The 144179-nt window shown below is 41.6% G+C and overlaps 1 protein-coding gene across 3 annotated transcripts; it reads left to right on the forward strand.

The window, feature by feature from the left end:
- Positions 1-1522: 1522 nt before the first annotated feature.
- On the forward strand, positions 1523-109070 carry LOC116982075 (speckle type BTB/POZ protein). 3 transcript variants are annotated; one of them, XM_033035368.1, is made up of 10 exons: positions 1523-1662; positions 51497-51643; positions 62390-62511; positions 67957-68108; positions 71502-71629; positions 81290-81467; positions 83814-83869; positions 84709-84831; positions 94720-94862; positions 106990-109070. In XM_033035368.1, exons 2-10 carry the CDS (start codon positions 51566-51568, stop codon positions 107132-107134), a joined length of 1125 nt encoding a protein of 374 aa, XP_032891259.1. In that variant the 5' UTR covers positions 1523-1662; positions 51497-51565; the 3' UTR covers positions 107135-109070. The 3 variants fall into 3 exon arrangements, with proteins under 3 accessions (XP_032891259.1, XP_032891261.1, XP_032891260.1); XM_033035370.1 differs by lacking the exon at positions 1523-1662 and adding an exon at positions 1733-1952; XM_033035369.1 differs by lacking the exon at positions 1523-1662 and adding an exon at positions 2151-2332.
- Positions 109071-144179: the final 35109 nt, after the last annotated feature.

A 144179-nucleotide genomic window follows, 5' to 3' on the forward strand; every position in this document is an offset into this window, starting at 1 on the left:
GCTATTGAGGGAATGCAGCGTAGGTTTACCAGGTTAATTCCTGGGCTGGCTGGACTGACAAATGATGAAATAATAGGTCGACTGGGCTTGTGTTCACTGGAATTTAGGATGAGAGGGAATCTTATAGAAACATATAAAATTCTTAAAGGATTGGACAGGCTAGATGCAGGAAAAATGTTTCCGATGTTGGGAGAGTCCAGAACCAGGGGCAATAGTTTAAGAATAAGGGGTAGGCAATTTTGGACTGAGATGAGACCATTTTTTTTCACCCAGAGTTGTGAATCTGTGGAATTCTCTGCCACAGAAGGCAGTGGAGGCCAATTCACTGGATGTTTTCAAGAGTTAGTTTTAGCTCTTAGGACCAAATGAATCAAGGGATATGGGGAAAAAGCAGGAACTGGGTACTGATTTTAGATGGTCAGCCATGATCATATTGAATGGTGGTGCTGGCTCGAAGGGCGAATGGCCTACTTTAAGCGCCTTGAGTATTAGAAAGGCGCTATATAAATCCCATCCATTATTATTATTATTACTCCTGCACCTATTTTTCTGTTTCTAAGCTTTGTCCTGCTCCCATCTCTCTCCCCTGCACTGTAATCAGTCAGAAGAAGCGTTCCAGCCCTGTCCACGTTCTTCAGAGGTGCTGCCTGACCCACTGAATTTCACCAGCACTTTGCATGTTTTTTTTGTAAACTTGCACCTGCATTTCTTGTGTCTACCCCACCATCAAAGGGATCTATAGGAGTCGTTAACTTAAAACGGGAGCCAACATCGAGGACCCTCCTTACAGCCCTGGCCAAGCTCTCATGTCATTCCTGCTATTGGGAAGAAACTCTCCAGATTCTGAAACAGCTTCTTCCCAACAACCATCAGGCTCTTTTGAACACTACAAACACCATCTAAACAATGAACAATATTGGTTACAGTCGGGACTTAGTGCTTTGTTTGTTTTGCAGTATATTGTGTCTTTTTATTGAACTTTTTTGTTTGTTATGTTATCTATGAATATTGTGTTTACTGACCTGTGTTAGTGCTGCAAATAAAAATGTCAATGTGACAATTAAACACTCTTGATTGAAGGAATGGGTGATGGTTCCTTCTGTTTAAACCAGCATCTGCAGTTCCTTCCTACACAAACACCCTTGAACCCCAGCATTTCCTCTCTCTCTCTATCCCTCCTCCACCCAAGTCGCACCAGCTTCTCGTTTTCACCCAACAGCTAACAAACAGGAAACAGCCTGTTACTTGTATTGCATATATCTTTCATTCATTGTTCTTTATCTCTCCACATCATCGTCCATATCTCTAGTTTCGATTGTCCGGCATCAGTCTGAAGAAGGGTCTGTCTCCAGAGATGCTGCCTGTCCCGCTGAGTTACTCCAGCTTGTTGTGTCTGTCTTGATTCCCGTCTCAACGTGTTGTTGCCCTTATCAAAGATGGCGACCACCGCCTTCAATGTGACACAATGGCGGCACCACGCAGGAGCCCGCGAGGGCCGTCACTTCCGGCGGGGCAGCGCGTGGCCCCGGATGGGACGGGAGCCGGGGCTGGTATTAACCCATCAGGTACCGGCTCGGAGGCGGCGGTGGCAGCGGCCCTCGGCGCGGGCAGGGCAGGGGAAGGGCGGCTAGTGCCGGTCAGCAGCGCGCCCGACCCTCATGAGTGAGTATGTAGGGTTAAGGGGGGGGGGGAGGAAATGAACCGGGCCTGGACCCCCCCGGGGCTGAGGCCGCGAGCTGGAGCCCGCTCTCCGCCTCAGGCCGCTGCAGTCCCGCAGGCCCCTCACACAGGCTTCACCGCCGACTAAACTTTCCCTCTGCCCACCCACCCCTCCCCTCCCCTCATCCTCACCCCCTCCCCGTGCCCCGGGAGGCCGAGGCCGGTCCTGCTCGTGTGCCGTCCACCGGCGCTCCCTACCGCGCTGGAATCCTCCAGCCACCCACCCTTCAGAGGTGACTTGTGGCTTTATTTACCTCCTTAACATAAAATGGAAGTCAGCGTTTAGGGCTGCGTTATATGTTTGTTGCATGCTTGGAGGGAGGAGGGGGGCTTAAAGTGCTGGTGCAAAGTTTTGTGCGGTAAATGAAAAGTTACCATATTTTTCTCGCCCTTGCTGGCTCTGGGTGTTTTTGTGCCACCGAATTGACCAGAACTGGGAGGTGGTGAGTGAATTCTGCCTTGTGACTCCCGAGGTCAGTAACTCTGTGATGTCACAACAGTTCTCCGTGGATCAGGCCAAAGTAGTGCAACTGCCACCAGGGCATCACAATTCTAGTTGCTTTCAACTGTTGGAATACATTGATGACTCTTTACCTTTCATTAGGAAATGCTGGTGAGTGGCTTTTTTGTTGGTGTCCCTCTTTTATCAGTGATGATCCTGAATGCAGTGCTTGCTTTCTGTATCTTCCCTTAGCTCACGTTCACTTTTATACATCACTCTCAGGCAATCTTGTTGGTCAGCAGCAACCATCTTAATTATATTTTGTCCCCCCCCCCTTTGATTACAAGACACTTGACCAATGGTAGTGGACCAAGTAAGAATGAGGATTTTGATGGAATGGTAATAAAGTCATTTTCCCTTCCAGTATGTGCCATGTGTATGGTGTTTGACCCCCAGCTTCATCTGGTTTGCTGTGTTTTTTTTAACTATTCAATCTTTAGATGTATCTTGAATACTGAAAATTCCAGTGTTGGTGTGATTTACTAGAATGTAAGCAGCAGGATTAGGCCAATTAGTACTTTGAGTCTTCTCTGCCATTAAATAAGATCTTGGCTGATCTAACCTTGGCCTCAACGCTATAGACAATAGGTGCAGCAGTAGGCCATTTGGCCCTTTGAGCCAGCACCACCATTCACTGTGATCATGGCTGATCATCCACACTACTTTTCCACACTCTCCTAATATGCATGTGTAAGCAGTAGCACTCATTTCCCCAATACATGTGTCGTTACTAATCCTAACCCTACTTAGGACTCTTTATGAAAGTGATTATTCAAACATTTTTGCTAAGGAGAGAAGGCAAAATAAATTAAAGCATTAACAGAAAGCAGACATGAGGATAGATTAACAATAGCTATGGAAAAAAAGATGGAGCAGGCTGCAGGATATGGTACAAACCAGATTCTGGCTTGTAGTTTTAAAACACATACACTGGTGATTATTGTTTTATAGATTTATTTTGTAGAAGAGAAAACATATATTTTGGTTTGATTTTATAACTCCCAAGCATTGATTCAAGAAAATTCCGTGTCCTTTAAGGTTGAGAATTTGAGGCCTTTGCAACTTGTAGGCATCATCTGCTAAGAAGACTTGAGACAGGAATTCAAGCTAATATATAATAGTTATAAATCCTAGATAGAGGCAGGTACTGTGAGGGTGAAGACAACTGTGGGTGAAATATGTCTTGTAGATGGGTGGAACCATATGGAGAGAGGAGGACAAGAATGGAAGGATGCTGGAGGAGGATGAGGATGGTGTATGATGTGTCCATTCCTGAGGTTTGAGTTTTTCTACTGAAAAAATGATCAATGTGCTTAAATTTTCCACCCTGTATATTAATTATGACAACATACTTTCAAACTACGTTATTGTTCCTGCAAGGGTCCTTCCGACCAATGAATACTCAAGCACCAAATTGTGTTAAAGGATGGCACTGTAGCGCAGCTGGTAGAGCTGTTGCCTCATTGCCAGAACCTGATTTTGATTCTGACTTTGGTTGCTGTCTGTGTGGAGTTTACACATTCTCTGTGACCGTGTTTGTTTCCTCCGGGTGCTCTGGTTTCCTCTCGCATCCTAAAGATGTGTGGGGTTATAGGTCAATTGGCCTCAGTAAATAGCCCTTAATCTGTTGGGAGTAGATGAGAAAGTAGGATGGTGTAGAACTAGTGTGAACTGGTGATCGACGGTCAGCATGGACTCAGACGGTCGAAGGACCTGTTTCCTTGCTGTACCTCTAAACTAAACTAAGCATGTGAGTTTTGAAAAAAGGAACGCTTTCAAAACATGGTAGACAAAAGTGCTGGAGAAACTTAGCGGGTGCGGCAGCATCTATGGAGCGAAGGAAATAGGCAACATTTCGGGCCGAAACCCTTCTTTAGACTGACGGGGGGGAGGGAGGGGGGGCGGGGCGGGAAGAAGAAAGGAAGAAGAGGTGCCAGAGGGCTGAGGGAGAGCTGAGAAGGGGAGGAGACAGTGAGGGCTACCTGAAATTGGAGGTCAATGTTCATGCCGCTGGGGTATAAACTGCCCAAGCGAAATATGAGGTGCTGCTTCTCCAATTTCCGGTGGTCCTCACTCTGGCCATGGAGGAGGCCCAGAACAGAAAGATCGGATTCGGAATGGGAGGGGGAGTTGAAGTGCTAAGCCACCGGGAGGTCACGTTGGTTATTGCGGACCGAGCGGAGGTGTTGGGCGAAGCGATCGCCAAGCCTACGCCTGGTCTCACCGATGTAGATCAGCTGACATCGAGAGCAGCGGATGCAATAGATGAGGTTGGAGGAGGTGCAGGTGAACCTCTGTCGCACCTGGAACGACTGCTTGGGTCCTTGAATGGAGTCAAGGGGGGAGGTAAAGCGACAAGTGTAGCATTTCTTGCGGTTGCAAGGGAAAGTGCCCGGGAGGGGGTGGTATGGGTGGGAAGGGACGAATTGACCAAATTGACCAAGAAATCAAAGCATGCACCTTTTATCCATTTTACCCACAAAATGGATTTTGTGTATTAATTTCTCAGTCAATTAATTATTTATTGCTTTAAAGCTTGTTCCTTGTAATTTGTTACTCAATATCCAGGTGCCTTGAATATTTTGAATATGTATCCACAAGCCTACACTCATTTAGAATGAATGATTTTAAGCAGATATTGAGCATTGCCAATGCCAGCATTGTTAATAAAATTTACTCTAAAGAACGGTACAAAACCAAACAACTTTCCATTTCAGAGACCTATAATTTAATCACATCCATTAAATAAGCACTGAAGTTCTGATACCAAAATAAAAGCATGAGCAAACTTGATTTCTGCATGAAACCATTATCAAAGAGGGGAGATTTTCTCCTTCATGGCCCTACCCAGATTTTGACATCACTCCTATGAATAATACTTTTAATATAATTTAAGTTAACCAATGCAAACCATATCACTCAGAAAGGTACACAAAAAAGCTGGAGAAACTAAGCGGGTGCAGCAGCATCTATGGAGCGAAGGAAATAGGCAACGTTTCGGGCCGAAACCCTTCTTCAGACTGATGGGGGGTGGCGGGGAGAAGAGAGGAAAAAGGAGGAGAGGAAATTATCACTCAGAAATCCTGATTATTCTTATGCTGGTGTAAGTTTTCATAAGCAAGGTTCTGATTTTATGAATGGTAAATGCAATTATTGAATCTGGCAAGCTGCAATCGGCCCAGATGATCAATGTATGGGAAATGAGGTGTTGTTCCTCCAGTTATCATGGGTCTCATTGCAGCATTGTTTGAGCCCACATACAGTAAGGTCAGTATGGGTTGGGGATGGTAAACAAAATTATAGGCAACTGGACTCTCAGCAATTGGAAGTTATTGAATATGTTGATTTCAGAGATCTGAAACTGTAACTGAGCACTATGTAATCTTCAGTGAAGTTGATGCTTCTGTGCTAATCTGATTTGATATTTTAATGGTACAAAGTATACTATAATTCCATATGGCTATAAATATTCCATTTGCAGTGGCGTCAAATGGAAATGTGCTTGAACGGTCTTTGAGTGGAAATATGTTTTCCTTGTCTGGTGTTACACGTATGGGCACTTCTTGCTTTTAACTAGTAAAACTCCAAAGACAAGAAGTGAAATAAGACGTGCACAAGAGATGCTGCAATGTTGAGTAAAAAACAAAGCGTGTAAGGAACTCAGCAGGTAAGGTAGTAGCTTTAGAGAAGATTGGACAGGAGATATTTCAGGTCGGGACCCATTGACTAATGAAGGGTTCCGACCCAAAAGATCTGTTTATTTCCCTCCACTTAAGTAAAATGGACAAAAAGTCTAAAATTGAAATAAAACAGAAAATGCTGGAAACACCCAGAAGGTCAGACCAGATCCGTGGAAAGAGGAGCAGATTTAATTATTCAGAAAAAGAGCTTTCATGAGGTCATAAGTGTTTGGACCAGAATTAGGCCATTTGGCCCATCAAGTCTACTCTGTCATTCAATCATGGCTAATCTATCTCACCCTCTTAATCTCATTCTCCTGCCTTCTCCCCATAACCCTTGACACCTATACTAATCAAGAATCTGTCTATCTCTGCCATAAAAATATCCATTGACGGTCTCCACAGCCATCTATGGCAACAAATTCCACCGATTTACCACCCTCTGACTATAGAAATACCTCTTCATCTCCTGTCTAAAGGAACATCTTTTAATTCTGAGGCTATGACCGCTGGTCCTAGACTCTCCCACTCATGGAAACATCCTCGCCACATCCATTCTATTCAAGCCTTTTACTTTTCAGTAAGTTTCAATTGGGGCTCCCCTCCCCTCCCCCTCATCCTTCTAAACTCCAGCGAGTACAGGCCCAGTGCCGTCAAACACTCATCTTGACCTACTCATTCCTGTGAGCATTCTTGTAAATCTCCCCTGGATCCGCTCCAGAGCCAGCACATCCTTCCTCAGTTATGGTGCCCAAAATTGCTCACAATACTCCAAATGTGGCCTGACCAATGCCTTATAGAGTCTCAACATTACATCCCTGTTTTTTTATTCTATCCCCCTTTAAATAAATGCTAGCATTGCATTTGCCTTCCTTAATACCGATTCAACTTACAAATTAAAGTTTTGTGAATCCTGCACCAGCACTCCCAAGTCCCTTTGCACCTCTGACTCCTGGATTCTCGCCCCATTTTGAAAATAGCCTATGCCTTTATTCCACTACCAAAATTCAGGACTCCAAACTGCTACACGATATTCCATCTGTGATTAGGCTGATTGTTAATATTAAATAGAGATTTTTGGTTTTTGGTTGACCAGTTGGGTAATCTGCAGTTTGCGGATGATGAAAGTGTTCCTAAACTCAAATTCTCTATTGCTTAGGTTGCTTTTGGAAAATAATCTTAACCATCTTTTACAATTCAAAAAATACTGTGTACATTAAGACACGTGACACTGGTAGTGCTCTTGAACAGTGTCTTAGTGCTTAATAAACGGAGGTGCAAAGGGAACTTAACCAGATAATTTGCAAGGGCCTTGGGTTCTCTGAAGAGGACATAGAATTTTGGCTTCAAAACTGAATGCAGAAATTTAATTGGTCCCATGGACATGGTGATGGAAAATGTTTTTAATGTGCCAATGTTGTGGTTTGTCTGTAGTGATTTTTGGCTGTTGCATGCTGCAAAAATTTTTTTTTGCAGTTGTCATGTGAGCTGCTGTCTGTTACTGTGTTCTGCATGGATCCCAGTACCTGCAGAAATCTGTACTGTTTCAAGATCAGTTCCCTAATGATGGATTCTGAGTAAATTGTATTATCAACTTGGAATTATAACATTTCATCCAACATTTCAGATTTGTTTGTTGGTATAATACATTTTTGATACAACATTTTTATCTACGATGAATGAAAGATAATTTTGTTCTCTTCTCTTTCATATGATATATCTAATTTAATTTTTATGACCTCCAGAACCACAGGAGTATAGTTTGAATCTTCAGAATTTGATCAGTGTCCTCAATTTATTTAATGTTCCTGTACCATTTATAAATGTTGTTTCTGACCATCATATGCAGTCTAATAGTGCCTTTTCAGTGATGTGGTTGAAAGTATGTTATGTAGTGCACAGAAGGTTAAATGTGGTTAGTCAATTTACTGACTTAGAAACCTGAAGCATTCAATGCTTAGAATGCAGGTCTCCTCGTATAATTGTCAGATTAATGTTAACAGTGGATTACAGGAAAGTTTATCGAGCACATGATTCTCTGCTGCACCAAAACCAAAAGAAATGTTGATTCAAAAGTGAAAGAAATGTTGGATAAATATTAAAGGATTATGGGTAAAAAGACTGATAAGCTTGAGATTCCTGTCACTTAAAAGTCCAATTTGTACTTCATTAAAGAGTGATTTTTCTGTGCATGTTTTCATGTCAAATGTGATAGATATGAAAATTCTCAAATAAATGATATGTGAATCCACTGAGAGGGATTTTGTCTGTAGAACTGAGGTAGAAGTGGACAGTATGCTGATGTAAACTGAATGGGCTTGGGATCAGGGGTCTCTTTGAGCCTTTACGTTTCCAGTTCAAAAATCAGGACTGACTTTATTCAGCAGCTACATCACGTATACTGAACTGAGTGGCACAGATTTGTCTCAACATAAAGGGTATAATATCATTGGAGACGGGTCTGTCACTATGTATATATGTGTGCAGTCCAAAGGACACTGTGCAACTGGTTAACAAGTTCACATTTGCCCATGGCAGCTGGATAATTGAAATTCAAATTTTAAAATAAATTTGCAATTTAAAATAAACTCACTAATGATTGTGAACCAACTGCTTCACTGATGTCATTCTGGGAAGGAAATTTGCTATTCTTTGCCAGGCTGACCTACTTATGACTCCAGACCTAAAATATGGATGACTCTCTGCAGTCGTCTTTGTTCAGTGGCAATTTGGGGTGGATAACTTTTTCAGAGCCCCTCCCCCCACAAATCATTTAAAACTAAGAGCATAGAGTTGGATCTTTTTGCTGACACTAACTACAATATCAAAAAAACTACTTTCATGAGTTGTTGTTGCCTCAGTGGTTTATAAGATTCTTCAGTTACCATCTCCGCCATGGCTTCCCATCTACGTTATAGTCCATAATATGGGCAGAGGGTTGCAAAATGCTTTTGTTTCTGGCAACAAATTTTTTTTCATTAAGAGTAGAAAGTAACTGCAGAGCTGGATTATACAAAGTTCTGAGTAACTCAGCGGGTCAGGCAGAATCTCTGGATAAAAGGTGGGTATGTTTTTTTGGGTCGGGACCTGAATCATCGCCCATCTTTTTTCTCCAGAGATGTTTTCTGACCTGCTGAGTTACTTCAGCACTTTGCGCCTATCTTTTGTTTTCAATAAGTGCTCCTTTTGTAACACATTACTGAACCTTTGTGTATGAAACCTTAAACAGCAACTTGATCTTTACTGTAAATATTTTCTCTTTGTTACCTTGTTCAGATCTGAGAAGTTCATTATGAAAATGGGGTTTATTGCTATTTAACTTAAACCAAATACTTTATATTGGGATAGGAACAACTCTTAATGCCATGTGGCATACTTTCAACAATAGTGCTTATTTATATTTGGATAACTGAAAAGATACAAAGTGCTAGTATAACCCAGCGTGTCAGGCAGCATCTCTGGAAAACATGGGTGGGTGATGTTTTGGTTTGTTACACTTCTTCAGACTGAATAAATCAGTCTGAAGAAGGCTCCTGACCTGAAACATCGCCTATCCATGTTCCCCAGAGATGCTGCCTTACTCGCTGAGATACTCCCAACCCATTTTTTGTAAACCAGCATCTACAGTTGTTTTTCCTTGGATACTCGAGTTATGTTGAGGAAAGTTAATAGGGTGAAGTGCCTTCAGTTGTAATTTTGGAGAAACTTTAGTGCATTATACATTCATGGAATATTTAAATGTAAAGATTTCTGTTGATGTTATTTTCAATTCCGTGCTTTAACTGTGGGAAAAGACGCCATAACTGATGTTCTCAGCAGTTTAAAAAAAAAAAAAATTTGCCCCAGAAAATATAATATCGGTTTCTTTTACGAAGATGTCGGGTTTGTTGTTAGCGATAGATGGTGTTCATATGTGATCGATGCTAACTGAGAAAAGTTTCTTATTGAAGCTCTGCATACACATTCTGTAGCTTCTGGATGAGGTGTTAAAGAATGAACTGCAGATGCTGGAAAATCGAAGGTACACAAAATAAAATGCTGGAGAAACTCAGCGGGTGCAGGGTTTAGGCCCGAAAACGTTGCCCATCTCCTTCGCTCCATAGATGCTGCTGCACCCGCTGAGTTTCTCCAGCATTTAAAAAAATTAATTTATTTATTTTTTGTGTACCTTCTGGATGAGGTACTGGGTTCAGTGATTTTTAATTTTGCAATGTGATTTGTGCAAACCATTGCACATGCTGGGGAAACCACAGTGTAAATTGAGCCACTTCTGGAATGAGAGTTACAGGTTCACAATCTTTTATCCGAAATTCCGAAAACCGAAAAGCTCCGAAAACCGAACATTTTTAACTGCCGGGATCGAGGCGCAAACTCGCGACCTTGCGGCCACGGGCCGAGCACTCTACCACTGAGCCACCCGTTAAACGTTAAAATCTACGCTAAAAATATTCCATTTCGAAATCCGAAAAATTCCGAAATCCGAAAAGTGTCTGGTCCCAAGGTTTTCGGATAAGAGATTGTGAACCTATACAACTAATTCTCCAATAATGCACCATCAGTAAAACATTTTGTGAACTTTCTATCTGGGGGAGTTGTCTTAAGCATTATGTGTATTGAGCTGGCCATTCACTGACTTACTTCAATTAAATGTTGTTGCTTGCCCATTTTTCTCCAATTGGCAGGTATGGCAGCATGTTGCAGGGTCAGGAGGGAATGCTTCAGAATCGGGAGGCTGTGGCTTTAAATCTTAAACATACAACTAAATCATTTATTGTAGTACTGAAGGAATAGTTGATGATCAGAGGTGCTGTTTGTTCATTCAGATAAGTGCAAGTGGAAGAAGGGTCTCGACCTGAAACATCACCTATTTGTTTTCTCCAGCGATGCTGCCTGTCCCGCTGAGTTACTCCAGCATTTTGTGTCTACCTAAGTGCAAGTCATGTTGGGGCACTATTAGATCTGGAACATTAAACTTCTCATTTTGGAAAATGGTTTTCTCTCCCTCAATATTGTCAATGTCATTTGGCCTGGAACTCTTTGAATTACCTTTCCTGGGGAAAATATCACTCCTGGCTTTGCCTACAAAGGAAGGGGTTCCATCTCAAAATTAATTTGATGGTTCTAAATTCTGAAGTTTGCCTTATTTACATAAACAAGTTTTTTTTTAGATCCCAACAGGGTGACAGAAGAATCGAAGAAGGTTTGGAAAGTGGATGTAATGTCATAATAATAATAATAATGGATGGGATTTATATAGCGCCTTTCTAATACTCAAGGCGCTTTACATCGCATTATTCATTCACTCCTCAGTCACACTCGGTGATGGTAAGCTACTTCTGTAGGCCACAGCTGCCCTGGGGGCAGACTGACAGAAGCGTGGCTGCCATTCTGCGCCTACGGCCCCTCCGACCACCACCAATCACTCACACACATTCACACACAGGCAAAGGTGGGTGAAGTGTCTTGCCCAAGGACACAACGACAGTATGCACTCCAAGCGGGATTCGAACCGGCTACCTTCCGGTCGCCAGCCGAACACTTAGCCCATTGTGCCATCTGTCGTCCCAGAAATATATATAGATTGGTTTTGGACATGACAGCACTGGGCCTCTACTCACTGCATTTTGAAAGGTTGGGGAGGAACCTCATTTAAACTTACAGAATAAAAGGCATAGATAGTGGATGTGGAAAGGATGTTTCCACTGGTGGGAGAGTCTAGGACAGGAGGTCATAGCCTCAGTATTATAGAAAGGAGGTGAGGAGGAACTTCTTTAGTCAAATGGTAGTTAAACTGTGGTACTCATTGCCATCGAGGGCTGTGGAGGCCAAGTCTGGATATTTTAAAGGCAGAGATAGACAAATTATTGATTAGAATGGGTGTCGAGGGTTATGGGGAGAAGGCAGAAAATGGGATTAAGAGGCAGAGATCAGCCATGATTGAATGGCGGAGTAGACGCGATTGGCCGAATGGCCTAATTCTACTCCTATTACGTGAACTTATGTGGAGGAACTGGCACTTGCTAATAGGGAAAGTAATGAGTTTGGGGTTTGGTGTCAATGTGATTGAAGACTTGCATTCTGAATGCACTTCAACGTGGTGTCTGGTTTATCATACCATTCCATCATAGTAAAACGTAAGGAAACGTTAGGAAACGTAAGAAAACTTAGGGTTTCATAGTAAATGTGGGGATTAAGGTTGCTAGAAATGGGAACTGAAGAGAGTTAGGGTGATTGTATCATGAAACAGTGAATTACTTAAATATCAGCATGTATGTGTAGGGGTGCAAACTGATTTTTGGATTGAAGTGCCATTGCAAGTAATGAGGTCCGAGATGACAGTTGAGACCAAAATAGAGTAATTAGATTAGATTATAGTGACGTTAAGTGGTCACATTTTGGTTCATCCAGATCCTAATATTGGTTAGAAAGTCTTGAGAGCCTACGGCTATGATATTGTATTGTTGACGTACAAATGGAATAAAACTTGGATATTTTTAGATATTTCTGAGGCAAAGTCAGAATTAAGAATATGACTTGGTATTCATTGGAGCTCGGCATCAGAAATTAGAAAGGTGCGTTAGTTGAAGGGTGTCTCCATCGGAAGTCATTTCAATTGAACCAAGGGAAGGCACTGGAATGTAGAAGAAAAGTCTGGGAGGGGGTAGTGCATGAGATTAAATGAACTTTTGGGGTGGGAGATTGCAACCTTCACGTGGTCCGCCCTGTTTCAACGAATGCAATCAACCTGGCGTGCACAATCAAATAAGATCAAATAGAACAAGTTGTCCTACAAATTTAGGTTGTGCACGCCATACGCAAGAAGAAGAATTAACTTTTGCTGTAGTTATGGTGGTCACTGTGACCAATACAGTCTCATTCCCCCGTTATGATTAATCATGTACAGGTCCACAACTGATTTTCCACCATCCTTGGTTCTAGAGCATTTCTGGATTATCCATTTTGCCGGATCAACAAGTGGTCACGGCCTCCAAAAGAAGTCCAGTGGTATCAGAACGGTTGGCTTAGGCTGCCCATGGGCCAAGATTCTGGCCTGCAAAGTCGGCTAATGGAACAGTTCTGCTGCCTCCAACTGAGCTGGAGTTCTGGAGCCCCGGCCACAGGGGACAATTTCGTCCGGCTGATCGGCCGCAGAATTTGGCCATGGGAACAGATTTGCCGGCTCTGGCCAGGCCAGAGTTCCAGAGCTCTGGCCACTAGAGGGGGGAAATTCAACCCGTCGATCGCGTGGAATTCCTGGTGCAATTGACTGACTTAGTTGCCACATTTACGGGTGGTCTAACGAGGGAGATTTTAAATGCACTCTTGTAATTTTGACTGGATTAAAGTAGTTCCAGTTGCTGAAAAATCGGTGGTGGACCTATATTAATGAGTTGCAAATGGGCATAGGTAGGAGTATAATCAAAAACTAACATTGTATTCACTGATGGTCAAGTCCCAGACGTTTATGATTTGGAATGTATAAAAAATTATCCACTTTTGTTACAATAGACAGTAGATGCAGGCGTAGGCCATTCGGCCCTTCGAGCCAGCAATGTGATCATGGGGATGATCAGCCATTCAATGTGATCATGGCTAATCATCCCCAATCAGTACCCCGTTCCTGCCTACTCCCCATATCCCCTGCCTCCGCTATCTTTGAGCCCTATCTAGCTCTCTCTTGAAAGGCCTCCACTGCCCTCTGAGGGAATTCCACAGACTCACAACTCTCTGTGAAAAAGTGTTTCCTCATATCAGTTCTAATGGCTATACACGCCCTGCCGCTCCATTCTCTCAGCATATGACAGTCCCGCCATCCCGGGAATTAACTTTGTAATTACATAAAACACCAGTTTTCAAGGGGAAGAAAGACAATCTTGAATGGAGAAAATAATGTTCAAATAATGAAATGAAACCTATTGTTGAATTGCATTTCTAAGATATTACATTTTAAATATTTATTCTTGCCTGTTATTTGCTGAGACCAACAATAATTTCTGGACTTGTTCTGGAAGGTACATTTTTTAAATAGCTGCAGTGTTTGTGGTGAAGGTATTATACCAGTTTTGTGGAAGTTCCCGGACTTTAACACCAATAATGAAAGAATAGTGACAGATGTCCTGTACGAGTTGATGCTTGACTTGGAAAGAGAATAATTCCAGCGTTCCTTAGACTGTCTTCCAGTAATCGTGTTACATTGAATATTTACATTGTTTGCGATAAGCCTTATTAACTGCAACTGTGTACATGATGAAAGAAAATCATTAACTTAAAAAAAAATGTATATGTTTAATCAATGATGTGGAGTACAATAGAAATATTGATGGCATTATTTTGGAAAAAATATTAAACCAGTTTCTGGTTTATTATACCATTCCATCATAGTAAAAAAAAAAACCCATATTCTAATCACCCGTTTCAAGTTAATTTCCAATGCTTCAATACAGCGGTTGCAGCTGCTGTTGCAATTTAAATTAACCAGATTTGCTGAAAGCCATGATGTGGTGGAATTTTTCTCAATGCTTTATCAATATTACTGTAAAATGCAAGTAAATTTGGTCATTGTGCTGTGGCAATTGGACTAAATTTGAAAATATATTGTCTCTATAGTGTATGCGTGTGTGTGTGTGTCCTGAAAATGACTTACTTATGTCTTAGTATTACTGCTAAATATTTACTTGTGCAGTTATCTGGTTTAATAAAAAAAAGCCCAGTTAACTTGATTTTAGTGAACGAACAAGGTACTGAGGAGAAATTTAAATTAGAAAAATATCTATTGCAGTTTTATTTTCGAAAATCTAGCTAATTTGTAGTTATATTGAGGTTTTAAGTAAAATTATTTTGAGATTTTTCCTATGGTATGCTGTCTTTTTTGAAGTTAACTCATTTCAAAATGTGATTTTTGAATAATTTATAATAAAACTCTTTCCTAAGGAATTCCAAAGGAGAAATATATATCCCCTTGGGCTTAATTCTGATGAGAAAACAGTCTGCTGGTCAGGGAAACGAATCTCTGAACTCGAATATTCTGATGTTGTCACATCTCCATCTTTCAGGATAATTTTTAGGATTTAAAAATCAAAAGTATTGCTGCTCAGAAATGTAGGGCACATATATTTGTTAAGGTTTACTTCTTAAAGACAGACAACTCGCAATGGGTTAGGTAAACTAACTCAAGCTTTACTGATCATTAGCTGGCGAGAGTGTCAGGGATACAGAGTCAAGTATACACCAGACACTTAACTCTCCTGAGCCACCACTCTAATGAATGAAGACATACAGCATATTTTATAGTGTTTTGGAAACGCGGTCACATGCTTATACAAAGTTGCAGCAATGACGTTTAACACAAATCAATCACAGGCTGTACCCATTCAAAGTATACTTGTCACGAATACAATACTTGTCATACTGTGGTTAAATCGATCACAAACTGTTGATTACAAAACGCCTTCATAACAGGAAACGGGTCCTGCATCTGCAGTACCTTCTTAAACAATGTAAGGATCGTTATCAGTTACCCACAGAAATCTCTGTTTACACCATTTCCAAGTCCACAGAAAACAACAGCCTATCCCACCATTGTCAATTGTCTTTTCCTTGAGCATAACAGGAAGCACTATCAGAAAAGCTTGGTATGCAGGCCTGTAGCATCCTGATCCCCATAGTTCCTCTAATATGGTACAGAATTGCAAACTTCAGTTTATTCAGAACCCAAAAAAGTCAAGCTAATCTTTTACTTAAAATATTTTACACTACAATTATTACATAACCAGGATATTCTCATATTCTGTGATTTGTAGGGAGATATTTAATATCTGCAAATTGGTTTCAATTTTGCTGGATAATATGGCAAATGACTTAATTAAGCATATTGTATTATTTGTTAGGAACACCTGACTATATAATCATGTATAAAATATTTGGTTACCATTGGGCATAGCAAATCTAGTTTTTCAAATGATTCAATTCAATTCAATTCAACTTTATTGTCATTGCACAAATACGAGTATAGGTACAACGAAATGCAGTTTAGCGTCTGGTCATAGTGCAAGATAGTAGAAGTAAAAATAAAAATACAAAATAAAAATACAAATAAAAATAAAAATACTTACCTGAGCATTGATGCAAATAAATTGACATTGGATAGTCAAAATGGAAATTTACAGTGGGAATACCGATATCATATGGAATAATCCTTTAACTGAATTTCTATAAAGTGTCATGTACCTGTAGGATACATTCCGATTTCCTATGTTGCAAATGTGACAGCATTTTAAAAGTCCATTATTGTCCGGAAATAATTTTGGGAAGGCTCGAGGTTGTGAGATTGTAAATAAAATAACCTTTTGTTTATTTGCTCAGCTAGTTACTGTATCTCCTTCATTAGTTACTTGGACTACGTCATAAGGTGTAGACTATCCTTCATCTAAGTCTTTAATTTCTTGTTTCTATATATATACCAAAAAAGCAATAATAAGGCAAAAACAGTGCCCCCAAGTCTATGGTTTGCAATTTAAGCAAAGATATAATAATTTCAAAACTATAATTGGTGATGACTTTCAGTGTATTTCCAGGCATATCCTTTGACCTGACAGAATCTAATAGGAACTGTGAAGGGGATCCCTTGGAGGGTGTTATCTCCCATTATTTCATTTGACATAGTTTTAAAGTTATTTAATATTAAAACTAGTTTAGCAAGTGACTTTGAACCCACTGGGCATTCTATCTCTACTTGTTTGTTTTGAGAGTGTGGGATCTCTCGTCTCTGTCCCTTAAATATTTGAATTTCTTACTGTTGGAAGAAAGCTTTGAATATGATGTTTGGGCATACACAAGCTACTTTGCGAAGAGTAGATTTGAATTCCTGTTGGGCAGGAACCAGCCAATGTAACTGGGGATCATCCACTGGTAGTTGTGTACAAATGTTCTTTTAAAATAAGAATGTTTTTCACACAAGTAATTTGTAACCAGGGCAAAGGTTGACCCTGGTGGTGCGTCAAAAGAGTTTAATTGTCACATGTATCTACAACAGAACAATGAAATTCTTGCTTGCTGCAGATTAACTGGCTAAAACTGAAGTCCATGTGTAACCAAAGAGACAGTCAATCTAAGATCACAGTTGCTAAGGTTAGTGTTGTGTAGTGTTCACAAACCTGATGGTTGCTGGGAAGAAGCTGTTCTTGAACGGTTTTCATGTTGGTGTGAATTTCTAAAACTTTTGTAACTATAAATACCCATAACAATAACAATTATATATAGATTTAAAAAAAAAAAGTCTAATCCCTAATAGTCCCTTTTATTTGCCGTGATCTTGAGTCTTGGTGAGTGATTCAAAACTTTTCTGCTGTTATAAAAGTTTGGATATATTTAACTTCATAGAATTATTAATTCATGCTAGATTAGACTGCTATATTTCACCCACAGCATATTTTATATGCAATAAAATTGCTGTCTAGCTGGTTTCCTTTTTTTCCTCTCCCCAATATGTTCCCAAGATTCTAATAAGTACTTTATTATCCCTGGAACATACATGAGAAAAAGCAAATTAAATAGAAATGGCAAGAGCTTACTTGCAATTGTAGCCTTTGTCTGAATGCCCTCCATTTATTTATGTGATTTATGTTTTGGCTTATGGTGCATGGTGCTCATTTCAATTCAAATGATTGACTGCCAGAATCTTTGTCATTATTTTCTTTCTTTCTAACTAACCATAATTATTTGCTAATCTACACTTGAATTTGAATATTGAAAGTCAGCTCTGAATTGGCTACTTTACAAAGGCATCGAAGCTTCTGATAGTTTAGATTGTGGAATATTCACACTATTTCTTTCTGGCTATCCTAAATCATTGCACAAACCAACCTCCCTTCAATTGACTCAATTTATACCTTGCGTTGCCTTGGCAAGGCCAGCAGCATAATCACGGACGAGTCGCACCCGAGCCACTCCCTCTTCTCCCCTCTCCCATCAGGCAAACGGTATAGAAGTGTGAAATTGCACACCTTTAGAACCCGGGACTGTTTCTTCCCTGCATGTTATCAGGCAACTGAATCATCCTACCACAACCAGAGAGCAATCCTGAACTACTATGAACTGAACTACTTTGCTGGCTTTACTTTGCACTGAACTTTATTCCCTTATGTATCTATCCATGGTAAATGGCTCGATTGTAATCATGTATTGTCTTTCCACTGGATGGAAAGCACACAACAAACGTTTTTCACTGTACCTTGGTACACGTGACAATAAGCTGTAAACTGACTTTCTACTTTCCAGTAACTGAATGCTTTGAATGATTTTGTACTTCAAAATTAAGATATGGTTATCGTGTTAGTTATTTATTGGCTAAATGCTTCTGTGTTTGATATAAACTTACCACAAAGTTACAATATTTGATCTGACAGCTGAGAGTTGCCTCAACTCAACCGTGGAGGTTATAGTGTTCTTGGGGCAAAGAGGGTGAAGATGATCTGATTCTTAATTTTAGCTTAGCTTAGAGATGCAGCATGGAAATGGGCCCTTTGGCCCACCGAGTCTACGCCGACCATTGATCACCCTTTGACACTAGTTTTATGTCATCCCACTTTCTCATTCACTTTTAGATAATTTTAGACTCCAATTAATTAGGATTAAGAATCTGTGGGGTAACTTTTTCATAGGTGGTGGGTGTAAGGAACGAGCTGCTATAAGAGGTAGTTGAGGCAGGGACTATCCCAACGTTTAAAAAAAACAGTTAGACATGTCCATCCATGGGTAGGATAGGTTTAGTGGGATATATAGGCCAAACGCAGGCAGTTGGGACATGTTGGCTGGTGTGGGCAAGTTGGGCTGAAGGGCCTGTTTTCATGCTGTATGATTCTTTATGACTCTAATTAACCTACAAACCAGTATGTCTTTGGGATGTGGGAGGAACATGGAGGACACGGTGTACATGGAGGAAACCCTTGCAGTCACAGGGAGAAAGTGCAAACTCCACACAGTCCTGAGGCCGGGATTGAGCACGAGTCTCTGGTGCTGTGAGGCAGCAACTCTTACCAGCCATGCAGCCCAGAGTGTTGTTGTGTGCTGAAATAAAAAATCAAATGAAGCCAATATATTGCAGTTATTGCTGGCAATCTTTTGCATCCTAGAATTAAACTATACCATGTTATTGTGGATAAAATATGAGATATATTTTGCCACACGGATTGGTTAAACTATAGACTTGGTGCAGCTTTTAAAGCAAGAGTAGTTGGAGCCTGAGGTCTACAAGCAGAATAAAATGAATTACCATTGTTTCTTAAATGCTTTGGCAGAGAGTGGGCACTGATACAAAGGACTGAAAGGTCACATTAATGATGTAAACTTTATCAAATCATAGAATAATGCAGCACAGGAGGCTGGCTTGTAACGTCTGCACCACCTGTTTAGCAGAACTATTCAATTAATTTCACCTCCAAGTTCCCACCACCCTTACAGCAATTGTATTTCAGATCTTTACTATCAATTTAAATCTGCGTTCTTCTCATGGGCAATTATTTGCTGTGGTAAAACCTAATGATTTTGAGACCACCTTACCGTCTTTGTTAGCATTTCAGCTCTCTTGAAAACGATAACAAATATTTCCACAAGTTGAAGCCTGCCAATCTCAGTACCCCACCACTCCTCTAGTATGTCTATTCTGCACTTTCTCCAAACTTTGGATCTACTTTTTAAGTATGGTGTCTTGAAATAAGTATAGCACTCCTACTCTGATCAGTTTTCTATACAGTATCTACCTCTTTCTGGTAATTAGTAGAGGCTTCGCAAAATTTACTGCCTTCAAATTAAAAAAAATAAAATCCAAAATTCCAGCCTGTTCTCAGCTCAACTAGCTATCTAAAAAGATTTATGTGCATAGACTCTGTTCCGACATCCTTTTTTATAAACTCCATTTCTAATACATTTTCATGTCAAGTCTCTTACCAAAGATTTAACAATTTCCTACATTGAATATTTACTCGATTTGCAAGTCTGCATGTATTGTTGAAGCCTGAAATCATTCCTTTCTCTATTCATTGTATATTTTGGTTTCATGATGTGTGTTGACTTTGAGATCATGTCTTTATGTTGCAGTTCAGAACAGGAGTGGGAACTAAGCAACAATGGTAGCAATGAAGGCATTAATTATTTCTATGGTTATCTGCCAAAGAGGGAAAAAGTTCTGAATTCCTTCCATCTCACTCCTACAAACTATTTTAATATGAGGGCATACTTAGCATTTTATGGGGAAAAAATGCAAATCTCTTTACTCGCAACGCTGAACTTGTTTGCAATTTTTATTCTGATAGTTATCTGGCATTTGTTGCTGAATAGCTTACATTATTTGTACCTTAGTTCAAAGAATATTCATAGCAACGTTCTAATGATTGGAACAAGCAGTAATTAAAGCTGGTGGTAATTGGATGTACATGTTTGCTTGTGAATGGATTACTTTGAATTTGTATTCATAGCCCAGTTGCAAAATCTGCCAAAGTATGCATTGTGGAATATCTATTAATTCATACATTATTTGATCCTCAGGATTGATTTTAATATACAGTACTTCAATGCATATTCCAATGTATGCTTTTATAGTATGCTTTGTGATTCTAACAAGATTTGATCTGAGTTTATTATGCCTGTTTCTACTTAATTACATTTTTTTCCTCCAGTGAAATAAGACATGCTGTGGATTTTTTGTTAATATTATTATGTTATTTTGTTATTTTGACAATTTGAAATCCTTAAATAAAATAGTCTGGGATTGTTGGATAATTATTGGGAAGGGAAATCCAAGTCACCGCTCTCAAGAATACCGACAATTCAGATGTCCCTCTTATCACCTTGACTAGGATCCATTAAAGTCGATGCTGTGTTCACCTTGTTCAATTTAGAATTCTGGATAACTGATGTGAATAATTGGTATCCCAATGTTTACCATATCAAATCCAGCTTCTGGGTCAGTCTTTTCCTGATGAAAAGAGAAGGATTTTGCAACTGCAAGAACCTCGCTCATGAATATGACTAAAATCTTAATTAAATTGGTCAAAATTAATTAAGTTGGTCAAAAGTGGAGGATGTGCTCTCGGCGGATATGGAACTTGTGGCTACCTTAAGACCTGGAGACTAAAACTGAGAGTGGCAAAAACCATCACAACGGCCTTTCACCTGATCAACAAGGAAGCTCAACGCCAGCTAACCGTCACCCTCAATGGGTCACCCCACCAGGGCTCTCGCTTAACTTTTTTTCCCTGTTGCCAGCCGGGTAACCTTGGCAGCTTTTTAGGTTGCCAAATGATAGTTTAGGTAGTCATTTAAGATGGCTTGCATGACGCGTGCGATAATGTGCTCGGACGAAGTGCGTAGTTACCAGTCGGAATTATACTCAATGAAGCATTCACATATTATTTCTGCTTCTAATAAAGTCACAAACTAAACATATTCACCAATCAAGACATGATATATCCCACAATGACATGCAGCAAAATTATAAGACAGTATCTCAACTATTTTTACACATTGCAATTAATGCAATTTCTATTAGTTCTTTCCACATCCAAACAAAAATGTGGTTGGATTATTCAGCGTATGATCAACCTGTGTCAATAAATCCTAGACCATGGTAACATATATGCGTACGTATAGTTGTGAATGTTGCTCATTAAATAACTACAGCACTGATACTCCATATTAAGAGCATTGATTTGCCGTTAAAATGAATTCTGTAATAACGTGTCAACGGCAGCAGTGACAATCGAACACTGCGGTTTTAATGTTCCACGTGTTCACAATTTAATTAATCAATCTTTATGGATTAAAATTTCACTTTAATTAATCAATTCACAATTTAATTAATCAATCTTTATGGCTATATTTAAGAGGGAGTTAGATGTGGCCCTTGTGGCTAAAGGGATCAAGGGGTATGGAGAGAAAGCAGGTACAGGATACTGAGTTGGATGATCAGCCATGATCATATTGAATGGCGGTGCAGGCTTGAAGGGCCGAATGGCCTACTCCTGCACCTATTTTCTATGTTTCTAAAACAAATAATAACATTGGGAATTAAAACACATTTGATTGCATTCCGTTATCAAACAGTCAATGTTCGATCTGAAGACATTCCCAGGACAATAGGGTCAGGGAGGGAGGGGGGTGGGTGTGAATCAGTGCGGGGTGGATAGATGGCGGGGGGGGGGGGGGGTTAGAAGGCAGTTGGTGCAGAATGGATGGATTGAGGCAGGTGAATTAGTACGTGTTTGTTGGAGTAGGTAAAATTGTGAGGGGAGAGCATGGGGGTAGACAACGGTGTTAAATGGGGGGGTTCAGTAATGGATGGATGGGGTAGACAAAAGTGCTGGAGAAACTCAGCGGGTGAGGCAGCATCTATGGAGCGAAGGAAATAGGCAACGTTTCGGGTCGAGACCCTTCTTCAGACTGTTCCCCCCCATTCCTCTTGAATGGGAGGATCAGTACAGGATGGGTGGGGGGGGGGGGGGGGGGGGAAGATCAGCACAGGATGAATGGGGGAGGGGGTGTCAGTACAGTGTGGATCGGAGGATCTGTGCAGGATGAATGAGGGCTCACTACAGGATGAATGAGGGGAAGGTGCAGGGTAAATGGAGGGTGGGTCAGTACGAGATGAATGCATGGATTAGTACAGGATGGATGGGGGATCAGTACAGGATGGATGGAGGAGAAGTGCAGGATGGATGGGAAAGGGGTAAGTACAGGGTGAATTGGGGAACCAGTGTAGGATGGAGGGGGGTGGCAGGAGAATCAATGTGAGGTGGATAGGGTGATCAGCGCAGGATGAATAGATTGGTGGGGGGGGGGGGGGGGGGGAGCACAGGGGATGTCAGTGAGGCCTGAATAACGGCGGGAATGGGGATCAGTGCGGGATGGAGAGGAGGGGTCCCAGGATAAGGGGAGGGGGGGGGAGGGGTGGAGGGGCGTACATGTGTGAGAGAGAGAGCGAGAGAGAGAGAGAGAAGGGGGGCGAGGTATGGAGGAAGGAGGGTCAGCACTCCTCGGACAACATCGCCCCGTTGCCTTGGCCGTTGGGAACTCCTCGCCACCGCCTCCCTCCTCCGACAGCCAACAGCAAGGTGCGGGGCCGAGCGGTGCAGCTCAAAGATCCTATAGCTATAGTATCTTTGGTGCAGCTGCTTCAGAAGGGTCGGAGCGAATGATGGGTCCCGCACAGCGGCAGCAACGGCCGCGACAGCGGCTCCATCTCCTCCCGCACCCCGCCCGCCCTGGTGGGGGCCTCTGCTTGCAGGTCCGCAAGCGGTGCTTTCGGGGCGGGCCCTCCCGCACGCCTAGGCCTCCCGGCCTCGACGTGTTTTGGGGGGCGCCGTTGGCGGATTTGCGGTCGGCGGTCGCTGTTGGGGGTGGGAGGAGATGGGGCCGCTGTTGGGGCCCGTCATTCGCCCCGACCCTTCGTCACCCCGCACCGAGCATCTTTCCCATGCAATACAGGCGTCACCGCCGACACAAAACGTTGCGTTCCTTTTCTCCAGAGATGCTGCCTGACCTGTGGAGTTACTCCAGTTTTTTGTGTCTATCTTCGGTACAAACCAGTATCTGGTTGCCAAGCCAAGCAAAATGACTCGGTGTTTAGGTTGCCCGGCGGCGCTTTGAGTGGTCATTGGCACCCGGGCAACCGTTAATTTCGAGCCCTGCCTACCCTATAACTAATTTCCTACATACCTCGGGGTGAAACTTAATGGGCAGCTGACCTACAAGCAACACCTTGATGCTCTCCGTGCTAAAGTCTCGGCGCGGAACAACCTCCTGCATTGCTTGGCTGGATCGCCATGGGGCGCCAGGACATCTATTCTCCGAACCAGTGCTCTTGCACTCGTGTACAGCGCCGCTGAATATGCCGCCCCAGTATGGTGCTGCAGCACTCGTACTAGCAAGCTAGACGTCATCCTCAACGACACCATGCGGATCATCACTGGCTGCCTACGCACTTCTCCGACGGAGCTTCTGCCAGTGCTCGCAGGTATCGCACCCGCCAAGCTCCGCAGAGAGTACTTCATTCGTAGGCTGGTGTGCAAGGCCTCATCGGATGCCAAACATCCTTTGCACCACCAGGACCCACAGCAACTGGGACCTTAACGCCTGTCATCTCGTCGCCCCTTCTCCCATCATGCAGCGACCCTCTGTGGCTCCAGTTTCAACACTAGGAGCATGGAGAACCAGCTGCGAACAGACTTTGCGAACTCCGCAATTCACTGTTGCACCGAACACCACAGCTCCACCCGGCTCGGACCTGCCCCGCAAAGTGTGGGTTGCCCTGAACCGGCTCCACACCGGGGTCAGCCGGTTCAACGCCAACATGTATCGCTGGGGGCTGCGTTCATCAGCAGTCTACATGTGTGGAGCAGACCAGCAAACAATGCAGCACGTCATTTTCGACTGCGCTGTCCTCCTGGTGGAGGGGTAAACGCAAGAAGAAGATTCAATTTAGAGCTTATAGAAAAGCAGCTTGGTACCACTTGGTGGGTCAGCATCATAGTCAAAGATTTCTCATTAACAATTTTTTTCTTTTTTAACCCTGCTTGGATTGATCGTTTGTTTATTCATTCTCAAAGTTACTTTGCTATGGTGCCACTTAGGACATTTGTTATTAAAGCCAGCATTTGGATATTGTTTGCATTTCTTATAAGTATTTTATGAGGACTTTGTGAATCCTTGGTCTGGTGTTTTACTTTTGGAAACTTCTGAACATAATTTACACCAAATTTCTTGATTTTTTTTTTTTTCAATGCCGTAGATACCATCTTCTATTTAGACTCCATCTACTATATTTTAATGACATTACTGCTGACAATTACCTCGCAACCTTCGATAGCTATTGCAATATTGTCTCATCAACAATTGATTGTGCCAGTTCTGCTCTGTAAACCTGTAGGAAAGAACTGCAGATGCTGGTTCAAATAGAAGGTAGACACATAATGCTGGAGTAACTCAGCAGGACTGGCAGCATCTCTGGGTGACTTTTCGGGTTGAGTCCCTGGGTGAATGGGTGACATTTCGGGTTGAGACCCTTCTTCAGTCTGATTCTGAATTCTTCAGTCTGATTCTGAATTCTTCAGATTGATTCTGATTCTTCATCTGAAGAAGGGTCTCGACCCGATACGCCACCAGAGATGCTGACTTTCCCGCTGAGTTACTCCAGCATTTTGTAAACCTCTGTTGTAAGTTTACATCATAACTTTGTGCTGAATGAACCCCAATTAGCAGTAAGAGCATCAATGAAGTGACCAATGTGATGAACTGTAAATCAATAAACTGCACATATGAAACAAATCAAAAGGAGTGGGAACACTCGGCAGGTTATGCTGCATCTTTGGAAAGAAAAACAGTTAACATTTCAGATTCATGTCCCTTCACCAGAACTGGGAAGGTGAGAAAATAGGTTAATTTTAAGTTGGAGAGAGGGTGAAAGGTGTAATGGGTATAACTAGGGTGAGGCCAAGTTTACCGAGGTGATTCCACTGTTTATGGAGTTATCTGGTTGATAGTTTGAGGGCAGTTAAAGGAAGAGGAACCAAACAAAGACATGGGCTAAATTTATGAAATGCAGCTGAAAAATAAATGAATGCTCAAAGCGCCCAGCAGCTTGGGCAGTGTCTGTAGAGAGTGACAAACTGAACTACATTTACAGATGGATAACCGCAGACTCTCTAAGTATAAGTGGCCAGATGTGCAGTTTGGCTTTGATATCCAGTAAGGCTCACTCCCCATGCTCAACAGCAGTCAGAAACGTTACTTTTTATAAGTGTGAATGTCTGTCACATGTTAAAAATCACTTGAACTACTTAAAGAACTAAGTTAAAAGGTAATATTTTTTTAATAGTATGAAACTCTTGCTGTTAAAGTAATATAAATATTTATTTGATTTTATTTGAAAGATGTTTGCACTAGATAATTGTTAAGGTAATTGTTGGTACATTTCTTTGTTTGAGACAGCAACATTTAAAGTCAAAGCTCTATGGATAGTTAAAGAGAGCGAAATAGAACCAATAAAAGAGAATGCATGCCTGCTGGATTAGTGTTTAGAGGGACGTAAAAAAAGCAATGACAGGCAAATAGCATTTAAAACATCTGGCAGGAAACAAAAGAACTGAGGTTGCTCTGAGTCAAGAAGGGAAATTACTTGTGGAGGCTGGAATGTATGGCTAAAGTAAATCCTATGTGAAACTTCAGTTTTTATCAATGAAGATGACGCTGCAGGAATTTTAGCAAAGAAAAATATCGTTTGACATTTCTGCCTGGGTTAAAAGTAAGTAATGGGTAGTACTAGAGAGGTTAGTTGCTCTTTAAGGTATGTAAATTACTTAGCCTAGCCAGGTTGCATTCTAGTTTGCTGAGGGAAGCGAGGAAATGGCAGGGATCATGATCATAATCTTGCAAACATTTATTGATTCAAAGTTAGTTTCCCGGGGCTGTAAAATTGCAAACGTTACGAGCTCATTTAGAAAAGTAATAGGATAAACCCAGTGACGACAAGCCTGTCAGTTTAAATTCTCTGGAGGGAGAAGTTCTAGAAACAATCGGGAGCAGAATTAGCATTCGTATCATCAAGTATGGACTGATCAGAGAAAGCGAGCATTAACTTGTTTATGTGTAAGAAGGAACTGCAGATGCTGGTTTAAGCCGAAGATAGACACAAAAAGCTGGAGTAACTCCGCGGACAGGCAGCTTGGGCAGTGTCTGTGGAGAGTGACAAACTGAACTATTTGGAGAGAAGGAATTTTGGGTCGACACGCTTCATCAGACTTGTTTATGTTCAATAAAATGGAATTTGGCTTTATCGATGGTAACAGAGAATCAGTGAGAGAAGTGAGCATGATAAAAGGTGCTTGGTAAAGAGCGACATTTTGCGTTTGTCATTTAAGTGTATTGAGAATACTGGCTAAGTAATGGGTACTAAAGTTGTGAACTTTTGTGACTTTAGTGCCAAAACGTGAGGACATTTGTGTACTGCCTAGGCGAGGTCTGCTATATAATTTCACTGCACTTAGGTACATGTAACAATAAAGTATTATTGAGAGAGATGATGGAATAGAACCAAACATGATGCCAAAATAAACTAATGTCTCTGCCTGCACACAGTCCATACCGCTCCATACCCTGCAAATTAATATGTCATTCTAAAAGCCTAAAGAATACTATCATATGTTGACATCACCAACCATGGCGATGAGTTTTTGGCAGTTCCTACTCAAAGATAGGCAGTTCCTACTCAAAGATGAATTCACTTCAGTTATTCATGAATGATCTGAGAGGGAGGACCCTCTCACGATCAGTCAAATCAAGTCTAGGTGTTCCTTTGAAGGTTCAGGTAATGGGGATTCTGCCAAATTACTTTGACTGTCAGCTTAGGAATACTCCATCTACTTTTTCCTGCATTACCGCAAAGCTATTCTTTGTAGCCCTCTACCTGATTGAATTGTGGCCAAAGGAGATCTTTGGCTGGCTTTATTCTGTGTGGCAGCTGGAATGGCATGGTTGAACTGAGTATAGTGGTGATATAGTCAGAGTCCATGCTTCGCCATAATGGAAACAACCTGCTCACATAGCAGTGGTTAGTATTTGAATGTCCAGGCTCCATGTACTGTTGGAGTCCACTATTCTCTGCAGCCTCTTGGGTTCCTTATTGTTGGAATTGCCATACCCAGCCATGATGCATCGAGTTAGGATACCTATCATCATCTTTGATGCACTTTCTTTGAAAGTGTTGTTTTGATAATATTGTTGCTGGTTAATCTGTTTTATTACTCAGAATGACAGGCTACGTTGTTAATTGAACTTGTCAATGTTTTTGCTTTTAGCGACAATGGGTTTTAAAAACAATTAATGATTGAAGTAAAGAATGGTGGTAGACAATTTAGTCTATTAACCTCGCGATTGTTTTGTGTGATATGAAACAACTTTTAAAATTGTATTTTGTACTTTTCTTTGTTGTAATTCTTGTGTATTTAATTAAATATATTAATCTTCTTTGTAACCAGCTGAACAAACATAAGATTCACGGTATTTTGAGACAATATCTTCCACTTATGCCCCATCACTTTATTTAACTGGTTTGCCCTTTTACCTCGTACCTCCAACCTAACTAAGTGAAATCCCACTGTATGGTATTACTGTTGCTGGATTTACTTTCAAGATCATGTGGATATGTGAAAAACTCGTTCATGAGCTCTGATTCCAGTTTCAGTTAAACAAGGTATCAGTATTTGACTGTTTAATTGTTAATTGATGCCAGAAAGGTTAAATGGCATAACATTTGCTTAAAACTTCAAACAAGTTCTACCTCTTGCTCTGTAAGTATCCAGTTCTTATTTTAACTGATAGGCTGCTGAGGGTTAGAGATAGAAAACACGTTTTTATCTGATCATAAAGTGTGATGTGCGAGTTACATGTGAACTAAAATAAATTCCACATGTCAGGGAATTTTTTTTGTTGCAGAAGTTCCTATATGAATTGTGGAGCTACTTTGTTTTAATTTCTATAAAAATCCTTTCAGGTTGCCAAAAGATTTCTATAATAGATAACTATCTTCATTTTTAGTGCTTTCCTTGTTTCATCTGAACTTCAATTGTTTTAAGGTGGTTGCAATGTAGAAGATTTTGGTGCTGCTTTAATTTTCTTGTAAATAAATATTTGAAAATCCTATGATGGACACAAAATGCTGGAGTGGCTTAGGCAGAATCTCTAGAGAGAAGGAATGGGTGACGTTTCGGGTGGAGACCCTTCTTCAGACTGATGTCAGGTGAGTGGGTGGAATAGGGATAGAATGTAAGACTGGTGGGAGAACTGGGGAGGGGATGGAGAGAGGGAAAGCAATGGCTATTTCAAGTTGGAGAAACATAGAAACATAGAAAATAGGTGCAGGAGTAGGCCATTCGGCCCTTCGAGCCTGCACCGCCATTCAATATGATCATGGCTGATCATCCAACTCAGTATCCTGTACCTGCCTTCTCTCCATACCCCCTGATCCCTTTAGCCACAAGGGCCACATCTAACTCCCTCTTAAATATAGCCAATGGACTGGCCTCAACTACCTTCTGCGGGAGAGAATTCCATAGATTCACCACTCTCTGTGTGAAGAAAGTTTTCCTCATCTCGGTCCTAAAAGATTTCCCCCTTATCCTTAAACTGTGACCCCTTGTTCTGGACTTCCCCAACATCGGGAACAATCTTCCTGCATCTAGCCTGTCCAACCCCTTAAGAATTTTGTAAGTTTCTATAAGATCCCCCCTCAATCTTCTAAATTCTAGCGAGTACAAACCGAGTCTATCCAGTCTTTCTTCATATGAAAGTCCTGACATCCCAGGAATCAGTCTGGTGAACCTTCTCTGTACTCCCTCTATGGCAAGAATGTCTTTCCTCAGATTAGGAGACCAAAACTGTACGCAATACTCCAGGTGTGGTCTCACCAAGACCCTGTACAACTGCAGTAGAACCTCCCTGCTCCTATAATCATTCCTTTTGCTATGTATGCTAACATACCATTCGCCTTCTTCAATGCCTGCTGCACCTGCATGCCTACTTTTAATGACTGGTGTACCATGACACCCAGGTCTCGTTGCATCTCCCCCTTTCCTAATCGGCCACCATTCAGATAATAATCTACTTTCCTGTTTTTGCCACCAAAGTGGATAACCTCACATTTATCCACATTATACTGCATCTGCCATGCATTTGCCCACTCACCCAGCCTATCCAAGTCACCTTGCAGCCTCCTAGCATCCTCCTCACAGCTAACGCTGCCCCCCAGCTTCGTGTCATCCGCAAACTTGGAGATGTTGCATTCAATTCCCTCGTCCAAATCATTAATATATATCGTAAATAGCTGGGGTCCCAGAACTGAGCCTTGCGGTACCCCACTAGTCACTGCCTGCCATTGTGAAAAGGACCCGTTTACTCCTACTCTTTGCTTCCTGTCTGCCAGCCAGTTCTCTATCCACATCAATACTGAACCCCCAATACCGTGTGCTTTAAGTTTGTATACTAATCTCTTATGTGGGACCTTGTCGAAAGCCTTCTGAAAGTCCAGATATAACACATCCATGAAAAAGCTACTTTCTTAACTACTAAACCAGGTTCGCTTCTTAATAAACAGACACCACACAAACTGTTTGGTAGACCAGATCAAAACTTTACTTAACATCGGCCGATGGAAGGAGGGAGGATTCCAGTCAAGTGACCATTACAGACACTTGACTGTCCTCCGTTCACCTTCCTGAACAACAGAATTACATTGCCTTAAATAGGGTTTTTTTTGTCCCCTTAGCACATTTCAGACATTAGTCATGGTCAGAGGTACAGGGAAAGGTTTCCACAGAGTGCATCACATCAAAGGCCTTTTGTTTACATGTTACAAGATAACATTGGCCATTTGGTTTACGACATTTTATCTTTCCACTTCCCTGTTCCTCTCTCGTCCTTCATAAACATTGGCTATTTGGATAAGGCCATTTTATCTTCACAGAGATCACCCTAGCTCTGTCATTTGGTCCTTCATAAACATAGGCCATTTGGTTTATGGCATCTTACTTCACAGATATGACTAGCTGTTTCTCTCTTCCTTTCTCGCCTCCTCCCCCATAACATTGGCCATTTGGTTTATGGCATCTTACTTCAAAGATGTGACTAGCTGTTTCTCTCTTCCTTTCTCGCCTCCTCCCCCATAACATTGGCCATTTGGTTTATGGCATCTTACTTCAAAGATGTGACTAGCTCTTTCTCTCTGCTTGTCCCTTGGGAGACAATGTTATGGTGTTTATTATCCCACACACCCGAAACCTGAGGCAAGCCTAATTTGAGACTAAATATAAGCTGTAAGCTAGCCCAGAAACCTATTTTAATATCTTCTTATATTTTTAACTAAAATTCAGCTTCATCATTCCATCCTTTTATCAAAATTTTGATAACAACTACAGTCCTTGCTGAGTACATACGAAAGACCATAACATCTCATCAGACAAATTAATAGTACACTAGTAACACAATCATTTCATAGTGGACAATCGTTCCACGTCCCTCCAAACATTTTAAATGGCCACCAACCTCCCCCGAACGTGACACTAAGATACTACCATAGGACAGGAAAAGGATCATTAAAATTGCTCAGCCTTTATTCGGCTTCGCTTGGAATTCCCCGTGTGCTGGTGTAACTGGTTCATGCTTCTCTTGTGTGGCACTGCATTTGCAACATAACAATGCCTGTCACAAATATACTGTTTCCTAAAAATACACCAGTGCCTTGGTTGTGGCAAAAACAGGTAGATTTAACTGGCCTTTGCAGACCTCTTACTGTCTGTAGTCAGGCTATCTTTGCTGCGCTTGTCATGTTTGACTTCAATCTTGTTTAAAAGGAGGTGTGTACCATCCTTTAAATGTGGGTTAGTCCGCAAGCTTGCCAGTCTGAAGAAAGTTCAGTCCATGTGGGCTGGGCCACCCCAGAATAAAGGGAGCATCCATAGCCCATCGTCCTTGTTTCCACAAACTGTTCACAGTCAATCAAATGTATCCAGCGACGATGATCTTCAATCTTTACAGCAGTTCATGTTGTTAGCAACACTTGGTTGTTCTTTTCAACACAATCTCAATTTCTTCTTGTCCCAGCACCATCATCGTATAGCTTTTATGGCTTTGGTCACTGGTTTCCAGCAAAAACTCCAACCTGGGAATGTAGATCTGGCAAGACATGGGTTAATTGCTGACCATACATAATTAGTTAATTGCCCAGGGCCTGTAGTGGCTTCCCCCCACTCTCTAGGGGGTGGACGCAGCAACTTTTCCTGTATCAATAAAAAGTTGTGAATCTTGTTCCCAGCTAAGTTTCTCCAGCACTTTTGTTTTCCTTTGATCCTTCAGTATCTCAGTTCCTTCTTAACACTTCCCTTTGAATTTATTCTTTAATTCGATTATATCCGAAGAGGCTCTCTCCACCTGAATATTCAATTCTCCAAATATGTTCTCTTCCCCAATCTACTTTATGTTCTTACCTTTCATCCCTCATTGTGAGTTCCCTCAAACCCCCTTTTGTAAGTCATAAGACAATTTTTCATCTACCTAATTTCCCTCACACAGCCCATGCTTCAACATCTTTTTGTTTGCTTGAAAACAGTAATCTTGCTTCATTTGCATTTTAAAAGACAACCTCTGTTATCATATCAAAACAATCTTTCCCACTCAGAATCAGTAATCAATAATACATTTTCTTTTTCTCTGTAATTTTGACATTTCCAATCTCATTTAACACTTTAATCGGGATGAGTCTTTTTAAAACTTGGTTCAAAAGATTTATAATCAACCAACACATTTTATCATTCGAGTATAGCTCCGCCCCCCATTCATGCCTGTTTCTTAACGGAGCACACCATAAACTGTCTGTCCCATTTGCATTTTAAAGGACAAACTTCTTAAAGCGACACACAACTTTGCTCATTGCTTCGAATTTCACACATTCCACATAAAAAACATTGTTTTACAAGCAGTACATATACAAAAACATTGTTTTACCAGCAGTATATATACAAAAACATTGTTTTACCAGCAGTATATAATATTTCATCTTCAAAGACATCTCTTTGTAATTTACTTTCCCTTTTTCCGACAAGACTTCTGTTTACCAAAATCCTGGTTACCTAACCCTAATTGGACATTGATCCAGATCATGATTAGTCAGACTCCCCTTGACTTTTCAGTCTCCCTAGCTCTTTCCTCATTTCTCCATCAAATTTCCCTTCATCCCCAATTTTTTTATAACATAGTTGCCTGTCAGAAAAAGGATTTACCTCCGGGGTAATTTTGTTTTGCAATCCCCATTGACTCTTTCCACCATCCCAGATGCCTGTGGGTGGTGTACACAGTGAAATTGCTGTCGAATATTAAAATGTGCACATTTTTCCTTATTAATAGTGGCAATAAAATGAAGACCATTGTCTGAGCTTATGACATTAGGTAGGCCAAACCTGGGAATAACTTCTCTTAACAACAATGTTACCATAGTTTCAGCAGTATTATTAGTGGTTGGTAGAGCTTTACTCCACCTGGTAAATAAATCTAAAATCACTAAGCAATATTTATAACACTGGGCCCTTGGCATTTCAATAAAATCAATCTGTATGCATTCAAACGATCGTGATGGCATTGGCGTCACCGCTGAGGGTATCTTAATTGATTTGCCTGGATTACTTTGTTGGCAAATTTTACATTTAGAGGCCTGCCACCACATTTCCTTTGTTATCCTATCATTCCCTCCTTACCAGCATGGGTAAGACGAGTAAAAATGTATCGAATACACCAACTTGTCCAAGCGGGGTGTGCTGAATCAATGGCACAGCCCTCTTGTTTCCATAGTTATATTATATATAAGAGGCGTCCCTCTGTAATGTACATACCTCCTTCATGTTTGGCAGGACCGTTCTATCTGCTAGCATCTGTTTATGTGCTGTCACTATGCATTTGGATGTACAGGCTGCCTGTTTGGATACACTATCAGCAACTCATTGTCCTTTGCTATAGGGTCCCCAGCACCAGTGTGTGCAGTACATTTAACAATGACCAGCTGTTCTGGTAGCATCAATGCGTTAAACAAATTACGCACAGAAAGGCATTCCCGTGCTCCCAATCCTGGGGAGCTTTGTAAGGTCAGAACTTCAAGGTATAGGGATGTTACTGACGGAACTGTCCCAGGTAAAGATGCCATTGCTACTGGTAGGTGGACATAGGGAGGTGGACATCTCCCAAGATTATCTAACTCCTCATCTTCATTACCAAATAGGGTCGTCGTGCCAGACATGAAGTCTCCTCCAGAGGATTTACCAGTACTGGGTTTATTTTTTTACTAACCATCACCTGTTTCTCACCTCCTGTCTGTCTTTTAATTATTTCCTCTTGTTCCTCTGCCCACTGGCATTCTAGTTGCAATACGTTCCATCCTTTCCTAGTGCTTTCCTTGTTTCTTAACTCTATACCCTTCTTACATACAGTATCCATCTAACTTCGAACTCTACTTTCCTCATGCTTCTCCACTGCTTCTGCTTCCCATGTTTTAATTCCTTTCTTCCATTTCTTTCCCGCCTTCCTTTCCCATATAAATGTCTCTACATTCCATGTTCCCCCTACTGGCCAGGCTTCATCCCCTAACCGTTTGGTCAACTTGTAACTTAACATTCTAAATTTCTTATTATACTTAGGATTCAAATAACACATATGTTGGACTGTTATCCAGAGCATTCCCCATAGATAGATAGAAAGAAAGAGAAAACAGACTTCTTAATTCCGAATCGTTCCAAATATATCAACCAGGCCGACTCACTACTCGAGACCCCAGTTTCTCAATTTGGCTGACTTTTTAACTCTTTAATATACGACCCAAGTGTCTCAACGAAGCAGACCCACTAACCAAGGCCCCCGTTTCTCAACCTGGCAGACGTTTTATCCCTTAAAATAAGCCCCAAGTGTCTCAACGAAGCAGACCCGCTATCCGTGACCCCCGTTTCTCAACCTGGCAGACTCCTTAACTCTTAAAATAAGCCCCAAATGTCTCAACGAAGCAGACCCGCTATCCAAGACCCCCGTTTCTCAACCTGGCAGACTTCTTAACTCTTTAATATACAACGCCACTTATTTCTGAATCAGACAACTCTGCGGATGTCTCAATAAGCCAGACGCACACCTCAACCACCGTATCTCAACCCGACAAATCACGGATGTCTCAACGAGGCCGATGAGCCCTTAGTAGAGAGAGAGGTAAAAAACAGAAAACAAAGAGAGATAGAAAGAGAAACCGCTCAAGTCCTTCTTAAAAATACACAAGCCCTTCTTAAAAATACATGCACAATTCTGTCTTAAAAATACATACACAATCCCTTCTTAAAAAAAACATATAAAGCCCAACTGGTCTTACCTTTGTCTGTTTCTAAGAACCTCGGCAGGGAACCAATTCAATGTCTGATGAAGGATCACAGATGTTCCCGGGAGTTTCTAGGGAGTCGGTCTTACAAGGGGGCCGATAGAGCTCAGTTATCTCCCTTCCAATCCCGGCAACCTCTGCAACCTCTTGCACAGTCAGCTGTTGATGTGGTCCCAGCGAGGCCTGCATAACTACGCCAATGAAAAAGCTACTTTCTTAACTACTAAACCAGGTTCGCTTCTTAATAAACAGACACCACACAAACTGTTTGGTAGACCAGATCAAAACTTTACTTAACATCGGCCGATGGAAGGAGGGAGGATTCCAGTCAAGTGACCATTACAGACACTTGACTGTCCTCCGTTCACCTTCCTGAACAACAGAATTACATTGCCTTAAATAGGGTTTTTTTTGTCCCCTTAGCACATTTCAGACATTAGTCATGGTCAGAGGTACAGGGAAAGGTTTCCACAGAGTGCATCACATCAAAGGCCTTTTGTTTACATGTTACAAGATAACATTGGCCATTTGGTTTACGACATTTTATCTTTCCACTTCCCTGTTCCTCTCTCGTCCTTCATAAACATTGGCTATTTGGATAAGGCCATTTTATCTTCACAGAGATCACCCTAGCTCTGTCATTTGGTCCTTCATAAACATAGGCCATTTGGTTTATGGCATCTTACTTCACAGATATGACTAGCTGTTTCTCTCTTCCTTTCTCGCCTCCTCCCCCATAACATTGGCCATTTGGTTTATGGCATCTTACTTCAAAGATGTGACTAGCTGTTTCTCTCTTCCTTTCTCGCCTCCTCCCCCATAACATTGGCCATTTGGTTTATGGCATCTTACTTCAAAGATGTGACTAGCTCTTTCTCTCTGCTTGTCCCTTGGGAGACAATGTTATGGTGTTTATTATCCCACACACCCGAAACCTGAGGCAAGCCTAATTTGAGACTAAATATAAGCTGTAAGCTAGCCCAGAAACCTATTTTAATATCTTCTTATATTTTTAACTAAAATTCAGCTTCATCATCCACTGGTTCTCCCTTATCCACTCTATTAGTTACATCCTCGAAAAATTCTATAAGATTTGTCAGACACGATTTCCCTTCATAAATCCATGCTGACTTTGTCCAATGATTTCACCACTTTCCAAATGTGCTGCTATCCCATCTTTAATAACTGATTCTAGCAGTTTCCCCACTACCGACGTTAGACTAACTGGTCTGTAATTCCCCGTTTTCTCTCTCCCTCCCTTTTTAAAAAGTGGTGTTACATTAGCTACCCTCCAATCCTCAGGAACTACTCCAGAATCTAAAGAGTTTTGAAAAATTATCACTAATGCATCCACTATTTCTGGGGCTACTTCCTTAAGTACTCTGGGATGCAGCCTATCTGGCCCTGGGGATTTATCGGCCTTTAATCCATTCAATTTACCTAACACCACTTCCCGGCTAACCTGGATTTCACTCAGTTCCTCCATCTCATTTGACCCCTGGTCCCCTGCTATTTCCGGCAGATTATTTATGTCTTCCTTAGTGAAGACAGAACCAAAGTAGTTATTCAATTGGTCTGCCATGTCCTTGTTCCCCATGATCAATTCACCCGTTTCTGACTGCAAGGGACCTACATTTGTTTTAACTAATCTTTTTCTCTTCACATATCTATAAAAGCTTTTGCAGTCAGTTTTTATGTTCCCTGCCAGTTTTCTTTCATAATCTATTTTCCCTTTCCTAATTAAGCCCTTTGTCCTCCTCTGCTGGTCTCTGAATTTCTCCCAGTCCTCTGGTAGGCTGCTTTTTCTTGCTAATTTGTACGCTTCATCTTTTGTTTTGATACTATCCCTGATTTCCCTTGTTATCCACGGATGCACTACCTTCCCTGATTTATTTTTTTGCCAAACTGGGATGAACAATTGTTGTAGTTCATCCATGCAGTCTTTAAATGCCTTCCATTGCATATCCACCGTCAATCCATTAAGAATCAATCGCCAGTCTATCTTGGCCAATTCACGTCTCATACCCTCAAAGTTACCTTTCTTTAAGTTCAGGACCCTTGTTTCTGAATTAACGATGTCACTCTCCATCCTAATGAAGAACTCAACCATATTATGGTCACTCTTGCCCAAGGGGCCACGCACAACAAGACTGCTAACTAACCCTTCCTCATTACTCAATACCCAGTCTAGAATAGCCTACTCTCTCGTTGGTTCCTCTACATGTTGGTTTAGAAAACTATCCCGCATACATTCAAAGAAATCCTCTTCCTCAGCACCCTTGCCAATTTGATTCACCCAATCTATATGTAGATTGAAGTCACCCATTATAACTGTTTTACCTTTGTTGCACGCATTTCTAATTTCCTGTTTGATGCCATCCCCAACTCCACTACTACTGTTAGGTGGCCTGTACACAACTCCCACTAGCGTTTTCTGCCCCTTAGTGTTTCGCAGCTCTACCCATATCGATTCCACATCCTCAAAGCTAATGTCCTTCCTTTCTATTGCGTTAATCTGCTCTCTAACCAGCAACGCTACCCCACCTCCTTTCCCATTCTGTCTATCCCTCCTGAATATTGAATATCCCTGGATGTTCAGCTCCCAGCCTTGGTCACCTTGGAGCCATGTCTCCGTGATCCCAACTATATCATAGTCATTAATAGCTATCTGCACATTCAACTCATCCACCTTATTACGAATGCTCCTTGCATTGAGACACAAAGCCTTCAGGCTTGTTTTTACAACACTCTTATCCCTTATACTATTATGCTGAAAAGTGGCCCTTTTTGATTTTTGCCCTGGATTTGCCGGCCTGCCACTTTTACTTTTCACCTTGCTACCTATTGCTTCTACCCTCATTTTACACCCCTCTGTCTCTACGCTCACACATTTAAGAAACCCTTTCCCTTTAACTCCATCCTCCACTATCCCATTTGACACCCCACCCCCCTTATTCAGTTTAAAACCAGGGGGGTGGGAAGTTCAATGTTCATACCGCTGGGGATGTAAGCTACCCAAGCGAAATATGAAGTGCTGTTCCTCCAATTTGCGCTGGGCCTCACTCTGACAATGGAGGAGGACCAGGACAGAAAAGTCAGATTGGGAATGGGAGGGGGAGTTAAATTGCTTAGCAACCGGGAGAACAGGTAGGTTAAGACGGACTGAGCGGAGGTGTTCAGCGAAACGATCGCCGAGCCTGTGCTTGGTCTCGTACAGAAATTTGAAAATCTATAGTGCCATGGGTTCAGAAGTCTGGTCTAGCAAGTTGGGCAGAGAATTAGAAAAATTCAGAAGGATCGGATGGATAAGTCATTTAAGAATAAACGTTGTGGGCTTTTGGCTTGGATTTGCAATGGGAATGTCTTGTTTTACTAATAATTTTGAGAATGATAAGGAAAATTGTTGAGAATTGCACATTCAATGTTGTTCACAAGGAGTTTAGGATTAACCTTAACAAGATTCTATTAAAAATTGATCAGTAAATTTAAAAACGCATAGGGTTCAATGGAAAGGGGCATTTGGGTCCAAAAGTTACTCAGTAGCAGAAATCTGAATGGTAATTTTATTTTGAAGGATTTATATTCCACCCTGAAGTTATTTCATTTGGAAGTATTTGAGGATTATGCAATCTGCAAAGGTAGTAGAGGCAAATTCCTCAGTGGACTTTGTACAGTAACAAATGGAAATAATAATCTGATACTTAATAAACCAATCCAAGCTATGTCCGTAGCAATTGGATTGCAATATGCAACTGTGAGGTTTTTTTTGGCCGCCTTATTAGAAACATAGAAAAAAATAGGTGCAGGAATAGGCCATTCGGCCGTTCGAGCCAGTATGATCATGGCTGATCATCTAAAATTAGTACCCTGTTATGGCTTTTCCTCCATATCCCTTGATTCCTTTAGCCCTGAGAGCAAAATCTAACATTATTATTATTTTATTCAAGTGTAATGAAGGCCTTCATCCCCCCCCCCCCCCCCCCCCCCTAGACTATTTCATCAACTGGAAGTGAGTTATTGTTTAAAGTGAGCACCAATATAACAAGTAGAGTTATTTAATGATTCAGAGTCAAGTGCAACACAGGCTGCTAACTATCTGTTCCTTAGAAACATAAAACATTTAAGAGCAGGTTGGGGCATTCATCCTGATTTGTGCTTAATGGAATACAAGTGATCATCTTGCTACTTTATAATTATGATAACGATTTCTGCTTTCACCATTATTTTAACCTCATCTACTCTGTGCTTCTTTGTTCAGTGTGAGGGCCAGTGTTTAATAAAACTTTAGAGGAACATTTCAATGATTAACGTGGTAAATTATCCCCAAAGAGGGCAACAGAGATATTCATCATAATTTTCAACCAGCAGGATGATAATTACTCAAGAAAAATAATGTAAACATGCTTGAAACTATGAATCTTTATCTTATCCTCATTCCCCTCGTGTATATTAGAATATTTTCCTTAGCCTTTGGGAAGAGACTTGTGGGTTGGCTCTATTACTGCAACTATTTCACCTTGGATTTAAAGAGTCTTGGGCACTGGCGTCTGATGGCATATATGTCAGTGATCTCAGACTCCAGGATCTGAATGGCATCCTGCTTTAGCTTTGTTTTTATGACTGCTCCAAATCTTAGGTTATTGATCGATGCTACTGCCAATCTATTGATGAAAAGAAAAGAATTTTTAAAAAAAACTTGAGAACAAAGGGTGATGAATGCAAAGAAACACTTTTTGTGGAATACATGTTTATAGTGGCACTCATCAACTTTGGCATATTTACCATGTTGTCGAGTTGATTCTGCTGTTATTCTTGTGAATAATGAACTATGATCTTAAGTGTCAATTTGATGTATTGGTGACAAGGCAAAACGCATAGACCCAATTGGTATAATTGGGGAGAGATTACTTACATTAGTGCAAATTCAGAGTAATGAGTTGTTCAGCTCATGAAAGGTGTATAATAATTTCCATGACTTTGTTACTGAAGGTGAAAATAGGTGATTAACTGCCTTTATATCATTGTTGGTTTATTATTGAGTTCAGCTATGGCAGTTGTGCAATCTTTGAGCCCGAGTGTGGCTGACGGGTCAATCTTTGGAGGTTGGGTCAGTGGGGGCACAGGAAAGATGCTGTGGTAGATGCAGATGTTGTGTTCTCTGCCTGTGATGTCTTGGTCAAGTCGGTGCCTTCAAAGTTGATTCGGGCCTATTGTCAACGCACACCAGCTTGTTCTGTCCTGGCTCCAGCTCTCTTGCAGGAATGCCATTGTTTGAGCCTGAGCTTGCTACAATCCTTGTATCGCTTGTTTTGGATGTCCCTCGTTCTTGTCACCCTATGCAAGACACTCAAAAAAGAAGCTGGCTTGGCAAATGTGAGCTGTTCATACAGATTATGTGGCCAGTCCAGTGCAACTGTAACCTCAGGATTATGGAGTCGATGCTGACCAGGCCGTCTCTGTGCAGAACTTCCAAGTTTGTCACCTTGTCCTGTAATTTGATGCCCATGAATGACCTCGTATTGCACAAGGAAACATTCGAACTGCATGTAAAAACCAGGAACTGCAGATGCTGGTCTACCAAAAGAGAGACAACGTTCTGGAGTAACTCTGGAGGAACAGTAATACGGGTCGGCCAGCATTCCCAGAGAACATGGATGGGCAATGTTTTGTGTCAGAATCATTCTTTAAACTGATTGTAGGTGAGGAGGAGGGGGGGGGGGGGGAGAAGAAAGCTGGAAGAGGAGAGGCAGTATCTTGTTTTAGAGCAGTAAATTTGTTGTTTTTTTGCTTTTTTTGTCTTCCTGGTTTGCAATTAGTGACATTACCCATTAGTGGACTCAATTACTTTACCATTATTTTATTTCTATTTAAGTGACTGGAAACATCAATGTGAGTGATTTTTGTTTAATCAGAAATTTCCGTACCTCTTCAGCCATACACAAAAAATAAATCCTCACAAATTTGGAAAGCTAACTTGACATCGCTACTGTCTGATTTGTGAATCGGCTATTTTACTGTGGATCATATTAAAGTCCATTGAAATTTATGTTTTCCTTTTTTTACTTCATCACATAGCTCAAAAGGTAGTGGCCAAACAAAATCTAACAGAGTTGTGTGTACATAGAAACATAGAAAATAGGTGCAGGAGGAGGCCATTCGGCCCTTCGAGCCAGCACCGCCATTCATTGTGATCATGGCTGCATAATTTTGATAAAAGACAGTATATAACAAAATTAGATGTTGGATTACTTTGAGAAAATAATCTTGGGTTCATGTGGTGATTTGTTATGTACTCACAAGGGTTTCATGGAGATTAAATGTTGCCCTGTTTTTGCAACCATTTCTATCCCTTCTCTAACTTGTGAGATTAATATCTAGCAGTGACCTTGGATTTGTCCTTTTACATTCACCTCAATTAATTTCAGACTCAATATGATGAGACTTTTGATGTTGTAATTTCTGTCACCTACTGCACAATGGGCTGTTTTCTTTGATCCTCATTCTTGATCCTTGTGGAGCAGGGGTCGGCAACCTTTGTTGTATAGGGGCCAGGACCCATGTTTGTGAGTGGATGGCCGACCACATCTATTGCCATAGTTAATAAATGGAGGTAATAATAATACATACTAACTTAATTAGTAATAATACACACTAATAATACATACTAATAATACATAGTTTTCACGTGTTTTTCAATTAGGTTTCTGCAGTTTCCAGATCGCTTGGGTGCCCCCGGAATGACTGCAATTCCTAGACCCCTCTAGTCCCCGGGACTAGTTGCAGTTCCCTGGTCGCCTGCGAGCCCCGGGACCAGCGGTAGCACCCAGGTCGCCTGCGTGCCCCGGGACTGGCTGTGGCGCCCAGGTTGCCTGCGAGCCCTGGGACTAGCTGCAGTTCACAGGTCACCTGCGTGGCCCGGTACTGGCTGTAGCACCCAGGTCGCTTGCGAGCCCCGGGACTAGTTGCAGTTCTGGTTTCAAACCGAAGATGAACACAAAAGAGCTGGAATAACAGCGGATCGCAGCATCTCTGGGGAAAATGATTGGGTGACGTTTTGGGTCGAGACCCTTCTTTGGACTGAGTCAGGGGAGGGATGTTTTGTGTTCCTTTTGGCACCACATATCTTTGGCCTTTGGCAGTCATAGAAGTGGATAATTATTTTCCAAATGGCTACTGAACTTTTCTGTGGAGATCATCCACATCTATTGCTGTACTTCCTGCCCCCCCCCTTCCCACCCCCATCCCCAACACATAAATACCATCATAATCTTAAAGTATACTTCTTATTCTTTCTCTAATTCACGATTAGGATTATCAGAGCAGGCCAATGGTTACCTGTTCTTGAGCAGCAGAGTTATTTTTCTTTGTTTTTTTACACCCTTTGTAGGATTTAAGAAATGTTTTATTTTGTTTCAGACCTGCTTGGAATCCCACACTGACTTTTCATTTTCTGGGACAGTGCTGACTATAATTGTGCAACTTTCTGCTTTAGTCCTGAAGCTGGGGGGAAAAAGTTGAGTGGGCATTAACTTGAAATGTTAACTTTTCAGTTCATGGAAGTTGAGAATTCCTATTTCTTTTCTATTTTTCAGATATTTAGCTTTTGAATTATGAACTGAATATAACCTTAAATTTATAGTTTTACCATTTAAAGTGAAATTGGGAAGAATTAAAAGTCAAGTATCTCTCCTGAAGGCTGTGATTTATTTTTTAAGTAAATGGGTGCTTAAGTCTGAGATTGATGGATAAGGGAGTCAAAAGTTTTGGTGCTCAATAATCTTGAATGGGTCAAATTGAATGATGCAATAAAGGTTGAACACCTAGTCGCTAATGTTATCGCTAATCTTTGATCAAAATACATTTCAAGTTTTTCTAGGAATCTCCCTAGTCCATTATTAGCTCGGGGTTGCCTGAATCTTTGGATAGGAAGCGGTCTATTGGTCTGGTAGGAGCAGAAGACTGGGACTAAAATGTATGCAGGCACTTCGGTCACCCTGATATGCATCTGGACTCGGCTAGTGATATCAGTTGGAGTACAACACTTGTTTAATTCTACCCGTGCATGTGGAGCACATTTGAACACTTGAAGCCAGTCTTAATCAGAGGCTTAAGTCTACTTGGTGCTTATTAATTTTGGTCTGGGGCCTGGTTAGGATCTTAATTAACCTTCCATTGTTAGTGCTGATCCCTTCTGTCATTTGCATGCAGCTTGTGATCTGTAATTCTACCTCCAGTCAAATCCTTCACATTGCACCCCACGTAAACTTTTCCTGGGCTTTTGTGTTGAAGTTGAATCATTCTTAGTGGGCCATATAAAGTATGACACAGACCAAAGATAGACACAAAGTGCTGGAGCAACTCAACGGTTCAGACAGCATCTCTGAGGAAAATTAATAGTTGACGTTTTGGGTCGGGACACTTCTATTGACACAAGTTGTCAGGATCTAACCATTTTAAAAAAATACTGTTCTTGAATTTCTTTTACTTGGCTACTTTAGTAATATAATAATATCTAACTGACTCTAGATAGCATAAATTTGGGGTTCCTTGTTAAATTATGAATTCATCTTTTATTTTCTGCGTGTGAATCCATAAAACTGCTTAATGTAATATCAGACAGGTGTTTTAAGACTTTGTTAACTGCATATCTCTGCCTTCAGTGAGGGTTGCACAAACCAATTGTTATTGCAATGAAAATAGCCATTGATCCTTGGTCATTGGGATCAACAATTTTATTGTCCTCTTTGTTGCCGTTCAAAAGTTAGCAATGTCCCAGTCCACAACATCATCAATTAATACATGGTACTGCTTTAGGTAGCATGAGCAAGTCTCTGAACAAACATGTATTTATTGGCTTGCGTTCTGTGGTAACATTGTTTTGATGTTGCGTTTGGGCATAATCCTGAAACGGTTCATGAAGTATTATACTGATATTAAATCTTTCCACAGCCGTTCATTGATTCGAATGGATTTAAAGAAATATCTAATGTTTACTATTGTAAAATTATTACAGGAACATTTCTTCTCTTGCTCTTATTAATATTTGTAATGCAATATTTCAATGTTTGTGGGCGAGTGTGTATTTTGGAATTGGGTGTTACAAGGCCCTGCTGACCCTTGGGGTCTTGCTAAAACTGAAGGGCCTGTTAAAACCGAAGGAGCCTGTTCAGGGCTGCAAATTTGAATCGAAGTACTGCACAAGGTTACTTGAGCCACTTTTGTTTGGAAGTGCAGCAGCTTACCAGTGGTAATAAATCATGGGACAAATGTTAGCCCAAGGTCATTTGGTACAGGACCAGTATTAGTGTTTACTCAAGATGAGCTGAGAGTTGAACTTTGAGATTAGTCTACCCTTATCATTTGTATGTGTAGTATGCAAATTTCATCAAGTTGTTGAATTAACCTTGCTTGTACATAACCTAATGAAAGCTGGTTCTTGCCCTTGACTTTATTCAAATGTGATCTGAGGTGATGAAGCAGGCCTGGGGATGAAGAGGGGAAGTGGCTGAGCAGTAGAATAGAACAAAAGTAAAATGTATTTTCTACAAATCTGAAATAGTGGTGGTTACACTGCCCTCCATAATATTTGGGACAAAGACCCATCATTTATTTATTTGCCTCTGTACTACATAATTTGAGATTTGTAATAGAAAAAAAACTTGTGGTTAAAGTGGCTGTGCACATTGTCAGGTTTTAATAAAGGCCATTTTTATACATTTTTGGTTTCACCGGCAGTGTTTATACATAGTCCCTCCCATTTCAGGGCACCATAATATTTGGGGCACAGCAATGTCATGTAAATGAAAGTAGTCATGTTTAGTATTTTGCTGCATATCCTTTGCATGCAATGACTGCTTGAAGACTGCGATTCATGAACATCACCAGTTGCTGGGTGTCTTCTCTGGTGATGCTCTGCCAGGCCTGCATTGCAGCCATCTTTAGCTTATGCTTGTTTTGGGAGGTAGTCCCCTTCAGTTTTCTCTTCAGCATATAAAAGTCATGCTCAATTGGGTTCAGATCGGGTGATTGATTTGGCCACTCAAAAAATGAAAATTTTTAGCTTTGAAAAACTCCTTTGTTGCTTTAGTAGTATGTTTGGGATAATTGTCTTGCTGTAGAATAAACCGCCGGCCAATGAGTTTCGAGGCATTTGTTTGTTCCTGTGCAGATAGGATGTGTCTATACACTTCAGAATTCATTATGCTACTACCATCAGCAGTTGTATCATCAATGAAGATAAGTGGGCCAGTACCTTCAGCAGCCATACATGACCAGGCCGCAACACCCCCACCACCATGTTTCACAGATGAGGTGGTATGCTTTGGATCTTGGGCAGTTCCTTTTCTTCTCCATACATTGCTCTTGCCATCACTCTGATATGTTAATCTTCGTCTCATCTGTCCACAAGACCTTTTTCCAGAACTGTGGTTTGAGCACATCTAACAAGCTGTTTGAGAGCGCCTCCTGCTTGCCAGGATTTCTCCATTGGTAGAACCTGTTCTGCCCAAGAGCAAGCTGGCTTTAGACCTGGTAGAAGCTGTGCAGATCAAGTCCTTCCCACTACCAATTTAGAGGATGGCTTCCAACATGCCCTGAAAACTGGTGGTGTTCTCATCGATCTGTCATCAGCTGATGACACCGTGTGGACACATTGTCTGTTGCTGAAAGCTTCCAGAATCTTGAAGTGCCAAACCAGCATGCGTGCCCTCTCATCCATCCTCAGCAACTGTAGATTTAGGGTAGTAGTCGCATTCTACGGCCCCCGGGCCGAATGCGGCCCATAACCCAAAATCATCCGGCCTGCAGGCGTATATATATTTTTCATGATTATCCGGCCCGCCAACTTTCATCATCTCCGGTACCTCCCAAGGCCACGGCGCCTAGGCATAGTGACACAAGGCTGCCTGCGCTGGTGGCCACAATGGCTGAGCCGCCGAGTGCCGACCTCTGGCTGTTCTGCATCTTGCGCAAAGCCGCTGGCACGGCTGCGCACCTTCTGTGTCTGGGCTTCAGTGTCGGGATGAAAGATCCGCTCTATGATCTTTGGTCGGGATCGGGGTTGTCAATGGGCCAGGGACGAGTGAGTATGCGTGGTGTCCATAAAGGGGCGGGATCCATGTGTACAAATGATAGATGTGGCCCGCCATCCGCTCACAGACATGCGTCCTGGCCCCTATGCAGAACAAGGTTGCCGAACCCTGATTTAGAGTCTCGCTTGGGAACCAGGGAAGCTCTGAATGATGGTCTCCCCCAAGGCTCTGTCCTAGCTCCCCTACTCTTCAATATTTATATGAGTGACATGCCAACTACCTTGCCCAGGAAGTTTGCATATGCAGATGACCTTTCCCTTGCCTACCAGGGTGCTGCCTTTGAGGATATCAGCAGAGTGCGAACACAAGACTTGAAGGGGATGGAGGAGTACTTTACCTTCTGGCGACTTCGCCCTAACCCATCGAAAACAACTGTCACTGCCTTTCACCTCAGCAATCGGCTCGCCAATGCAAAGCTCCGAGTGTCCTTTTGTGGTAAGCCGGTGAAGAATGAAGAATTCCCCAAGTTCCTTGGAGTCACCCTGGATCGAACCCTCACATGTTGTGAACACCTGAAGAGGGTGGCTGATAAACTGAAAGCAAGAGTCAACATCATCTGGAAACTTGCAGGCAACAGCTGGGGATCCAATGCACACACCCTCCATACCGCAAGCTTAGCCCTAGTCTACTCAACAGCCGAGTTTTGCTCAACAGCTTGGGCTAATAGCTCCCACACTGCAATGCGGGTCATCACAAGGACGCTTAAAGGGCCTGTCCCACCAGCATGCGACTGCATGCGGCGAGCACGACCAAACGTGGTGGCTTGAGGCATAAGGCCTCGCGGGGCCGGTCCCACTTCCAACCGCGGAGCCGTCTGGAGTTGTGCGGGGCTGATCCCGACATCATACTCACCAATCAGCTGGGCAGGAGGCGGGCCGACTGAATTTGGACATCGCACGGCGTCGGGCGGTTACGTCATCACGCAACGGCATGCCGGGCGGTGACGTCATCGCTCAATGCCACTCGCTAGCCGTACGCCCGTCGAGGCGCTGCGTACGGCCTCAATGCGGCTGTGGGCCAACAGGCCGTTGCCGCATGGTATTTTTGGACAGTGTCAGTTTTTCGGAGCCCCGCGCGATGTCCGGACCAGCCCTGTATAGCTCCATACGGTTCCTGCGATCGAAGTAGGACTGGCCCCGCGAGGCCGTACGGCTCAAGCGACCACGTTGGGTCGTGCTCGCCGCATTCAGTCGCATGCTGGTGGGACAGGCCCTTAAGTCAACACATTTGCAGTGGCTCCCTGTCCTCTCATATCGCCCCTCCCAGCATACGCAGAAAGGAGAGGATGTTGAAAGATTGGTGCACCATCGAGGCTAACCCTGACCTTCCCACCCATGCTGACTTGAACAACCTGCCCAACATGCGCCTGAAGTCCCGCAAATTCTTCTGGTCTTCAGTTAAATCCCTGGGAGACATTGACTCTTAAGACTGAGTGGCGCAGAACCTGGAAAGGTGCCAACACCAACAATGGAGAGGTCATCACAGATCCCACAATGAAACCACCACCGGGTTTTGACCTCCATCGCAAGCAATGGCTAACCCTGAACAGAATCCGCATCCTCCATACAAGAACAGCCCATCACCTGCATAAGTGGAGGATGACAGACAGCCCTGCTTGCGCATACGGACATCCAGACCAGATCATCCCACACATCGTGAATGACTGCTCACTGAGGCTTTTCACTGGTGGCATCAAAGCCATCCACCCAGTAACTGACGACAGTGGGTGCACTGTAGAAAGCATTTTATCAGGATGCAGCACAGTATGGTTTGGGAACAGCTCCATGCACGTCTGTAAGAAATTACGGAAAATTGTGGACGTAGCCCACACCATCGCACAAACCAACCTCCCTCCCTGACTCCATCTACACTTCACGCTGCCTCGGCAAGGCCACCAGTATAATTAAAGACAAGTCTCACCCCGATCACTCCCACTTCTCCCCTCTCCCATTGGGCAAGAGGAACAGAAGTGTGAAAACATATATCTCCAGTTTCAGGGATAGTTTCTTCCCAGCTGTCAACAGGTAACTGAACCATCCTATCACCAACTAAAGAGCGGTCCTGAACTAACATCTACCACATTGGAGACTCTCAGGCTATCTTTAATCGGTCTTTACTGGACTTTATCTTGCTCTGAAAGTTATTGCCTTTATCAGGTACCTGTACACTGGACAGCTCAATTGTAAGCATGTATAATGTTTCCGCTGACTGGCACGGAACAAAAAGCTCTTCACTGTACCTCAGTGCATGTGACAATAAACTAAACGAAACTTTTTTTTTCCTTTCCTGTACCCCCTTGGACTATCATCTATTTTTTCACCTCCTTCCACCCTTCACTCTACATTCCTTCTTCTTGCTTCACAATTTGCAACCCATCAATCCTTTTGTCACATCTCCTATCTTTTAATCTCTGGCCTTTGTCCAACCATCTGTCTATCAAAAAAAAAACCCTCACCTATATCTTATGCTTGCCAGGCTTTGTCCTGTCCCCCTCTCTTAGTTTTCTTCTCCCCCGTCAGGCTGAAGAAGGGTCTTGACCCAAAACAGCACGTCCATATTCTCCAGAGGTGTTGCCTGACCCATTTAGTTACTTCACCACTTTGTCTTTTTTTTGTAAACCAGTATCTGCAGTTCCTGGATTCTACACGCTGGTTACCCGTGGCTGTGCTAAAAATGTATTGGGGTGCGCTTTTGTGCTTTAATGACCATTTATTTTCATGTTTGCTCCTTTAATATCTTGCATTTGAAATGGGTGTTTTGTGATTGTCTTATGCTAGCCACGATGATAATTATGAGACGGTTTTTAATGTTTGCTGGAACGAGGTAGGAAATGCAGCCATGATCTCATTCAGTTTAGAAGTCCTTTCAAATGTAAGGTTAATGCAAGGTTCTAGAAAGTTAATTCTATAGCTGGATGTAATTATTTTATTTTTAGATTATCATTTGTTTTGGTCCCTCACTCTCCACTAACGCGAGAGAACGATTTCTCCAATCAGTATTAGATTAATTGTTTTCGGTCTTGCTGCATAACATATCATGGCATTTTGGTTTCTTGCCACTTTACACAATTTACAAGAAATCTATAACAAGCAGGATGTACTAAGAATTGTTCAAAATATCGACCTACAGTTCTACAGAATTTGATGTAATGAATCAGTTGATTTTAGTACACCCATCTAATATTAACTAGAATTTTATGTAGTCATATGGAAAATGTGTTTTAAAAGGTATTGGTGTTTAAATTTTATTGCAAAACAACCATCTGTATTTACACCTGAGCCTAATAAAGAACGGTGCTATATTTGTGGCTTTGATGATGCAAAACCACATAGCAAATTTCCATGCTGCTCAATATTGCAGCTATCATAATTCCAAGTAACCAACATGGGGTGATTTGTTTGCAGAGCCTTTGAACAGGTTTTTCTTGCCTGATCTTGCTTGGGAGTGTCTCGCTGCAGTACCTGAATGTCTAATTTTGAGAACCTGAACCCTGCAAGCCAGAATGTTTAAGTGTCAAATGTGATTTGTATCGATCGTGATGGATCAAAGATTTTCTGATTATTTCAACCAAGGTTACAGAAGTGGGCTTTCTTCTGTTCTTTAGTGTGCAAATACTGTTGAGTGACATGTGTGATTAATGAGGTTAGTGCAGAAAGGTGAGCAGAATTCTTGGATTTGGTGATATCATTGCCACAAGGGATGGAGGAAAAGTAAAAGCAATGGGTGCAATTTTAATGTTATATTCTTCCTAGAATACTAATCCTGATTTCACACACCAATTATGTAATTATTTGTTATTAAATATTATACTCCAGTGCATTAAATAAAATTGCTGTACTTGTACCAGCTGGGATTGTCCCCATTACACACTGTTCTGGTTCAGTGTACCTCTCCAAGCAGTTAATGAGAGGTCTCTGGGTGCATGGTAGCTTTATACTTGCTGAATAGGGTATAAGTTTGATATGTTTGATATGCTTCACAGCACAATATAACGTGTTCATGCTGGGCACTTAGAACTGAGTTGTAAGAGTTACTTAAAATAAATTAGGCCATTAAGCCTGTCCAGTTTAGGCTGATGTTTTGCAAGAACTTCCCAGTTGGTTGAATTCCTTGGTTCCTTTTGCCTGTGTTCTTGTGAAGTTTTGCAAGATATTTATCCAGTTGTTTTTGTTTGAGATTTGCTGCTTCCATATTTGTCCATTTCATTCCCAATCATAACGACTTGCAGCATGTAAAAATATGTGCCCATGTCTCCTCGGCATTGTTTGCCAAAATTGTGGAATCTGTTTATGGTTTTCAACTTTTATTGCTACAATTTCCAGGCGATTCATTTACTTTGGCTAAATCCTATATGCATTTGAACACTTCTTCTCTGGGGAAAACATCCCTCGGTCCTTCCTCTTTTTAATTCTTAATTCTTGGCCCCATTCAGCCTTTCTCTTCCCATATCTAGGCTGCCATTCTTCAAATGTGTGCTCAGTTGACAATCATTTACTGTATTCTAACAGTTTTGTCACTAAGTTCATAAAGCTATTCTTCTTGTCATGTCGCTACACTTTTCCAAGCCACTGCATAACGCATAAAGCTATTGAAAGTTGTAGTCTTCTACACAATATAGGCCGGATTTGCTCAGCAAGGTTCCAGCTATAAAACACCAGGTGACTGAATCCAGCGACGAGGGAGAAATACTTCACTCATTTTTTTTCTGACTTTCCCCAGACCACCCAACCCCAATGGTGCTGTCTTCTCTCTCCTCCAAATCCTCTTCCCTTCTCAATAAACTTTTCTTTCACCAACTTTTCTGCCTCATGATGTTTCAAGAGTGTAGTTTGTTGAAGGGCTTTGGCTAGAAACTATCTGATTGTGAAATGACTGTTACCTGACGGGCAAAAGCTCCTGAGCCCTAATAAGGCATTCAAATAAGATGAATACATTTGGAGCTATTCACTTTTTCTTTTGTGTAAAATAGTTTTGCTGAATTTAATAGCAAACATTGTTTGCTGATTTCAAAAGATCATTAATAGTCTATATGTTCTAATCACATAGTTTACTTACCAGTACAATATGTATTTGTAATTGTACCCTGTTTGACCATCATACTTCTCCTGCTTTCCTTTCCATTTCAATTTTGAACATATGCCAGCAGATTCTGTGTAGATCTGTTCTCTTAGCTCAGACTGTCTGTGGCAACTCCTAGCATCTGGTAGACAAACTTCTGGTTCAAATCCAGTTCTGGAACATAAGCAAACTAGTTTGGTCTGAAAAGTGGTGTAAATTTAGTCAATTTATACAGTGACTTGACCTAATTCTTATTGCCTGTTAATCTGTACTGGATTATAGAATATTACGTGATTTTAAAAAAAAGTGGTTCAAGGGACTTTGTTATCCTTTTCTTTCAAAATATAGTTACTGGAATTATGTGATTAAACAGTTAATATTGCAGACTACAGTTAAGCAATGCCATTTTTTCATTATCCTCTAAATTTAATTTAAAACTACTTCTGTTATAATTTGAAAACTAGCCAAAAGTCTTTCAACTAATTTGTGTTAACTTTTTCCACAGTAACAGAAGAAAAAATCTGAGATTCATTTCATCTGCCTTGTGAATACCTGCAAAATTGTCAAGCTGGCGATGTCAAGGGTACCGAGTCCTCCACCTCCGGCTGAAATGTCAAGTGGGCCTGTGGCAGAGAGCTGGTGCTATACCCAGGTATGCAAGTCCTTCTGAACAGTCCATTCCCATGTTTCTTGGATGTGAAAGTGGTGCCAGCATATATTTTGTCACCTGATTTCTTATGACCATTTTTGGACATGCTTGTTTAGTCCGTAAATTGAATGTGATTATGATGTTTGGTGGATTACTTTTTAAAGTTGAGCAGTATCTTTTTGTTTGCTATTTTTACTTAGTTCTTAGTGATTTATACAAGGAGGATGTTTTCATGGGCATTTGCCTCATGTGGGAGATTGTTATTCTTCATGGGTGTATCAAATGAATGCATTGTTTGTAAGCTTTGAGAATGAATGTCGTATTACTGTTGTTTGATCCTGGCTGTTTTAAGTAATCAATAGACAGTTATGGTTTAACTAACATAACCAATTAGGGACCTTCTGCTCCATGTGATATTTCCTATTATAATATGTAGCAATGTTACAAAATTTTGAGATTTTAAAAATCAAGTCTGTAATTTATCCCATCAGATAAAGCATAAAAATAAGTTTAATTTGACACCTAATTCACTTTCATATCTCAAGTATTTAAAAAGTTATGGCCATTTTCATACTCGGAAATGAGCATCTTGTTCCCTATTGATTTTCTATGGACATAACAAAAAAGTTGTGATCGTGAACAGTCAAAAGCCCATAACTTTCTTAAAAATTAAGAGAACTGAATGAAATTTTCAGTTATCATAGATTGAAGCATTCTGAAACAAATATAAAATAATCTTACTTGGATGACCTGAAATTAAAGCATTTAATTAGTTAGTTACCTAATTGTAGCTAATTTCAGACTTCAATTACTAGATCTAAACATCTATCCATTTCTTAATAAATGATTAACATTTTTAAATAGCCTAAATGTCCAAATAATATTCACAAATAATTCACAATAAAACATGATTTTTAAATCTCATTTACATTAATTTATAGGCCAAATGGAAGGAATTCAGTGTTCAATTGCTGTAAATAAATGCCCATTTAAATCAGCTTTCCAGTGGGTCCCTGTGGAACGCGCTGGTTTAGAACGTTCACATTGCAGTAGATTTGTGCCCTCAAATGCCCAGAAAAATACTGCGCGATATAATGGGGCCAAAATGAGCTACTCGCAATAGTAAACTTTGTATAACGGGATCTTTAGAAGCCCTTTTTAATGTAAAAATATACAACCTTCCTTCAGTTGTCTGCTTTATGAGACCCTGCGGTTGCTGGCGGTCGCGGGTTTAGAGATTGATTTTTAAACTACTATAACTATTATTCAAGGCCTTTAAACCTAATAATAGCTTTTGCGACGGGGTCTTCCAGCGATTTTTCGTTAATAATTAACTAGGCTGAACATCTTCGATTTGAACAGCCTAGAGAAAATCGCGTTTTAAACCCGCCCCCTCTAAACGGCGCCAAAATCGCGCACACCCGTAGCGGCAGATTTTCAAAGACGCTTCAGGTAGGCTTTGCAACATACCTATAATATGGCACATTTGCAGTCGGACGCTGAGTCTTTAAATTGTAATGTAGCATCCCGAATATAAAGCTTTTCATTTTCTGTTTGTGCTGTACCCAGACTAGTCAGGCCGAAGTCAGCATGGCTTTGTGAAGGGGAGGGCTTGCCTGACAAATTTGCTGGAATTCTTTGAAGAAGTAAATAGCAGGACAGACAAAGGCGAGGAAGTAGATGTTTCCCTTGATTTTTAGAAAGCCTTTGATAAGGTGCCACACTGGAGGCTGCTAAGGAAGATGAGAGTCCATGGTATGAAAGGGCAGATATGAGCATCGATAGCAGGTTGGCTGGATGGCAAAAGGCAAAGAGTGGCAATAAAGGGGGCATTTTCTGGTTGGTTGCTAGTGACTAGTGAAGTTCCGTAGGGGTCGGTGCTGGGGCTGCTGCTCTTCACATTGTAAATTGCTAAATACAGATCAGAAAATACTAGCGAAAACTTTGGCAAGAAGATTAAGTAAATACGTTAATAAATTAATACATTCGGATCAAACGGGGTTTATACCCAAGAGACATTCGTTTAATAATTTGAGGTGCGTTTTTAAAATAATGTACTCATACAGAACTAAAGAGAAGACTTATCAATTATTTCATTAGATGCAGAAAAAGCATTTGACCAAGTAGAATGGAAATACCTTTTCACAGTACTGCAACATTTTCAGATGGGAGAGAATTTTATTTCATGCATAAAATTATTATATGATAAGCCGACTACCAGAATACTGACCAACCACATACTTTCTCCGAAATTTCAGCTATCCAAGGGCAATAGACAGGGATGTGCATTATCACCCCTGTTATTTGCCCTTGTAATTGAACCCTTAGCGGAAAGTATAAGAGTACATCCGAACATTAACGGCTATAATACTAAACACTCCAATAATAAAATATCATTATATGCAGATGATGTGTTATTATATCACCAATTCCCAAGTTAGCATTCCAAATATATTAAATCTTATAGAGGAATTTGGTTCCTTTTCATGATATAGAATAAACTGGAACAAAAGTGAAATTATGGCAATAAAACCTCAAGAGCCGACACGCCTTTTAAAATTTCCTTTCAGAATTGCTACAGAAAAATTTAAATATCTGGGTGTTCAGGTAACCAGAAAATATACTTCTTATTCAACGTAAACTTCCCGCCTTTAGTTACTAAATTAAACGTTCTTATTCAATTCTGGAAAACACTTCCGATGTCTCTAATAGGCAGAATAAATGCTATAAAAATGATCTTCCTCCCACAAATTTGCTATTTATTTCAATCAATATACCTACCTAAATTTTTTTTTTTTAATCTTGATTCTCGGATTACAAACTTTATCTGGGATTATAAAATACATAGAATTCATATACGACATCAATGCAAACCCAAAGAAACAGGCGGATTGGCTCTCCCCAATTTCTTATACTATTATTGGGCAACGAATATTAGAAATTTAATGTATTGGCTGGATAACGCATGCCAACAGGTAGACTGGTTAATAATGGAGAGAGAGGATTGCTCGCCTTTTAATATAGGCTTTTAATAATATTCTTCTCTCCCCAACAAAGTTGAAGAACACACTATATGATAAAAATCCGATTATTCACAACACTTTACGAATTTGGAGATGAGTAAAATCAACTTTTAAACTAAGAAATTTATCTCTTCTTTCACCAATAGCTAATAACCCTTCGTTTAAGCCATCTATTATAGATAAAATGTTTACTTATTGGGAAAGACTAGGAATTAAAAAACTTGGAGATCTCTACGAGATGGGAAATCTTCTGTCATTTCAGAAATTAGTCGAAACCCAATCTGAAAGGTAATCAATATTTTAGATATCTTCAAATTCGAGATTATTTGAAAACATATACCCATGACTATCAAACTCTGCTGCCAGATATATTAGACAAAGGTATGAATAGAAACTCAGAGTCAAACAATCTAACATCATACTTGTATAATACCCTGCTAAATATAGATATTCCATCGTCAGACGCAATTAGAAGAGACTGGGAAGAGGAACTAGGCCTAAAAATTTCCAAAGACAGATGGGGAAAAAATCTTTTATATATACACAATTGTTCGATACACAATAGACGCATTTTAATCCAATTTAAAACACTGCACAGACTCTACTACTCAAAGACTAAACTGAATAAGATTTTTTCAAATGTATCTCCTATTTGTGACAAATGTCTCCTTCAAGAAGCAACTATAACACATTCCTTTGCCTCTTGCATCAAAACTACATAACTTTTGGAAAGGAATTTTGAAATTTTCTCAAAAACATTAAAAACAAAACTGGACCCCCATATGGAATTGATCCTCACTTTTTGTTTTTCTTTCTGTTTTTGTCTTTTTATTTCTTTACATTTTTCTCATTTCTTTTACTTACTCACTCTTCGACTACACTTATTTGGTAGTCTAGGGGTTCTATTCTTACACATTCACTTTCGCTTTCATTTTTTCTCTTTCTTGCTTTTTCTCTCTTTCTATTTCATCTTAGCTAAAAATTTAAGCTGTACAATAAATGTATTATGTCATATGGCCGCGGTTTATACTTGCACACTGCTTCTAATAAAAAAAACTAACACAAAAAATAAAAAAATAAAAAACATTGTATATTAATAATTTGGATGAGGGGATTGAAGACTTTGTGGCCAAGTTTGCAGTTGATACAAAAATAGGTGGAGGGGCAGGTAATGCAGAGAAGGCAGGGACTCTGCAGATGGATGTGGATCGGATGGGAGAGGGTGCAAAGAAATGGCAGTTAGACTATAGTGCAGCAAAGTGTGGAGTCATGCATTTTGGTAGTAGGAATAAAGGTGCAGATTACTTTCTAAATGGGGAGAAAATCCAGAAATTGGCAGTGCAAAGGGATTTGGGAGTGCTGGTGCAGGATTTACAAAATGTTAATCTGCAAGTCGAATCGAAAATAAAGAAAGCAAATGCAATGCTAGCATTTATTTCGAGAGGGCTTGTATACAAAAATAGGGATGTAATGCTGAGGGTCTATAAAGCGCTGGTCAGGCCACATTTGGAATATTGTGAGCCATTTTGGAAGCCATATCTGAGGAAGAATGTGCTGACTCTGGAGAGGGCCCAGAGGAGGTTTACAAGAATTATCCCAAGAATGAGGAGGTTAACATATGATGAGCGTTTGACGGCACTAGGCCTGTACTCACTGGAGTTTAGAAGAATGAGAGGGGACGTCATTGAAACGTACAGAATAGTGAAAGGCTTGGATACAGTGGGTGTGGAGAGGATGTTTCCACTCATGGGAGAGCCAAGGACTAGAGGTCATATTTGTGGGACTCATTGGAAAGTCTAGGACTAGAGTTCATAGCCTCAAAATTAAAGGGCGTTGTTTTAGGAAGGAGATGAGGAGAAATTTCTTTAGTCATAGGGTGGTGAATCTGTGGAATTCTTTCCACAGAAGGCTGTGGAGGCCAAATCAGTGGATATTTTTGAAAGCAGAGATAGATAGATTCTTGATTCGTACAAGTGTCAGGGGTTATTGGGGGGGGGGGGAGGCAGGAGAATGGGGTTAGGAGGGAGAGATAGGTCAGCCATGATTGAATGGCGCGACTTGATGGGCCGAATGGCCTAATTCTGCTCCTATCACTTATGACCGTGAACTTATGAACAAAGACTCCGAAGTTGGTAGGTTGGGAATTTTTGATAATAGCAATGACAGTTGGCAAAAGGGTCCAAATTCTAACCCCTACAGCAGATTTTCAAACATCAATACATCATCATAGGCATTAAGGCATTAGTGAGGGTGTCAGATTATGGGGAGAAGGCAGGAGAATGGGGTTGAGAGGAAAAAACAGCCATGTTTGAATGGCGAAGTAGATTTGATGGACCAAAGTAGACTTGGTGGCCTAATTATGCTCATAGAATTTATGAACTTGTGTACAACTGGTTTTCAACATCTCTAGTTGCCAATTCAGAATGACCACTTAGTCCAGCAGGTCCCAATTGTAAAAAAAATGATGCATTGTCGCATTCACGACACAGAAAATTTAGAAAGAAGAACTAATAGCTCTAAATTGTTGCAGCTGATTTGAATGTCAGTTTGGGGCTTGGAAGCTAATTGCCCATGTTCAGGTAACCATGTCATTTCTGAGTCAGATGATTTGTTGAAGAGGTTTACCTCTAATATCATTGTTTCAAAAGAAAGCTGTCAATTGATATTGAAAAATATTCTGCTAACACAGCATGAGAAGCTCATTTTTAAAGATTTGATTTGATCAATTTCCACCGGAAGATGGTTGAATATTGTCATTCCATTATTTAGTTTGGTTCGACGCAATTTGCTGAATGGTACGATATTTAGTCATTGTAGAACATGAATGTTGTTACTTGTATAGATTAAAATTCCCTGTGAATGAACCCTAGTCTCGAGCTCGGTTTCTCTGTTAATGGCACAAATATTTAATCGTTAAATATTTAACCATTAAAGCTTCATACTAAAATGCAATTTCAAACCTGTAATATCTGGACCGAGCTGTCAAACAACTGTTCTTATTTCTGTGTCAATGTCCTGTAAATGTCAAGGAATGAATATGCATACAGGGAATAATAATGCCAAAGCAAATCCAAATATGCTTTTCCATTTTTTTCCCCAGCAGCTTTGCTTGTATTAAAAATTAAGACAAAACTTTGGCTTTTGCTTGGGTGCAGAACTTGCATATAACTTGCAGGCTGCATCTGTGCAAACAGAAACAGATCTGTGGGATCAAAAACCCTTTGTGAGAAGGAAAGAAAAGCCTGTCAAGCTGCAGGGGAGGGTGGTGGATCGGGGAATGTCTCTGACCATGGCCATGGGGATAAGCTGCAAACAAAGTAGGCAGGCTGAGTTATTATGCAGTTGGAGAGTGCGAACGTGGACTAAAGAATGTAAGCGTTGTGAAATGCAGAATAGGAAGACATGTCCAACAGGTTAGATTAGGCATATCCTCCACTTCTGGAGAGCAAAAAAACCCTCTGCTGATATCCCATATGGATGACTGATATGGCGGAGAAATTAAGTAACCTGAAGTTGTAGTATTCAAAATTGATTCCAGAAGGCGGCACAATGCCAGTTGTGGATGATATGCTGTTGCTGTAGCTAGTATTTGGATAGACTGTGACAGTACAAAAAATACAACCCAATAAGTGGAATGGAGAATTGAAGAGAAGTGAAGTGAAGGGTAGCCTCTGCGGATGGAACGTAGGCGCTTGATAAAGAGGTCACCTAACTGGAGTTTGGTGAATTGACCTCATGATACTGACACTGGTGCATCAAATTGAAGGAATTTGTGCTTCATCTGGGATGACTGTTTTCATCACTGGATGGTGGAAGGGAGGAGGTGAAAGGATAAGTGTTGCATTGCCTACCAATCCAAGAGAAAATGGTATGTGAAAGGGGTGGTTCATGGAAAAGAAAGTGGACCATGAAGTCTCAAAGGAAATAATCTCCTGTGAAATGCTGAGAATCTCTTTGAAGGTGGCTGAAATTGTGGAGAATAGATTGTTGAATGCAGGGGCTGGTAGGGTGGAACATGAGGACCAGGGGAACTCGACCCTTCTGTCCTGGAGAAAAGGGAATGAGCGCCAAGGCTTGGGAAATGGTAACTAAATTCATCTGTATATCAGCTGTCCATCTGTGACATTAGCTCTCTTTTTGTCCCCTTTTTATCCCTCTCAAAGTGAAGGATATGCTTTCCTGCTCTGCATTTTGCAACTTCTATGCTCTCTTATCAATGTTCCTGCTCTCTAATTGCTCCCTTTGACCAGATGGCCTACAGTGCCCTCCATGATGTTTGGGACAAAGACCCATCATTTATTCATTTGCCTCTGTACTCCACAATTTGAGATTTGTAATAGAAAAAAAATCGCATGTGGTTTAAGTGCACATTGTCAGATTTTATTAAAGGCCATTTTTATACATTTTGGTTTCACCATGTAGAAATTACAGCTGTGTTTATACATAGCCCCCCCTCATTTCAGGGCACCATAATGTTTGGGACACATGGCTTCACAAGCGTTTGTAATTGCTCAGGTGTGTTTAATTGCCTCAATGCAGGCATAAGAGACCTTGCAGCCATCTAGTCTTTCCTCCAGTCTTTCCATCACCTATGGAAACTTTTATTGCCGTTTATCAACATGAGGACCAAAATTGTGCCAATGAAAGTCAAAGAAGCCAATATGAGACTGAGAAACAAGGGATTAAACTGTTAAGAGATATCAGCCAAACCTTAGGCGTACCAAAATCAACTGTTTGGAACATTATTAAGACGAAAGAAAGCACTGGTGAGCTTACTAATCGCAAAGGGACTGGCAGGCCAATGAAGATCTCCACATCTGACGACAGAAGAATTCTCTCTATAATAAAGAAAATTCCCCAAACACCTGTCTGACGGATCATAAACACTCTTCAGGAGTCGGGTGCAGATTTGTCAATGACCACTGTCCGCAGAAGACATCATGAACAGAAATACAGAGGCTACACTGCAAGATGCAAACCACTGGTTAGCCGCAAACATAGGATGGCCAGGTAACAGTTTGCCAAGAAGTACTTAAAAGAGCAACCACAGTTCTGGGGAAAAAAGGTCTTGTGGACAGATGAGACGAAGATTAACTTATATCAGTGATGCCAAGAGCAAAGTATAGAGGAGAGAAGGAACTGCATAAGATCCAAAGCATACCAATTCATCTGTGAAACACGGTGGTGGGGGTGTTATGACCTGGGCATGTATGACTGCTGAAGGTACTGGCCCACTTATCTTCATTGATGATACAACTGCTGATGGTAGTAGTGTAAATTGCTCATTCAAACCTTCCCCCCACCCCCCCACCCCCAGGTCTAGTTTCAGTCAAAAATCACTGAGTCAAGCACTTGGACAACTAATCTTTATTTTGACAAAACACAATTACAGTTCAACTACTGTACCTATCCCACCGCGGGTTCGATCCTCGTATCTGCCTGATCAAGCCCTGTAGGCCTCGCACAAACAGACACTCCAGAAGGTCACACAGTCCCAACCAGAAGATCAGCGCTGGACATCGTGGCAGCGGACTTTTATAGGTGCCTGGATCTCGAGGGGCCGAACCACATGGGGGTAGTCTCTGAACAATCCAATAACAGTTATCGATTAACCCCATACATAACAGACATTTCCCTAACCCAATAACACAGCAGCTTAATACATTGTATTCAAACAGGACTTCTCAAGGAAGCCAACTTACAAACATTTACCCTGATCTGCAAGAAACCCAGACAAGGCTCAATACCTCATCCAATCAACACTCGGTAAAGTTGAACTCTGCGACATTATTTACAATTATTTACAAGGTGTATGTCTGGTTTGCAGCCATCCAATCCATTCTTTGCATATTGCATCTAATTGGCAGGGTCTGCATATGTTCTTATTCTTTTCTTGCAACTTGTATCTAGGCTCTAGACACACTGGCAGCACTCCGCACGCAGCTTGTCCCAGTTCTGCAGAGAGCAATTCCAAATTGACCAAATCTCCCAGCAACCCTTAAGCTTTTACCCCATTTTAAAGTCCTAGCCTCTCCAATTTGGCCAGGATTAACAGTAGCATAATGAATTCTGAAGTGTATAGACGTATCCTATCTGCTCAAGTTCAATCAAATGTCTCAAAACTCATTGGTCGGCGGTTCATTCTACAGCAAGACAATGATCCCAAACATACTGCTAAAGCAACAAAGGAGTTTATCAAAGCTAAAAAATTGTCAATTCTTGAGTGGCCAAATCAATCACCCGATCTGAACCCAATTGAGCATGCCTTTCAATATGCAGAAGAAAAAACTGAAGGGTACTAGTCCCCAAAACAAGCATAAGCCAAAGATGGTTGTAATGCAGGCCTGGCAGAGCATCACCAGAGAAGACTGGTGATGTCACAGACTTCAAGCAGACATTGCATGCAAAGGATATGCAACAAAATACTAAACATGACTACTTTCATTTTTTACATGACATTGCTGTCCCAAACATGATGGTGCCCTGAAATGGGGGGGACTATGTATAAACACTGCTATAATTTCTTCATGGTGAAACCAAAATGTATAAAAATGGCCTTTATTAAAATCTGACAATGTGCACTTTAACCGCATATGATTTTTTTTTTTTTCTATTACAAATCTCAAATTGTGTAGTACAGAGGCAAATAAATAAATGATGGGTCTTTGTCCCAAACATTATGGAGGGCACTAACTTTACAGTATCTGCAGTCCTTTAAAATTTCAGTGCTAAAATTCAGTTCATTTTTGAAATTTCACTTTGTACGAATTGAATTTCCTCCAGGCTTTTTCAGCTCGCAGAATTTGAACAGCTTAAGTTGCGGAACAGGAATGTGTGCGGTACTGTTGAATTGCCAAGTGTAGCATGTTTTTCATGAGGCAACCAATGACAACAATGTTTTCAGTGTGACCACTGAGAAAATTATAAGAACTTGCATATAAATCATAAATACCTTTCAATGGATAACTAATTTGTAGAAGCTAAATTCTTGAGGCACATAAAACAAACACCTTTTACTTTTATGACATGACATATTTCAAGATGTTGCATTGAATAATTTTAAGTGTAGTAACAGAAGTGGAAATAGAAGTATTAATGTTTTTTTTTCAGCAGTAATATCCAGAACAGGTAGATAGTAAATGACCTCTTTGTTTGCTTTGGGTGGAGTTGGTTAAGAAGTATGAGCTCAGATTACAAAATAAGTTATTAACCTTCAATGGGTCATTGCAACTATAGGCCTGTAGCTCAGCATCTTTGATAATGCAGACGTCTCAGATCATTGCAATGGTATTGCAGCCTAAATTACGAGCTCAGACATTTTGTCTCTGACCCAGTGGTTGGTGCTGCCAACTGATGCGAACTGTTGCCTCTGGATTTATTTGAAATGACTTGCTTTGGAGTTGAGTTCATACAGGGTACAAAGTCATGAAGTTGTGGTCAACAGAGAGCTTTTTGGCTTCAGTCATAAATATTTGAGCTGGATTTGTTGAATTGTTTGATTTTGTTTCGGAGTTGATTGTGTATTATGTTAGAATCTATGGATAGTATGCTAATTTGTTAACTTTTTCAGAGGTGCTCTGTCATTGGGATATATAGCCCGAAGAACACGGTAGTCTTCACGTGTTAAGTACACGTTTCTAATTAAGCAAGGATCAACTATTTTAGACCTGTAATGGAAGTATTTCCTTCAATATTTGTCTTTCCAATTTATTTTTCTTTTTGCTAGATAAAAGTCGTGAAGTTCTCCTACATGTGGACGATCAATAATTTCAGTTTTTGTCGGGAAGAAATGGGAGAAGTTATCAAGAGTTCAACTTTCTCGTCCGGAGCAAATGATAAATTGAAATGGTAAGCCTGGAACTCGGTGATTTTTATTTCATTTGCAAAAGACAAAATTATTGGAAATGCTTGAAGCAAATAGACACATAGATACTCCATTATATTGTGTCTATATTGATTTGTATTATCATTTGATGCATTTTTGGACTACATAGCTCAAAAAGCAGAATTAATTTTTCACAGATATGAAAGCCTTGGTCCTTAATTTAAAACTTCCCTACAAACGGTTTAGATGCGCTGTTGGACCATATTTCATGAGCTTCTTTGAACCTTTGTGCATAATCTTTTAACAACCCCCTGTAATATCTTGCAATTCTTTAAAGCAAATTACTATTTTTGTATTGGAATGAGAATTTAGTTAAGATACTCCAGATTTTAAAATCAGCAAATCGACCCCGCATTAGCCCGCATTGCTGCATATCTGCAAGCACGTTTTGTGCTATCTTTTGGCTTCAAGTTGGCTACTCAATTCTTTGTGCAAGAAGAATAGAATATGTGCTGCACTTGGAAGATTTGTGTTCAATGACTGCAGTTAATTGTCTAGGATGCATCATTGAAAATGTGTGTTTAAACATTAGTCTTTTCCCCTTGTAAATTTGTGCTAAAATGTAGCCCAGATGGACTGGGAACATGTTTTTAAAGGCCTCTAATGAGAACTTTTTGAAAAAAATATTAATTGAAATTCAGTGTGTAAGAAGGAACTGCAGATGGTGGTTTAAACTAAAGATAGACACAAAAAGCTGGAGTAATTCGGCGGGACAGGCAGCAACTCTGGAGCGAAGGAATAGGTGATGTTTCCGGTCGAGACCCTTCTTCAGAAACTTCAGATTAATATCATAATTGATATTCAACTGCCTGACAGTTAAAGCTCATGAAATGGATAACAAATTCATATCAAATATTTAAAATGTCTAGGTGATAGCATATGTCTATACATTTTGTAAATATTCTGTTTACTTTTCTTTCCAATGTTCGTCTGTGTACAATGATCCTGTTGGTATTGGACCAGTTTTCAGATTGGAAAAAACAGTTATTCATTGCTTCCTTTCATTCTGCTGCTCTGGAATAAGAAGTGAAAGGAGGTGGTTTCAAGAAAGACTCTATTTTCTCTTGGGCTTTAGTATAATTGTGAAGACCAGCATTTAATGCCCATGTTAGTTGCTCTTCAAAAAATATTGATACTGTTGTAGTCCTTGTGAAGGATTTCTATGGTATTGAGCATTACACAAGTGCTGGAGTAACTGCGCAGGTCAGGCAGCATCCGGGCAGGGAATGGACAGGTGACATTTCAGGTTGCGATCCTTCAGTCCTGATAAGTCACCTGCCCATCACCTCCACAGGTACTGCCTGATCCTCTGACTCCACTTGCACTTCATGTTTTTCTCAAGGTTCTAGCACCTGTAGTTGCTTATTATTCCTGCGGTATTGTCGAGTAAGTTTCAAACTTTGACTTTGCAAAAATGAAGAGATAGTAATGTTTTTTAGAGTAGGATTGTGTGAAACTTGAGGAAAACTGTTCTGCCCACTGCTGCCCTTGTCGTGTGAAGGTGGTGGTGATAGTTGTGAAGATTGGTAGTTTGAATCAATACATATTGACAATAGATAGTGCAGTGCTGGTGGTGGGAAGAATAGGATGGCCAATTCAGTGCTGAGCTGAGAATTGGAATCAGACAAGCAATGATCAGGTATGGTCATGGTTAGTATCTTGTAATTGGATGAAAGTCTGGAATCCTGGTGGCGAGATATTCACTGCAGAATGGACAGTTGGCTTTTGTTCAATGGTTATTCTGGTGATGATGGGGAATTTGGTCATGATAATATCAGTGAATATCAATGATAGGTGATTGGACTGTTGTGGGAAATGTTTATTGGAAGTATTTCACTTGATGTCAAGATCACTAAATAGTGAATTACTTGGACACTTCAGAAGCACTAAATATTTTTGATTATTGATCATTCAAAATTCAGTTTGTTCAGCATATTAGATTCAGTTTAAATGTCAGGTAATAGGGGTTATTGTGATGGAAGATGGTTGATGGGGTTCAAGGGGGAAATTGTTATATTCCAAGTTACTGAACTTTCCAAGAATGATCAAAGGGTGAATTGTAAGTGGAGTCTACCTAATTTGTGGGATGTTGCAATTTTTACGTTCTCTGAAGATGGATTTTGGTCTAAATCAGTCTTTTTAAAGGACAATCAAATAAATAAATAACTAAATAGATTGAGCATGTGTATTGATAAAACTGTTCATTATTGTTCTGCCAGTGTTGAAATCTAACACAGCTGGAGTAGGCGATAGCACTGGTATATGTGTAGTATAGAATGCTATTCGGGCCTCACCAATGTAACTTAGACTTGGTGCACAGTGATTGACACTGGGGTTCGGTATTAACTTTGTTTGCCAATATTTGCACTTGTTTTTAGTTAAACCTAAAAATAATTTACAGAAAAAAACACTTCCGCTTATTTATTATATATTCCTGAAATATTCCTGATATATTCCTTTTTGCACTTGGATAATCGAATAATGAACGAAAAAGCTGGTTGTTCTAACCTTGTTCTCATGGAAGGGGAGCCAATCTAATGAGAAACAAATGACACAAAGTGCTGGGGTAACTCAGTGGGCGAGTCGGCATCCCTATAGAACATAGATATGTGACGTTTCAGGTCTTGTTCAGATGGGGTGCTGGTGAGGAGGAAGAAAGCTAGGGGCAGGACAAAGCATGGCAGATAATGGATGAATACAGGCAAGGGTGGGGGTGATGTCTAAATGGTTGGACAAAGCCCAGCGATGGAAAAAGATGCATGACAAAAGAATTGAGTTGCAAATTGCGAAGCCAAAGGAAGGAATGTGGGGGGGAGGGGGAGAATATGAGGTGAGGTTCCTCCAGTTTGTGTGTGGTATCACTCTGGGAATGGAGGAGGCCCAGGAAAAAAGCTCAGTAGGGTAATAGGAAGGCGAGTTAGAATAGTTAGCAACCAGGAGATCTGTTGGGCGAATCATTCATCAAGTCTTTGGTTGGTCTTGTCGAAGTACAGGAGGCCACAATGGGAACACCACCGAGTGCAGTAGATGAGGTGCACGTGAACCTGGAAGGACTGCTGGGGTGCCTGGATGGAGGCGATGGAGGCGAGGGAGGAGGGACAGGGACAGGTTCACAACCTGTTGTTGCAGGGGAAAGTACCCGGCGAGAGGATTGTTTGGGTGCGAAGGAATTACTGAGGAGTCGCGGTGAGGGATGTCCTAGAATGGATAGCTACATCTTGGGAGCAGATTCGGCCGAGACCGAAGCTTTGAGAGTAAAGAGCCTGTCCCACGAGCATGCGACTGCATGCGGCAAGCGCGACCTAACGTGGTTGCTTGAGCCATACGGCCTCGCGGGGCCGGTCCCACTTCGATTGCCGGAGCCGTATGGAGTTGTGTGGAGCTGGTCCCGACATCGCGCAGGGCTCTGAAAAACTGACACTGTCCAAAGATTCCGCGTGGCAATGGCCTGCCGGCCCGCATTGAGGCCGTCTCGACGCTGTATGTCACGCGCGAACTTCCCGCGGATTTCGCTTGAACTTCACGTCAACTCGTACGGGATCACTCGACCTCCGCGCGGCCCTCGCTTCCGGTTTGGTTGCGCTCGTCGCATGCTGGTGGGGCAGGCCCTGTACGGGGATCACGTGACCTTCTTGCCGCATGCAGTCGCATGCTCGTGGGACAGGCCCTCAAAGGATTGCATCTTGCAAGAGGCAGGGTGAGAGGAAGTGTCGTCCGAATAACTAGAAATCATAATGTCAGACAGCACGGAAATAGACCCTTCACTCCAACTTGTTCATGCCAACCAACCTGCCCCAATCTACACTAGTCCCACTTGCCAACGTTTGGCCCATATCTCTCTAAATCGTTCCTGTGTATGTACCTGCCCAAATATCTTACATTTTGTTATAGTATCTACCTCCTCTGGCAACTCGCGCCATACCCACCTCTGAAAAAGTTGCCCCTTGGGTACTGATTAAATCTTGCCCCTGTTGCCTTAAATCTATGTCCTCTGGTTCGTGATAACCCTCCTTTGCGTGAAAGTGCTTCTAATCTCGTTCACCTCATGATCTTGTATACCTCTATACGACTATGGAGTCGATAGGCTTGTAGTAGATGTCAGTCTAGTCTGTTCCCTCTGATAGAGAGAGAGATCGAGAAAGGGAAGAGTGGTGTCAGGAATTTGAACATTGAATTCTCCAATTTTCGGTAATCTAACAATCCCCATCCCCTTTCTTTCTTTCTTTCCCCCCCCTCTATATGTACTCTGTCTTGACACTCACTTTTATAAGAATCAACAATTGTTTAGAGATGCTGCATTGAACCAGGCTCCTTGGTCCACGCTGGCCATCATCACCCATTCTATTCAACATTTTAACTGTTCAATGAAACAGTGAGAACTCACCTCAAGAAGTCTAAAAGCTTTACAAATTCCACAACTGCACTGCAACAGGATATATTTTTGAGAATTTTAGCTGTATTCCATAATTGTTTTGAAATTTCACTTTGGGATATTTGCAGGATTAACAGTCTTTCTTAATTTTGCTTGTCTATATATTTAAGTATTCATACTTACTGCTAATCTAAGTGACTAATTAAGGCTAGTAGAGGCACAAAGGTCAGTATTGTGAGTAGTTCTGTTTTCAAGGCATGAAACGCGTACCAATTTTTTTTTGTTTAATCTTGGCACCTTGCAAACATTTTTTCTTTGAATTCACTCATTAAGCTTTTCACAACTATGAATAATATCTGAACATTTAAACTGGACATAATCTGCCATGTAGTGAACTTGAACAGTGTCAGAAAGAAAATGAAGTGATTGGCAATAGGAAGAAAACTATAATTGGAGTTTTGGTCCAGAGCTTTGGGGTCAAATTGGATAAAAATGCTCTGAGGAAGAGTTGGCATGCTTCTCAGTTCATTAGGGCTGAGAAGCAACCTTTCATCCAAATTGTTGCAGTGTTCCAAATCTCCCAAGTGCCGCACAAAATTACAGGGGGAGAATGGTAAGTACGATAAGTCCATTGTAAAATATTATATAATTTGAGGAGAGGAGCAAACTGGAGATACTTAATATATTTATAGACATTTGTTTACTTGTCTTATTTTAGTAACTGTTTGGGGATAGTTGCTGCACCACAAATTATTTCAAAGTTAACTACAAATAGTTAAATAGCAACATCCACGTCATGGCCTGAAGTGCAAGACAGAATTGTTGAATAATAGAATTACTTAGAATGAGAGAGAGATTTTTCAAAACGAGTTGTATTTATATTCTATAGATATAGATATAGTTAAGATGTAGTCAAGCTGAAGAGAAAAAATGAGGCAGGCCAAACCTGCATCTAAATGCTTTTTAAATTTTTTTTAGCCTGTATGTGATCATTCATTTTCTTTTTAACATATTTCATTTTTTATGTATATTTAAGGTGCCTCCGAGTGAACCCTAAGGGTTTAGATGAGGAAAGTAAAGATTACCTATCACTCTACCTGCTGCTAGTCAGCTGTCCAAAAAGTGAAGTCAGAGCAAAATTTAAATTCTCCATTCTGAACGCAAAAGGTGAAGAAACTAAGGCAATGGGTAAGTGAAGTGACAGTATACTTCAGATACAGGAGTAGCATTTAAATGCGGTTCTATATATTTGTGCAAACTGGTCTAAGTTAACAACTATTAATGACCAATGTGTCCCCAGCTCTGTGCTTTCTGGCCTGACTGGCCAGTCCTTTATTTTTTGTTTAAAGAAATATTTTCCAGAGTTTTTGGATTGTCTACTTATCTTCTGCTTGAGACCTGAGTACTTGGAGAGGGGGAGGGAAAGAAACAGGTTTACCAAGTCATTGCCTGGTATACAGTTTATTTAAGATTTCCAAAATTAATGGATATATTTTTATTTGCTCACTGATCAGACATAATTAATTTTATTAAGTACTTTGTGCTTCTCTTTCTGCATTTGCTGCCAATAGGAACCGTATGCACTCCAGCAGTAACAGCTTCCCCTTCTCCCATCTACCATAAAGAAAATACGAAATGTCTTGCTATCATTTGGTTTGCTTCCTATTTTAAATTAGATTTACAGGAGTCATTGGTGTCCAAGTGAAAATGCTCACTTGAGTCATGGAAGTTATAGCAAATATAGTAAAGACACGGTGCTCAAAACTGCAATAAAAAAGACAAGCGGCAACACTCCATTAACCTTCGCTTCTGCAACTGCAGAAAAATTGCTGAGACAGGTAATGTGGCCTGAGCTGAAGGACATATTAATTAGGATTCCTACATAGATTTGGTCATTAGCTGCAGAAATCACCAACTGAATAATGAATTGCTATTGGCACCATTTGCTGCAGCTGTTTGTACCAAAAAAATTAAGAGATATAACTGTACGGCGAGGCTTCCAACTTAAGTTCTGATCTTGCAGATGTAGCTGCAAGTTTGGTGGTACTTGGAGCCACATCTGAATTTTGTATTTGCGTATGAAATAGTAAAACCTCCACTCATTTACAAGTCTGCATTTGCTACATGGCCCGTCAAACAGAAAGCAGCTTTTTAGTTTTACATGTAGAGATTATTTGAAGGAAGGAACATTAGATAGTTTCGTTTTCTATAAAAATATTCTAAGGTAGAATAAATGTAAAGGTGTCTTCTTCTCAGCTGGTGTATATATGTACTGTACTTCCCATTTTGAATAAAACTTTAGTATATATTTTTAGAGCTAGTCATGGATTTTGAGGAGCTGAAAAAATTGTTAGAAGTTTAAAAAGATAGTTAACCCATTCTGAGAGCAGGTGAAATCTCAATTTGATTCACGTACTGGAGTTACTGTTGGTTTGCAGGATCGAAGTGAACAGTTTCATTCTGGGGACACTTCATTTCTACAGGATTATTCGTTTTGCATGCCTATGTGTGATTTTTTAAAAACAATATAAATGACAGGAGCAGAATTGGGCCATTCGGCCCATCAAGTCTACTCCGCCATTCAATCATGGCCGATCTATCGCTCTCTTCTAACCCAATTCTCCTGCCTTCTCCCCATATCCCCTGACACCTGTACGAATCAAGAATCTATCTCTTAAAAATATTCATTGACTTGGCCTCCACAGTCTTCTGTGGCATTTTAAGTGAATTGGCATTTTAGGTTGAGAAGTAACAACAATTGTTGATGAGATATATTTTTCCTTGGATGCTGAAGGGCCTATCATAAATTTTCAACATTTTACTTGACTTCAATTATTTTTGTATCTGGAAGGGAACGGTTGCATTTTAGCTATTGGGCATTTGCACTATCAAATTGGCCTTTTAAGTGAAGTTTAATATTGAATGAAGGGCTGTTCCTGTATGGAAGTCTTAAACCATTTACTCATCCTTAGATTTTGCATCTCCATAAAGTATCATGATTTGTGTGCATGCGTGCATTGATGCATTCAACAATCAGTTTTATTTAACATGCTAGTTTAAACTGTAGTTTAAACATTACAGTCTTTCACTGTTAAAGTTATTTTCGCTTTTTGTACTTTGCACCTTTGAACTTAGTTTCTATAATATTACAATACAGCTCTAAATGCTTCTTTGAGGGTTTGTGGATTGGAATTATTTTGTTTTTTGCATGACACTTTATACAATGCATGTTGCATTTCTTTAAGAAAACTCAAGGGGTTTCATTTCTCCTCTTTCTGAGAAATCACAGCTTTTGAAGAAAATGTGTGATTAAATTTTTTTTCACATTAATGAGCAGCACATTTTGACTGGTGGAATATTTAATGATTTGACATTTAATAGTGTTGTCAAGTTCTACCAGCTCTGACTTTGCAGAAAAAATACACTATAGTTTGCTTTTAAACACACACCTCAGTTTTGCTTTGTAAGATGTCAATCCCCTTTGAATCTTAGTGCAGCCAGTTTTTATTGCCACTGAGGTTTGCAGTGTGGCTGCTTTGCTTCATTCCACCTTGGATTTTATGACCAGAAGTAGAAAGTGACTTGAATGTGGGCTTGAAACAAGATTCCAAAAGTGGAAGGATTTAACTTTTTATATCTCTCCATTTGTGATTCTTTCACAAAGCTATTTTCATTATTTAGCAACATTTAATAATCTCGGTATATTATTAACTGTGAAACATGTTCAGAAACGTATTTAGTGTAACTATACAGTTTGGAAACAGACCCTTTGGCCCAGCAAATCCATGCCGGCCTTTGATCATCCGTTTACACTAGTTGTATATTCTACTTTTGCATCCACTCCCGACACACTAGGGGTAATTTAGAGGCCATTTAATCTGCATACCTGCAGGCCTTTGGGATGTGTGGAGGAAAGAAACCCACACGGTCACAGGGAGAATATGCAAACCCCACACAGAGTTGAACCCTAGTCTCTGGCGATGTGAGGCAGCACTCTACGAGCTACGACACTATGCCACCCTTGAACTGTAAACAGTTGCTTTTATTTCCCACAGATTTAATTATTCAACTTTTGGGATTGGTTTCATATTTAATTTGAATATTTTGAGTAGGTCAGCTGATGAAGTTATAACATTTAAGAAGCTGGTAAACATGGTCTTTTTAAAACCTGTGATTAAAAAAAATTAAACTTGGTATTGATAGAATTGCATTGCCTAGGCTCGTTAACAAATTACAGAGCGTTCATTTTTAGCTGAATTTATTCTTAAGGAATCAGGAACAGCAATCGACTGAGGCTTTGCACTGTTCAATTTATTGATGCGCCAGAATTTATAACTAAATTGTTAAGGTTAAAGATCACGTTTCAATTTTGTCAGCTTAATAATGTAATTTGTCTATCTTCAATATCTACCCTTTTTTTTCATCGCCATGAGTCGATGTACAGGATATTATTATGGTGACTAAAACTGTTCTGCTGAAATGCAAGTTGATGTGTACAGTAGGTGACCTGTATCTAGAGTAGATTTACTCTGCAGTGTTACACTTTCAGCTAAGTACAATGAATCCAATTTTGTTTTGCAGAAAGCCAACGGGCATATCGATTTGTGCAAGGTAAAGACTGGGGTTTTAAGAAATTTATTCGAAGAGATTTTCTATTGGATGAGGCCAATGGACTCCTTCCTGATGACAAGCTCACATTGTTCTGTGAAGTAAGTTCTTAAGATGCAGAAATGCTTGTTCATGCTCGCTTTTCCAGCCAAACCACTCACAAAGTAATGGACTGATAACAAAGTGCTGGTATTGTGAATTAATGTGGTACTGGTCTCCAGATAATGTGGTTTGTGAATGATGATATATTCTGTAAATTATTCTGCCTAATATAAATATAAACATTTTCAAATACTATTTGATTACTCCTTATACATTAAACACTCTCTTACCTGACTGTAATGAATCTGATTGTTATAAATCTGCTGCATCGGAGTCGCAAGTCTTCTTTGGTATAAATATAAAATTGTCCCCAGTGTGTGTAGGATAGTGTTAACGTGTGGGGATTGCTGGTCGGTGCGGACTCGGTCCGAAGGGCCTGTTTCCGCGCCATATAGACCACCAGGGGCGATGGCTGCCCTTCCGGCAGTCTGTTCGTTTTTTCTTTCTTTTTATTATTTTTTTGGTGCGTTAAAAGTTTGTTTTAATGTTCTTCAGTTTGTTTTATGTGGGGGGAGGGGGGAGGGAATCGGGGGAAACTTTTTTTTTCAAGCTCTTACCTTCCCGGAGATGTGATTAATTTTCGGATCACATCCTCCGGGCTCTGCGGCCTTCCATCGATGGAGCTGGAAGCCTCCTGGGACTGTCGTGAGCCCCACCGCGGGGCGTGGACTTAACATCGGAGCTGATCCCTTGCCTGGGATCGCAGGAATCACCATCAAGGGCTCGCAGTCTCGGGTGAGGCTAGATCTACCAGCCCCGACGCGAGGTTCGATCGCCCGGCGCGGGGGAGCTGACATCCCCCTGATGCGAGAGCTTGATCGCCTCGATGTGGAGGGCCCGGACACGCCACCAGCTACGGGAGTCAAGATCATCCCGTCAACGGGGGCTCGAGGCCCACGACCGAGGAAGAACAAAAGGAAGAGACTTGAACATTATTTCGCCTTCCATCACCGCGAGGAATGTGTAGGAGTCACTTAGGTGGATGTTCATGTTAAAATGTGTTTTTTTAGTGATCTGTTGCTTTTAATTGTATGACTGACCTGGCCAATGAAATTCCTCGTATGTTGCAAAACATACTTGGCGAATAAAGTGATTCTGATTCTGATCTCTAAAACTAAAACTGTAACTGAACAGCAAGCTGGATAAATTTGAATAAAGCCTTGGATGAACTTAACTAGTGAACTTGGATGAACTTAACTATTCAGTGTTCTGCAGGTATATTAGTTATGAGCTGCATTATCATGAAATAACAAAGTTTTGCTGTTGTAAATTTTATATAATGCAGCTCGAGAAAAGTAAATTACAATTCCTGTAATTGTTACCAGAATTGTAACCCTGAGCATAGGCTCTATGGATTCAGTATGTCAGAAACTCTTGTGACTTTATTGCAGAAGAATATTAATCTAATGACTTCCACAGAATACTATGTTGGGTAATCCAATTTGCAATTGTAGCTCAAATTTCAAAGCATATACAATGTTGATCTATATATTTCTAAACTGCGAAGCCCGATTATTGGCTAAATGTGCTGACTGCTCCTTTATTGCACAATTAAATTGAGATTATTTTAATTCCTTCTGGATAAATTGCTTTTTGGTTAGCCAATAGGTGTATCTGTAGCTGTTGCAATTAACCCACAACTTTCAACCAGCATTACATTTTACAGCTGTGGAGTGCAAAGATATCACAGGAACCACTTTTAATTTTATCTTTGATCTTAAATTTTTAGCTGTTTGTGACATTCTGAAGTTTAGGTCCCTTTAATCTTATGGATGTGCCTGATCCTGTTGTGGCCTTGTCAAACAAAGACTGTATTGTGCAGGGAAGAGTCTGAAGAAGGGTCTTGACCCGAAAGGTCACCCATTTCACCACGGGCACTGTACGATTGGCAGCCCCGCCAACAGTCTGTTTGCGTTTTCGTCTTTAAAATTTTGTTTTAGTGTGCGTTAAAAGTTTGTGTAAAAGTTCTTCGGTTTTGTTTTATGTGGGGGGAGGGGTCGGGGGAAACTTTCTTTTCAGTTTCTTACATTGCCGGAGATGCGATTAATTTTCGGATCGCATTCTGCGGTTGCTCTGCGGCCTACCATGGATGGAGTTGGAGGCCTCCTCGGAGTGACCTTGGGGCTCCACCACGGGGCGTGGACTTAGATCGGAATCGATCCCTTGCCTGGGATCGCTTCAACCCCGGCTTGCGGTCTTTACATCGAGAGCTCGCAGTCTCGGGAGAGGCCGTGGGTGTTGGGAGCTCCAATGTTGCGGAAGGTTCGACTAGCCCCGACGCTGACATCTCCCCAATGCAGGAGCAGATCGCATTGACGCGGAGGGCCCGCCGCCGGCTACAGGAGTCAAGATCATCCCGTCAACGGAAGGCTCGAGGCCCCCGAACGTGGTAGAGCAAAGGGAAGAGATTTAACTTTTTTTTGCCATCTATCACAGAGAGGAATGTGGTGGAAGAGTCTCTGTGATGGATGTTTATGTTAAAATGTGTTTTGTGTGTTCCGTTGCTTTTTATTTGTATGACTGACTTGGCAAATGAAATTCCTTGTATGTTGCAAAACATACTTGGCTAATAAAGTATTATTGTGATTGTGATTCCTTCTCTCCAGAGATGCTGCCTGTCCCGCTGAGTTACTCCAGCATTTTGTGTCTACCAAAGACTGTATTATCAATAAACATTAATATAATTTAAATACTGCTAAACCTTTCCTATGCTTAGTGGTTAATTAAACTATGTGGTTTAAGCATTCTCAGTCAAGTGTTAAATATCAATCATTCTTAACCAATAATGTTTTGAAAAAGGGAGTTATTGAGTTTGATTCTGACGTGCCATTGTGACCAAACAGTGATTGAACAGTGTGATGGATTGGATTGATACCCAGTTTTATTTACGATCATTGACACTGCCATGGTATTTTTTCCATCTGTTGCTCCTGACTCAACAATTTTTTTCCTTCTGATTTATGAATTGCAAAGCCTCCCTAATTGGCTTTTATTGCAAATTATTATAAAATTGAGCAATTATGAAAATGATTTTTAAACAATGGAAAGATCAGTTTAAGTAATTGGTGAAAGTGTTGACAGATTATCAGAAAAAAATAGAGGCGGTCCAACAATTATATTTCAAAGCAAATGTCATGGTTTGATCAATATCCTGCTGATTAATCAGCCCGATTATAATGATGACCATAATGATAAAGTCCAGCTGACCAATGTGTCCCCATCTATACTAGTCCCACCTGCCTGCGCTTGGCCCATAGCCTTCTAACCCTCTAACCCCATCCTATCCATGTACCTGACCATAATATGAGCATGATCTTGACTTTGGTAGATCTTGCGGCTCTTTCCCCTTTGATCTTTTCACAATTTGCCTGAATATAATCCCAGGGCCCCATCCCCACACTATCTTTAAATCCACCTGATTCACTGGAATATTTATTGTTCCAGTGTATAACATCTTAAAAACAGATTTAAGGGTTTATCTGTATATTAATCGGAGTAACATCCATTTGTCTGGACAATCTGCCATTCCGGCACAATCAATTTGATTTAAATACCTGAGTAAATGGTGGACAAAAGCTTTATTTGCTTAGTGATGTGGCAACAATGGGACATGGAGTGCTTTTGATAACATAACAGATTTTTGAAGTTATGAAAAGTTTTGTTCCAACATGAATTGCTTCATCAACTATTACTTGATTATGTACATCATGCTCCTTGCAGGTGGTTTGTTGTTGAAAATGCTCATCCTTTGTACTTTTGTAGCTAATCAGGTGACCTAACGGGGCCATGAAATGTCCTTAGCAAGTGGGACTAATGAAAATCCCAAGGCATTTTATACATGCGTTAAAAAAAGCTACTCTGGAGAGGTTAGGACCACTTGAGAAGAAAGGAGAAAATTATTGATAGGAATCAGAGGATGAAGGAGAGGTAGTAATTTGGTATTCAAAAAGGAGAAGGACGTGGAGCAGCAGTGTGGGGTATACAAAAATGCTAAAGCATTTTGAGATCAAGAAGTTGGTTGTTTTAGGTTTCTTAAAGAGAATTAAGGTGGATAAATCTCCAGAGACTGAATGAATTGAATTTCCTTTATTGTCATTCAAACAGGGGTGAATGAAATTTTATACCATGCTAAAAAGCAACAAAACACGCAACACAATTTAACACAAACATCCATCACAGTGAATCTCCAGGCACCTCCTCACTGTGATAAAGGGCAAAAGGTCTTATCTCTTCCCTGCTTCTTCTACCGCGGTCAGGCAGTCAAACTGCTGCATCGAGGCGATCGAGGCTCTCGATGTTGAAGTCCCTGCCGGGGGATAGTATTTCCCGCGGCCGATTTTAAGCCGCACCGGGCGATGAAAATCCCCGAAAACAGGCCGACTCAAACCCCGCAATTCGGGGCGGACGTAGCTGCTGTTGTGGGAGCTCCCGAAAATCGGTCACCAACTAGGGATCTGCAAGCTCCCAATGTTACCGTCCACAGGGCTCGGGGCCAAACCTCCGAAGGTCCGAAATCGGGTCTATTCTGGGGTATTGAGGCAGGCAAGAGGAGATTAATGGGACCTTGAAGATCTTTGCATCCTCTCGAGCCATGGGCAATGTCCTGGAGAATTGCCAATGTTTGTTGTTCCTTTGTTTAAGAAGAGAAATGGGGAGAATTTTAACTCGTTTACCCATGACCCGCTGATGAGATGGCCATTGTAGAATTATGATTTAGTGCACATAAGTGGCCAGAGAACCAAAGGGGAGTAGAAAGAAAGATGGTAGAAAGGGGAATTCATGGGCATGAGAGAGTGTTGAGAGGTGCAGGAAAATGAATGGGGGAATCTGTCTAATGGAATAACTGATAATTGACTAAATGACCTGTGTCGCAATAATTAATTGTATCAACGTACATGTTTAATAAGAACAACTTATGATTTTGATGATCCTTGTGGTTAAGTAACCTTTTGGCATTTAATCAATAGTTCAATGGTATTGCATTGTCACATGTACTGGGGTACAGTGAAGCTCATATTTGTATTCAATTCAGTGCAAGTGTCACTACACACGAGCACATGGATATATTAAATGTCCTCAACTACTGCCAGTTCATGCCTTGGGAGCTTGGGTTCTACATAGGACCTGTTGCCTGTCGAACTCAACCACAGCAAGGAATAAATGCCTTCATGAGAATGGGTAAAGACATTGTATTCCTGTGCGCAAATATACTATTTCACTTGAATGCCATATGCGCAACAACTCATTGGCATGAGTCGGGAGCTGATCTTCCCATAATTATTATGTAATCAATGATCACATAAACTAATATGAGCATTCAGCGTTTATTTCAGATGTGTACATAAAATTGATTTCAGACAGGGAAAGAAAGGAGCTGACCTGATGATAAACATCAATGTGAACAAATAATACCACACCCCACCTTATTGAATCAACAATCTAGTGCCTATATACAATGCAGGCTAGTGCTGGGACAATATGTTTTGTCTATATTCATGAAATTTCCTTTAAAGCCCTTCACCCTTGCTAAGTGCATTGGTTTGTTGTAAATCACATTTTTTTTTCGCCCTTCCACCTCCTAAGCTAGGTATAAGTTGTCAAAACCATTAAATTAGGGTTCTGTAAATCCCAGAAGAATATGAAAAGGCATGATTCCATTCTGTATGACTGAAATGCCATGATCCATTTGTGACCTTGCTTTGTGACCCCACATGAACATTTTAAAATCTTGAGTAGGATCTTGCACAGAAGAATTAGGAGCAGTTACTTGGAGTTGCTGGATTTGGCAGAATAGTTTTAAAAAGATAGGTGTAGTAAAAGAATGGCAACATTTTTCCTTCTGTATTTTCTGGTAATGCTTTGTAACAAGTTTATTTTGGCAGGTTGTAGATCATGTATGGACGCCTGTAATTTATAGAATCACTGAAGTGCAATTGAGCTGGGTGGAATTTATGGTGGCTTCTACTTTAAAACGTCTGAAAAATGATTTGCTGAAACAGGTTTTGCAGCCTTTGTTTCTATATTTACATCCAAATGTACTGGATGGTAAAATCATTAATACCATTGGGATTGAAATGGTTGTACAAATTATATCCATCTAATTATACAGAGGAGTTAGAATGAAGACATTTTTTGATATTGAGAATGCAAAGCCCATCTGGGTCAGAAAAAGAGAGATCTTTCTGATGCCGGCATTACTGAAGTCTTAAATAGAGGCTGTCGTTGTTCTGGTCCAGTGTTAGGGCAATGGTATGGATGATAGTTAGTTATAGTCATATAAGCGTGGAAACAGGCTCTTCGGCCCTCACCGACCAACATGTCCCATCTGCATTAGTTCTACCTGCCTACGTTTGGCCCATATCCCTCCAAACCTGTCCTATCCATGTATAGTCTAAATGTTTCTCAAATGTTGCGATAGTACCTGTGATCTATTGAATCTACTGCTATTGAGTGTTTTTTGATACATTGTTTTAAACCAACTTAGTCCAGCAACTGGCAGTCATGTTGATATCTGTGTAGGAAGGAACTGCAGAATCTGGTTTAAACCGACGATAGACACAAAAAGCTGGAGTAACTCAGCGTGTCAGACAGCATCTCTGAAGAAAAGGAGTCTTTTCAGAAGGCACGGTGGGAAGAAGTATAGTCTAGATAGTTGTGGGAGTCAGGTTTATAATAGATGTCAGTCTTGTGATGGAGGCGGTGAGATAAAGAAAGGGGAGGGAGGTGTCGGAGATGGTCCAAGCGAATTTGAGTGCAGGATGGAAATTGATGGTGAAGTTAATGAAATTGATATCGTTGTGGAGAAAGGCCAGTAATCTGATGACTTAATAAAAAGGTGTCATAATTATCATTATGACCTACGGGGACGGTATCTCAAAGGTTCCAATTTAATAGCTCATGCTGATGAATGAATAACAAGGTCCAGTTTCTCTCTCCACCAATCTTTAGTTGGCACCTGGAGGAGTGGGGATAGGCAAGCTTGGACTCCTTGACAATTCTTTTCAAAAATGTTGCTTTGCTTTTCACCGAATTGTCAAATAACAGTCTGTGTTTATAGTTTGGCCAGTTATTTATTTTAAGTCTGCCTAATTACCTTGATTATGCAAACTGGAGGACTATGTCAATGACATGGAAAGTTTCAATAGGACAATGACCCTCGTGTTATCTTCGAAAGGATTATCATCTGATTGTAAGTCGGAGAAAACTAGATTTCTTCTTCATCCTTTCTCCTTACTGTGTTATATAACGTGATGATATGTGAGGGTTTTGGAAGTTTGTGGGGAATATCAGATCTTGAATAGGTTTTGACACTTCACAAACTACTTTAATTGAAATGATAGTCATGAAGTGTGTTAGCAACTACTTTTCAAAATGGCACTGTTCCCAGAGGCTAGACATCAGTAATATCAGTTATTAAAATCAAATTATTTTAAAACTGTCCTTTCAAAAAGTATTAATGGTTCAATGGTTCTTGTCACAGCTATCGAGTGAAATTGAGTATCACTATACATAAGCACTTAGATACATTTTAGATAAACATCTCGGATACAGCACGTGTATAGCGGTAGTCCACTAGGACAGTTTGCAGTCACCAGATTGGCGCAATTTTCAGGTCCCAGTTTGTATGTGCAGGGTTCGTGACCTGACCATGATCAATTCAGTTTGGCTTAATTTATTGTGATGTATACTGAGATACAGTGAAAAGCTTTTGTTGCCTGCTAACCAGTCAGCAGAAAGACAATACATGATTACAAGTGAGCCATTCACAGTGATAAGGGAATAACGTTTGGTGCAAGATAAAATCAGTAAAGTCCGATCAAAGATAGTCCAATGAGGTAGATAGTAGTTCAGGACTCCCCCCTAGTTAAAGGGAAGTAGGATCAGCAGATTATCTGTTAGGTTGACTACACTTTGTAAAAGGGCATAATAAGCAGATACAATTCTTTAAATTTAACAGTTCAAAGAAACAAGTGTGGCAAATAAAAATGTAATGCAGATATGATGTCCACTATTCCTAATGAGGATTTTGGTTTGAATAGTGGGTATTGTTTCAAAATTGTTTGGGGGAAAAAATGGTAAAGAATTACAGTTTATAAAAAATTTACATTGTAATACATTGCTTCAACAATTCCGTGTAATCGATATTGTTGATTCAGTCACAATAATTACATTTTTGAATTTGAGTTTTTAAATACACTGAATTGGACTTTGGGGCTCTGGCGTGTTCAGCTGGGAGCATGCGGGTCAGAAATCTTGGCAGACTACATGATAATGTGATGAGGGGAGAGATGTGGCTGCAAAGCCAAAATCTGACGAATGATGAACATTTTGCAGGAGATGTCACTCAATGGCAATCTTTACTGATTACTGCCATCTATGTGTCTGCATGTATGCACACTTGAATATATCACAATTAACTACTTTTGAGATGGTGATAAGCAAGATAAGTGATAAATGGCCACTGAAGTTCTTGTACACAAATTAACATTCATCATATACAGACTCCTGCACGACCTCATGACCTGTTCACATCAATCGAATTTAATCCTGCATTTATTTTTGTTTCTGAAAGCAAAATTAATCTTCATTCAGTTTTAACATTTGCCATTATTTCACATTTGAACTAGCTTTAGTTCTTTGAATGGGGAAGGATATGGTCTTGGTTACATCCCCGAAGTCCAACACTGGTTTTATTGAAGTGAAGTGAAGTGAGCTTCACTGTATTGTTGTGGCCATACATTTTATGAATTCCGCATTTTAGCTTGGCTTATGTTTTATCAATTTTGTTAATTCATGTGACAAGTTTCTTCTTGGCTATTTGCCGACACTGCTTTCAATGATATTTTACAGTTAATGTAAAATTAGTGTCTCTTCAAGGGCTCTGGACCACGCTGTATATAATCCTTGCACATAATATGATCAACTTTATATAACGTGTGTGTCTAATTGATCATGGGTGCAGATCTAAGGCAATTTATTTTTATATATTTGGATTGTTCAACACATTTGGAAGTCATTAATTCTACTTTTGCATGGATTGGCAAATGAGGGTGCATATTTGTAGGTGAGGATGGCCAGAATAAAGTTAATTGCTTGATATTTTCAAGTTATATTTTTGTTTGTTCTTCCATTAATGTTGCATTATTTATTCACCAAACTTCACCATTAGGAAACTTGCCAGAAACTGCAGTTGACAATTGTGTAAGGTAAAAGTGTTTTAGTAAAGGCAATACAAGCTATTTCAATTAGAACTGACTTTGAAAAATAATACTGTACTTTTAATTTGCAAATTGCTGTTTCAGATGCTTTCAAAGTTGAATAAATGTTGTGGATGAGGTTTGTTGAGCTTTGAGGCATATTCATTTATTGACATTTAATTTTATAAGGAAAGTGGCATTTCAACAAATCAATAGAATATCAAAGTGGAAAATGCAGTAATGATTTTCCCTGTGAACTTTTAACCTGTATTATGCTTATACAGTCAGACTACAATAGTTTTGTACAAAGTTATGCACAAAAAGACTTTAGGCCTGGATTTCCAACTGGCATTATTTTAATATCTGTGATGTTGCATTTATTTGAATTAAAGCTGATTTGAAACATTAGGAATTAAGCACAATGATGGTGTAACATATTTATGTGTTTCTGTTGCACTTTAGGTTAGTGTGGTCCAAGATTCGGTGAATATCTCGGGCCAGAACACCATGAACATGGTGAAAGTTCCTGAATGTCGGTTAGCAGATGAGCTTGGAGGATTATGGGAAAACTCTAGGTTTACAGACTGTTGCCTTTGCGTAGCGGGCCAAGAATTTCAAGCACATAAAGCAATTCTAGCAGGTTTGGAACATTCTTAAACTTCTTCCTCCTCTGTGTATATCTCGGGATTGTAAGGACCCATATTGGCACTGATATTATCTTAAGACAGAATCTACCTCACCAGAACATGTTTCCATCCACCACTGTGCTCACAGTGTTCCTCCAGGTAAAGCAAATCAAAAGTGAAAAATAAAGGAAGCTCCGTGTCAGAATTTCCAGAGTCTTGATCAAAACCTGAAAAGATATTTCAGGTGTGGGAGTTTGTCACATCCCTCTTCAGGAATAAAGTAACCATTTATTGAAACATCATACAATATGGAAGAGTAGAGCACAGGAACTGGCCCTCCAACACGCCGAACATAATGCCAAGATAACCTAATCTCATCTGCCTGCACATGATCCATATCCCTCCATTGCCTGCGTATCCATGTGCCTATCTAAAGCTATCTAAAAGCCTTTAAAATCTCACTGTTGTGACTGCCTCCACAAATACCCCCACAGTGCATTGAAGGCATCCTTTCTCTCCGTTTCTTTAAGAAAAAATCTTGCCCTACATATCTCCTTTAAATGTTGCCATTTTCACAAAGCTATGCCTTCTAGCCTTTGACATTTCTACCCTGGGGGAAAAAGATTCTAACTGTCTACCCGATCACGACCTCTCATAATTTTGTATACTTCTATCAGGTCTCCCCCTCAACCTCCAACGATCCAGAGAATATAGTTCGTCTGTTTCAATCTTTCCTTACAGCTAAATACCTTCTAATCCAGGTATCATTCTGATAAACCTCTTCTTCACCCTCTCTAAAGCTTCCACATTCTTCGTATAATTAGGTGACCATAACTATACCTAGTACTTCCTGACTCTTGTACTCAATGCTCCAACCACTGAAAGGAAGCGCACCGTATGCATTCTTAAGGGCCATTCCCACTGTAGGAGGTAATTCAAGAGTTCTCCCGAGTTTTCCCCTGATTCAAACTCGGAGAATGTCTGTAGCAGGCCCGTAGGAGTTCGTGGATGTCTCGTAGCGGCTCGTACGAGTAAAAAGTAACAATTTATTTCATCACGAGTATTTTTTTACTCGTGGACATTTTTCACAGTGTTGAAAAAAACGTCACGAGTTTGCCGGATTTCCCGAGTACCTACCGTTACTCTTACGAGCCGCTACGGGACATTCACGAACTCCTACGGACCCGCTACGGACATTCTCCGAGTTCAAATCAGGGGAAAACTCGGGAGAAGTTTTCTTGATTTACCTCGTACAGTGGGACAGGCCCTTTAGCCACTCAATCTGCTTGTGTTGCCACTTTCCGGGGGCTATGGACTTGGAACCCACTGGCATAAGAGGAAAGTTGCAGTGCACAGACTCTGAGGTAGAGGTGTAAATAATCTTTCTTCCACATCTCACATTTTAGATCTAGGAGTTTTACTTTTGTATATTTAGTTTATATGGTATATTTCTCTGACATGCACATTCAATCATCTCTTCAGGTTTATTCCTTTATTTCCTGCTTTCGAGAAAAAAGTCACATTTTGCTGATTAGGTTTCTCATTGATTTTTCTGGGTAAATAAACTTCTGTAATAGTTTGCTTATTTAGTCATTTAAACATTGGATGGGTTTATTGTCTTCTATGCTGCAGAAGTAACAGTAATTTTAAAGCGGTGTGTTCTACCTTTCAATGTATTGCAGCCAATAGGAAGCACTATTATATCCAATAACATATCCACCAGCTTATCAGTAATGATCAGGAACTTTATCAACCAAAAACATTAACTTCCACACTTTTTTTGAGAATAAAAAAGCTGAAAATAAATGAGCTTGCAGCAGCTGACACTGATAATGAGAATTACTTGAACCTTCTCCTTTACCCTAAGGTTGTCCATTTGAATGAATGGAATATTTTGTGTACGTGATAAAATATAGGTGTGCATCAGTACAGCACATTTGATCTGCTTAACTCCCAGAGTGGCCACGTTTGAAGTATTTCAACTGTTGTAATCTCTGAAAGCTCATATCTCTAAAGACTCTGCTGATGTTTTTTACCTGTTGTTCTTTCATTTTGAATTGATGCTTAAAAATCCAGAGCTGCACTGTTTATGTGGATTGATCATTTGATTGTATGATATATATTTTAAATGGTTTATTGAAATTTATATAATCCTAAATTAATACCAGGTGCCAATTTGAATCTTAATGCATTTTTCTGAAATTAGCATTGCACAGATTAGACTTTGTTTATTTTATGTTGTAATTTGTTCTCTACCTTCATTCAGTGTTTCTTTTTAATACTTAATGAACTAAATCTTGGGTAGTTAATTGGAAGCTCGACTAATGGAGTTTGTTTTCAAAATTATTTCCATGTTTTAGCTCGTTCGCCAGTCTTTAGTGCCATGTTTGAACATGAAATGGAAGAAAGCAAAAAGGTGAAGTATATCGTGATTCATATCAGAGATAATATGGACCTTTTCTCCAACGTACTCAATATATTTTAATTATGCCCCACTCTTTAGAAAGATAATCAAGATGGAAAGCTCTTGGGTTTCCCTTTGTTCATAAATATGATGAGTGAAACCATCAGATTAGCCACTCAAAGATATGATTAATGTAATGGGTCTTCTCTCTGAGCTGCTTTGGTAGCAACAGTAATAGTCAAGTTTATTTTGCAGCATGTGTAGGAAGGAACTGCAGATGCTGAAGAAGGGTCTGGACCTAAAACGTCACCCATTCCTTCCATCCAGAGATGCAGCCTGTCCCGCTGAGTTACTCTAGCATTTTGTGTCTATCTTTGTTTTAGACTAACCACTTTAGATTTATCTGGCCACTTCAGATCAGCCAGTACATGATTTAGACTTTAAAGCCCCAGCATATACACAATGAGACTGGTTTGCTGAATGTCATTGTGTACCTACGATTACACAAAAAAAACAAAGTATCTCTCCTTGCAACTCTTTAATAGCATGGAATGCATAGTTAGGATGAGAGGAATTAACAACACTTGATACCCTCGTCAGTTTTTAAAATGTGAAAAAATATATTTTATTGAGCTACATTTTGTTTTGCTTATGTTGGTGTAATAAAGTGCAATTAGGAAAGGTTGTGGAATAACATGATATTCATGTGCAATATTCGTCATGTGAAAGTTGTATATTGCATAATTATAAAGTGTGAGTTGATGTCTTAAATTTAAATTTTTTAAATTTTCCCTGAGCAGCTGAAGATGGATATATTTCATAATTCCTTTTCTTTCCTAATTTTGTCATAGAATCGAGTGGAAATTAATGATGTAGAGCCTGAAGTATTTAAAGAGATGATGTGCTTTATTTATACGGGGAAAGCACCAAATCTTGACAAAATGGCAGATGACTTGCTTGCAGCTGCTGATAAGGTGAGAGAAGGGGATAGTTGGCTAATATTTAACAAATGAACAAAATACTATTGAAATATAGCTAATTGTGGTTATGCGCTACTCTTGTTTCGTTTCGAGGTATAGTGTGGAAACAGGCCATTGGGCCCATCCGCGCCGACCAGCGACCCCCGCATATTAAAACTATCCTACACAATAGTGATAATTTTACATTTACCAAGCCAATTTTACCTACAAACCTGTAAATCTTTGAAGTTTGGGAGGAAACCAAAGATCTCAGAGAAAACCAACGCGGTCACGGGGAGAACGTATAAACTCCGCTCAGACAGCACCCGTAGTTGGGATCGAACCTGGGTTTCTGGTGCTGTAATAGGCCTTTTTCACGGGGCGACTTTGACGCAAGAGTTAACCAGAGTTTAACATCGTGGGAACCTCGTGCGATAACAGTACGGCATTCGTGGACCACCGTGGTGCTAACGGCAGGTAATCGTGTAACTTGGTGACTCGGGAGAAAATTCAAGCAAGTTTGAATTTCTCCAAGAGTGACTTGTACACTTGTGGTTGAGCATTGCAACGTTATATGAACGTAGTGGCCAGTGCGATATCCGTGCGATATCCGTAATAACTCTTGCGGTTACCGTGGGAACTCCTGCGAACGGTGAACCCGGAAGCTGTACAGAGGGGACAGAAGGTGCGTAAAAATTGTCTTCTGTGGGATTGAATTTAAAAAATAAAGATTTGCATCTGCATATGGACATCAACTTATTCATGAGTTATGTTAATGAGATTCAAGAAAATAACTATAATCTTTAAAAGGGACTTTAAAAGGGACTTTACTGAAAGGTCCCGCATTTTTATGGTCCGTGAGAAATTTTTCACATGTACTTCTTTGAGAGATACAGCTCGGAGTCCTCGCCGACTAGCGATCGATGCCTTTCCGAAGCAGGGTCCGGAACGCTACCAATCAATGTTCTCCAGAGACTCGTGTAAGGAGTGAACTGCACATGCTGGTTTAAACCGAAGATAGACACAAAAAGCTGGAGTAACTCAGCGAGTCAAGCAGCATCTCTGGAGAAAAATAGGTGATGTTTCGGGACGAGACACATCTTCAGACTCAATTCCGATTAGGATGTCTGAAGATGTGTTCCGATTCGAATCGCCACCTATTCTTTTTCTCCAGAGATGCTGCCTGACCCGCTGACTTACTCCAGCTTTTTATGTTTTTCTTCCCAGATCTGACTTACCTGCTGAGTTACACCAATATTTTGTGTCCTTTTGTGCGTATTAACCAGCATCTGCAGTTCCTTTAGACATTACCTAACTTCAGATTTTAGAGATATAGCACGGAAACAGGCCCTTCGGCCCACCGAGTCCGCGCCGACCACCTATTCTTATCTGGCTTCAGAACGGTTCTTCCTTCCATTCGTTTGGGCACTGACCCGACCTACCAACCTACCTCAATGCGGACATTGGACTTTTTCCCCCTGGAACTGTCCTGAAAACATATATTCTGAACTCTGGTATTTTCCTCTTCGCTCTACCTGGTGTTCTTGTGCATGTGTCGGAAGGAACAGCAGATGCCGGTTTAAAGAGAATGCTGGAGTAACTCAACGGGACATGCAGCATCTCTAAAGAGAAGGAACGGGTGACGTTTCGGGTCGAGGCCCTTCTTCAGACTGTACGTGGCTTGGTTATATTCATGTATAGCATTATCTGATATGATTGTATAGCACGCAAACATAAGTTTATTCCCTGCATAGAATCATACAGCGTAGAAACAGGCCCTTCGACCCAACTTGCCCACACCGACCAATATGTCCCATCTACACTAGTCCCACTTGCCCGCGTTTGGCCCATAACCATCTAAACCTATCTTATCCATGCTTCAGTCTAATGCATCTTAAACATTGCGACAGTACCTGCCTCAACTACCTTAACGGATAGCTCATTCCATACACCCACCACCCTTTGCGTAAAATAGTTACCCCTTAGGCTCTCATTAAATCATTCCCCCTGAACCTAAACATGTATGTGCTGGTTCTCGATATGAGACAATAATAACAAACCAAAGCGAGTTAGGACATCAACGGGGAGATCCTGGATAAACCCAAGGCAGACACAAAATGGAGGAACTCAGCGCAACAGGCAGCATCTCTGGGGAGAAGGAATGGGTGACATTTCGTGTCGAGACCCTTCTGATATGCTGCCTGTCCCGCTGAGCTACATGTTGTGTCTATCTTCGTTTTAATCCAGCATCTGCAGTTCCTTCCTGGCCGAACCCGATTGAAAGATGAGAGGCTGGGCGATAGAGCACTGGGTGTGACAAGGATCAGGCTTCAGTAAGCAAAGTAAAGAGAGGTGGCAACGTTATGGAAATGAAGCGGGTAATCCGAGTGATGGCGAGACGGTATCCTCTAATGTGTCGGAAAGAACTGTAGATGTTGGTTTGCGCCGATGATAGACACAGTAATACTGGAGACAGACATAAAATACTGGACGGGCAGCATCTGGATAAAAGGAATGGGTGACGTTTCGGGACGAGGCTCTGAAGAAGGGTCTCGAACCGAAACGTCACACATTCCTTCTCTCCAGAGATGCTGCCCGTCCCGCTGTGTTACTCCAGCATTTCGTGTCTATCTTCCGTATGCTCTGTGATGGTCATCTCGGAGTCAAATGGCAACTGGTCTGTAGACACGAGGAACTGCAGATGCAGAAATCACGAGCAAAACACAGAGCGTTGGACGAGCCTGACCCTTTGAGCTCCTCCATCACTTTGTGTTGTAGTCAGGTCTGGACATTGCTTGGCTCAGTCTCGGGCGCCGGCTAACTAGGAAGGTCGAGTCAAAGTCCAGCACTAACACTCAAGAAATAACGTTTGCGGCCTGATGTTCCCAATATTTAATTGAAATCATTAATAAAGTAAATAAATAGATACCGGTCTAATCAGTATCTACGGGATTGGACAGGCTAGATGCAGGAAGAATGTTCCCGATGTTGGGGGAGTCCAGAACCAGGGTCCCAGTTTTACAGTCTACCGTGGGAACTCTTTAACTCAGTAAAGTAAAGTAAAGTAGCCTTTATTGTCATATCAGCGGGCAGGCAGCAGTTGATTGTTGCTCCCTTCAGTTTCCCAGGGGGTCGGGACGGGACTGGAGTTGGGAGGGAAAGGTGGGGGAGTCGAGGGAGAGGAGGGGGAGACAGATGGGGGTGTCTTCATTTACTGACGGCGGGTGTCTGTCACTGAAACAGGCAGGTGAGATTTCCAATCCACCTTGTGTGTGCCTCTCTCTCCCTCCCTCCCTCCCTCTTACACAGGCTGAGAGACTCTGCTTCTGTGAGTGTACGTCTCTTTCTCCCCCTCTCCCACACACAGTAAGACCGAGGTACTGTGCTCAGCCCATCTGTGTCTCCCACATACACAGTAAAACATGTCTCCAAATGAGCCAATTCAACCAAGGGAGGATATTTATAGTGTGTGAAAAAAAGTGACATCATTTGTGCCACGTGATGATTTAACAACACTTTCAAGATTTAACGGGAAAGCTCGGGAGACGGACAAGTCACTCGCACAAATAACAGAAATGCCGAGTACCGTGGGAACTCTTTATCTACCCCCCGTTATATCGTGTGATATTGTGCTAGACCACGACCACTTCACTCTGGTTACATCTTGCGTCAAGTCGCCCCGTGAAAAAGCGCTTTAAGGCAGCAACTCAACCGCTGAGCCACTGTGCCACCCCTGTTCATTGGGACTGTTCCTTTTGAGACTTCATGGTCCACTCTTTCATTTCCCTTCACATACTATTTTCCCTTGGATTGGTAGGCAATGCAATGCTCTCTTCCAAACAAATACAGAGTTGCAGCTCTAATTTTATTTACCAAAGAAAATGAATTTGATGTTGCTAATGAAATTATCACCAATAAATATGTGGTAATCCCTTTTTCCATGGAATTGTAGCTCCAGAGTTTTCAAATCTATTGAAAACATAGAGTGCCCTCCATAATGTTTGGGACAAAGGCCGATCATTTATTTATTTGCCTCTGCACTTCACAATTTGAGATTTGTAATAGAAAAAGAATCACATGTGGTTAAAGTGCACATTGTCAGATTTTAATAAGGGCCATTTTTATAAATTTTGGTTCCGCCATGTAGAGATTACTGTAGTGCTTATAGTCGTCGTTCCCCCCATGGAACACAGCAATGTCATGTAAATTAAAGTAGTCATTTTTAGCATTTAGTTGCATATCGTTTGTAAGCAATGACTGCTTGAAGTCTGCGATGCATGGACATCACCAGTTGCTGATGTCTTCTCTGGTGATGCTCTCTGCCAGGCATGTATTGCAGCCATTTTTAGCTTATGCTTGTTTTGGGGGCTAGTCCCCTTCAGTTTTCTCTTCAGCATATAAAGGCATGTTCAGATCAGGCGATTGACATGGCCACAAATTAATTGACCATTTTTTTTTGCATTGAAAAACTCCTTTGTTGCTTTAGCAGTATGTTTGGGATCATTGTTTTGCTGTAGAATGAACCACCGGCCAACGATATTTTTTGTTTGAATTTGAGCAGATTTGTTTGAATTTGAGCAGATTTGTTTGAACTTGAGCAGATAGGATGTGTCTATACACTTCAGAATTCATTATGTTGCTACCATGAGCAGTTGTATCATCAATGAAGATAAATGGGCCAGTACCTTCAGCAGCTATACATTCCCAGGCCTCAACACCCCCACCACCGTGTTTCACAGATGTGGTATGCTTTGGATCTTGGGCAGTTCCTTCTCTCCTCCATACTTTGCTCTTGCCATCACTGTGATATGTTAAGCTTCGTCTCATCTGTCCATAAGACCTTTTTCCCGAACTCTGGTTGCTCTTTTATGTACTTCTTGGCAAACTGTAACCTGGCCATCTTTTTTTCTGCTAACCAGTGGTTTGCATCTTGCCGTGTAGCCTCTGTATTTCTGTTCATGAAGTCTTCTGCAGCCAGTGGTCATTGACAAATCCACACCTGACTGCTGAAGAGTGTTTCTGATCTGTCGGACAGGTGTTTGGGGATTTTACTTTATTATAAAAGAGGATTCTTCTGTCATCAGCTGTGGAGGTCTTCCTGGACCTGCCAGTCCCTTTGCGATTAGTAAGCTCACCAGTACACCAAGCAAGTAAGCTCACTGTACTTGCTTGGTGTATGTCCAGTATCTGCTGGAGCAGTTTACACTCTAGTGACAGTTCATCATTTTCTGTACAATACTGAGATAATTTGTTCATAACCAATTCCACGATCTTCTATCTTACCTAATATTACATTGATAATTTTAGTGCTTAATCGTTTCAACTAAATCACCATGTAAAACATGATCCGACTACATTCAGATGGCATGATATCTGACCTTCACTTTATCGCAATTCCGCCCACTTGAACATTAAGACTTCACTGGTTTGCCTCGTTCCACACCCATCATTTGCAAGACCACATGCAGGTTCTCTGGACTGTCATAGTTGCTTTGATCTTCAACGATTTCTTCTGGCTTTCTTTGTCCCAGAGATAAACTGTATTTTTTGATCACCTCCAAGTCCTTTCTTCTTCATCTGACACTTGCTACTTTAATCTCCTCAATGACATGACCACACACATGTTCTCCATTTTGGTGAACAAACTTCTTTCATCTGCTATTTTGATCATTATATTCCTTTGCTGTAGAACTGAGTACTTTCTTTGACATTTTCCTTGTTTCCTTCAAAAATACCTTTCAAAGCATTTGGTAATTGGTACAGTTACTGTTTCTGTCTGACTGTTCCTCATGGCTAATAATTTGCCTGTTATCCTTGAACTTAAATGCTCCTAGACATTTTTGTCCATCAACATTGTTGTAGGTTTATATTTAATCTGGATTAAAGTCCATACTATCAAACCTTTTTCCTGATACCATGTTAGTCAGGTAGATTTTTCTTCTTGGGATTAGTCTCTTTGGTATTGTAAAGGTAGATCATTTTCGGTTAACCATAATTTTTATCAGTTAAAAGACTTGGTCAGAGAAAGGGATTTCTTCTTGACTCAATGTGGTATATTTGGACATTATTAAAGTTCAGCTGCATAACCCTACATTTTATGTATTCAATTACTTGTGCAATTCAGTCCTAAAATGATTCCCTCATCCATGGTTCACTTTGAGGTAATCCCTACTTCATGGTGCTCGATTGAGTTAGTAAAATAAAACTTAATAGCAATTTAAAATGTTACTAATTGAAAATAAGTGAATAGTACTTTAAAGTTTAACTACTTGCATCCATCTTCAGTAAAAGGGACATCAGGAAAGCTGAATACCAATGGCTGGAAAAGATGAACAGTTAGCATTTTTTTGAATGATATTAATATATTTAAGGAATAAGTGCATCAAGGCCTGACAGAATACATTAAGGACACAGAAAGTGAACATTCCTGGGGCCCTGAAAATAAGAATCTGCAGCTGCCTTGTGTGTTGGATCTATGCTGGAAAAGAGTATCCATTTTTAAAGTGGAAGGCTGAATTGATCCAACCAGTTAACGTAATACCTTGAATAGATTTAAGTTTAGAGATACAGCATGGAAACAGGCCCTTCCACCCACCAAGTCCACTTCGACCAGCGGTCGCCGCACACTAACACTATTGTACACACACTAGGGCCTGAACATCGGGCCGCCCGGGGCGGCGACTGCGGGTGCTAGGAAGGCCTCGACCACGAGTGAAAATCTGGGAAGAACGGAGGGGAGGCTGGCTGGACTATGGTGCCTTCCTCACCTTGGTGCCACTGTGTTATGTTGTGTCGTGGACTTTCAGTGTTTGTGCTTTTTTTTAAATTCTATTTTATTTTTAATATGTTTTATTATTTATTATTATTATTTATTTATTTTTATTTTTATGATACTGCCTGTAACGGAAATTCATTTCGTTGTCTCTAACTGAGACAATGACAATAAATTTGAATACAATACAATACAATACAATTTTACATTTATATCAAGCCAATTAACCTACAAACCTGTTTGGCTTTGAAGTGTGGGAGGAAACCAAGGATCCTTGAGAAAACGCAGGCAGGTCACAGGGAGAACGTACAAACTCCCTACAGACAAGCACCCGTTGTCAGGATCGAACCAGGGTCTTTGGCGCTGTATATTTTAAAAAAATGTAATGAATGACTTTAAGGGTGAAATTATCTCATGTAAAGAGAAAATAACCATCATGGATTTCAATCCTGTGAACAGCAATGAGGAGGTGAGCTGCCTGGCAATTAAAGAAATGCACTGAATATTGTGCCATGGCTTATTTGGGGTGCTACATGGAAGATCTTTCACCAATTATTAGTTGGTATGAATTTAGGGAAATTATAACAGAGTGGATTAAAGTGAAGAGTAAAGCTAAGAGTGTTGAAGGCATTTATCCCCATGGGTGATATTTTAATGTCATCCATGGCCCAGTTCTGTAAATCTTTGTCAGTATTTTAAGACATTAGTTACATAAGAAAGGAGCTTTAGAATACTTTTCATAGGCTTGTTTCCACATTAAAGATTAAAGGCTAATACCACACTCTCCAGCCCCGGTTGCTTTCCCTGGAACCGCCACCCGCTTCCCCTACCAGCCCAGTCACCTGCTCGTTTCCCCTCCTCTATACACACACCTTGCATCACCAAGTCCAATATTTCCCTTTTATCTCCCCTCTCTCCTCACCCCGTCCTCTTCCATCCATATCCCTCTCCCAAGCAAGCTTTACATTTCACTCCTTTCTTCATCTGACGACCTTTGTCATCTTCCACCTTTGTCACATACTTCACCCATCTGCCATTCACTCCTTCCGTACCCTCCCCAATCACTGTATGCACCAATTACTTTCCAGGCTTTGCTCCACCCCATTTTGGAAATTTAATATAGAATAGACTCATTACAAGGGTGCCACTAGGTCCGAGTTAATAAACAGGAGGAATGACTTGGAAAATGGGATTCTTTCTCACAGGGATAAATCATATGCAAATGTGTCAGAATGGAGAGAATATTAAAAAAGTGGGTCAAGTTAATAGAACTAGATGGACCATCGATAACTGTAAATTTAAAGGACTTAGCTTGCTTTTCTGCTGGGTCGTTTGGCTGAGGGGGAGTCTGTATTAAGGATTACATTGGATAGGTAACTAAGACAAAATAAATAAAAATAAACATAAGTGCTTTGCTTTCAAAGAGAATAAAGCATATATGGACTGGTAGAGACAATGTTCTGGTTTCTGTATTCAATTTTATTCTGCTATTTTATTTAGAAATGCGACAGTACTTTATTCAATATATAGCTTATCGTGCTATTTAACTGAAGTTTGGAGGTGGGTAGATTTTAAAACTCCTCCAAATATATTACATTATTTCAATAATTGCCTCGGATCCCAGCACAGATTAACTGTAGCTGCGGGATAAATTAGGATATTGTGGGGTTATACTGTGGAAGATTCTAATTAAACTGCACATTGCCCTCTTCTGGTTTTGACACTTGAATGTTTATATTTCAAAATGTTCATGCTACTTTGGGGGGGAAATGTGTTAATTATTTAAAAACAACTTAATGAAAAATTGGAATGAATAGGAAAGAGAAAATAGGAATAAGAAGGTAAGCACAGATTAAAACATATATGTTTGTATATATTCAGGAATGTTTGAATAATGTTACAGCAATAAAATTAATCCAGTTACTTGCACAATAGTGCAATTATCAGCTTGTGCAGTGTCTTAGCTCATCTAAGAAGCCTTCTTCTGACAATAGCAGTGCAAAGATCAATATGGAATTTTGAGGATCAGAATGAAAGAGTGAAGAGTTGCATGTCATGTTTTCCGTTCATCCATGTATCAAATTGTAATTTCAAGGAGCAAATCCATATCTCCATGATTGAAACATAATTATACCACAATTATAGTTATTCTTCAATCATCAGTCCTTCTACTTTCTCCCTCGTGAATTCAGCTTGTAATTTATTACAAATTATTAATACCAGGTACAGTTTCTTCCCTATATTATTGACCGTACTTTATAGCCTCTAGTTTTGATTGCTTCTAAGTGTAAGCAATCCTGATTTCCCTGTCCCAAAGACTTCAATCTGGTAGTCTCTCAGCTATCTCTTTTCTATGGAAAACTGGGCCAATTTCATGTAAACACGATGTTGCACAAAAATATTTTAAAAATGTTTGAATGAGTTCTCCTGGTCTGTTGTAATTGGCACTTTAAATTGTGCCTACACTTTGGTTTTTGCAGTTGCTTTTTCCAATTTGGTAACGCACTGGTATTTTTCGTAAACTATCTTTTCCCTTGCATTGTTGGGCATTTCTTGCCCTGTTTGTGCTATAGTCTGCAGTTCACACATTGATTTTATCACCAACCTCATAAGCCATAGAAGCTAAGTGGAAACGATTTGTCCTCTATCCTGCGGGACTGTGAAATAAATTATTATAGTGATGTGTCCATGTTCTGAATCCCTAGCTATATCTTGGTGCTTACCTGATGGTGTTTTGAAAGTACTGATGACTCGTCAGTGACGAGCTTCCATTTTAATTTCATGATGCAGTCCAAATCTGATTTTAAAGTGCATAATAACATGCAGAGATGAATTTGATTTTCAAGTAGTAGATGTGTTGATAATTCAATATATATTTTATGTTGATAATTCAATATATATTTTAAAACATTCCCGGACTATTGGCACAATGAATGTCTCAGTATTCCACTTAACATCCAACAACCAACAAAATGTTCAAGGGTGGCTTCTATAAATAATAGAACCACATTTGTGTGTTAAGGCAGAAGCAGAATAATTTTTAATTAGTTTCAGTAAAGGTAATCGGAATTTTGTTATGTAATACTTGCCCATCAACTGTTTATAAATGATCCAATCTTTTATTGTTTCAGTATGCTCTGGAGCGCTTGAAGGTCATGTGTGAGGATGCTCTTTGCAGCAATTTGTCAGTGGAAAATGCAGCGGAAATTTTAATACTGGCAGATCTACACAGTGCAGATCAACTCAAAACTCAAGCAGTAGACTTCATAAACTAGTGAGTACTGAAGGTCAATGCATGACAGAACTTTAACCAGATTGCATGTCGGTTGCCAATGAGCCAGTACGTTGTCCTTGCTTTTCTGCATATTGGCATACTGTTCCTGAAACTAAATGGAATGAATCTAAAAATCAACTGGTACCAAACTGCCCAGTATCTGCAAGTCGTCTTTTCACTGTCATGAAACCTGGCATTTCAGCTAGGTGTATTATTCTCAAATCAGGTTTCATTATGCGGAGAGCTTTACCATGCACAAGAACATTTGTGTATGATAAAGCTAGCTGCATAACCACCTGCCCCTTGCCAGCCTGTCTATATTTTCCAGCTTTCTGCCCCCTACCCCATCAGTCTGAAGAAAGGTCCTGACCCGAAACATCGTCTGTCCATTTCCTCCACAGATGCTATCCTAACCCACTGAGTTCCTCCGGTACTTTCTTTTTTGCTCAAGAATACTTTATGCTGACATTGAATCCCTAAATTTGTCATTAGAGGGTGGAAAGCTGCAGCAACTAAAAATTATTAACACATTTCTGGGTTTACAAAGCGTGTGAAAAATGTTAGTGGTAATATTAGTGTTAAACAAGTGTTAATATTCCTTTTTGATCATAGTACCTCACTTTGCATCTCTGAATGTAGAACCTACTTTGATCATAAAGACTGAATTTGGAGTAAACTAAATAACATATTAGTAAATACTAACTATACAACCTTTACATGCAACAGCTTATTTGCTCCTCTGAAAAGCATGCAAGTTAAATGGATGCTCAAGAAGCGGGTAATGAACAATGTGTCTACTGTTAGCTTTGATCAAATATGATACAATGTTTGCATGTTACCTTTATTAACTGGTCGCAGTTGTAATTCACTATTGGTAATTCCACTAAAGTTTCAGTTCCAGAGCACCGAAGCTGGTAAAGTCTGGAGAGATTTTTTGAATATACCACTATTATTTAACTGGTTGATGAAAAAGTTTTAATTATAGAAAACCATCCACATAGATGCTCTTTCAATTCAGTGGTCTTATTGAGAATAACTGCAGTTTTCTATCGATAGCCACTCAAATCAGGAAATTATTTGTTTTTTGCTCCTGTGATGAATTTTATTAAAATTCATATTTACATTATTCTTGCTAACAAAATATGAATATTCTGTATGGCAAATTGATAGAGATACTTTTGTATGGATTCACAATGTTTATTCATATTATAAATCTGCCTTGGACATAGTGAAACTTTGGTAGGTTTGACAGGAGCATTTTCAGACAACACTTGACACCAGGTCATGTAACGAGATATTAGGGCTGGTGTCTAGATGCTTTGTTAAAATAGGTTTCAAACAACTTTTTAATGGAGACAGTTTTAGAGGCAAAATGTGTGCAGGTAAAGAGGTTAGAAAAGGAGGAGTGTGGAGTTCTCGGAAGGTTTAAGGATCTGTATAAATTGAAGAGGTCAAAGCACTAGAACATTAATGGCTAACAATTTTTAAATTAAGGGATCACTTACACCATGGAGGTGATTGATGTGAATTAAGATGCAAGTGGAATTTTGTATGCGCACTTTGAAACCTTTTTGTGAGTGGAATTGAATTCAAAATAAAAAGAGGGACATTTAAATAATTCAGAAAGGCTGAGGCAGAGGCAGTGAGGGGCAGTTGAAATGAGCTTAACAATACCATTGACATGTAGATAAAGGCTCTTATGGAACCAGTATAACCTCTGGTTGCTGGAGATGGAATGGAAGGAGTGTCACGTTAAGCAGTATTTGTGGTAGGGACAGTGGCTCTAGCCTTTGCAATATTTATTTCCAAACAACTTTTGGCTCGACTATTGTTGGATGTTGAACAAACGTGACAATTTAGAGATTGTGGAACTGTCCAGAGGCAATGGTGAATTGGAGGTGCCCATGGCCATTATTGGTGTGGAAACTGATGCTGCGTTGGTAATTTTGCCATGTATCAACATTGTTGATAACAAATAGAAAAGTAGGTTCTTGGGTTAATTTTGGGAACAGCCTTGCACGTAGTACAAGGGATTCGATTCGCTGGGCAATTTACCACTTGGATGAAGAATTTCTAATTGCAGTAACTTTTTATTTTGGCGTGGCTGGAGAGTGTGGTTGGATAAAACTGAGTATATCCAAATGTTTTTTGCTGTACTTCCAAATATTTAACTATTTTATAATCCAGTAAGTTGCTGGGATCAATCTTTTGAAAAATATGCATTGATTTTTGCTTTTAAACAATATTTTTGACACATTAGTTTATTTTGCATTTACTTGTGTTGTGCATTGGCCCTTTACTGCTGAATGTCTTGAAATGATTCCCAATACTGCAACCACATCTTAATCTGCAGTATGCCCTTTGTATTCAGTTTTTTTTGTAATAAATTTTATCAAGGGCCTTTTTCAAAAAAGGCAAAGTTTTCTATATTAAATGCCTTTTGCAATTAAGGATGATTTGAGCAACAACATGGTGTTCATATTGATAGAGGTGTGTGTGTGTATATGTCTGTATGTGGAATGTCCAGCAGCCGATTTCTACATTAGTAGGAAACATCTATTTATATACCAAATGCTCCTCGACTTATGGTGCTTTGACTTACGATGTTTTGACTTTACGATGGTGAAAAAGAGATACACATTCAGTAGAAACCGTGAAAATTCAGTGAATTTTTATCTTTTCCCGGGCATTTTAAGTAAACGCCCGGAGACCAAGGATCTTGGCAGATTTAAACGATTAAGTAGTCCTGAGCCAGATCGGGCGTGGGAAATGTTAGATGAGGAACGTGCTTGTGGGGGAAGTTGAGATGGAAGTGAGCCAGTATGAGAGTCTCAGCATCCAGAACAACTTGTGCAGACGGCAGAGCTCTGGCGCAGACTATATCTAACACGGATGTACACCGTCGCTGCTATTAAATATATAAACTTGTGGGGACTGCTTTCGCTGGACACCTGTGCTTTAAAAAGAAAAAAAACTGCTTCAAATAGATATCCAAAGACAGGAACCTCTCTTAAGCCTTAAGTCGGCTGCCACTGGACATTGCGGAGACTGCAGGTTAGGTGTATTAAATGCATTTTTAACATGATATCTTCGATTTACAATGGGTTTATCGGAACGGAACCCCATCGTAAATTGAGGAGCACCTGTAGTACCCCCTCGTATCTTATCATTTTACATGCACTTGTTATAATTCTTCCAATTCCTTGAATAATCATCCCAACACTGCCTGTAATTAAGCTAATGAATTGTATACACATTATCCAGTCATTAATTAATACCATGAAAAATTATTATTGCTAACTTTTGGAAAATCTTTTTAAATTGTTGGTGAGAAATAGCATGAAGTTATGTCGATAGCTCGTCTTTTGTCACTCTGAGAGCCCCTGTATTCGCATATATTTGTTGATACAGCAAATCGGGAATAGAAAAAGGTACTGTCCCAGTTTAATAAATGTTGATGATTATTGCAACTGTCCAAGGCAGATGAAGTGAATGCATTTAATGTAATGGGGTGGGGGGAAAACACCTTTTTGGATAAGCATATTAATACATTTATTCCTCTCATAGTGCTGGACAGAGTAAGAGGAGCCAATGCTTCCCGATGTGGTACTCAAAACTGATTAAATGGAATTTGGAACATTAGTCTCTGGCTTATTTACAGGGCCGGGTTCAGTCAGTAACTGCAGCAGCTTTGACTGGGCACCTTCATATTGGTTACAGGCAGTGTTGCCCCAATTAGGCATACTGCAAGTTATTAGTTGTATCAGAGAAACTTGCAGCATCTCTAACTTTAAAAAAAAAAAAAAAAAGTTTATCCACAATTAAATGTGGATAAACATATTTAAAATACTGAGCACATTTCTCTTTCATGTAGTGTTTTTGACACACTAAAATGTTTGAGAGAAAAATTACATAGTTTGCATGAAAGAATTGACCTGCAATCTTTCTTTCAAGCTGATTTTCTAGCTAAAGAATACTAATATCAACCTGTTCTAGTTGTGCTCCTCCCATTGTTGAGATGATATCACATACAGTCTGAAATGTTATTTTGGTCACTCTGACTTATTTGCCAGTTTATCATTTAGTGCATTGTATAATTAAGGTTCTTTATACATTTAAGAATTTATTGCCATGTATTAGTGCCTGTATTAACAAATAATTCTAATTAGATGGTTGGCGTATTTTTGTTTTAAATAAAATTACATTATCTGCAATGCACATGTGGAAAATGTAACGGTTGTGGTCTGATAAAATGGCGCTGCATGGAAATAATACATTGATCCATTTTTAATGCTAGAAACCCGGTTGCAGAATGGACATTTATATTAAGGCAATACAACATCAATCTACTTATAGAACACAACTTGGTTGGGTCTTATAGTAAAAATGTTCTAAGAGAAACTTGACATTTGAGTAATGGAGAAAAATAAAACCTTTTTTTAATAATGTCCATCAAAAATTATGGGGCAGATCTGCAAGATCAAATTGCTTTCATTTTTGGAAATGTTTTTTATAGGGGGGGAAAAAACTCTTAAACTGTTTGGAAAGGAACTTATTGTATGCAAATGTTCCCTTCTGTAGATTAATTATCAAACTCCTGCTTCCTCGAATGGTGGTGATGATAAATTTGATCTAAAGTTCTTAGTCAGGCTATTTAAATTTCCCTCTTTTCCCCAATTCCTCAAAAATAAAAATGCCCTTGTTTCAATGAAATAGGCAACCACATCTACCTTTATTGATTGACCTGTGCTCAATCACGGTCATTTCTAAAGAAGCTTTTCCAAGTATAGGAAAAGACTATGCAGGCATCCAATACCTGACTTCACTTTCAAAACCTCCTAATCAAGGCGGTTGAGATTACAAATGAACAATGGTTGCAGGTATTTTAACCAAAATGTGTGAGAAACTGACTTCTTAAACTGTTTGCAGCGTGCTGCATTGATCCAGATTTAGAATATCAATAATGTTGTTCCGGATCAAGTCTTTAATCCATGATCTGTCTACACTCCACGGCAACAATATTTTAGGTTTTCAAGTGAATTTCCATTTTTTTTTAAAAACTACAAAATGTATTGTGGTAGAAGATTTAATACAACAACTTTTGCTTTATCAGATTGGTATTTTGAGAGGTCACCCCATTGGACAGTAATCATTTGTTGCAAATCCAAAACTAATCAGGATACACTAAATGGAAAAAAACAAATTAAATTTTATTAAAATTAAAATCAAGTTTTATTGAATACAAAAAAGTAAAAGATTTAAAATGTTGAGCTCCTTCATCTTTAAATCCCTGCCACCAGCCTGCCCAGGGTAGAGGGTTTATATATATATTAAGTTCCTAATCTTTTTGCTGTCTCTATCCTTCTATTTCAGGTACCCTTCCTAATCATATCCTGTGATTCCTCATACAATTGTGTGGGTAATTAAAATAATTGGCTTTAATTTAATTCTTTCTTTCTATGAAATTACAATTTGAGATTTGTAATAGAAAAAATCACCTGTGGTTAAAGTGCACATTGTCAGATTTTAGTAAAGGCAATTTTTATACATTTTGGTTCCACCATTTAGAAATCACAGCTGTGTTTATACATAGCCCCCCCATTTCAGGGCACCATAATGTTTGGGACACATGGCTTCACAGGTGTTTGTAATTGCTCAGACATTTTTAATTGCCTCTTTAATGCAGGTATAAGAGAGCTCTCAGCACCTAGTTTTCCTCCAGTCTTTCCATCACCTTTGGAAACGTTTATTGCTGTTTATCAACATGATGCCAGTGAAAGTCAAATATGCCATTGTGAGACTGAGTAGCCAGAATAAAACTGTTAGACACATCAGCCAAACGTTAGGCTTACCGAATTAATCTGTTTGGAACACCATTAAGAAGAAAGGGCACTGGTGAGCTTACTGATGGTAATGGAACTGGCAGGCCAACGAAGACCTCCATAACTGATGACAAAATAATTCTATCTATAATTAAGAAAAATCCCCAAACCCCTGTCTAACAGATCAGAAACACTCTTCGGGAGTCAGGTGCGGATTTGTCAATGACCACTGTTTGCAGAAGACTTTATGAACATAATACAAAGGCTACACTGCAAGATGCAAACCACTGGTAGCTGCAAAAATAGGATGGCCAGGTTACAGTTTGCCAAGAAGCACTTAAAAGAGCAACCACAGTTCTGGAAAAAAGGTCTTGTGGACAGATGAGATCAGCGTGATGGCAAGAGCAAAGTATGGAGGAGAGAAGGAACTGCCCAAGATCCAAAGCATACCATCTCATCTGTGAAACATAATAAATTCTGAAGGGTATAGACACATCCTATCTTCTCAAGTTCAAACAGATGCCTCAAAACATTGGACACCAAACATACTGCTAACGCAACAAAGGAGTTTTTCAAAGCTAAAAAATGGTCAATTCATGAGTGGCCAAGTCAATCGCCTGATGTGAACCATTTGAGCATGCCTTTTATATGCTGAAGAGAAAACTAAAGGGGACTAGCCCCCAAAACAAGCATAAGCTAAAGATGGCTGCAATACAAGCCTGGCAGAGAATCACCAGAGAAGACACCCAGCAACTGGTGATGTCCATGAATCACAGACTTCAAGTAATCATTGCATGCAAAGGATATGCAGCAAAATACTAAACATGACTACTTTCATTTACATGACATTGTTGTTTCCCAAACATCCAGGATTGTGGAACTGGTTATGCTTCTGGTGGTTTTATGGGTTGTTGTGCAGGTGAGCTGAGGATAATTGTTGCAGATGGTATCCATCCTGCCTGAATCTCTTCCACACACTGTCAGTCCTTGTATTTTTAAATGAAATCTGATATTTTTTCTAACTATATATGTACGATGCCTTAAGTTGTCCTCTTTTCAAATACTTGATGGTCATGATAGATAATTAACAAGTGACTGTTTTAAAAACACCTGTATCCACCTATCACTTGCCATTTTTTGGCCTGCCCCCACCTCTCTTCCAGTTCCCCCCCCAGCGCATTGTCTAAATTAGGGCCCCAACCCGAAACGTCACATGTCCATGTTCTCCAGCAGAGATGCAGCCTTGACCCTCTGAATTACTCCAGCACTGTGTGTTTTCTTGTCTTGACTTGTCTTGACGGACCTGAACGAATACGCCACAGTCGTCACAGGCTTCATAAGGAAATGTGTGGAGGACTACGTTCCAACAAAAACCTTCCAAGTGTTTCCTTACCAGATGCCTTGGATGAACCATGAGATCCGTATTCTTCTGAAGACCAGACCCCGGGCATTCAGGTCTGGCAACGCAGAGGTCTATAAGAAGTCCAGATACGACCTTGACAAGGCCACAAAAAGGCCAAAAGGGACCTGCTCTAAGCTGGAGGATGAGGCAGATGTTCGGCAACTGTGGCAGGGCTTGAAAGCCATCCCCTCCTCCAAGGCGAAATCAGGAGGCAGCTCAAATGACATCGAAGCATCACTCCGTGACGAGCTCTATGTGTTCTACGCACACTTTGATAGGGAGAACACTGATGTGCTTTCCCGAGCCCGCATTCGCCCTGATGGTATTACAATCACAGAGGCCAATGTCAAAAGATCTTTCAGGAGGGTGAACCCTCGGAAATCGCCTGGACCCGATGGTATTCCCGGTCGAGTTCTCAAAACCCGTGCAAAACCTGGCTGGATATTCTGCGGACATTTTCAACCTCTCCCTTCTGAAGTCTGAGGTTCCCACCTGTTTTAAGAGGGCATCAATAATACTGGTGCCCAGGAAGAGTAAGGTGACGTGCCTCAACGACTATTGACCAGTGGCATTAATGTCTGGTGATGAAGTGCTTTGAGAGGTTGATTATGATGCATATTAACTCCTACCTCGACAAGAACCTCTTCCACTACAGTTTGCTTACCGCCACAACAGGTCAACGGAGGATGCGATCTCACTGGCTCTCCACTCCGCATTGGATCACTTGGACAATAAAAACACTTACGTCAGGCTGTTGTTTATAGACTACAGCTCGACGTTCAGTACCATCATCCCTTCCAAGCTGGTTACCAAGCTCACGGAACTGGACCTTTGCAATTGGATCCTCGTCTTCCTCATCCACAGACCACAGTCTATCCAAATTGGCAGAAATACCTCATCCTCAGTAACAATCAGTACGGGAGCTCCTCAAGGCTGCTTGCTCAACCCCCTGCTTTACTCACTCTATACTCATGACTGTGTAGCCGGACATAGGGCAAACTCCATCAAGCTCGCTGACGACACCACTGTTGTTGGACGGATTACAGATGGTGATGAATCAGAGTATAGAAGGGAGATCGACCGATTGACCAGATGGTGCCAGCACAACAACCTGGCTCTCAACATCAGCAAAACCAAGAAACTGATTGTGGACTTTGGAAGGGGAAGGATGAGGACCCACAACCCTGTTTAGATCAATGGGACGATTGTGGAGAGGGTCAAAAACGTTAAATTCCTGGGCGTGCATATTTCTGAAGATCTGTCCTGGACCCAACACACTGATGCAGTTTATAAAGAAAGCACATCAGCGCCTCTACTTCCTGAGAAGATTACGGGGAGTCAGTATGTCAAGGAAGATTCTCTTGAACTTCCACAGGTGCAAAGTAGAGAGCATACTGACTGACTGCATCGTGGCCTGGTTTGGCAACTTGAACGTCCAGGAGCGAAAAAGACTGCAAAAGGTTGTGACCACTGCCCAGTCCATCACAGGCTCCGACCTCCCCAGCATCGAAGGGATCTATCGAAGTCACTGCCTCAAAAAGGCGCCCAACATCATCAGAGACCCACACCATCCTGGCCACACACTCATTGCACCGTTGCCATCGGGAAGAAGGTACAAGAGTCTGAAAACTGTAACGTACAGGTTCAAGAACAGCTCCTACAGCCATCACGACAACAAATAAGCTCTGAACTATAACAGACTATTATTATTATTGCACTGTATTTGTTTATTTATTGAATATCTATGAATGTGTGTATATATACACACACTGAATCTTTTTTTCCCCCCGTTATGTACTATGTTTACATATTCTGTTGTACTGCAGCAATTAAGAATTTAATTGTCCGATCTGGGGCACATGGTAATAAAACACTCTTGACTCTTGATTTCTTATGTTTGAGAAACTCCCAAGAAAGCACTCATCAAAAACAATAGTTTAACTGGTCATAAAGCTCATTTCTTCTGTGGGGCAGAGGAAATTAGATAAATAACTAGTTAAGTTACTGGTTTTGATTTTGAAAATGCTTTCTGGAAGAACTATGTTCAACCAACAGTGCAGCAAAACATTTAAAAAACTACCGCAATGAAAAGCTTAAATGGTTTGAGGATTAGTTTAGTTACACATGGAAGCAACTGAGTCAAGTTGACACCTTTAAACGAATTTGAATCAAGATGAATGTCAATCACCTTGTTATAGTTCTATGAATTTCCAGTATACCATTATTAGATATTCATGTCAATAGCTGTTTTCAGGATTATATCTTGTGGTAATTACGTTCATTTCCAAAATCGTTTGACTTTCAAAAGGAAATTGAATACGTTTTTGCAGGCAATGCATTTGTGCAAATGTGGGTTGTGTTCTTTTTACGAAAGTTGACAATAGACCAGAGAACAGCACAGGACAGGCCTTTTGGCTCACAATGTCCCTGCCAAACATGATGCCAGGTTAACCAAATTCCGCCTGCACGTGATCCATATCCCTCTTACTTCCTACATCATGTGCCCATCCAAAAGCTTCTTAAATGCCACTATCATATCTGCCTCCACTATCCTCCGTTGGCAGCTTGTTCCAGGTACCCACCACTCTGTGTTTATTTAAAAACAAATCAAAAAACCATCCCTTGCACATCACGTCAACTTTGCCCCTCTCACCTTATAGCTATGTCTTTTAATCTTTGACATTTCCACCCTGGGAAAAGAGGTTCTGACTGTCCACCCTATTTATGCATCTCATAATTTTATATGCTTACTAGATGACCCGTTGGGTCCCCGTTGTGATGCGAGTCAAGTACTTACGGAAGTGTTAGATCAAAATGGCGATCTCAAAATGGCGCTGGCCCCGCCAACCCTCCCCCAACTGCGCAGACATGACTGACGGGCCCTGCATGTGGGAGCACATTGCGCAGGCGCGACTGCCACCCGTTTGGTCCCCGCTGTGACATTGGTACACACGGAAGTGTTAGTCTTGTCCCGTTCACAGTGTAAAGTTAAAGTTTATTAGGTGAATTGCTTTGTAAAATAGAACAAACTTTGATACTGCACAATGCAGGCGAATGGTAAGTAAGGCGGGACCATTTTGCCCCCATAGCCCTCAACTGCGCAGGCGCGGCTGACGTGTTCCCGTTGTGACGCCAGAGATCCGTGTTGCGAGTCACAGCAACTCTCCCCCAACTGCGCAGGCGCGGCTTGCAAGTGGGAGCGCGGCTGCGACGTTTTTGAAGTTGAAAATGGCAATAACTTGTAAAAAATTCCACCACTCACTCAAAGCCCCCAACTGCGCAGGGGCTGCACATTTTGCCTTATTCACCCTCCCTCATTTTTTATTTAAAAAAAATGCAATTGCACATACTAGGGCTAGCAGGACTCGGTGTACTTGGATAACAACAATGTTGCGAGCAGGGCTACAATCCCATTGTGACGTCTTAGCTGCAAGCACAGAGAAGAAATTTTTCTCAAATTGGGGATTTGTATATCTAAAAATATCAATAACTTGTGAAATATAAATCAATCTGAACGAAATGACACAAAACAACTGTGATTAAGGTGGAGCAAAAATGTTAGCGCTATTGTGTACCGTTTTGGCGTAGTTCCAGGAGCACATACGGATAGATCGATAGATAGCTCTCTGACACTTCAGAGAAAATAATTTGAGTTTGGCCAACCTCTCCTTACAGCCAATACCTTCTAATGCAGGAAACATTCTGGTAAAAATATTCTGCACCCTTTCTGTCTTACATCCTTCCTGTAATATGGTGACTAGAACTGCACTCAATACTCCATTTAACACTTTACTGGGTTTTGTAAATATGTCAAGTCCTCCACTGCCTCATTGTTACTTTGCTTTTTTTTAAATTGCCCTTAGCACCTCTCCCTATATCTTCTGCTCTTGACTTTAAATCTTCAGTTCCTTAAGCAATCCTGATTTCAAAATCTTGTACACGTTTTATCAAATCTCCTTTCAATCTTTCTGGTTTCAAGGAGAATACCAACCAGCATCTCCAGTTTAAAGTTGTAACTAAAAGCAGTCACTCTTAGAATCATCTTCGTAGATTTTTCATGCAATGTTTATTGACCTTTGTGTCCTTTCTAAAGTAGGATACCTGAAATTGGACCCATGACTTAATGTAGCTTAACTGGTGTTTTACATAGGTTTAATATAACTTCACAGTTCTTTTCTGTTTGCTTCATTTATAAACCCATAATTTCTTACGTCATTAATTGTCCTCTAAATGCCCACACCTACACCGACCCCTGGTTCCAGTTTTAACAAATCAGAAAGGAATTTGCAATTTACAAAGTACTCTAGTTGAAGAATGTATTTTTAAGTGTTTGCCACAATTGCTTAAGCTTTTACTCGCATTCCTATTTCTTTCCCACCTAATTCCATGTAAACTGCAAGGTTATGAGAGACGTTCTGGGACTCTGTTTATTCGGTAGTAATCTATTATGTAATCTTTTAAGCGGGTTTATATGAAATGGAATAGGGGCCAAACAGCTGTTTGACCTCATGATTTCGGTGATAATTGCATTTAACCAAATGAGTGAAAGTGATGTTTAAGAAGGCACTGCAGATGTTGGAAAATCGAAGGTAGACAAAAATGCTGGAGAAACTCGGCGAGTGAGGCAGCATCTATGGAGCGAAGGAAATGGGCAACGTTTCGTGTCAAACCCCTTCTTCACATCTTTCTTCTTCAGACTTCTTCAGTGACATTGCCTATTTCTGTAATCCAGAAATACTACTTGATTATAATTATTTTATACCAATGTTTTTTTGGTAAGCTTTACCAAATTTTGGGTTTAACGAAGATGTGCTAAGTTGCAGTAAAATTGTGGATGATAGAAATGAATGTTGACCTATTATGAATGTGTAACAATTTATTTATTTCTGTTTCCCTTTTCTAGCCATGCATCTGACGTAATGGATACATCCGGTTGGAAGTCTATGGTCCTGTCCCATCCTCATCTGGTGGCTGAAGCCTACCGGTCACTAGCATCAGCACAATGCCCTTTCCTTGGTCCTCCCCGCAAGCGGCTTAAGCAGTCCTAAAGTGACATTTGAAAATGGAGCAAATCATTTTAACAGCACTGACCTGATCACCATGTTGCACAATGCAATGTATGAAGCTTTCTGACGTGCTTCCCGCCATGGGAAAGACCGTGCTTGGTGTGCTAATGACCTTTCTGCACTAAGCACTTTGGGGAGAAAAACAAAACACAAAACTTTTTGCTGCATTGTCTTGTGTCCCCTAGACTTGGCTGAACGGATTCCTGCTGTTTTTTTTTACACAGATACAGATTTGTAGATGTTGGCCCAGAAGCTTTCAGTATGGGGAGGGGATGGATAAGGAGGGGAGAGGAAAGGGTAGCCGTTTAACTTGCACTACTTTATCTACTTCATTTCTTGAACTTGAATCCAGCTTCTGTCGGCACAAGAGAATGGATGGGCCTTCTAGAGTCAAAAGGACAGCCTCAACGTGGAGCGGGTGAAGAGCACCCGGGCGGTGGATGCCATTGATGCCACTGGGCTTCTTGTGTCCTTTCAGTGAAAATGTAACTATCTTGGTATCCTTAGCCACTTCTGACCCAAAGTGTGTACATTTGCAACGTCAAAAGAGAACTGTCTAATTAGCACTTGCATTATCATTATAATAATTAAAAAAAAACATTTTTATGAGGAAAATAAAGCCACACAGATTTGGATCAAGTTTTTAAAGTGGGAAGAAACCGTTCAGTTTAGATTTTATCCTTGTGCTCGTAGCATTCGAAGCAAAACAGTGTTTAGATTTTAAAACAGAGCTCTGGCTGTGTAAATGTGTTTTCTCAAGAATACCAAGGTTACATGTGTAGAACGTGTGGAAAAATGTATTGGCATTTTTCTCAGATGGCTTAGCAAATGAAAAGAGTTAATGAACATGTTTTCTTGTTCAGTGGAAACAAAACAGTTCTACTTCAGTCTAAGAAGTTAATCTTCTGTCTCGACTGTTTCTATCCGGGAAGGAAATGGTTAATTTGCAACAACCTGACCCAAGGTTACATTGTCTCTTTTGATTCACTGCTATTCAGAAGTAGGGGAACAAAAACTAAATTTAATCCTCAGTCTTTCTTTAGAAGATATAAATAAAATACTATTTTGTATTGAAATGCCTTCTGTGTATTTCCTCTACAGAGGAAATAATTTTCCCCAGAAATAATATTGTGTAATATTGTATGGATTTTGACAGTAAGTTCAACTTTTATTTAGTGAATAAATTTTGTGCAGGTATCATTTCTAAAGAGTTATTTGCTTAAAATTTGTTTTGAATCTGTTTTCCAAACTTATTTATTAGAGCAAAGTGTGCTATTTTGATTTGGTTTGATAGAGCTTGTATTGTTATGCTTTGAGGACACCTCAAACTTATTTGAAAAGACTGATCTTTTAAGGTAGTATTAAAATGGTTCTTGTTTTGTCCTGTTATCAAGTTGATTTCCTAATTTTACAAATGTTTTTGAATATTGATACAACAAACAATCATTACATTCATTGGTTATGGAATTCAGGCATAGTTTCAGTGAAATCTGGTTAAGCTATCAACAATCAACGTATTATTTTTACCTGTTTCCCTTTTCTCTCAGTTATACCTGACAGTACTGCTCAGTTTATTTTGTCCCTTTCCAAAAAGAGTTTGAACAATTCTCTATTGCTCTTGCTCTTTTTTCCCCCTCCAAAGTAAGCAAATGGTTTATGCCTGAGTGGTGCAAAGTTTTTTTTTTTTAAGTACAGAAAAGACTGCAAACGTACAGTTGACTGCATTGTGGTACTTCATTATTTTGTTTTAAAGTTTAGCTGTACTTTGTATACCACAGCTGATGACAGCATAGCTTTACATTCCTGAAACTATAAACTGTGTGGTCTGCTTTCATTGCTCATGTGAACATAGAACAAAAAAAAATGAAATGATAGACTGATGTATTAAAGAATGCCACCTGTGTATTTTGTCCTTCTATCTACCACCTTATTCTCCATTCCATTATACCACACTGGTGCATTTCCATTATTGCTCATTTAAAATCTTCCGTTTATCTCAAATACTCAACAGCTTTTGTGTGCAGCACCAAGTGAAGGAGCTTGTGGAGTGTCCCATTCAGTATTCCTGGAAAACAATACTTCATTCAGGAAAATACTGGATTGAATTTGTCTCTTGCTATGAATTTTCTGGATACTTTAAAGTTATAGCCTCCTGAACATCCTTCCAGTGCCCACTTATAGCTTGTAAAGCAAGCCTAGACAGGCGGTCACATAGTTTGGGCTGCAATGGTACTTTTTTTTTTGTTGCTTCATTTCGCTCTTAGTGATTTTTGTTCTGGATCTCCCATATATTATTGATATTCTTGCATCTGTCATAATTCTGCAGCTTTTGTTTTTGACACTTTTCATCTTTTAAAATTAAATTCTGCAGGGAGCAACTGAATTGTTAAAAAGATGCATGACATTTTAACGTGTTAACAAATATGTGTAATGCTGTGAAAAAAAAATGTTGCAATTATAATTTACTGCACTCGTGTTATGGGTATCAAACGGCACAGGATGGAGGTTGATGTGGGCATTTGCATATCCAGTAGGCCTAAGAGGGCAATGTCATTTTGCAATTACAAAAGCCAGCACTTCAAAATGTAATCGCAACATTTTTGGCATGAGCAATCCTTGTTGTAACTTTGGAATGCTATTCAGCCTGGAGCCCGTTTTATCAAAGTATTTTCAAAGGAATGAAATCACAAATCCATTTATTGCACATCATTCGAATTTCAATCCACAGCTAAATGTCAAGCTGAATTCCACGCTGAAATAAAAGGCTGTTGGGTCATTTCTTGATACACGGTGGTGTTAAGACCATTCACAATTAACACGATTGTATTTACTGCCGCTAAAACTGTCACGTTCAGTTTTGCATACCAAATTTCACAATTCTGGAAGCTTTTAAAAGTTGAAAAGGCAACATTCTTATTTTATAGGATTTTATCTTTGAGAAATTTCAGCACACTGATGACTAACCTTGTTAAAGAAACGTGCTGCTATTATTAAGCCAAGTGATGTTATAGGAAATGAAGGGATGCGCACACAAAGGTCGTGTCGTTGGTTGACAACGGGAGCAGTTGATTTGAGTTATCCGATTCCTCTGCAATTTTGTTTGTGTATTGATCATGTAATTGTATATATAATTAAGTGTCTGTAGCTTGCTTCCAGCAAATTGCACCTTTCAAAACATAACCTTATTGGCCAGGTAATGACAGTCGGCTGCCATTTTGCAGCACTACGTTACGGCAAGATTTGCGTGAGGGTGGGAGTACCAGTGGAAAGTTGCTCAACAAGCAGAGTATTGAAGTTAGATTCTTAACTTAGTCTGTGTTGCTTTTTGCCCCTGGGATAAGAAGTAGAAATAAGTAAATCACCCTTTTTAGTATCCATTTACCCCAGCGAAAATATCAAATGGCTGGATTAATTGCACATCCCCATAATTTCCAAGGTTTGCTTGGCCCCAGGCTTGAAGTGAAACCACTAGGAACAGGTACTGAAAGATGTAACGTCCACCAACTATAACCACCCTGAGGGCCAGTTCAACTGTCAATGGGAGAAGAAGAAAATAGCCAGTGCCTTGCTCTGTTTGTGCTGGGTTGTGATCTGCAGTTTGGATTGTTGAGTTGCATTCCTGAAGAGTCAGCTGGAATTGAAAATTTCAGGACAACGTTGGTGGGGCAACATCATTTAATATCTCTTGAGCAATGACGCAGCGGTAGAGTTGCTGCCTTGCAGCGCTAGAGACCCGGCTTTGATCCTGACCTGGGGCATGTCTGTGTGTTTGTACGTTCTCCCTGTGTCCATATACGAGTTTCCTCCTACACAGGTTTGTAGGTTAATTGTCTTCTGTAAAATTGTTAATCCCAGTGTGCGTAGGATTGTGCTAGTGTATGGGGTAATCGTGGTCGGCGCCCATTTCTATTCTGTGTCTAAAGTCTCAAGATTGTGGTTGATTTGCATCTAATGCAACTCAGTTGTGACATTTATCATTCATGTCTCTTGAGATGTTTCAGGATTTTGGAAATATTAAATAATACGTCGGGGAGGTTGAGTGCAGCCCTTCCTATTTAATCATGCACCATCTGCAAATGTTTCTTTCACTGTCTCTTTACTCCTCCATATTTCTCCCCATGTTCTTCATTCAGTTGTAAACACACATGCACTATCTCTAAAACATTCCAATTGACTCTTGACATCAGAAGTATAATGTCGTATGTGCCTTTTTGGGGCTTGTTCAGTTTCTGTATGTATCCTTGTGTTCATCGCCTATCATGCTGGTGTTCTGTAATGGGATCACAGTTCAGAGGAAGGCAAGAGATGCTCTCGGAGAGCTGCCATTCAACCTCGGTAAGGCAGAAGTTAGTTTGTTAAAAGACAACGCTGCCTTGTCAGTAGGTGGCATGCTGCAAATTCAGCACGATGGCCAGGTAAAAATCAATAAGTGAGGAAAAATATCAAGCGATGCCAAGACGGTAGTGTGCAATGAATAGAATGGACAGCATCTGATGCCACACGTAGGTGGATGGGGTAATTCTGAAGCTGAGCAAAAGTGTCCACACTGGGGAAAATACTAGACCAAAATAATGAATGTGAGGTGGACAAAAATGCTGGAGAAACTCAGCGGGTGAGGCAGCATCTATGGAGCAAAGGAAATAGGCAGCGTTTCGGGTCAAAACCCTTCCTCAGACTGATGGGGGCCGCCAGAGAACATCAAATCATTTTTTTTTCAGAAAGTCACTGATCTGTTCCTCTGTAGATCCACCAGCTCCATTAGTTGCCTTTGCTCACACCCAGCTCCATAGAAGAACTCCTTTCTATTTCCTACATCTTCCTCTGCTGTATCCATCGTGACTGCCAATTTTCACATAGTCTTCTTCCTCAGTCATGGTTTCCTTTCCCCTCTTTGTGGCTGATATAAAAGGAAGCGGATATGGTTAAAAACTAACCCCCCCCTTCCCACCCCCAACTAAGAACTTTGAATAGATCACCCTTGTCCATCCCCCCACTCTTCCAGATTTTTTTCCTTCCAGCTGAAGCAGTGACTTATTTAGTGTACTGCATTTGTGTTCCAGTTCAGTATACTGAATGTGGTGCTCACCATGTGACCTTTACATTGGCAAAACTAAAGATGGACTGTGTGACCTTAATTAAGTTTGCAGGGATGAAGCTAAGTTTCCAGCTGCCAGCCACTTTCATTTCTCAACTCGCATCCAAACTGTGTTTGGCTCTTCTAGCAAGGTTCAGTGCAATTCTTGACTTGACGCATTAACAACTTCAGAACATGATATTGAATTCAACTATTTTAGATAATCTACCATTCCAGATCTCCAGCATTTTTATCTCTGTTTTAGATTTCATACATTGATTCTTTGCACCCATCAGTGATGACCCGACCTTTTTACCAGATAAACCTCTGCACCCTTTCCCATGATTTGCATTCACCACCATCTCCTGGTGGTATCCCATCCTAAACCTATTTTCTTTCTCCCCTCCCCCACTAGTGATCTAAATGTTTAGTCAGCATTTCTGGAAAGGAATAATCAATTTCTATCTTCATAAGAATTTCAGCATCTCCAGTGTTGAACCTTTGGCTTATCTCAATGTAGAGAATTGACCAGGAAAGGAAGAGATGATGCCTGTGGCTCTTTATGGGCCATGAAAAAGTGCTTAAAGTTTGAAAAGCATGGCTGCCAGCTTGGTTGAGAAGAGTGCCATTGGGAGGAGGGGGGTAGGGGGGGGGGGGGGGGGGGGGGGGGGGGCCAGGCAGACTTTTGACAGACTTAAAAGTTGGTGCTCAGATTCCTGTGTGTCCTTGCTGCAAGTTGAAGTAGAATTAAAGAATTTCAGATGCTGGTTTACAAAACAAGGCACAAAGTGCTGGAGTAATTCTGCAAGTCTTGCAGTATCCTTGGAGAACATGAATAGGTGACCTTTCCTAGTCGAGACCCTTCTTGAGACAACTGAAAGTTGATGCGTGTGTACAGTAAACAGATGGGTAAATAGTATGTGATCCTTCATTGAAAGACTATTTGAGTGCAAGAGCAAAGATGTCTTACTACAGATATATTGAGTAGCAAGGAACTGCAGATGCTGGTATATATTGAAGAAAGACAAAGTGCTGAATTAACTCAGCAGGTCAGGCAGCTTCTCTGGAGAAAAAGTGGGTGATGCTTTGAAATGTCATCCATCCTTTTCTCCAGATATGCTGCCTACCTGGGTTACTCCACCACTTTGTGTCCATCTACAGATAGACTGAATCTGGTGAAGCTGCACCTGGAAAATTGTGTGCAAATCTGGATTCCCTACCAAAGAAAGGACATGTTTACAATTGAGGCGGTGCAACGAACATTGATCTGATTGATTCCTAGCAGGGAATGTTGTACTTCCAACAGATTGTCCGTTTTCTTTCTGTCTGAAGAAGGGTCTCGACCCAAAACGTCGACCCAAAAAATCTGGCACTCTGGTGTCAGGACAACAGCCTCCTCTTGAATGTCTAAAAAACTAAGGAGCTGATTGTGGACTTTAGGAGGGCACAACATCCGAGAGCGTATACACCACTGAAGATAAATGGGGATACTGTGGATAGGGTGAGCTGCTTTAAATACCTGGGTTCCACATCTCAGAGGATCTGACATGGACATCACACGCTGCCGCACTGGGGAGTAAGGCGAGGCAGCGCCTTTACCACATCAGGCAGCTGAGGAAATTCGGAGTCTCTCTGAAGATCCTCCAGTGCTTCTACTCAGCGGCGGTAGAAAGCATCTTGTCCGGAAACATCTCAATCTGGTTTGGGAACTGCTCTGCCCAGGACAAGAAGGCTCTGCAGAGAGTAGTGCGTTCGGCCAAACGCACTATGGGAACTACACTTGCCCCTCTGCAGGAACTATACATCAGAAGGTGCAGATCCTGAGCCAGCAACATTATGGGGGACCCCTTCCACCCCAGCAACAGACTGTTCCAGCTGCTGCGGTCAGGCAAACGCCTCCGCCATCATGCTGTGAAAACAGAGGATGAGAAGGAGTTTCTTCCCAGAGGCTGTTAGGACTGTAAACTCTTATCTCACCAGGGACAAACTTACTGTACCAATTTACTGTTGTGTTGTGTCTTGTTAAAATTGCTGGTTTTTTTCTCACAAATATGTAATTAGTGATACTGTTCTATTCTGTTTTGTAGTTTTTTATTTGCACAATCCGCAAGCATTGCCACTTTTCATTTCACTGCACATCTCGTATGCGTATGTGACAAATAAACTTGACTTGACTATTCCTTCTCTCCATAGATGCTGCCTCACCCGCTGGGTTTCTCCAGCATTTTTGTCTACCGTCCTTTTTTTTTAATGCAGGAAAATCCTACCAGAATTGGGTGCAGCTTCAAGGATGATTCCATGGAGGTGATAAGAACCATGAGTAACCATACTTGGTTTTGGCTATTCTTAACTAAGATAAGAGGAAAATATTTGAGCCAGTGGTGTTTTATTTGGACCTGTACCTAAGAACTGTGGGAGGGGGGAGATTTGTAGTCACCTAAAATTGGAAAGTTCAATGTTCATTCTGTTGGGTTGATTAAAGTAGTTAATTCAGGAAACCCATGCTATTGTTAATGATCAGTCATGATCTCAGTGAATGGTGGAGCAGATGCAGCTATTGCATATACTTTGGTCACTGCGTTCTTATTCTAGACTCGGGCAACAAGCTAAATAGTGAGAAGGACAAGGACAGCCTCTTAATCTCAAGCTTGGTTTTGCATCATTAGAACTGAACTTTATTCTGTATCTAGTTGTTTTCTTCAAGTTTGGCATTGAATTAGCACCAGTGGCTTAGTGGCTTATTTCTGCATTTCCATCCATTTCTTCAATTTGTATGACTCCTAGTGGCCAAAAATCTATCGCAGTCTTATTGTTAAGGATAATGATGATATGTGATCGGCAATTGAGGGTTACCATCGGATCTTTTACAAGCTTTCAGAGGGGTTCTGAATCCAAATAGATGAATGATTCTCAGCCTTTGAGTCACTCCAAACCCAGAAAGGATCCAACAGCTGTAAGTGCACTGCCATCTGGAGTGCATGTGGATTAAGCAAGAGTCATAACTGGAACTCATGAAATGTCCAATCTATATACTAAAAGTCTCATCTTGTCTGTGTGTGTATGTTTTGTATTTTCCTCAAAACGCTGCGCACTAGCGCTTACACTTTTACATATTGTGACTCGCATTTCCCCCCTCCATGCCGTACTCGGGTTCACTTAAGATTTCATCCTATATTTCACAAGTTATTCACGTTTAAAGTTTTAAAAAAAGCCAAAAACAACTCCTCACAGAGCCTTTTTCCAGCAGCTTCCAGTGGTGATGTCACAATGCCAATAACAGTGCACCAATCACAATGGGCTCTCAAGCTGCCGAGTGCCACAATGAAATCACAATGAGACATTACCAACGGTAACCGCTGCTATATTTCACCAGTTATTGATGATTAAAAATGCCAACTTTAACAAGATTTTTACTGTTAAAATTCATCCTGCTAGCTTCCAACACACTTTGATACAAAGTTGCAAGACAGGAACACTGAACTTTTCAACTCAATGGGATATCACAGCAAGTGCTTCAACAGGAGGGGGAGGGCAAATTGGTACTGCAATTGGAACTGCTGTGGCAGGCAGGGGAAGTGCAATTGGAATTTTTTCTCAAGTCCAGTGCTGAGGGAGGCAGGGGAGTGCTGGAATCTTACGTTCGGGAACGGCTTCAGTTGGGGGGACCACGCCTCCCTCCGGTTTGCGTTGGGGGACCAGACCTCCTGCCTTGCTTTTATTCAGGCTCTGCTCGGTCAGCTTGGCCCGCCTTGCTTTTATTCACTTTCTCGGCCCCACTAGCTGGGCTCGGCCCGGGTTGCATTGGGGGAATGGGTTACGTTGGGGGAACGGGTGATTGTTCTCCAGGAGGCGCCTGTCACCGGGGTGAGCGCCGATGCCGCATTCGGGGACCAGCCCTCCCATGTGACGCCCCAACCCCCTCACACACATTGGGCGACGGGACCCAATGGGTCCCACTTGGTCTAGTAATAATTAAATTCTGAAGTAATGAAACTGGTCATCTTTTTGATGCCAGCATTGTTGTTTAGCAGTAATTATGATTTAAGACATTCTTTAAATTATTTTCAAGATAGTGATCCACCTCCAACAGTTTCCGTTGAGTTTAGTAGGATTTTAAATATGTGAGGGTCGAACTTTAATCTGAAAGTTCGGGGCGACACGGTGGCACAGCGGTAGAGTTCAAGACACCCGGGTTTGATTCTGACTTGGGGGTGCCGTTTGCACAAAGTTTGCATGTTCTCTCCGTGACCTGCGTGGGTTTTCTCCTGGTGCTCCAATTTCCTCCCATATCCCAAAGAAGGTTAATTGGCTTTGGTGAACATTGTGAATTGTCCCTAGTGTGTAGGATAGTGTGTTAGAGTGGTAATCTCATTATGCTTCCTCAATATTTCCCAGACATCACATTGCTTTACATCATTCCGTGCAGGGGGGGGTAGTGCTATCAGGCCCCTGCGCACTCTTACTCATACGAGTCTGTACATTTGGCCTCTGAGAAGACTGCTGAGATATGAGCCTTATGCAGGTGGTTCATAACTTGCTGGCTTTGGTCTAACAACCTGTTGTTGGGAGGAAGCTTTGGCTCCCATCCACATAGTCAGTGTTTGTACTGCTTAGTCAATATTGTTCTGCTCAGACCAAAATTCTTCTATCTGTAGATTTAATTTAGCTGCTGCTTCCCATTTAGCAGCCCCTTCTTCCATAAAGGAACTTATCTTGTGAGTGCTAACCATCCTGTCACTGGCTGCTGCCAGCTCTGTCTTTAATTCCAACTCTTCCTTTTCTCTTTTCAATTGCCCCTTTCGTGCCTCAGTCTCTCTTTTCAATTGCTCTTCTTGTGTCTCATACTCTCTTCTCAATTGCTCTTCTGGTGCATTGGTCTAGAAAATGCAAGCAATCACTCATATCAGCAGTGGTTCGTGTGTAGGATCGCTGGACGGCACAGTTTGATGGGCCAAAGTGCCTGTTTGCGAGCTGTTTCTAATCCCCAAAAAACTAATATTCAAACAGTGAGTTTCTTGGATACTGTTCTGCCACAGCACAAGTTATGGAGGAGGAGAACTACTCTGACAGCAACCTCCATGTTTAATTGCACATCTGCAATCACCAGAGGTTGCTTTCTGAATTACGCCTATTTCAACATCAAATTACAGCCCATTATCTTTAAAAGAGCCCTAATGTCATTTACTTTGCATGCTTAGTTCCCTGGGAGTATTTAAAGCAGTAAGCAAACCAAAGTGCTGAGAAGCAAACTCTGTAATCAGTACATTTACAACTCCTCTCATTTAGAGACACGTTTTGAAAAGAATAATTTTTTTTTAAAAGACTGGCAAATGAAAACATTATCAGTGGTGCTGAAATCCTTGGTGATCTTATTGAAATTCCTGTTCATTTTTTTGACAAAATTCAGTAGAATTGTAGAATTAATTTGAATATAATTAGTACTATTTAAATTTAAGTTCAAGGGATTAGTCTGTGCTGGAAAATAGATAAGACTTGTATGAATAGTTTAGAATATATTAATCAACTCAAATTAATTAAACCTCCAGTGCCTATAAGCCCCATATGGCTATAATGCCAGTTCTGTTCATGTTCCTGTTCCCTATGTCTGTCCCATTCATCTCATATAATTCCCTCCATGTGCACTGTTTTCATTTCAACACTATCGAACGATTTAAGAGGACTGAAATAAATCAAAGTTGTGAGTCTGAAGAAGGGTCGCGACCTGAAAAGTCACCCATTCCTTCTCTCCAGAGATGCTGCCTGTCCCGCTGAGTTACTCCAGCCTTTTGTGTCTATATCTTCAGTTTAAACCAGCATCTGCAGTTCCTTGCCACACAAAATTCTTTGTTAGTCGGGTCGAGATTCATACAGAAATATGGCAGAGCCGTATCAATACAATATGGACACAAGGAACTGCAGATGCTTGTTTATTTTTATTTTTTTATATACAGTACTGGAGTAACTCAGCGGGCCAGGCAGCATCTGGAGAACCTGGATCAGTGGCATTTCGGGTGGGACCCTTCTTCAGACTGGCGACGTTTTGAATCAAGGCCCTTTCAATCCGAGTCCCAACCACAAATCATCACCTATCAGCAGTCTCCCGAGGTGCTGCTTGACCTGCTGAGTTACTCCAGCACTTGTTTTTCCTTAGCAGTACAAGATCTCATGAACAAGGGGAATGTTATATTATATCTTATTTTGGTAGGATCCATAAATTAACAGGTCCAGTATCCTCCATGGTTTGCCCCTCTTTCACGGATCCAAAGTTTTGCTAAAGAAAAATGCCAGCAGTTCTCTGATAGCTGAACCAATTGTCTGCACCTCCGATATGAAGCATTTGGGTCAGCAACCATCTGACTATCAAGGATAGACACAAAATGCTGGAGTAACTCAGCAGGACAGGCAGCATCTCTGGTGACGTTTTAGGTCAAGACCCTTCTTCAGACCTGCGCATCTGACTATCAAGACTGAACCTACCTTTGCATTGGCATCAGCTTGTGCTTTCCATCAGAAACTGAATCGCAAGCAAAAATTAGTTTATTATTTTAACTCCCTGTCCATTTGCAACAGAGATGGACACGGCGGCTGTAGGCTGAATGTGAAACCGGTATGCCTTCCTCTTCAAATTTTATAACCATATTTATCACGCCTTGCACATTTGCAAGGCAGAAGTCAGGACAAGCTGGACAACAGCGCTCAGCTCGTCTGACTTTTCCCTCTGCCACTGTTCTTAGTAGCGACCAGGGATGGAGCAATCATGATGCATCCAGCACATCAGTTTTACTCCAAAGTTGGAGCATGTGATGTGATTTCGATTATTTGACCATGTGTTTCGAGATACAGCATGGGAATATGTGGAGACACAGGTGACTACAGACTGTGGAACGTGGTGCAAAAGAAGACCACCACTGTATTTGTACACAATTGGTCGAGCAGCATCTGTAGGGGTGGGTGCTGATGCAGGGTCTTGACCTGAACCGTCAACATGTCCTTCATCCTTCCCTCCGTAGATGCTGCTCAACCTGCAGCATTCTCCAATTCGTATTTATTTTTGCTTTATTAATATATTTGAGTCCATGTTATTGCAGTAAGATGATACTGAAAGATATTTCATTTATTTGACAGACTACTAAGATTCCCCCAGCTGCTTTGATTGCCCTCGGCTTGCCAATAATCACCTCTTATTTTAATCAGGCTTTTTAAGATGTCTGTACATGCTGCTATCTCATAATGGTGCATAGCCCCTGAGTATTTTTGTAAACTTAATCTAGTCGGTGCTTGTCAATAAAAGTTTGTCTAACAGTTGAAGCCTGTTACAGAGAAGATTAGACGACTCGACCTTTAATAACCCAATAATTCATCAAGTGAAGCACTAGGTGTGGAAATGTATTCAAATTAGTTGTAAAAACAAGATGTTGCCAGTACTTACGGTGTTTTATTGGCATTCCTTTACTGAAGATAGCAGTCTGGATTATGTGACTCCTCAGCCAGCAGTTCCATGGAGAACTGCCAGTTACCTGGAGTAGCCTGGGCTGCTTATTTCTGACTTCCACACCTACACATTGCATGGCCAAAATCACAACAGGCTGGACAACAGTGTTCAAATGATGAATCAATGATACTTTATAGTCACATGTACCCATGTAGGTACAGTGAAATGCTTTGTTTTGCGTACAACCAGATAAAATCATGCAGCGGACTTCCCCCTAAGTGTCGCCACGTTTTGGCACCGACAAAGTTACAAAAGTTCACCAAACAGTCCGACCTACTGACTGCCAGCCACATGTGCCAGCAGACGGCCCCACTGCTGGGTCCCCCATTTGTAATCCGTGCTCCCCCCTCGCTCTCCGGTCCACTTTGCTCTCCGGTGTCTCTTCCCCCCCCCCCCCCCACCCCCTTCTCTCCGGTCCACCACCCCCTGGCTCTCTTGGCCCCTCCCCACTTGCCCTCCCTCCCACCCTCTCGCTCTCCCCCCCCCCCCTCGTTCTCGGCGGTTGCTCATTGGTCCCTCCATGCTCTCACAGCGTGGTCATGTCGATGTCTGTGGTGGGGAGCTGGACCTACCAGCTCTACTGGAGGCCTGGTCCCCACTTCCCGGGAATGCCCACCAGGTGCCCGCTGATAACTGCCAGCTCATCTGACATTGTAGTCTGCCACCGCTCTCAGTACTGAGCCGGGAAGGTGCATGAATGATGCATCCAGCACCAGGGCCGGATTTAGATGAAGAGAGGCCCTAGGCTATTCCACTTGTTAGGCCCCTCACAATCCTCTATGTAAGGCCCCTCCCAATCAGCCTATGAAGCCTATAGGTAAATCCGGCCCTGCCGAGGCCCCCCCCTAGATCTCGAGGCCCTAAGCTTAAGCTTGTGACGCTTATACGTAAATCCGGCCCTGTCCAGCACTAACGTTTTACGCCAAAGTTGGAGCATGTGATGTGACATTAATAATTTGACAAGGTGTTCAGTTTAGTAGTTTGGAGATACAGTGTGGTAATATGACCATCTACCCACTGAGTCCACGCCGGCCTTAATCACACATTCCCACGAGTTCTATGTTACCCCACTTTCGCATCCACTCCCTGCACAAATTGGGGTAATTTACCATGGGCAAATAACCTACAAACCCGCACGTATTTTGGAATGTGGAAGGAAACCGGGATACCTGGAGGAAAGCCACGTGGTTACACAGGGAACGTGCAAACGCCACGCAGGCAGCTCCCAACATCAGAATTGAATCAAGGTCTTTGGCACTGTGAGGCAGCGGCTTTACCAGTAGCCCCACTCTACCACCCACTGCCACACTGTGCTGCCTCAAGTTCACGATGTTTTTAACATTTGGCACCTGAAAGTGCTTTGGAGTAAGTTATTTTAAATGTCTGTTTACTAGTGTGATCGTAGACAGTGAACGTAGACATTCAATGGTATGGTCAGGAAATAGTTGTCAAAATGCCATTAGGGTGTGGCGATGTATGGCCTTAGAACCTGCTGTCTGAGGCTCAGTTGCTTCTCACAAGCAGAAACTTGCAGATTAACTGCTCCAACAGACAGTATCTTCAGTTAGATATGGGTCACATGAACAGCCATGGAAATAACATGCAAATTTGATGCAGACAGCGAAACTTGATGCAATAAATTGTAATTTTGTTTAGGTTTAGTTTAGAGATACAGCGCAGAAACAGACCCTTCGGCCCACCTAGTCCGCTCCGACCAGCGATCCCGGCACATTAACACAATCCGACACACATTAAGGACAATTTACACATACAAAGCCAATGAACCTACATACCTGTACGTCTTTAGTGTGTGGGAGTAAACTGAAGATCTCGGAGAAAACCCACACAGGTCACGGAGAGACCTGGGTCACCGGCGCTGTAAGGCAGCAACTCTACCGCTGCGCCACCATGCTTTATTTCATGATTTATAGTTTGAGTGGTTTTCTGCATGGCTTTAGACACATCTGATTAACCTACAAACCCACATGTCTTTGGGACGTGGAAGGTAACCGGAGCACCCGAAAGAAACCCACATGGTCACACGGAGAACCAAATTATGTTCTTTGGTTTATACGTCAATGGTTTGAAAACAGAATTAGGCAGAAGGAATTGAAAGAAAGGAAGACACATTGGAGAGAGACATTTAGGAGAATCATCGTGAGATTTATAGGGACTGGAGATTTCATTTAAGTTGATTAGAGTACTGAAATGTATTAATTATAATATATATTAAAACCAAGATTTATTTTTTACTTTTGCTCATGAAATTTGGGGCAAGATGGGCCTGAATTCATCATCCATCCCTATTAACCTGTTCACCGCCAATATTTTGTTTTCATGTACACTCTGACCCGAGTAAACCGAACAGGTTAACTACACAATAGAACTTTATTTATCCCAGGAGGGAAATTGGTCTGTCAACAGTCATAAAACACACCAAGATTCATGAAACGTGAAATTAAAGTGACGTGGAAAGTCCAGGGTTGTGGACGTGCAAAAATAGGGGGGGGGGGATGGGAGTCAGTCTATCCCAGGACAGAAGATCGCAAAGGCAAAATGATCTCTTGTGGCGATCTGTGCTGCATCTGGGTGGAACCAGTCTGTTGCTGAAGGTTGCACCTCAGATTGACCAGCATGTAATGGAGGGGGTGAGCTGTATTGTCCAAGATGCTCCGCAGTTTAAGGAGCATCCTCCCCTCCGTGACCATCTCCAGTGAATCCAATTCACCCCCAGGACAGAGCCAGCCTTCCTGATGAGTTTGGTAATTCTGTTAACCCTGGAGGAACAAGTGGAAGCCTGTCTTGAATTGCTGCAGTCCTTGGTTCTACAATAAGACTGGATTGGTAAATCCATTATGTTACTGTTTGTTGTGGAAATTTCTGATCGGATTTTGATGCTTTAATACGATTCAAAGGCTGTACATGTTTTAGGATGCTGCTGCCTAATCCGACAAACAGCTCTTGAACCTAGGCAGATGTTAGTGAGGAGAATTTTTTTTTAAAGATTGACTGGCCTGAAATTATTTTAGTCGTTTCCTACACTTCCAGTTAATCTTGTTAGTCCCCTAATACTCTCACCAACTTCCACACATGCACCATAGAAAGTGCTTTATCAGGATCCATGACAGCTTGGTTTGGGGACAGTTGACCTCAAGAAATTGCAGCGAAATCTGGATGCAGCCCAGACCATCACACAAACCAACCTGTTTTCTATTGACTCCATTTATACTTCACGCTGCCTCAGCAAGGTCAGCAACTTAACCAAGGATGAGTTGAACCCTGGCCACTCATTCTACTCCCCTCTCCCATCAGGCAAAAGGTATAGAAGTGTGAAAATGCACACCACCAGATTCAGGGACAGTTTCTTCCCAACTGTTATCAGGCAAGTGAATCATCCTACCTCAACTGGAGAGCCGTGCTGAAATACTATCTACGTCTTTGGTGATCTTTGGACTGTCCTTGATCGGACTGTGCTGGCTTTACCTTGCACTGAAAGTTATTCCCCTATCATGTATCTAGAAACTGTAAATGGGTTGATTGTAATCATGTATTGTCTTTCAGCTGGCTGGATAGCACGCAACAAAAGCTTTTCACTGTACCTCGGTACACCTACCAATAAACTAAATGATAGTTCCTTGATGATGGTGTCACAGGCAGATGGGACGGTCAAAGGGTGATGGGTGTATGGAACGAGCTGCCGAATGAGGTCGTTGAAGCAGAGACTATTGCAACGTTTTACAAAGCAATTAGGTACATCGATAGGACAGGTTTAGAGGGATATGGGCCAAACCTAGGCAGGTGGGATTAGTGTAGATGGGACATATTGGTCGGTGTAGGCACATTGAGCCGAAGGGCCTGTTTCCACATTGAATGACACTGACTGTAACTAATTCCCTAAAGTAAGGGGTAAACTCATTGTTGTCACTGCTCACAGTGGTTGAAGCTGAACTGATTTATGAATCCAGAGAGAATGTGTATCCCAATACTAAGAAAACAATTTGTGTGTTGAGTTCGGTACAAATTGCCATTTGTATGTTATCAAAATTCCAAGGCAGAGGCGTAAAATGCTGATTTATGAGGCCTATCAGCGGTATATGTCAGTGTGAAATGCATGGTTAGCAGCTCCGTGTGGTAACAATAACCCATAACAGGTCTTCATTTGTCGAGCATTGAAACAATAGAATTCTTATCATGGTTTTATACACGTTTAGATACGCCATTAGTTAGCAACTGCAATTGCAACAGTGATCGCTCCATCTGGGCTGTGTGATCGAGTTTTGTTAACACAATGTCTTTTGCTCTACATTCAAATCAGTTCACTTCACTTTAGTGATGGCAGCAAAAATTGACATTGACCAGGCTTTCGACATTCTGCTGATTGCTAACTACCACCAAAGGCACAGAATCATCAGAGAGGCTGCTTCATTGACTGCCACTGGTCGTAACCCTTCTTCAGACTGAGAGTAGAGGGGGGGTTGGGGGAGAATCTTCGGTCTGAAGAAGGGTCTCGACCCGAAATGTTACCCACTCCTTTTCTCCATAGATGCTGAGTTTCTCCATTCCAGCATTTTTTGTCTAATTTCGGTATAGTGCAGGTCAGTTGTATGTGAACAGGAATTTGACTGGAGGTTTTGCCGATTCTATCACTCTATAAGGGACCATACTTGCCTGTGCTTGCTCATTCAGTCTTAAAGGTCGATCTTCTGAGAGGTACTAAGTGGGTGTATTCCTTGCTTTCATGGTCCCAATTACTTGTCCCAATGTCAATGTCCCTTTCCCCCCAATGTTGCCAATTCTATGATGACAACACCTGGTGTAACGCGGGCTTATCTTTCCCTTCTCAATCCTAATTAGAGCAGGATTGTGCATGCGGCAGGATATAAAGAAGCGTGATGGAAAAATGGACAACCTGAGTGGATAAGGATCAGGAGGAGGAGCCATCTTGGTGAACGGCTGCTAACTAGCAGCCGTCCGTTTTAAATCCGTTTTTTTTATAGTTTTTAGTGAGTCCTGTTTTTTGTTTGTAGGGGATATGGTCTTTTTAATGTGGGGGGTAGGTGTAAACTTTATTTCTAGGTCCCTACCTGGTCGGTGTGGCAGCCTTTTCTCCGGGCTGCCCGTCGACCCGTCCTCGTGGCCTACCTGCAGGCTTGGAGCGCCGTTTCCTGGCGGGGACCGCCCAGCACCTCGGCCTCGGCGGTGGCACAGCGTTGAAGCGCTGGAGCGGAGCGGAGTGGAGCGGGCGACGCCTTGCCTGGGTCGCCGCGCTGGAGCAACGCGCTGGACCGCTGAGAGCAACATCTCCGGGCTGTGGGTCTGCGGAGCGGAGAGGCGGCAGTGCGGAGAGGCGGCGCCGACTTTTTCATCGGGAGCCTGGGAGCTTCAAACCGGCGCGGCCTTGTCGGCTTCGGCAGCCGCGGGCTCCAACCAGGAAGTGGCCGTTCAAGGTGGCCCAGCCGCCGAAAGGACTCTCCCGACGCCAGGGCAAGACCACCCGGTGAGAACGGCCAGGGACATCGGGCCTCCGTAGAGGCAATTGCGGTGGCCTCAATAGGCCTGACTTTGGGGTGAACATGGGGTGGGGACTGGACATTGTGCCTTCCTCCACAGTGCTATCCACTGTGGGGGGATGATTTTTTTTGGTCTAATTGTAGTCCTGTAGGTCTGTGTCCAAGATGGACGCTGGCGCGCTTTGGCTGCCGCTGCTCTCTCTTCACACTGTGTTTTTGATTTTCTGTTTTTGGATTGAATTCTGTTTTTAATTTGTGTCTCTGTGATGTCTTTATTACTTGTTATATTCCGATTATATGTTATTCCGATTACTATGTAAGGTGTCATTGAGATGTCTGAAAGGCGCCCATTAAATAAAATTTATTATTATTATAAGGAGGACACAAGTGTTGGAGTAAATCTGCGGGTCAGGCAGCATCTCTGGAAGTGGCTCGACTCGAAACATCATCTATTCCTTTTCTCCAGAAATGCTGCCTGACCCGCTGATCATTCGGCAGAGTATTTGTAAAATGATGAGAGATTTGATAGTGTTAATGGTCAAATGGACTGAGGTTTGCCCGTACATAAATCACTAAAGGGCAACATGCGTGGCACCAAACAAAGATGGTATGTTACTTTATTATATGATTACAAGATGTCTTATTGCAGTTGTAGATGTTTTTTTGAGAATATATCTGGAGCAGTATGTATAGTTTTAGTTCGTTCGCTCGTGTTTTAGACGAAGTTCTGCCATTGCTTTGCCACAGCCAGTGCCACATCTGTGCCTCTGCAGAGATCGTCTGCAGTGCATGCCTCTCACCGCAAGTCAGCAGGTGGGCCATTGTCTGTACCTCTCCATAGTTGAACTTGGCAGAGTCCAAGAGGCCCCACTTCTTCAAGTTGGCAGAGTCCGCAACGTCCCACTCCAGTGCGGAGGTGGTTTAGGGCTTTCCAGGTAGTATAAGGCAGGTGGTGTCCTGGTGCCATCCGTTGTTTGGTTTTGGTGCATGGCGCGGTTGGCTCTAGTTCCATGAAGCTGTTCCGACTCTTCACGGAACTAGTTGGTGATTGTGCACGGGGTGACGAGGGTCTGTGTCCGCATTGAAGGGTTCTACTGCAGCTGCCCGATCACGTCTTCGAGATGTTTCGTCAATGCCAGCCAGCTCGTAAAGGTATTCCACCTTTGTCGGTTTCAGGCATCCTGTGGTTTTCCTGCAGGCAGTGTTCAATGCAGACTCCACCTTGCGTGCATGTTTAGACGGGCTCCAGACGGGGCTTGCATATTCTGCCACTGACAAACAGAGCACCAGGGATTGTTGTTGGGTCACTCCCAAATGAGCTGTTTCCCAATTTTTCGATGACATGGTTCCGGGTGTTGACCTTTGCCTTGGTTATCTCAACATGTTGGCGTTATGATAATGTGCGATCGAGGACCGCACCTAGGTACTTTGGGGCTTTGCTGTGTTCCATCATTCCATCGCACCTGCAGTTGACGTTTCGCATCCTGGTTCCAGATCATGACAGAAGCCTCCTCGTGGCGATCCCCGGAAACGACGACATGATGCACTCTGTAACGCGTCAGGCGACCAATTCTGGCAACATGTTACACGACAACAACAACAACAACAACAACAACAGCCAACAGCGAGCTACAACAAAGAGAAAGGAAGGCAGACGGCGGAGGAGACCCCACATCCCCAGATTGGCCACAGTCACGGACGGGCCTTTGTCAAGGCCGGCCCTCTCCATCCTGTCATGGAAGTGCGAAGGCATATCCAGTGCCAAGGCTACACTTAAAGGGAAGATAGTTTCTGAAGGAAAGAGGGATGTTCTCTGTCTACAGGAAACCCACCGAGGATTGCAACACCGACAACCAACAATACCAGGTATGCTACTTGTTGCAGAAAGCAAACACAACAAACATATAGTTTTAGTGATGCACTTGTCATGGAGGGAATGCAGCAACAATTCAATAGGCTAAGCAGGTATAGCAGGTTTACTGTAGGATTGAGTAGACTGGGAGTATGTTCTCTAGGATGTACAAGAATCAGTGGAGATCTCATAAAAACAAACAAACTTCCTAAAGGGCTGAGTTGGATGTAAGGGGGGGGGGGGGGGGGGGGGGTCATTTCTGCTGCTTGAAGTGTCTTGGGCCAGCACACAATTTGTGATAAGATGTGGACCAGTTAGGACTGAGATATGGAAACATTTCTTCCCTCAAAGGGTGGTGGACCTTTCGAACTCTTTACCGCAGATGGCTGTGGAAGATCAGTCGTGCAGTGGTGCAGTGGGTAGAGCTGCTGTCTCACAGCGCCAGAGATCCGGGTTTGATCCTGACTCGGGTGCTGACTGCGTGGAATTTGCACACTCTTCCTGTGACCGAGTGGGTTTTCTCTGGGTGCTCCAGTTTCCTCCCACATCTCAAAGACGTGCGGGTTTTCAGGTTTATTTGGCCTCTGTAAATTGCCCCTCATGTACAGGGAGTGGATGCAGAGTGCAATAACATAGAACTAATGTGAACAAATGATCGTTGGTCGGCGTGGAATCGTTGGGCCGATACATCTGTTTTCATGCTGTATCTTTCATTCAATTACATTCATTCAAAGCAGGGAATGAAAGATATCTGGGCATTTTCAGAACTCAAGGGATATGATGTTAGTGCTGGAATATATTGTTGAGGTAGAATATCAGTAATAATCTTGAGCATAGTGAAGTGGGCCTGATGGACTGGATATAGACACAAAATGCTGGAGTAACTCAGCGGGACAGGCAGCATCACTGGATAGAAGGAATGGGTGACATTTCGGGTCGAGACCCTTCTTTAGACTGAGAGTCAGGGGAGAGGGACCCAGAGTTAAGGAAGTGTTAGGTGTGAAAATGAGACTTTGAAGGGGATGAAGTTCAAGGATAATGTAGAATAGATCATTGTTAACTAGGAGAAGTTGACAACGAAGCATACAGAGATAAAATATGACCAAGGAGACAGTCACTGGTCGGAGAACTAAGACGGGGAGGGATGGAGAGAGAGGGAATATAAAGGTTACTTGAAGTGCTGGGGACCCCAACTGAGGCAGAGTTTCACTTGCACCGCCTCCAACCTCATCTACTGTATCCACTGTTCCAGATGTGGACTCCTGTATATCAGCGACACCAAGCGCAGGCTTGGCGATCGTTTAGATGAACACTCCACTCAGTCCGCCTAAACGTACCTGATCTACTGGTTGCTCAACTCTCCCACCCATTCCCATACTGACCTTTCTGTCCTGGGCCTCATCCACTGTCAGAGTGAGGAATTGGAGGAACAGTACTTCATATTTCGCTTGGGCAGCTTACACCCCAGTGGTATGAACCTTGTCCTCCAACTTCAAGTAACCCTTGCTTTCCCTCTCTCTCCATCCCTCCCCCTTCCCAGTTCTCCGACCAGTCTGACTGTCCCCCTGATTGTATTTTATTTCCGTCTGCTTTGTTGTCACCTTCTCCGAGCTAACAATGATTTTCCTTGCACTACATCCCCTTTGATGTCTTGTTTTCACACCTTACCCATCCTTATCTCTGTGTCTCCCTCTCCCCTGACTCTCAGTCTGAAGAAGGGTCTCAACCCGAAACGTCACCCATTTCTTCCATCCAGAGATGCTGCCTGTACCGCTGAGTTACTCCAGCATTTTGTGTCTATCTTCGGTGTAAACCAGTGTCTGCAGTTCCTTCCTATACTGATGGACTAGATGGTCCACTTTTCATGCTCTCCCTGACTTCCCTCATTGGCTCTGCAGTTATACTGTGAAAGCCTTTCATGTCACATGTCCTTTGTTTTGTGTACAATAGAATATCATTCTTGTCAAAGTTTGTGTACAAGTTTGAATTAAGCCCCTCTTAAAGCCCCTCTCCAGTCTAAAAAGCTTTCACAGTCAACACCACATTTCTTGGCAGTGCTTTAGTGCAGGCTGCAATGCAAGACGTGTGAAGAAGCCTGAAGGATGGTTCACTGCCAGCATCTTATCTTCCCTGTAGTCAGTTGTTTCCATATTAATGCAGAGGAATTTGGCTCAGGATCCAAACTTGTGGATGACATTTGAAGTCCAACCATGTTATATATTTTATAGCATCTACTACTATTTTCTCCCACAGACCACCAATTAGGTCGCCACGGTTGTTTCATATGATCAAGAGATTTAGTAAAGATTTAGAGGTACAGCGGGAAACAGGCCCTTCGGCCCACGGAGTCCGCACCGACCAGCGATTAACCCATTCACTAATCTTTACACACTAGGGACAATTTTATAACTTTGTAGCATCTTATGCCCCTGTCCCACTTAGGAAACCTGAACGGAAACCTGAACGGGAACCTCTGGAGACTTTGCGCCCCACCCAAGGTTTCCGTGCGGTTCCCGGAGGTTGCAGGTGGTGGAAGCAGGTAGGGAGACTGACAAAAACCTCCGGGAACCGCACGGAAATCTTGGGTGGGGCGCAAAGTCTCCAGAGGTTTCCGTTCAGGTTTCTTAAGTGGGACAGGGGCATTACGAGCTGTGTAGTCCGGGCTGTACGGGCACTCGCTTGGCATTGTGGCAATTTGTTGGCCACTGCTCCACTGCCATTGAAGAAAGGTTGAAAGATAATGTGTGATCGTTACAGAGGTGTATAAAATCACAAGGGGACAAGAGAAGATACATGCACGGTCTTTTCGCCAGAGTAGTGGAATCAAGAACCATAGGTTTAAGGTGAAAGGGGAAAGATGTAATAGGAAGCTGAGGGGCAACATTTTCACACAGAGGAGGTGGCAGAGATGGGTATTATAACATTTAAAAGACATTTGAACAGGTACATTGGAAAGATTTAGAGGGAAATGGGTCAAACATGGGCAGGTGGAGCTTCTTGGTCAGTGTGCTCCCGTTTCTGCGCTGTATGACTGACCAAGACTTTATGACTCTATAAGGGTCTCCCTGTTCAACGTGTTCACACTAGTTCTATGTTATCCCACTTTTTCTTGCACTCCCTACACAACGGACAATTGATAGAGGCCAATTAATCTACAAACCTGCACGCCTTTGGGACGTGGGAGGAAACTGGAGCACCCGGAGGAAACCCACGCGGTCACAGGGTGAACGTGCAAACTCCGCACAGACGTCCTGATGTCAGGATTGAACGCGGGTCCACGGTGCTGTGAGGCAGCAGCTCTACCTGCTGCGCCACTGTGCCATCCTGTGTGCGAGAGAAAATCCAAGAAGAGTCACCCCTATCTTAAAATGAATTCCGAAAATACTATACTATACGAAAATACGGAATACTACAACTGAAAATATTATCAGTTGATAATAAGCATGAGATGAGAAAGAACAAAAATGCCATTCATCGGCCATGAGGTTGTAGCTTCATCCAATGAGTCAGGACAACATAAATGTCACGTAATTAGCAGCAGAAGATACCACCTTACAGTAAAATCACTGGGCCATTTATACCTGGTCTTTCAGCATCTGCTCTTGACAGGGAATTTAAAAATACTTAACCCCACCCTGCAGATAAATTTCAACTTCGAGAAATAGCCCAAAACATTTTTGTTTGAAACGGCACCATAAATTAGGTTTATTTTCCACAGAACGAGGGTAGACCAACTTTGAGTACGCAGACCTTGAAAGTGGCAGAAAATCTAAAAATGGATGATTTTTTAAAAAAATGGTTCCATACATTTCCACTTCGGTAAATAACTTTACAAACCGTTACACATTAAGCGAGGGAGCACATCCTGAACAGTCACGGGCAAATGAATGATGATATGAAACAGCTCTTCCCACCTCAGGGAGCTGTTGACATTTTCATTTATCATCCATCTTGCTTCACAGCAAAGATGTTGTGAGAGGAACAAAGGCAGCAGCATCATCCCTTTATATTTTTTTCCGCTGTACAAGAACTGCTGAAGCTCTGCACATTTAAGTCTAGCTACAGATAATGCATTTAGATTAGGTGCTGTGGAAGTACATTATAAAAATCGTAAGGAAACAGTTTTCACTAAACACCACACGCCTCCTATCCTGAGCAAGTGAGCTTTTTTTTACTGCAGTGAATCCCATCATTTCACATGATTCTTTGGTACCTAGCTCTGGCCAATCTTCATATCAGCTGCATTAGTTCAAGGACAATGATGTTGCCAGGACTCGAAGGGCCTGAGCTGTAGGGAGAGGTTGAGCAAGATTCGGACTGCATTCCTTGGAGTGCAGGAGGATGAGGGGTGATCTCAGAGGTGTATAAAATCACGTTGGGGAGAATGCACGGTCTTTTACCCAGATTGGGGGGAAAAAAGAACCAGTGGACACAGCTTTAAGGTGAGAGGGAAAACATTTAATAGGAATCTGAGGAGCAACCTTTTGCACTCAGAGGCTGCGATATGGAATGAGCTACCTGAGGAGGTAGCTTAGGCACGTGCTGCAACAGCATGAAAATAAATTTGATGATAGACACTAAAAGCTGGAGTAACAGCAGGACAGGCAGCAGCTCTGGAGAGAAGGAATGGGTGACGTTCTGGGTCGAGACCCTTCTTCAGGCTGGTTAGGGGTAAGGGAAACAAGAGATATAGACGGTGATGTGGAGAGATAAATAACAATGAATGAAAGTGGACAGGTACATGGATAGGAAAGATTTAGAGGGATACAGTATGTGCCAAACCCTGGCAGGTGGAACTTGCATGGATCGGCGGGGCATCTTGGTCGGCAGAGGCAAGTTGGGCCAAAGGGTCTGCTTCTACATGGTATGGCTCATTGATCATCACACATCCTTACATGTTCTGTAACTGCAAACTGCACATATTAGGACCAGAAATATTCACACTTGATGCATTAATAGTCAATGGAACTTTGTAATGGGCACCTCAGTCGGACATTCAAGCCACAAGACTGGCTGTCTATGTTGCTCCATGTCATTCCCCCATTCTATGTGGAATAACAAAGAACTAGTGTGAACTGGTGAACAAAGGTCAGCATGGACATGATGGGCCAAAGGGCCTGTTTCCATACTGTATCTTTCAACTCCTCTCAACATTCATTCACTGGAAGGCAGCAACTCGAGGACCCAGTCAGCAAGACTTCAGCAATGCCCATCATTGCTGTGCAGTGTGAATGCTCCTCCGAGCTGGTGCTTTGCTGTTATCAACCCTGAAGCTTTGGGCTCATGTTGTCGACCTCCCCGTGGTGAGCCCTGTCAACTGACCTCAGTCAGGCGAATGACAACAAACAGAGACAGCAGCAGTCGCCGCAGCTTGGCGCCAACCCGGAGCATGCGCCCTTTTTAGGGCGGGCACCTACGGATGTCGAACCGGATGGCATCACCCTGCTGCAGACTTCTGCTGCCTCAAACGCAAGAAGAAGAAGAAGCAGCATGCACCTCCAAACAGTTTAATAAAACATCACAAAGAAACACATGGCGATAGATCCTACACCACAGGCTTTGGTCTTCAGTAGCTCATGGCAACTCTCACACAATGAGCAATGCAAATGCTTACAATACGATACGATAGAACTTTATTGATCCCAGGAGGGAAATTGATCTGCCAACAGTCATAAATACACAAAATACATGAAACATGAAATTAAAGTGTAGAGTGGAAAGGCTTGGGGGATGTGCAAAGATTGAGGAGGGGGAGAGGGAGGGGAGTCAGTCTCAGTCTACCCCACGACAGAAGGGGGAGGAGTTGTAAAGTTGGATAGCCACAGGGAAAAAGGATCTCCTGTGGTGTTCCTGATGCACAGAAAAAATTAAGACCACTCCTGTGCATGAGACCGCCCATCCTGCGTACACCGCAGAACATAAAACAATGCAGGATTTATGAGAGGAGGCATTATACGGATGCACACTTCTACTGGTAGTGTTAATTAGTGGCTCAGACATAGCGGCTCAGATATGGCGGACTAATTGAATAACTACTTTGGTTCACTAAGGAAGACATAAATAATCTGCCGGAAATAGCAGGGGACCGCGGGTCAAAGGAGTTGGAGGAATTGAGTGAAATCCAGGTTAGCCGGGAAGTGGTGTTGGGTAAATTGAATGGATTAAAGGCCGATAAATCCCCAGGGCCAGATAGACTGCATACCAGAGTACTTAAGGAAGTAGCTCCAGATATTGTGGATGCATTAGTAATAATCTTTCAAAACTCTTTAGATTCTGGAGTAGTTCCTGAGGATTGGCGGGTAGCAAACGTAACCCCACTTTTTAAGAAGGGAGGGAGAGAGAAAACGGGGAATTACAGACCAGTTAGTCTAACATCGGTAGTGGGGAAACTACTAGAGTCAGTTATTAAAGATGGGATAGCAGCACATTTGGAAAGTGGTGAAATCATTGGACAAAGTCAGCATGGATTTACAAAAGGTAAATCATGTCTGACGAATCTTATAGAATTTTTCGAGGATGTAACTAGTAGCGTGGATAGGGGAGAACCAGTGGATGTGGTGTATCTGGACTTCCAGAAGGCTTTCAACAAGGTCCCACATAAGAGATTAGTATACAAACTTAAAGCACACGGCATTGGGGGTTCAGTATTGATGTGGATAGAGAACTGGCTGGCAAACAGGAAGCAAAGAGTAGGAGTAAACGGGTCCTTTTCACAATGGCAGGCAGTGACTAGTGGGGTACCGCAAGGCTCAGTGCTGGTACCCCAGCTATTTACAATATATATTAATGATCTGAATTGAAGGCAATATCTCCAAGTTTGCGGATGACACTAAGCTGGGGGGCAGTGTTAGCTGTGAGGAGGATGCTAGGAGACTGCAAGGTGACTTGGATAGGCTGTGTGAGTGGGCAAATGTTTGGCAGATGCAGTATAATGTGGATAAATGTGAGGTTATCCATTTTGGTGGCAAAAACAGGAAAGCAGACTATTATCTAAATGGTGGCCGACTAGGAAAAGGGGAGATGCAGCGAGACCTGGGTGTCATGGTACACCAGTCATTGAAAGTAGGCATGCAGGTGCAGCAGGCAGTGAAGAAAGCGAATGGTATGTTAGCTTTCATAGCAAAAGGATTTGAGTATAGGAGCAGGGAGGTTCTACTGCAGTTGTACAGGGTCTTGGTGAGACCACACCTGGAGTATTGCGTACAGTTTTGGTCTCCAAATCTGAGGAAGGACATTATTGCCCTAGAGGGAGTGCAGAGAAGGTTCACCAGACTGATTCCTGGGATGTCAGGACTGTCTTATGAAGAAAGACTGGGTAGACTATACTCTCTAGAATTTAGGAGATTGAGAGGGGATCTTATAGAAACTTATAAAATTCTTAAGGGGTTGGACAGGCTAGATGCAGGAAGATTGCTCCCGATGTTGGGGAGGTCCTGGACAAGGGGTCACAGCTTGAGGATAAGGGGGAAATCCTTTAAAACCGAGATGAGAAGAACTTTTTTCACACAGAGAGTGGTGAGTCTCTGGAACTCTCTGCCACAGAGGGTAGTCAAGGCCAGTTCATTGGCTATATTTAAGAGGGCGTTAGATGTGGCCCTTGTGGGTAAGAGGATCAGAGGGTATGGAGAGAAGGCAGGTACGGGATACTGAGTTGGATGATCAGCCATGATCATATTGAATGGCGGTGCAGGCTCGAAGGGCTGAATGGCCTACTCCTGCACCTAATTTCTATGTTTCTATGTTTAGTTTAGTTTATAGATGCAGCATGGAAACAGGCCCTTTGGCCCACCGAGTCATCACCGAGCAGCGATCCCCACACATTACCTATTTCACACCAAGGGTGGTGGGTGTATGGAACAAGCTGCCAGAGGAGGTAGTTGAGGCTGGGACTATCCCAATGTTTAAGAAGCAGTTAGACAGGTACATGGATAGGACAAGTTTGGAGGCATATGGCAGGTAGGACTAGTGTAGCTGGGACATGTTGGCCACGATTGGCAAGTTGGGCTGAAGGGCCTGTTTCCACACTGTATCACTCTGACTCTACGATTAACACTATCCTCCACATTATGGACAATTTGAACATACACCAAGCCACTTACCCAACAAACCTTTACATCTTTGGAGCGTGGGAGGAAACTGAAGATCTCGGAAAAAACCCACGAGGGCACGGGGTGAATGCACAAACACCGTACACGTAGTCGGGATTGAACCCGGGTCTCTGGCGCTGCAGGCGCTGTAAGGCAGCAGCTCTACCGCTGCGCCACCATGGCCGCCCGAAAATTAACTAAAACAGTGGGTGTTTATCTACATCAGCCCACATGAAACCAGATACGCAAGCAGTGAGCACAAGTAGACAACACCTGCACGGGGTGTATCGTACCTGTGCCTCAATATATCAGTGATCATGCACATCACATTGGTGCTACTCAATGGCGTTAGTAGTTTGTTATGGTTGTGTTGCTGCTTAGCTTTGGGGCTTCACCTTGACCTTATTTTTCCCATGGAATCAAATTTGTGAGCTCCGATCTCCCCGGCACAAAACTATGCTGTAGCCTCCTTGTGCTCTGGTATATTATTTAATTATTCACATGTTTAAATTATAATGTTTTATTTTTAATTGTCTACTGTATATCGTGTTGTTACTTGTGAGCAAAGCACCAAGGCAAATTCTTCGTATGTATACATATTTGGCTAATAAAATGTATTCAATTCAATTCAATCCAATTCATTATCCCTGCCCACCATTTTGATCTGTTCAAGAGGAATAGTCACAAAGATTTAAACGCAGATGATCTGGAGAAACAGTATGAATATTACAGTTCAGTAATGCAGCACAATACAGCAATACAATACAGTAATAGAGTGCAGTAGTACAGGTGGCGCGGTGGCACAGCGGTAACGTTTCTGCCATTAAAAAAGACTGGTCTGCCCCAACAGCTGCTGACAACGTTCTACTGCTGCACCACAGAGAGCATATGGCATCTCTGTGTGGTATCTCAGCTGCACGGAGGCGGAGAGGAGAGCTCTTCAGTGCGTCGTCCACAGAGCGCAGAAGATCATTGGGAAACCGCTACCAGCCTTGGAGGGCATCTACCACACACGGTGCCTCAGGAAGGCCATCAGCATCCATAAAGACTCCTCACACCCTTGTGATGGACTGTTCGAACTACTTCCCTCCGGCAGACGTTACAAGGCCTTCTACGCCCGAACCTCCAGACTCAGTAACGGCTTAATTCCCAGAGCTATAGCGGCTCTGAACCGGCCCTGCTGAGTGCCCCCCATCCCTCCTGGACTGTCTCCCTCAGATGGTCACGTCGCACAGACACACCTGCACTTTAGTCTGTTTGAACTGTTTTACTGTTGTAATGTTCTTTTTACAAACCATGTTTCTCGGGGTATCTATATCTAAATCTAAATTTTATTAGTTATTTAAGTTATGACATCGGAAGGAAGCTGCAAACCAAAATCTCGTTGCACTTGTGTGCAATGACAATAAAAGATATTATTATTATTATTATTATTATTATTATTATTATTATTACAGCGCTTGCAGCACCAGAGACCCAGGTTCAATCCTGACTACTGGTGCTGTCTGTACGGAGTTTGTACATTCTCCCCATAACCCGCGTGGGTTTTCTTCGGTTTCCTTCCACACTCCAAAGACATACAGGTTTGTAGGTTAATTGGCTTGGGTTTGTATTCTTGGTATAAGTGTAAATTGTTCCCAGTGTGTGTAGGTTTGTGTTAATGTGCTTCATTTAGTGAATGATGGCCGGCATGGACTCGGTGGGCAGCAAGTCTTATATCTATTCTGTATCTCTTAAAAGAAGAACTAAATACACTGGTTTATGGAATCTTCATGACTGTCAAAGCATTCCCTTCACTCTCATTTATCTGTCTTTTCTCACCTGTCCATCAGCTCCACCCTGATTCTTCTATCAGCTACATATAGTGAGGACAATTTGCAACAGCCAGTCAATCTACAAACTAGCACATGTTGGGGAGGTGGGTGGAAACTGGTGCACTGGAGAGAAACCCAGCTCAAGATGATGTCCGAGATAGGGCAGCACAGTGGCACAGTGGTAGAGTTGCTGCCTTACTGCTCCAGAGACCCGGGTTTGTTCCTGGCCATGGGTGTTGTCTGTACGGAGTTTGTACGTTCTCCCTGTGACTGCATGGGGTTTTCTCCAGGTGCTCCGGTTTCCTCCCACATTACAATGATGTACAGGTTGGTAGGTTAATTGGCTTCTGTAAATTGTCCCTGGTGCATAGGTTAGAGCTAGAGCATGGGTAATCGCTGGTCGGTGCGGACTCGGTGGGCCGAAGGGCCTGTTTCTGCACTGTATCTCCAAAGTCTAAAGATCCCTGGAGCTTTGTGAGAGCAGCACTAACTGCTGCACTACTTTGTCGATCCCCACCTTTAACCCATCCTTCTGAGATGGATTATGTTCCAAGCCCTCGAGGTGAGCTGACAGTACGTTCCAAAACTAAACTATACATTCTCCATCGGCTGGTCTATTTTCAGCAGCTGGAGCAGAGAGGAATAATCAAGTGTACCATGCCTGCCAAGCACTGCAATCAATCAGATGTTTAATCCCTGGAGTTGAAAATTTGCCAGTTCTTCCATGGATGCAGCTGTAATTAAAAACTGCGTCCACGTCATTTAGTTTAGTTTAGTTGTACAGCACGGAAACAGGCCCTTTGGCCCACCGAGTCCTCGTCGACCAGTGATCCCCGTACACCAGCACTATCCTACACGTTAGGAACAATTTACTATTTTACCAAAGCCAATTAGCCTACAAACCTGTACGTCTTTGGAGTGTGGGAGGAAACCGGAGTACCCGGAGTACTCGTATAGCACCTGTAGTCAGGATCGAACCTTGGTCTCTGGCGCTGTAAGGCAGCATCTCTACCGCTGCTCTACCATGCCACCCTAGTTGGAAACCTACCAATGCTCTAGTTGGTAGGTTCGTGGACTGCAGTTACCCCTGGTGTGTGCGGATGGTAGCAGAATTTGGGGATGCCTGACCCGCTGAGTTCCTTACGCATTTTAATATTTACTACAGATTCCAGCATCTGCAGTTTCTTGCATCGGCAAAAAAAAAACTAGATGCTTATTCCCAGATTCCACTACTCGCCTACACTGGAGGTAATGTACAGAGGCTGATTAACCTACAAACCCAACTGTCTTTAGGATGTGGGAGGAAACCGGAGCACCTGAAGGAAACCCATGTTAGAGGAAGTCAAAGCAGCAGAAGTGAAGATTGAACTTGGATTAATGTAACTGTGAGGTGGTGGCTCTGCATGCCATGTGTCTGTACATATAACATAGAAACATAGAAAATAGGTGCAGGAGAAGGACATTTGTCCCTTCGAGCCAGCACCACCATTCAATATGATCATGGCTGATCATCCAAAATCAGTACCCCGTTCCTGCTTTCTCCCCATATCCCTTGATTCTGTTTGCCCTAAGAGCAATATCTAACTCTCTCTTGAATACATCAACTGTCCCTTATTGACTCCTTGATGATTTTCTAAATGTCCTCCATTTAATTGTCCTTACAGATTCCTGCATTTCCCCCCCTGACAGATATTAGGTTGACTGAAGTCTAATATTTTGTTTCCTCCTTTCTTGAATAATGGAGTTACATTTGTGGGTTTTTAATCCTCTGGCATCTCTCCAGAACCTTGGGATTTGGATAGATTACATCCAAAACATCGCAGTGATTTCTCCAGCACCTGAGGCATCAGGTCACGGAGACCTGGCAACATTTAGCCTCTTAGTTTGCAAAGTAATTTTTCATAGAAATTGGTTTGTTTCTCCCTTCCAACAGCCTTTTGATGATCTATCACTATTGAGATGATTTAATGTCTTCTATCATGAAGACTGATCCAAGATAATTATTAGGAATCTCTGCTATTACTCTATTTCTATTTATTAATTCCACAGTCTTAGAGCCTGTGGGACCAACATTTAGTTTTTTCTTTCTTCATAAACCTGTCGAAGCACATTGTCTATTTTTACATTGTTTGTTTATTTGGTCTCATATTTCAGTATATCTATCATACTTAAACAATCCCAATGATAATGCAGGAGATGCATAATGAAATGGGATTAGAACTGAATTGGTTGCTTTACGTAGCAAATCCATCCATCCACTGAAGCGCCAAAAATGATCTTCCCTCTTGCAATTTGAAATGTTATTTGTATATTTGTGCTCCAAACTCTCTTACTGGATAGCAATGTAGCTACCTTAGTGTATAATTTTGATTTCAGAATATCATGATTAATAAATATTCACATAATATTCATAAATACATCCCTGAAGGATGTCCAATAAGGGACATTCCTGGTTCCTTTTTGCATCACTCCAGAAATTTGAGGGAGCGCTTCCCAACATTAGTCTGATTCCCACTTTGACCATAGATTGTGATTCCATCTCCTGTGTATTTTGTGGCACTTGTGAAGTCGTCAGACCACGTCATTCCCAGGGGAATTGATTAGACGTTAGAGATACAATGCAGGAACAGGCCCTTCAGCCACTGAGTCCGAGCTGACCAGCGATCCCCACACACTAGCGCTATCCTACACGCACTAGGGACAATTTGCAATATTACCGAAGGCATTTAAACTACAAACCTGTATGCCTTTGGAGCATAGGAGGAAAGTGGAGCACCCAGAGAAAACCCATGCAGTCAAAGGGAGAATGGGTGCAATCTCCGTACAGACAGCACCCGTAGTCAGGATCGAACCTGGGTCTCTGCCGCTGTAAGGCAGCAACTGTACTGCTGCGTCACTGTGCTGCCTCACCATGTTGACTGGTACTGTGCCGGGCTGGGACCTCAAACGTGAGTCCCATTACTTGCCTTCTGTTATCTGGGCCCTACGCTCCCCCTCTGTGGAGCTAATGGGCCATCCCATCCCTTGGGATGCACATTCATCCCTCTCCTCACTTCCTCCCCGCAAGATCCCAATCCCAACCTGAACCTTACCTGTGCACCCACTCGTCCCGTTCCCCCCCCCCCCCAAAGGAGAAGATACAGAGCGCAGGATATAGTTCTCAGCATCAGTTTCTCAGACAAGGTCCAACGTCCTCAGTGGAGCATGTGTGAATCAGCAGTTCTCTAGCTTTTGGAAGGATGGTACAGAAATCTGATAACAGAGGGGAAGAAGCTATTCCTGAGTCTGGTGGTGCTCGCTTTCAAGCTTCTGTACCTTCTGCCGGACAGTAGCAGGGAGAACGGCTGGGGCGGGACAGGTGTGTGGGAACGAACTGCAGATGCCGGTTTAAACCGAAGTTAGACACAAATAGCTGGAGTAACTCAGCGGGACAGGCAGCATCTCTGGAAAGAAGGAATGGGTGACATTTCGGGTCGGGATTCGACACCCTTCTTCAGACTGGTTAGGGAATAGGGAAACGAGAGATATAGACAGTGATGTGGAGAGATAAAGAACAATGAATGAAAGATATGCAAAAAGTAACAATCATAAAGGAAACAGGCTATTGTAAACTGTTTGTAGGGTGAAAATGAGGAACCAATGCAACTTGGGTGGGGAAGGTATAGAGAGAGAGGGAATGCTGGGGCTAACTGAAGTGAGAGAAATCAATATTCATACCACCAGTATTCAGTCTGAAGAAGGGTTTCGGCCCAAAACGTTGCCTATTTCCTTCGCTCCATAGATGCTGCTGCACCCGCTCAGTTTCTCCAGCATTTTTGTGTACCTTCATACCACCAAGCTGCCCAAGAGAAATATGAGATGCTGTTCCTCCAATTTGCGTTTAGCCTCACTCTGACAATGGAGAAGACTGAGGACGGACAGGTCAGTGTAGGAATTGGAGAAGTGTCCAGCAACCGGGAGATCAGGTTGGTTCATGGGGTCTGAGCGAAGGTGTTCACAAAACCATTGCCCTGTCTGTGTTTGGTCTCGCGTGGGACAAGTCTTTGATTATGTTTGGCTGCTTTTCCTATGCAGTGTGAAGTGTAGATGGAGTTAATGGTGGGAAGGTTTAGTTTAGCTGTAGTTTAGAGATGCAGCGCGGACACAGGCCGTTTGGCCCACCAAGTCCTCGCCGACCAGTGATCCCCGCATGCTAACACTATCCTACACACACTGCAGACATTTTTTAACAATTTTACCAAGCCAAGGGTAAGTTCGGGCCTGTGTGACGGACTGGGCTCTATCTGCAACTCCCGGAAATTGATTGTGGTCTTGGGTAGAGCTCTCCTCAAAACAAGCTGTCATTCAACACAACAGTAAGCTTTCTATGCTGCAACAGCACTACTATCATGACCACATGATGCCTGGATAGAGTGGATGTGGAGAGGACGTTTCCACTAGTGGGAGAGTCCACGACCAGAGGTCACAGCCTCAGAATTAAAGGACGTTCTTTTAGGGAGGAGATGAGGAAGAATTTTTTTAGTCAAAGAGTGGTCAATCTGTGCTACAGAAGGCTGTCAATTGATATTTTTAAGATATACATAGATAGATTCTTGGTTAGTATGGGTGGGCACCGTCCTGTGCGGGTATGGCTGCCCAGCCTGCAGCTGGCCGTTTTTCATCTCTTTTTTTTATTTTTAGTTAGTTGAGTTTTTGTTTTTCGGAGCTCTAGTCTTTTTTATGTGGGGGTGCAGGGGGGGGGAGGGGGAAACTACTTTTTAGGGTCCCTACCTGGTTGGAGAGGCAGCTTTTCTCCGGGCGGCACCGTCGACCTGTCCTCGCGGCCTACCAGCGGGCCTGGAGCGGCGTTTCCTGAGGGGACCGCCCAGAACCTCGGCTTCAGCGGCGGCGGTGCAGCGCTGGAGCGCTATCGCGGAGTGGAGCGGGCGATGCCTTGCCCGGGTCGCTGCGCTGGAACTCCGGTGAGCTGAAGACCGCCGATGAAACATCGCGGAGCTGCGGGTCTGTGGAGCGGCCAGCCTCGGGCGGCGGCGCTGAACTTTACATCGGGAGCCTGGAATCTCTCGCCGAGATCGCCAGTGGTGGAGCTCCATCCAGCGCGGCCTGCCGGCTTCGGAAGCCATGGTCTCCAGTAAGGAAGCGGCCGTTCCAGGTGTCCCAAGCCGCTGTGAGGATTCTCCCGATGCCGGAGCACCATCACCCGGCGAGAAGGGCCTGGAACTTCGGGCCGCCGTAGCGGCGACTGCGGAGGCCTCAATAGGCCCGACTATGGGTGGACATGTGGATGGGGACTGGACTTTGTGCCTTTCCTCACAGTGGGAACCATTGTGGGGGGATGTTCCATTTGTTAATTGTTAAATTCTTTAATGTTGTGTCTTATCTTTATCTGTGTGCTGCATGGTAAGACAAATTTCACTACACCAATTGGTGTATGTGACAATAAATGTCCTTTGTCCTTTGTTGTCCTTTGTCAGGGATTATGGGGAGAAGGCAGGAGAATGGGGTTAGGAGGGAGAGATAAATCAACCATGATTGAATGGCTGAGTAGACTAGATGGGCCGAATGGCCTAATTCTGCTCGTATCACATGAACTTATGAACCTCTGCCCTGCAATGGCCTAATAGTGAGCCTGTTTGATGCACCCCCTCTTTTAAGTCACTGCTTTTCAGCACATCACTTGCTTCCCATCAGATGCATGTACAATTTATCTCGTAATCTTTGCATTCTCACTGTTGAAATACATGCACTTTGAATGGAACAATGGTAGTTAGTTGTAACAGTCGCTATTCATGTGAACTTGAACGAAATCAAGGGGAAGGAGCAAACTGCATGTATAGAAACATTAATATATTCCCAAGGGCTCAAGTGATGGTCATAAAATATTGAAGCTTCATTCCAGTAGTTTTATGCCGTCATCTAAACCCCGTGAGTCATTTACAGTCTTCTCATTCATGAGCCATCTGTTTTACTCTAGTAAGTGTTTAACTGAAAGAAGAGTGAAGTATTTCAAAATGAACTGAGTCAAGAGAGAACAAATGCAGGACAGATTTAAACCCCACATTACAATAAGTAATTTTTATTCCTGAAAATCGTAATATATTTCTAACCATGTTTTCAACCCCTATCCTAATATTAAATGACTTCAAGTGCAACAAGAAGCTGAAGACAGTCCTCTCTTTCATACGAAGATAAACACAAAAAGCTGGAGTAACTCAGCGGGACAGGCAGCATCTCTGGAGAGAAGGAATGGGTGACGTTCCATCTATCCTGAGATGCTGCCTGTCCCGCTGAGTTACTCCAGCACTTTGTGTCTATCTTCGATTTAAACCAGAACCTATTTCATACGGTTGCGTAATGATGTCTGAAGCTTTTGTTGTTGTCTTATGCCAACAAATTATAGCAGCTCATCTTTGGCTGGGAGCTTGGAACACCAGTACCCAGAAAAGGTAAGATGCTTTCCAAGAAGTTGATTTTAAAATGATGCATATTATTTTGTGGAAAGGTTCAGCTGTCATGAGGGGATGCTGAGGACATCACCAATCGATGCTATAAATGATTCTGGCAAATTAACTCTGTACTACCTGGTGCGTTAAATAATGGTATAGATCTACCGAGTACACACAAAATGCTGGAGACACTCAGCGGGACAGGGGGCATTGTCTGGATAGTTGGAATGGGTGACATCTCGGGTCGAGACCCTTCTGCAGTCTGAAGAAGGGTCTCGACCAGAAACATCACATATTCCTTCTATCTAGAGATGCTGCATGACCCGCTGAGTATTTCTAGCATTTTGTGTCTATCTTTGGTGTAAAGCATTTGAAGATCCCTTCCACACAGATCAGCCCAGTCTATATGTAGGGAGGAACTGCAGATGCTGGTTTAAACCAAAGGTAGACACAAAATGCTGGAGTAACTCAGCGGGTCAGGCAGCATCTCTGGAGAGAAGGAATAGGTGATTTCGGGTCGAGATCAGTCTGAAGAAGGGTCTCGACCCGAAACGTCAGCCATTCCTTCTCCCCAGAGATGCTGCCTGACCCGCTGAGTTACTCCAGCATTTTGTGTTTATCTACCTAGTCTATGATGAAAATGGCCCTGATGTTGTATTGCAAAGAAGGTAACCATTTCTAAACTACAAAATTTGAAATGAGATGCAATTATAGATGTCAATATTACTTGAAAAGTCTGCATCCTTATTGTG

The sequence above is a fragment of the Amblyraja radiata genome, chromosome 16, assembly GCF_010909765.2.
Source record: "Amblyraja radiata isolate CabotCenter1 chromosome 16, sAmbRad1.1.pri, whole genome shotgun sequence".
Lineage (NCBI taxonomy): Eukaryota > Metazoa > Chordata > Chondrichthyes > Rajiformes > Rajidae > Amblyraja > Amblyraja radiata.

Excerpts from the sequence above, each read along its gene's own strand:
- LOC116982075 (XM_033035368.1), top strand. The coding sequence starts at position 51,566 with ATGTCAAGGGTACCGAGTCCTCCACCTCCGGCTGAAATGTCAAGTGGG. Across the intron at positions 62,512-67,956 it reads GCAAATGATAAATTGAAATG|GTGCCTCCGAGTGAACCCTA; the intron begins GTAAGCCTGGAA and ends TGTATATTTAAG. Across the intron at positions 71,630-81,289 it reads AGCTCACATTGTTCTGTGAA|GTTAGTGTGGTCCAAGATTC; the intron begins GTAAGTTCTTAA and ends GTTGCACTTTAG.